The sequence below is a fragment of the Furipterus horrens genome, unplaced genomic scaffold, assembly GCF_987537825.1.
Source record: "Furipterus horrens unplaced genomic scaffold, mFurHor1.1.pri manual_scaffold_3, whole genome shotgun sequence".
Taxonomy (NCBI): Eukaryota; Metazoa; Chordata; class Mammalia; order Chiroptera; family Furipteridae; genus Furipterus; species Furipterus horrens.
Genome location: NW_028327173.1, coordinates 34,349,928 through 34,494,106, shown reverse-complemented (window position 1 = coordinate 34,494,106; position 144,179 = coordinate 34,349,928). Strand labels below are relative to the sequence as shown.

Below are 144,179 nucleotides of genomic sequence, written 5' to 3'. Positions count from 1 at the left end.
AATTTCCAGTAAATGACTGGTGTAGTATAGGAACTCAAAAATATTCTTTGAATGAATGAATGAATGAATAAATGAACAAATGAAAGCTAACATTTGAAAAGAGTTTTGAAACACACAGAGTATTTTTACATCCATTGTCTCAGGTGTCCTCATTAGTTTCATTTTCTAAATGAGGAAACTGAGGCTCAGAGTAGTTAAATGACTCAAAGTTTTCTCAGTGAGTAAGCAGAGAAGACAGGAATCAAGGCTTTTGAATTCCAAAGCCCAGGCTATGAAATGCCCCTCATTCAATTATTAATTCATTCCACAGATATTTAATTTGTAAATTTGTAACAACTCTCTGCCAGATCTTCTCCTGCACATCTTCCCACCTTCCCTTGGTGCTGCAAATCCTGCTAAGATCATTCTTTTCCCCCCTTCACTGTCTATATCCTTCACATTCATCCTCTGTGGAGTGTTCATGGAACCCAGGCTAAGTTACATACCTTATCTTTATTCCCACAAACTCCTGGATTTTCTTGTACCTGAGTCTTCCTTATTGGGCTATGAGGAGACTGGGGGCTCCCCAGAACCCCATTATGATCCCCATACCCAGCAAGTTCTTGACTGGGGTAGAGTGAAGGGGCCATGTGAGTGATAAGGGTTGGGCTGGTCAACAGAGGACAGATCATGAAGGGTTTTTTCATCATGTTTAGAGACTTAGACTTTATTCTGCAGGCAGTCAGGAGGCAGGAAGGGTTTTAGGTAGGTGAAATTCCACCATTTAAAGGATAGAAAAAGTGGAGATCTTATAGGAGAATAAGAAAGGATAACCTGAGAAGATGGGAAACCAACACATAGGCCTGGGGAAACCAACATAAATGGGAGTCTTGTAGCAGATAATCTTGGTGTTCTGCACAGGTCCCCTTGGATCCCCACCCCCCGACTTCATGTGCTTTCAACAGCACCTGTGGCTTTTCTTCTGTGGACTGCCCTCAGCCTATGGGACACTATCACTAGCCAACTATCACAGATAGCCAGAAGGGCCTGGGAGTTGACTTCTGATTGTTTGGTTGTTGGAAGGGAGAGAATGAAAGACTAGCTTCACTGTCAAGTTGGGACAACTTATACTCCAGAGTTCCCCTGATGGCTCTACATCTACTCTGCAGGACTTTTACCTAAGGTCACACCCTGTTTGGCTCCTTTTCCTGTCCTGCTCTCCCCATTTCCTCATTGGTTTCTCCTGGAAGCTTTTCTTTAATAAATCACTTGTACATGAATCCCCATGTTAAGAGTCTGCTCTAAAGAAGCCAATCTAAGACACATACATGGGTACATACATTTACCTACAAGTGGGCATATAAACTGTGTTTATGCCCCAAAACAGTGGCTCAGAAACCCATACCATTCCCTCTCCACATACCTGGGCTGTGAACAGACACAGGAGACCATGGATCCTACTGGCTAGGACTCCTGGGATTGAGGAGTGACCAATCCCATGAAGCTGAAATGAACTTCTGCCTCCTTCATCCTCAAGGGATTTGTTTGCATTCTCTTCGACTCAGAGCTCTTTTACATCAGTTCTCTCACCATTTGTACAAAACATTCCACGCGTAGGCAAGACATGTTTCAGTTCAAGTTAACAGATGAGGAAACTGACACTAGAGTGATTGGGTGACTTGTCTGAGGCCACAGAGCTTCCTTGTTTTCCTTGATTTCACTGACTGATTTTCTCCATCTGTTTCCTCTGAGGGCGATGGGATCTAAACCCAGGGAAAAGGTTCATATCTTCGTACCACAAGATGAAGATGGGTAGTTCAAGGGAATAAATGGATCACTGCAGAGAAATCCAGCACATTTAACCAAACCAAAGGGAGTTAGTGTCAGGGCTGGACAGAGTAGCTGGATGGTGGACAGGATATACTTAATGGGAAGTTTGGAGAACTTTGCTGGTCAGAAGAAGAGCAGGAGTGTTCGCCTAAAACAGACATTGCCTCCAATACTGTGTTGGGAGCAATTGGAGAACCACAAAGTGAATTAGAACACATGTTCAAAACAATGATACAAACAAAACACATTGCAATGAGTGACTCAGGATCTTTGGGCACCATAGGTCTAGCATCTCCTTTTCTAGAAGGCATTCAATAGCCCCCCAGACTGGATAATAAGTTCCTGTCTTGTATTCTTATTATTCCCTGTTACACTCTTTCACACTCTTACTAGTTGATAGAGTGACTTCCATTTACTGTCTCCCTGACTAGACTATGAAATCCATGAGCAAGTAATAGGTTTAAATAATTTATGAATCATATTGCCACATCACAAACTGGGCCATGATTCTGACCTGAATTTAGCCTGGCTCTAGCCAGAGACTGGTCCTGGACCTCCATTTTAAATTGAGCCCTGATCTTGGCCACAGGCAGTCCTAATTCTGGCAGAGGGGATCCTCTGTAGGCTGCTGGTTCACTGAGTGGCCAGGCCCTGATGAATATGTGTTTATTGTGGTTGCATTGAGCAAAAATAAGGAACCTATAAGGCAGATCATGTGGGGTATAAAACTGAAATTCATAGGCACAGACAATGGTTTGGTGGTTACCAGAGGGAAGTTGGGGGGTAAATGTAGTAAAGTGTAAAGGGGGCCACGTATATGGTGAGAGAAGATAATTTGACTTTGGGTGGTGGGCACACCATGCAATATATAGATCATGTATCATAGAAATCTACATTTGAAACCTATATGATCCTATTAAGCAATGTCACCCCAATGAACTTAATAAAAAAAAATAAAGGAAATAAAGGAACTTCTTGACTTCCTCTACCCTGGCCATCTCTGTTATTAAAGGACATTTAGAAAAAGATTAATTTTTTTATATGCGACAGAATCCCAGTACCAGAATGTGCTTTTCCTTAACCAAGTGTCTATCAGAAGTAGGAGAACAGTAGGGGACTTGAGGGAAAAGAAATTGGGAAGGAGCACTTTTGCCTTCCCAGACAGAAAATTAATTATAAAATCAGATTGTGTTACCAGAATTGTTTATATCTGTGTTTAAGGAATTTGCCATCTTCCGAATCTAATAGATGGAGCAGTCAGAGCTTGACTGCTACAACAGTTTTTAATTTGTTTGGAAATCAGTCCAAATAATGAAGAAATGCGTCTCAATACAACAGGAAGGCAATACAATTGGCACATCTCCTTTTAAACAACAACAATGACAACACAGTTTTCAACATTGAATAATTAAAGAAATGCGTATATCAGAAACAGGTTGTAAACCTCTGGTTTGGAGGAATGCCACTAAGGGAATACTAATACCTAACAAGACTTCACACTTTAGCACTTCGGTAGCTTAGGATTTTGCCCTTTAGAATAGATGCTCAAAGAGGGTATGTAGTTAACATCACTTTCCACTTCAGAGAGGGAGCTCAGGTTCAGAGGAATGGAGGCATGTGCCCAGGGGCACACAGCTGAGCTCCTGGTGCTCTGGGTACCCTCTGTGCTATCTCTGTCAGTTTGATAAAGCCTTTGCCCTGACAGGAAGCAGGTAAAATGGCTTTCCCTGGTAATCTGTGGGCTTTAAAAATGGGCACATCAGTGTAAAGTGTTAATGATGATCAGTGATACAGACAAGGTTGATACATTACAGACTCATGTAGAACTGTGTACCTGCCTGGGTTTGCCATTATCAGCCCGCTGCGGGATCTTGTGCACGTCACTTTTCCTCTCTGAGCGGCAGTTTCCTCCTCAGTATGTGGGGATAATATCTACTGCACTGATTTGGGTGAAAATTAATGATATTATTAGTATGCTAACAAATAGTTGCAAATTAGTTGGTTAGTGGTTGTGAAGTGTTAAATATTGGTCAAGACCAAGATGTTATGGTGCCTGAAACTATGCATGGTCAGAAAGTCTCCAAGCAGTGCCTTCTCAGGTTGCCTCCATCCTCAGGGTGTGCCCATACTTGGGGAGAGGTGTATCCCTGCATTTTCAGGAGCCTAGAATGGCATTTCTCAATGGTGACTGAGCTTTAAGAGATCTGGTCATAAAGTTTGGGAAAGCTTCTCAAAGTCACTACTAAAAAAGTAGGGGCAGGGATGTCACTTTTTGGTTCCCTGTTCCTTCTTCTACTGGGAAATTTTAGTGGATAAGGGGAATGGTCTGGTGGGGCAGGCATGTCTATTAGAGCTAAATTTTATCTTATTTTTTCTGGGTTCTGAGAGGTAGATCAGATTTCAAAAAGCAAGCAGCTAGAGGAAGTCTTTGCCAGGCAAAATTAGTGGCCCAAGCAAATGTGCAGGGGTGCAAGAGGTGGGGGCAGAGGTGCAGGAGAGGCTGGGGAGATGGGCAGGGCATGGTGGAATAAGGCAGTAGAGTTGTTCTTCCAACAGCTGGGAGCCATTGAAGAGTTTAGGGGAGAAGAGTGGCATTGACTGATTTTCTGTGAAGCACTCTGCATGTGTCAGCCATTTAATTCTGTGAGATACGTATCACCATGCCCATTTTACAGACTGAAAACTGAAATCCAAAAGGCAGGAGTAAGTTGTTGCAGTCACATAGTTAGAAAAGGTGAGAGCCAGGATTTGAGGATTTGAGGCCAACCCTAGTTCATTCCAAAGCCCTTGCTCTTTCTAGCACAATGTGCTGCCTCCCAGTGCAAAACGGTGCCTACTCAAGTGGGAAGTTGAGAGGTCAAGTTCTTGGGGGTGGGGGACGTGAGGGGCTGGGCAGAAGGGGAGACCATAATGGCTAGCTCCTAATTTCCTCTGTTTCTCCCAACAGGAGGCTCTGAAGCCTTCAATACTAGGTGTCCTCCCTACTTCCTTCCTCTCGTCTTCTCTCCCTGCTGCTCTAATGGCCTCCCTCCCCCTCCAGCCCGTTATCCAGCCTTTTATCATTCTCTGAGATGTCTGGAGACAGTCTCTTTCAGTGGCTGGGTCTCAGTCCTGATGAATGATTTGCATGCACATCACACAGCTGAAAACTGGTGGAGCAGGGCTGGAATCCAGGAAGTTATAGCTTTTTGCATTGCACCGTTCTCACCATGCCTAGCACATAGTGAGCGCTCCATGTATGGTAGCTCTTAGCCTCCCTGCAGAAACTAATGTCTGTCCCACTGGAGAGTCAGGATTTTAGAGCCTCAAGGGACTTGGCCCTTCCTTTCCCTGTGGACATGGCTCTTGTCACTGGCCAGAGTTCAGCCTTTTTGGAAGGAGTAGCACCTGCGCCCATAGCTTAGGCCTGAGAGGCCGTGGTCCAAGGGCACGGGAAGGGAGTGGCTCTGGGAGGCCCTGGCTGCTTTGCATGCAGGATGAGAGCTCCTCTGGTCAATTTGCTTTCACTAATGTCAGGCCCCTGCGGCGCCTTCGTTGGTTGCATAGCAACTGGCCGAGCTGCGCGGCAGAGGTGGCCATGCATAAAAGATGACACATGATGGTGGGACGCGGGGTGATGATTTGCAAATTTAGATACAGTCACAGCAGGAATATGAACTGGGCACTAGATAGGCATGGGGGTGGGTGGCTCTCTTTGTCTCCTCCCACCTCATTCAGAGAGCCAGGTTCCCACTGTATTTTATAGGTCTGGGGAAAGGGAGCAGATGGGGAAAGGGTGCTTGACTTCAGCCCCCTGAGAGTCAGGGGCTGGGCTGGTTGGGGCTGAGAAGGGAAAACGGAAGGCAACAAGGTGAGTAGCAATGCCAGCAGGGACAAAGAGAGGCTCTAAGCATCCTGAAGCCCCTTTTCAGGCCCCCTCGCCCCAGGGGAAGGATGGGGAAAGCACCTGGTCTGGATACCCCTTCTCTCCCAGGGGGTCTTCTCTGTACCATTCCTGACAGTGGCAGAGGGATGAGGTGCGCTGGACTTGGCACTGCAGGCCTGGGTTCCAGCCCTAGTCCTGCCATTTCCAGATAGTGAGAACTTCAGCAGATGACTTTAAATCACATTCAGTTTAATCCATCCAACACCAACTGAGCACCTGCTAGGAACCGTGCACTGACCTAGGGCCTGGGGAGACAATTTCGTAACATACAGTCCCTGCCCTTGAGGAGCTCTCGGTGTGGTGGGAGAACAGATGTTCAAATCAATAATTTATACTTTAGTGCACTGAGTGTAAAAATAGACTAGGGAGGAGGTAACTTCTCTGAGTTTTAAAAGTAATGCAGGGACTGGCCAGGAAGGCAAGGAATGGAGGGGTGCTCCCAGGCAAAGGAAGCAGTGTGTGATCTCAGCAGGATATAAAGGGAACCTGAAGGTGTTTGAGGTGGCCAAGGAATAAAACTTCCTGCCCACCTGCTATATCACCATACCAGGGAGCAGATTGGAGCAGAAACTTACCCAGAATCACATGCAGTGCCAGATGCTGACCCCAAGTTTTCTGATGGCTCTGCCATGCACTTGTGTCTCCACATCTAGGACTTCTGGTCAGGAGTGAATTTCTGCTAATGATGACAATGACAACAGATGTTGGGACTTTGGCCCAGAAAGTTAGGTTTGGGACCATCACTGAGGAATAAAATCATCCAGAACAAAAGATGTCATTTGGCTGAAAACTTTGCTTGGGCTTCCCTGAATGGGATCATATATAAAAACAGAAACTCTGACCAGGCTGCCTCATGCCTCATTACACTTTTTCATCATTCATGAGAACCATGCAAGAGCTCAAATTCCGGCTCTGCCACTTAGTTGTTGGGAAACCTTGAGTAATTCATTTTGTCTCTATTTCTGTTTCCTTCTCTGCAAAATAAGGATGCTAATAGCCTTCACCTTATGGAGCTGTTGCAAGAACTAAATAAATCCATACATGTGATGACCTTAGAACAGTGCCTGGTATGTGGTTAATAAAGCAATGATTATTATGGAGGAATGCAATCCAGCTAGGCTAGGAGTTAGAAGTTTGAAGGTGGGAATCTAATAACATGAACTGAGTGTAAAAAGGCATAGGAGTTGTCTGGGTGAAGAGCGGAAGAAGGATTTTCCACAGGGGGAATAGCAGGTGCTAATCCTCAGAGGCTCCAGCCTTTTATTTAGCAGATGAGGGCGAAGGCCAGGGAGCACGTAGTAGCAGAGCCAGGCTGGCCAATAAGCCTGAGAGTCCTGAGGAGAGAGGAGAGTCCTGGGTACCCCAGGGGGCAAGGCCTGCAGATGAATATGGCCTTAGCCCTTTCTGCTGGGGACGTCTGGCAAACACAAGGTGAGGTGGGCCTTTACTAATGTCCAAAAAGTCAGGGGAGAAGCCAGGTCCTGCCTGACCTTTGAGCTGACCCCTGAAGAGAGGAGAGTGGAGACTCTCCTGTGGGCTAGGGAGGGGGATGCTAGGGCTTGGAGTCTCTGGCAGCAGAGGGGCTCGCTGAACTGCCTAGGAAAGGAGTCAAAGCCAGGCCCCAGGTGAGGGTGTGTGATCTGCATTACTTACAGACCCAGAATCCGAATGTGGAAGTTGGAGCCTGCTTTGTTTAAAGTCCAGGGAGGGGCCCAGAAGAGCCAGAAACATCCACAATCCACATCCTCCTGTGTGAGGCCTGTGCATTTCCAGTCACCTTTCCAGCCTTGACAGTCTTCGGTACCTGGGAAGGGTTCGACAGAGAGTCTTACCTGGAAGGCCCCTGGGTGAGTTCTTGCCTGGCAGGAGCCCAAGAGTGTTGTCTTGGAAACAGATGTTCTCCTAAGCTGTGTTCTGATTGCTCCTGGGAAGTGAGTGATGGTGGCCAAGGGGACTGGTAGCTTCTTGGGGACAGTTATTGCAGCCTAGAGAAATGCGCCAAGGATTCAAATCTCTTCTTTATCTCCTCCTGGATATCTAACCTTGGCCAAGTTACTTAATCTTCCTCCCTTTCCTCATCCATAAAATGGAGATACCGTGTTTCCCCCAAAATAAGACATCCCCCGAAAATAAGACCTAGTGCAATTTTTTTCAAGCTTAGAAATATAAGGCCTCCCCTGAAAATAAAACCTAGTGACAGTCATTGCTACAGCTCCCCCAAAATTCTTGATGGGATTCAGAATTTGGCTGGTTATGCTGATGTTTGTGATGACATGACTACAGTATATTAATAAATGTTGGTTTTTTTGTTCAACAATAAATGTAAATTCTTGTTCATGGAAAAATAAGACATCCCCTGAAAATAAGACCTAGCACGTCTTTAGGAGCAAAAATTAATATAAGGCACTGTCTTATTTTTGGGAAACAGGGTAATAAAAGCACCCACCTGAGGATTATTCAGAAGGCTAAATGAGGCTATTCAAGTAAAACACTTGGCAAATGATGACCTGACACAAATGAAGTGCTCAGCCAGCTTTAACTATTGTAGTAGGGTCTCAAATTTAACTCACACTCTGACCCAGATATGCAGAAGGATTGCATTATTTTTTTCTATTGAGACACTGCCTCCCCAGCACACCCCACCCCACATTAGTTAGCGGGGGAAAATGTAGCTTTTAGTTCTGTAGGACTTTATCCTGGCTTTTTTTTTTAAATGTCAGAGGCTACATATTACTTCATCTTTCCCTTAGAATTCCTTCTGGAAGATTCTCAACTTCACATTAGTCAGACTGGGCAAGGGCCATGTACTGGAAGAAGCAAAAGAGAACAATGCATTAATAATTTCTACGATAGTGTCTCTGCTATCCTTTCATTATCATAATAATGATGCAGGGCTCCCATCACCCTCTTGGTGCTGTGGTTACGGTTGCAGTCCATCTTACACCCTGAGGCCAGAGCGAAGCGTGGTCTGTCCAGGGCGGAACTGCTGAGTGGGCCCTTGAGGGCACCGGCTGCGCTTGCAGAGGCAGCTGGTCACAGAGGCCTGGGCAGATGGCCCCTCATCTCCGCACAGGCTGCCCCGGCACCCACCACTGCTGCTCCCCGTGCCAAGGGAACTGGCCGCCTCCACAGGCCCAGCCACTTGCTCTCCAGCTGTAGTCCTGGACTGGTCCTTAGTAAATTTTTTCAGGAACAGCCAACAGAGAAAAGCATCAGCTCCAGGGGTTCATGTTATATTTCTTTACTAAACAAAGAAACAAACAAACAAATACTTCCCTCTTTCCCGAAATTTCTGCTCTGGATTAGCATCCAATTGTCTCTCATCTAGCAACCACTGCATCCAGACTCAGTCAGATGGAGGAGTGGCCTGGTGGGGGCCACCCACGGATGCCACCACGGGCTTGGGCTAGGCCCTGAGAACTCAGTCTGCAGTTGCCCAGAACTACGAGTCTGAACAGTTCCCCTTGTGCGTGCCTGCAGCTCCGGCCAGGATGGGGACTGGAGGAGCGCCAGGCCTCTCTGACTCACCAAAGCACACGTGGTTTCAGCTGACATGGAAGACGGTTTGAGGTGACCGTTAGCAAGTTACTGAACTCCTCTGTGCCTCAGTTTCCACGCTCCAAAATGGGAATAATGCTATGTCATAGGGTTATAATACCAATGAAATGAAATGAATGAATTAATTTCTTTAAAAGCTTTTGGAACAGTCCTTGCTATGTAAGTGTTTGTTAAATAAACTGCAAAGGTCATATCATTGAATAGCACTGACTCCCCTTTTAATCTGTCTGATTATATCAAGAGATGCGGGCACCTTGGTTTTGCACTAATATGTCTGAAGCACCTCTCTAATATTTGCTTTTTTCCCCAAATAGGGGACAGGCTTCAGACTCACAACCCTTGGCAGGCAAGGGCCTCTCTAGAATTTAATACTTTTGTTTTGCTTTCAATGCCATTACATTTACTTTCTCTTCTTGGTAATTAATATTGGTTTTTCATCGATGACAGTGATATACGGTATTGGTGACTTATGGACATGGCAAAAATAGTGATACTGGGAAGTACATTCTGTAAGTTAGGGAAACACGATAATGAACAGTCTGTCTATCTGTTACTCCCTCTGTTTATATAATATTTTTACATATGTATATATTTATATGTATATAAAATCTCTAAAGAGAAGAGGGGATAGGACATCAATGTTCAGATCTGCTTTGAGGAGTGTCTTTGCCTGCGTCCCATGTAGGCCCAGCCTGGCAGAAGCACCAGTGTGCACCAGTGTGTGTGGCCCTGCTCTCCTGACACGCCCCAGGCTGGTGCCTCTTGCGGCCCTGCCACTACAGGTCTCTCCCGTCACTCTCCTCTCTCTGTTAATCTTCTTGCCTGGTGGAGTGGCTGTAAATTACCACATTAATTTCCAAATCAAGCCAAGTTCCATAGTAACGGTACGGCTTCCATCCAGACCTGAAAAGATTCATTAGGAAGTTGATTTGCTAAGCGCCCTCAACGTATTCCTTCAAAAGAACAGCTGCATTTACCCAGTTCTGATAGCTCTCCAGGGGCTGGGGCTCCAAGTAGCTGGGAGCCTGACAACAGGCTGCCACAGTGAGTCCTTGAGCCAGTGGGGAGGGGAAGTCGGGGATAATTTGAAAGCAGTGGAACGTTAACCTTGGTAGGGAAGGGTGGGGGACATCAGAGAAGGAGATGCTGATTTGCCCGCCCCCTTGGAGAACTCCTGAACGTCTTCAAGTTCCTTTGTGGGCAGACTTGCTAATCTTGCTGGGAGAGGTGCCTGGAAATGCTTTAGGACTAACAGGTCCCAGGATGCTGGGATTGTGAGTTTGAGGCAAAAGTAGGGACACAGGACACCCAACCTCTTTATGTCACAGGAGGGACTGAGTAGCCAGGGCACATATTTCATGGTTACAAAGGGCTGGTAAAATGTTTTCTAAGGTTCAATTCAATTTTGATGTAAATTGTCCCAAATAGGCTATTGCTTGGAAGTCTCCACATTCTCATCTATAAAATAATGCCTCCCCACAGGGTTGCTGTAAAGCCCGAATGGGATCCTGTATGTGGAGCACTTAGCACAGTGCCTGGTACAAAATTACTTCTCCCTGTATCTATGACGATGACAATGATGATGACAATGATGAGGACGGTGATGATTCACTGCCACGTTACTGACAACAGCACCGCCACCTACCTATCCATCCATCTCCTTTCCTCAGCACTCCCCACCTCAGCAAGTGAGCAAATCCCAAAGGAGCCCCTTTCTAAGCATCTCTCCATTGCACCACCTCCTCTTGCCCCGCTGCGAGGCTGTGGTCAACTTTAAGTTGTTTGCTGGGAATAGCTTCCCGACCAATGTCTCTGTCCCAGTCAACATGGAGGGGGGCAACTGAAGCAATTTTTCCTCCTTTCCTCCCCCCTCCCTCCCCGCTAAGCAGTAGTGGTTGGGGTTAGGTTCTGGAGAAGTTAGAGCTTTGGGGAGACAGACACAGTCTGCCCAGGATTCACTGCTCACTAGTAGCGTGACTTTGAGCCCTTAAGGGACTTGACTTCTCTGAGCCTGCGAAAAACTGATGCTTTTTACCTTGTGAAGTACTGCCAATTCAATGAGATTGTGCTTGTGAATTGTTAGCCCAGAACCTGGCTTGGAGCAAATCCCTGGTAAATGCTTGCTATTCCGTTCATTTTCCCAGGCTGGGCCTTGTGCTAGGCCCTGGGGCCCAGAGCTGGGTAAGACACAGGACTTGCCCTCCAGGCACTCACTCACAGGTGGAGGAGATGATCTTCTGCAGGAACAACCACAGTTCAAGGAACCAGAGGTGGCTGTTGGGGGCATTTCAGGAAGGCTTCTTGGAGGAAGCCACATGAAGAGGTGGGGAGGATTCACCATGTGGTATTGTGGGATGGGCATTGCACACGTGAGGAGAAATACTTGAACCTGTTCCAAACACACCCTCATGCCAAGGCTCCAGCCCCAGGCTCCTGAAGGAATCTCAAGAGAGAGAGAGCATAGTCCGAGGTCAGCTGGCCCAGCCAAGGTATCTGTGAGGTCTTCTCAGGGGAAGAGTGGAGAGGTGCGGAGTGACTTTAGAGCTAGTTTTTCTTTTTAATACTTGAGAAAATATTTTGTGGAGGCATGTGTTTTTTGCTTTCATATCCTTTATGTTATTTAATTTAAGTGTGAGAAGGCAATAATAACAACAATGGCTGACAAACTATTGAAGATCTACTTTGTAGCCAAAGCTCTAGCTAAGTGCTTTTCATGTATTAGCTTATTTGATCCTCAGACCATCCCATGGTTTATGACTGCCATTTCCCCATTTAGCTAATGAAGTGAAGGCTCAGAGAGGTTGTACCACTCAGAATCACACAGCCCGAACATTGTGTCTGCCTGATTCCAGGATCCCGGCTTTTCACCATCATTCAATTGCCTGGCACCAGAGGATTCAGTATGTGGCTGGGAAATCTAAGGCTCAAGGGGTGGCAATTATTTTTGGAGTTGTAGGGCAGTTGTGCCATGTGGGAGACCTGAGGACTGACTGTGGGGAAAAGCCAGGGAATGGCAGGTGGGGAGGACCACCCTTCCAGTAACAGAACTAAGGTGCTACCCCTCTTGCCAGAAATCCCTTCTGAAGTTGCCCAGTTTTGGGTCAGCAATTTCCTGTCTGTGCTGGAGCAACTTCAGTCCTGTGTGCAGGCTCTGCCAGCAAAGTCTTCCTAATGGCACTTGTATTTGCATTACATATTTCTGAGGCCTGCAGTGGGGTGGGTGTCCTCTTTTTCATTTGGCAGAAATTAATAAGTCTGAGCAAAGAGACACCATGCACCAGGGTGAACATGAACTGGCCACCCCCTCTAATTTGCTAGACAATATAGCTAGCCCTCCTGCAGCTCCCGCTGTAGATGAGGAAAAATAAACACACGTATATTAATGACTTGAAATGATTTCTGTTAATCCAAGCAGGTCTCTTTCTTTTTAGTCAACATATCACCAGATCCATAATTAGTCACCATAGATTCTAATAACTGGAGTTTCACTTGTAATTGTTTTTCATATCTTTCCATTGAGGTTTGACAAGTTTAGGAACTTGTTTAGTTTGAAAAGAGAGAAAGAAAGTCAGGAATGGTTTCTTCCTGTGCTATGAATTCCCAAATAATCTAAAAGTGCAGTGGAGGTGTGAGCTGAGAGAGGCTCACCAAGAGCTGGCCAGTCTCTCAGCCTGATTGCATTCTGGGAGGTTCTAACCTCAGGGATATGTGTGTGGTGGAGTGGTTATGGGGATTAGATTCTTCATTATTCACTGATTTTGCTGCTGTTTTGTAATTAGCAATAAGCCCTGCTCAGAAAGGGGACAGATTAGGGAGGGTGAGGAGCTGTTCTACATGCAGAATCCAGCAAAGCATCTTCTAGAGAGATCTTGGACCCACATGCTTCTAACTCTGGGCTCCTACCTCCTCCAGGAAAGACAGTTGTCATGGACGTGGTGAGAGACCTGATAGCCACTGACACCTAACTTTATGCCAGGTCCTTTCTGTATTGCCATCAAACCCATGACAAACTTGTCCAGCAGGTATTATTATCCCATTTTACTGAAAAGGAAACCGAGTTCCATAGAAGGTACATGAATCACCCTGGGCCGCACAGCTGAGCTGAAATTTGCCTGATCCTTTTACTGTACCTTCCCACTCCCACCCTTGCATGTCGCTCCCTTCTACTCTTCCATGATAACCCAGCACATGATTAAGTTCTTCCAGGAAGCCTCCATACCACTGTGTTTCCCTCTGCCAGGCTCTGGTGTCTGCTATGAACATGTATATCAATGCCCCACATATGCACCCATGGGTCGTGGGCATCTGCCTACATGGTGTCTCCCCCATTGGAATCTGGACTCCTCAGGGTAATGACTATACTTTATTAATCTTTGTGTTTCTGGGTTTGGAAAATAAATATGTGTGGAAAAAAGGGAGGGAAGGAAGAAAGGACGAAGTTAGGAAAAGAAGAATGAATTATTCTAAAATAAATTGAACACATTCTGAAGTTCTAGTCTTTCTTAATGTACCATATTCAGGCTGAATGGAGAAGCCCTGTTTGTCTTCTCATCTTCTTCTTTTTATTTTTTATAAATGTGAAGATTTATTTATTATTAAAGGCATATTACTATTTTTAAATGAAGTAGGTACTCTGAATAAGGCAAAGAAGACTATGACATGATCTTTACTTTCACAGACCTTATTATGGAGCTTGAGAGACACACATACACAGAATGTGTTAAAAAACTAAATAAGGGAGCTTACAATTCTGAAGAGGGCAGGGTGGGAATGCACAGTTATTAAGTGTCTACAGTGGGCTGGGAGCTGAGCTCGGTACTTGACAGACATTATCTTGCTCAGTCCTTACATTCATGCAGTGGGCACAAGAGCCCCCATTTTATAAACAAGGAGACCTGCATCTGGGAGGCGGGGCTAAGTGAGCAACAGAACTAGCTGGTTAGGAATGTAGAACTAGCCTGGTCAAATTTCCAAAGCTTGTTCTTGGTCAAGCTCCCGAATGAAAAGAAGAGTCAACACAGAGTATATGGGTTTCTGGGGGCAGTGGAGATAGGGAGAAGATATTCTGTCCACTTTGTACCTTCTAGTCTGCTTAGCTGACAGTCCCAAGTTTCTCTTGCATCATCCCAGCCACGAGCTGTCCTGGTGTTGGCAGATGGCTTCGGTCCTCAGCCTTACTAGTGGGTAAATTGTAGAACTAGGCTCACAGACTGACCCTAGCATGTTGGATATCTTCTGCTCTGGCCCACATCCCCCTTTTTTGATGCTGACCCCATGAAGGCTTGCCTCAGTTTCCCTGATGGAACTCTTGTATCCCACCCTCAGCCCTGCCCTCAGTCTATTTGCCTGACATCTTGATCCTATAACTGACTATTCCTCCTGATGAAAGAAGCAGAAAGAGCAATACTGTGTCATCCAGTGGCTACTCAAGAAGAAAATCCTTCCAGGTATTCTAAGCAGAGACACTTGGTTATAAAGCTATGGGATGGCTTGCAGAGCAAAAGGAGAATAGAGAGGGTGCTCCCCAGAAATCAGGTTACTGAACAGATGCCATTACTGCTCCTTAGTCTGGAGAAGTAAAAGGGGGAGTGGAGACTGTACCCCAACAGACATTGGTGGAACTCATGTCAGTGAGCTCCTACAATCCAAGAGGCCACACTCTCAGAGTGAAATGGCGGCAATTTTCTTCCTGCCTTCATATGGCTCGTGTGGGCCTTCCAGCGGCAGAACCAGACTGAAACCCAGCTGGCACAGGAACCTCAGAAAGGTAGTTCTCAGTTTTCTGGCCCTAGCGCTGCACAGAGTATAGTACAGCAGGCGTGAGGCTGAAGAGCAATAACAGGATGGAAAGAGCAAGGTCTGGGAATCATAGCCTTGGGTTCAAATCCTGGCTCTGCATTAATGCATCCTTGGACATGTGACATAACTCCCTTTGACTTAGTTATCTCATCTATAAAGTGGGAATAATAAGAATACTTTCCCATAGCATTGTTTTGAGGCTTAAATAAGATCATACAAACAACACACTTCATACTGTTCCTATTCATAGTAAGTACTCTATAAATGTTAGCTGTTGTTGGCAGTAGTATATTTCAGGTCAATTCCCTTCCATATTCACACAGTCCTAAATTTCTTGAACTGTTTATCGCTAACCATTAGAAATCAGTGCCCAGGTTCACCACTCATAAGGGCTTTTAAAAGCTTCAGAAGATATTGTACATTTGCAGAGATCTTTCCATCTACATTGGATCCAAGTGGGATCCTACCCAAAGTTGTGCTTTTTCTCACTCTCTTCAACTCACTTTTCCTGGTGATGCCAAGAAAATGATCAGGAGTTGAGCAGGAGTAGAAAATGCTCACTCTGTGCCCACAGCTGTGATCTCTTTGACTATCACTGACAACCATTAAGGTAGGAATCATTGACTCCCTTTCATACAGAAGGAGACTGGAGTCCAGAGGAATTACAGATGGGTCTGTGACCCATCTTTTGCTTGCCAACTACTACTGTCTCCAATGCCCCATGGTAGAAGTTGGAGGGCTGCATTGCTTGGGTGGTGCTCAGCTCTTTTCAGCAAGTGTTTCCTGGGCACCCACAGGTGGTGGGCACTCAGCCAGGCAGCCACTGCCAAGCCCACCCAATTTAGAGTCGACTCACGAGACTCATGCGGCCAGGAGTGGGTAGGCAGCAGGAAGAGGACGGTGTGAGAAAAGAACATCTGATGCTCCCCTTGCCCACGCACGAGCCTCTCCCGGAGAAGTTGGATCCAGCCACTTTATTCTGCTTTCTGGTTTTTAAAATGCAATATTGGGCTGGTTCCAATTCAGTCCCATTTTCTGTGGGTTTATAGAGCGTCTGCACAGATGGGTCAGGCTCAGAGTCTGCCCTGGAGAAGCCCAGAGTCTGGGAGACAGGTACGGGGGACAGCACTGTGTAGTCAGGGCCACGTCAGGGGGGCACAGGGCTTGTGGGAAAAGGAGCTCCCAGTGTTCCCTGGGGAGTCAGGGATGGCATCTTTGAAGAATGATGACTGAGCTTGGACTTGAAGGAGGCAGAGGAGCTGGTTCGATGAAGCAGCTGGGGGTGGTGGCCCAAGCAGAGGGATCAGAATATGCAAGTCATCTGGGGGACTGAGAAAAGCTCATGTGGCTGATGCACGGAGGGTAAAGGCAGCTGAGGCAAATGCTGAGGCTGTGAGAGGTGAGAAAGGGCTGAGTCATGAATGGCCTTGTGACTTATGTCTGTGAGCTTGGATTTCATTCTGGGGACAATGGAAGCCACTGACAGCTGAAGGTGACATGGCCAGATACATGGTTCTGAAAGAGCATTCTGGGGCCAGAGTGGCATAAGGGATAAGCCAACAGAAAACAGGGAGGCCACTGAGGAGAGGATGTTGCTCTGTCTGGGGGCAACTTGTAGTGGCCTGGACTGGGGCAGTGGCACAAGGAATCGGAGAGAGAGGCAGGTTTGTTCAGGAGATACTTGGGGAGTGGAAGCAACCAATATAATAACAGTAACCATAACAGTGAACATAAAACTCTCATCATATGCCAAGCACCAGTCTAACTGCTTGACACATGTAACCCATTTGGTTATCACAATAACCCAAGTGAACAGGCCCAAGAGAGTGTATTTCATATTCAAGGTTATATGAGTAGTAAATGGTGAAGGTGGGTTTGAACTCAGGTAGTCTGGCTCCGGAGTTCATGCTCTCAAGCCCACACTGTACTGCCTCTTGAGCTCACAATGCTTGATGGTGGATGAAATGTGGGGAACTGAAGGATAGGGGGAAGTCCATTGTGACTCCCAGTTTCCTTAGGAGCTCATGCTATCCTGTGTCTTTAGTCTGAACAAGGGCAAAGCTGGAGGATGATGGAGAAGGAAGCAGAGCTGGACTCTTCTGTGGCTCATGGCCACCCAGGTTCAGATCCTATTTTCTTTCTGAACCCTGCTCTTTGTCCTTACTTTTTGTTATAGACTGAATGCTTGCCCCCTCCCCCCCACCGAATTCATATTTTGACAACTATGCCCCAATGTTATGATATTTGGAGGTGGGGCCTTTGGGAGGCGATTAGGTCAAGAGGGCAGCACCCTCATGTATGGGATTAGTGCCCTTATAAAAAAGACCCCAGAGAGTTCCCTCGTCGCTTTATCCATGTGCAGACACAGAGGGAAGATGGCTGTCTCAGAGCCAGGAAGTGGGCTCTTCCCAGAGACAGAAACTGCTTGTGCCTCCATCTTGGACTTCCAGCCTCCAGAACTGTGAGAAATAATTTTTATTGTTGTTTCGTTTAAGTCACACAGTCTATGGTATTTTGTTACAGCAACCTAAGCAGACCATGTGAGCCTTGACCAACAGCTTCTGACAAACCGTGGGAGTTCCAAACCTTTCCTCCCCGGGGGATTCTGAGAACACAAAGATGCTTTCCACATGGCCCCTGTCACTGGCAGTCTTGCTGGGGGCATCCTTGCGTCCTTTCTCTCTGCTCCTCCACAGACCCCCATGCATTAGCATATTTTTGGAACTATCGTAGTGAAGGACCTTTTATATTCCTGTTTCCAATATGTACTGGACCAATACTTCTGTAAAATACAATAAAAATGTCTCAGCAATGTCAAATTGTTATAAAGATTTCTAAGTCCTGCTTTCTCACCGTTCCCATTTTGTACTTTTCTCGTTTTAGGTTAGTCATAGTTCACAGATGAGCCGTAGTTCGTAGACCACACTTTGGTTAGCACTGCCTAAGTCTCTGCCTCCAATTCCACTGCCACCAGTCTGGACTGAGTCACTCTCATCACTCGCCCAGACGTCCACAGTGGTCTCCTGAATGCTCCATCCTCATTCATTCTGGCCCTCTCCAACCCACCTGCACCTGGTAGCAAGAGAAATGATTCAGGCCCATAAATCTGACCAGGACAGGTGATGGCTTAAACCCTCAGGAGACGCCCCATTGTCTTCAGGGTGTTTCATGATAGGCCCATTTCTACTTCTAGCTCCCATTTAAATTCCTACTTTTCACTTTATTCACTCATACCAGGCTTCAAGTCATACCAAACTGTGGCAGTTTTAAAAAACAAATGCACATTCTCATGCCTCAGGGCTTTTGTGCATGCTGTCCTTGCTACATGGACTGTCTTTTCCTAAAAATTCATTTTTTTTTTTTACTACCACTGATGGGACACCTGCTGTAAGCTAAATATTATGCTATGTACAAGGGCTGTAAAGAGCTGTGAAGAAGACACAGCTCTTGTCCTTTAGGAACTCATGATCTAGTGGGTAGAGAGACAAGTAGATTCACACTGACTCCACAGTGGGGTGGAGAAGTGACAGAAGAAAGCAGGTACAGTGCGAGTCAGGAGAAGGGCCTTGTAACCCAGCCTAGGGCCAGGAGAGGCTGCCTGGAGTAGATAACACTTAGACAGGTCACCGGGGAATCGTTCAGAGTTAGCTCAGCATTAGCAGAGGTGGGGGGAAGAAAGGGGCTCAATGACTGAGGAACAGCCTGTGCAAAGGCTCAGAGGTGCCAGCAGGGTAGGGGACAAAGAATGGCAAGAGAAGTTTTTCTCATTACTCAGCTGTTCTTTGTCAGGCCCTGTGCTAGGTCCTAGTGACAGGACCATGGTGCCAAATATCTCACACATAAATGCACACCTACAGACTTAAATACACAGAGATGTAAAAATCTCAAAAATATGCTGAGTGGAAGGAGCCAGACACAAAAAGTCACACATTGTACGAATCCATTTATATGAAATACCCAGAGTAGGTAAATCCATAGAGACAGAAGGCAGATTGGTGGCTGCCAGGGGCTGGGGCAGGGGTGGAATGTGGAGTGGCTAATTATTTGGCACAGGGTTTCTTTCTGGGGGCGATGACCTTGGTGGAGGTGGTGGCGGCACAGCATTGAACGTACTAAGTGCTTTGGAACTGTACACTTAAAAAGGTTAATTTAGTGTTATGTAAATTTTACCTCAATATAAAAAATATGGAAACCTATAGATATATTCACTCAACAAGTATTTACTGCGTGCCTCTCGTGTGCCAGGCACCGTACAATGTACGAGAGATTCAGGGATAGTTCCTGCCCCAAAGGTTCCATGCAAGAGAATAGAAACCACAGATACTAACCCATACAGAGAAAAGACACATGCCTCATGAAGACATACAGATAGTTTCACTTAGCATGCATTTCACAACTATTTATTGGGTGCCTGCCAGGTGTCAGGCAGGAGGTTGGGTGCTGGTCCTACAGCAGGGAACACATTGACATAATCCCTGTCTTCATGGCTCAAGAGCACAAGCACATACTCAGAGAGGCACACCCAAATTGAAGTACACAAACACACACATACCTAAACAAGGACATAGCCAAAGCCCACCAGCCACATGTGTGTTGGGTGAAACAAGTGAGCAGTAACACACAGACAAGCAAGCAGAACCCCCCATGCTCCCTGACCTACCCACATCCCTCATGCAATCAATGGGAGTTCCATTAAAAGTCAGATTAAAACTGGCTTGGGATGCAGAGCCTTCCCAAGAGAGGGAAGTCAACAGGCCTCAGTAGCAGGTCCTGGAGTATTGAGAAAAAAAAAAAAATCTCCAAGTCTCACTTAAGTGATTTTTGGCAGAAATCAAATTAACGGCAAGACTATGGGTTGCTGACAAGGTGCTCCATCATGCTCTGCTGTGTGAACGTGTTTCTTATACATGTTGTTTTCATTAGCACTTCAATTTGATAATGATAAATGACATTTTCATTTGAAAAGAAAATATTAAAAAGTTCTGATTTGCAAGAGCAAGTTAGAATAATGATATTATTATGTCCTGTCACTTGTCCGGCTCAGAGAAAAATAATAATAATGATAATAAAAAGCCCCAGCAGCTTTCCCTGCTGAAGAAACACAAGCATTTTATTTCTCCAGTGGGGCCATTTGCTTGCCATCAAATCTGTCCTTGGTGCAGAACCTGCAGAAAGGCGGTTGTTTAGGAGGGTGGAGGAGAAACGCTGGAGACATCAAAGGCTGCCAGGAAAGGGTGACCATGGGAAGTCCTGGCCCCTTGAAGGCGAGCAGGGGGAGGGATTGCTCACTGGTTGAGGGTCTGGAAAGTACCTTCTTGTCTTTGGGTCAGATTTCAGCTTCCTGTCCACCAGTTCATAGAAGTGTAGCCTCTTCTGAACTTACTTTAAAGACCCCAAGGTCATTATGATGGTTGACCAAGTCGCTACCTAGTTTACAACCCGGGAAGGGCTCCCCATCACCTGCAGGATAAAGTCCTAACTCCTTAGCCTGCATCCAAGGCTCTTAGCCACCTTGACCTTGCCTCAGGCTTCAATACCTGCATTCCCCACACTCACCTTATGCTTCTGTTATACTGAACTCCGTATCATTCTCTATGCTTTTTTTCTTACCCACATGCCATGTGTGGCCCCTGGACAGCTCCTTGGGTGAACTCTTACTCATCCCAAGAGGCATCTCAAGCATTTCCTTATGATACCTTGTCTGAATTCTCTACCATGAAGGGACTTCACTCATTGGTTCCCAAGTCTTATTTTTACATACCTTATCATGAGTGTGAAGGCATGAAGTGACCTGGTGCAGAAGAAAGGCTGCTGCGTCATTGGCATGTGGTGCAGATGGTGTAGAAGATGTGATGAAAGGGAGCTGCGGGCTGGAGCTGGGCCCAGTATCTTTAATATCTCTATGGTTTTGTCCATCTTGAGCTGGTCAGTGCTCCCTTTTCTGGCTCCCACTGCATTCTGGGCTTCCCCATCCTATGACCTATCACTTCTTAATGTCTACCGTTGCCTGGGTCCATGGTTCTGCACCTTTCTTGCCCCTAGATTGGTAGTTTCTTTAGCATAGGGTCTGCTCTGTGTTCTCCTAATGCTCCCAGGGCCCAGCTCAGGGTTTGCTTAAAGTGAGAATTTGTTAGATAATCAAATGAGTGGATGAGACGTGATGGCCTAAGAGAGAATGCCATCTGAACTTGAACAGAAACTGGGAAAGTTGAAGTCTGGGTAGAGTTGTTGCTGTTTAGATGACTTCATTCCTTCTATTTCATCATATCAATAATATAACCTTCCTTTTCTCCAGAGGTGAATCAGAGTCAAATAAGCTTGCTTGAAAATTCAGCACATCTCAGCGAGGGTCGATGGCATTAGCATGCATCGGGAGATTTATGGTGTCTGGTGTCAGCCCAGGCAATTGATGAATCTCCTCCTGTCTCCTCTACAGCAAAGGGAGGTTGGTGTGACGGAAGAGGGCTGAGAGTCTGCTGTCTCCATGTGGAGTGAGAGCTGCTCAAGGTCAGTGACCACGGCAGTAAAGTGAAACTTTGGGTCTATCTTTGGTCTTTCTTCCTAATCACTTGACCACCTACCACCTCACTGGATGCCCTCCAAGAGCCCAGTTTAACTAACATGAGATGAGCTCCTCCTAAGTGCCGAACACCCTATTGGGTACTATTGGCAGGAAAAGTACGACTATTCCCATTTTATAGATGAAGAGACTGATGTTCAGAGAGGGGAAGAGTCCTGCAAACAAATGAATCCAAGTCTGTCTTGCTTTTACCTAGGTTAAGGATCTCTCTCTCCCAAAGCATCCAGAGGTATTCAGCCCTGGAATAGGTGTGTGAGAGAAAGGGCTGAATGAGCGATGGAAATGGGATGGAGAGGAGAGTTTGTATTTTGGATGACATTGAAGGTCTCCATCCCCAGGCCCTACTTCTATTTTCAGCCTTCTTCCTGCTTGTCCCACATCACAGCCTGTATCCAGTCATAGCGGAGCATTCTCCAAGCAGGTGCAGCCACTTTTTTCACTCTGCGTCTTTGCTGAAGACACCCTTTTCCCCTCGCAGGCTCTTCTACTATCTTCACCTGTTAAAATTCTTAGACTCCTTTAAGATCCAGCTCATATCCCACTTCTTCCAAGAGACCTGACAGGTACATGTGGTTTATCTATAAGCCCTGTGGGGAAATGGATTTCTTTAACTCACTCTTAATTTATGCCTGACACATAATAGGTACTCAGTAAATATATTTGTAATGACAATCACCACAGCATGTTTATCATTATTAACATTGTAACACTTGTTATGTTTGTCTCAAAGGGTGCTTCCCAACCAACTTTGGGTAACCTTCTCCTTTGAGAACCTGTTGCTGGGAGTCCCACACCCTCCTGCCACAAATGCACAGAGAGGGGTCACGTCTTATGTTGGAGTTGGTTTCTAAAGACAATCTGTGAGGCAAAAACCACAAGTAATCAACCTTACCATTGAAAACCTTCTGGGCAGCCCCTGAAGTCCAGAGTAGATAGTCTACACAGTAGTTAGTTGGGTTACATTTAGTAGCCATGTTGTATAAAAAAGCCTTTCTTTGTATAATAGATTTACCATCCACACAGTAACATGCTTACCTATGAAAGAGGGGTGAAGAAAGTCAGATTTTGTTTGTGGGGTCAGCAGATCTATGCCTGCACATACAAATTTTAGCCTCATCTTCAAATGGTTCCTGGACCTCAAAGCTCAGGCATGGTCCCCAGGTTAAGAACTTTGGGTACAGAGCTTTCAAATGTATTGTACAGGCTCTTTATTATGCAGTAGCTTAGTTTAACCTTCAAAACCATCCTTTGAAATGGATATTATTGATGTTATTCTTACTTTATAGACGAGGACACTGAGACTTAGAGAGGCAAAATGACTTCTGATCCAAAGACCAGGCCTCTTGTTCAATGACTCTGCCCAAAGGCCCCTCCATCCCACAGCCTTGATGGCCACCTTGAGGGGTTGCACTGATCCTTGATCCATTTGTTGATGGAACAAGAGAATGTGTGACCTTAGACTTTACCTAACATCTCTGAAACTCAGAAACTCTGTTTGCAAAATAAAGATAATATCCACTGAATAGTGTCCTTGTAGGAGTAAATGAGCTAGTAAAAGTGAAATTGCCTGGCAGGATGCCTTGGATATGACAAGGGCTCCCTAAGGGTTACCTTTCCCCTCCATCTCTGCTGGCACTTCTGGGAAATCGAACAGAGAAAATCTTCCTCTGCACAGTGTCATCTGCCCTCCTGACTTCCAAAGGTCTTCCAACAGTTGGAGTCTTGGACAAAAATGCTTAAGAATATGCAGATACCTTTCTTGTCTTAGAAATTTTTGGATCCTCAATGCCACTTACTGAACATTGAGTGGAGAGCAGAGGAGCAGGCACCAGGAGTCTGTGCCATCACAGATTTTGTGTGACTTTTATTCAAGAAATGCTTATGAAAACAAAGGCCTCATTTGGCTTTCAAAGTCCTTCACAAACACCTGCCTGAACCCACTAATGGCTGCCCTTCTCACGTAGAGTAAAAGCTTAAGTCTTACAGAGGCCTATGGAGACTATACCCATGAGGGTCCAGTTGGGAAAACACAACCCACACCAGGTGACTTAGTGATCAGTTGATACAGGGAGTTAGTTACAAAGGTGTTAGAAACGTTGAAAGAGCAACTAAAGGGAGGTGAGGCAACTCTGAGATCAGTAAATGCAGGGGGCTGCCCCTTCCCCCAGGGTTGCAAGAATAAAGGGAGGAGGCTATGTTACTAGAGCCCAAGGACTGGAGCTGCCTCACCAGAATTAGAACCATGGTCGGCCTGTCTGGTGGGAGCTGAAGCCACAGGGACCTGCTAGATACACAACTTGACACAGAAAGTGTGGGACTTTTATTCCTTCTTTCTCTCTAATCTCCTGCCAGTGCCTCCGTTGTCCAAACCTAGCCTGAAGCCAAAGGTCTAGGGAGCAGTGCAGAGAAGAATAGATATGAGAGGAAACTAGCCACGAATGGTACCGAGCCTTCAGGGTTTGGTGGACCCCTCCCCAGTCCTCCCTAATCTCTCTGGGCTCGTGTCTAAAATCCTGCACTTCACTCATTGTGTTCCAGCTGCATTGGCCTCCTCAGTGTTCTTTGGACACATTGGGCTTTCATATATTTGCTCTTCCTTCTTTCTGGATTTTGTCCACCAGAAGGCATGGTCCCCTTCCTTGCTTCTATCACCTTCTAAGTGAAGCCTTTTCTGACCATCCTGCATAAGTTTTCAACCCCTTTCCCCACTGGCCCTCCTTATCTCCTTCCTGCTTTATTCTTCTAACTTTTATGACCATTTAACAGTCTATGAAATTTATGCATGTATGTATATATTTTTTAGAGTCTACCTTTTCTCTCTAGAATGTATGTTCCAGGAGAGCAGAAATTTCTGTCTGCTTTGCTTACTGGTGTAGCCCCAATGCCTAGAACAGTGCCTAGAAAGTAGGAAATGCTCAATAAATATTTGTTGAGTAAATGAATGGAAAGTCAAGATCCAAACACCCCCTTAAGTTTTATTCATTTGTTTATTCAGTAAACTTTGGTGTGGAGGATGGATTGGAGTGGGGAGTATAAGGTAGGAGTCTGAATAATTAGTATATACTTCTGATTCCTCGACCTCTGTTTTCCCATCTGTAAGTCAAAAGGGCTGAGCAGGAGACCTCAAAAAAACCTTTCCAGCTGCACCATTCTACAAACCGAAGAGTATTTGTCTGGTAGAAATACTGGGAAGATAAAATTAATCCTCTTCTTAATCAACGGTTCCCATCTCTGCATGTGACTTGTCAGGGGAACTTTTCTCTGATGCTCACACGACGTGAGAACTTGTCACATCTTCCATCTCTGGGAACATCCTCACCTGCAATTGAAAGGTAAATATTTCAGTTGTGAGTCTCTCTGTCATGACTCAAATAATTTTAAAATTGCTTAGATGTCTTTGCCTAACAATGTTCAGATTGTTCTAATGCAGGAGAAAATGGTAGTTTTAGACACAGTAATATTGATAGCAACTAGTAATTTCCATGTGTTTCTCACAGTTATTGGTGCTGTGAGGATTACCAAGGAGAACTTTTTACTTATTAAAAAGATGATTTATGTCAAAGGACTAACATGCTGCTTGGCAATAGAAGGTGCTCACTAGAGAATGACTTTTGCAGTAATTATTTTCATGGAGTTGGGTTGGAGAATAGCCATGCTAATTTCCAGGATGTTATAATGTCATTAGGGATCTCAGCTTAAAGGGATTTTACCTCCATTGGATCCCCTTTAGAAACCAGGACAGGCTCACTGCAAAGAGTAGCAGAAACTTTGTAGGGCAGAAAAATCATCTTATGACTAAGGGTCAGTGGACAGAAAGCCCAGAACTGGCACAATTCTTTCCTCATTCATGTAGCAGAAAGCCTCTAGTGCCATCATGAGAATCAAACTCTGTCCCTGCCCTCAAGAAGCTCCCTATTGGAAGGACAGTATAATACGTAATAAATATCAGTTAATGGGTCTCAGAGCAGTGGTAGGGAAGGTACACATACAGGGTGTTTCCTTGAGTCTTTAGAGCATCAAGGAAAGATGTTTCAAAAACTAAACATTGAATTAAGCACAAATTTTATTTTGTCACTTTCACTCACCATTCCTAAGAAAAAGGGTAAAGAACTAAATACGGTAAGCAATTGTCACCATTTAAATGATTCTAGTGTTTATTTCTGTGGTCATTTAAAACATATTTGTTTATATTTATATTAATATTATTTTTATTTTTATTGTTTATGCTGTTACAGTTGTTCTTGCTTTTTCTTCCTTTCCCCACCTCCACTCATTTCCACCCTGTCCCCACCCCAAGCCAATCTCCACATTGTTGTCTGTGTCCATAGGCTGTGCATAAATATTTTTTGGTTGACCCCTTCACCTTCTTTAACCTGTCCCCGTGCCCCCCTTTCCAGCTGCTTTCAGTCTGTTTTATGTATAAATTTCTTTTTTATTGAATTTATTGGAGATGACATTGGTTAATAAAATTGTATACATTTCAGGTATACGGTCCTACAATACATCATCTGCGTATTGTATTGTGTGTTTACCACCCAAAGTCAATCACCATTATTGTTTGTTTCCTCCTTGAAGCCTGAGGATTTTGTCTGTTTTGTTAACTGCTTTATCCTCAGTGTCTAGAATCACGTTGGGTACATAGGATGTTCCCAAAAAATATTTGTTGGCTGATGTACCAGACCTACCTGGTCTAGGCCACTGCATAGAAGAAGAAAAAAAAATCTGGGCCCTGGGCAAGGGAGGATCTGGAAGAGCCTCGAGGTACATAAAGTCAATGGAGTGCACAGCGGTGGGGGTGACAATGGGAGGAGAGGACAAGGTTGCAGAGATTGGAGGCATGGCTGGGTCCTGGAAGGCTTGAATGCCAGGCCAAGCATGTTGGCCTGTGTCCTGGGGCCCTGGAGAGGCAACGAAGAATTTTTAGCTGAAGCGAGGTCTCCTCGGACCCCTGCTCTATGCCCTTCTCTTCTTTTCCAAAGAGATTTCTAAATTTCTCTTGTGTCACTTGCTTCGTTTGAACTAGGGGACTCTCTCACCAGCAAAACGTCTTTCATTGAGAGAAAGGGACCCAGTTATCTACTCTTCCCCTCCCCAAATCCAGCTCAACCCAACTCAAATCCACCCTTTTCTGTAATTACACCCAAACTCCAGCTAAAGAAGGCAAATTGTTTAAAACAGCAACTCAGGAAGGATGTAATTGTGTGAGGAAGACATCAGATATTTGTCATCTCCTTGCAGACTGAAGGACAGCTGGGAGGAAGTCCCTTTGAGGGATTTTAATAATGCGTTCTCAGTGTGCATAAAAATAGTGACAACTAAAAAAAAAAAAAAATAGTGACAACTAGATGTCATTTTCAGAGAACATGGGTCAAGCTTATGACTGGTGTGTCATGTATCAGGATCTTTTTAAAAAATATATTAACAAAACTATATAAGCAATTTTCAGCCTTTTTCATTTCATGGCACACATAAACCAATTACTAAAATTCTGCAGCACACCACAAAAATATAGTTTTTGCAGATCTGACAAAAAATAGGTATGATTTTGATTCATTCACTCCAAATGGCTATTGTATTGGCTGTTGTCATGTTTTTATTTGGTAGTCTAAGGGAAAAGAGGCCAGTGCCCCTGACTAAATAGTCAGGTATTGCATGTTTTAAAAATTCTTGCCATACACCAGTTGAAAATTGTTGCTCTATATTCATTGACAAATATTTCTTTTAAAAAATTTTTTATTGTATTTTTTCCCATTACCATTTAGTCCCTCTTTCCCCCTGACAAATAGTTTTTAAGCATCTACTAGGTTCCAGACACTGCCCTAGACACTGGGTTGGGGAGTCAGTGTTCACGAAAAGCCATGTCCTTTTAGGGCCACGCAATTTCAGCAAAAGAACTATTGACCTTATAATCTAGTAGGGAAGATCTGACACAATGCTTTAATAAGATCACTACAATAGTAACAGCTTTCTTGATCTACTATGTGTGATTTATATACAACCCATTAACGTTGATACTTTCTATCCCAGCTTCTCATGCAGCTAGTGTGGCCCCAAAGAAAACTCCAATGTGTGATTCTCTCACTCTTCCTTGTCTGCTGACTAAATACAGAGTAGTCCAGGGCATTAGGGGTTGGTGGAGTCACAGGATGGAAGGAGCTTGGGTATACAAATTTCCACTTGCAGGAGAGCTTCCTAACCACCAGGAACATGCAAGAGGACTTTGTGTAAATGAGAAATAAACTTCCATGTGTTAAGCCACTGGGGGGGGGGGGTATCTGTTACAGTAGCTAGTGGATAGCTTTCCTCAGTGGCCCTCAAACTTTAGCATGCACCAAAATCTCTAGCAGAGTTTGTGAAAACACAGATTAAAAATAAATAAATTTATTGGTGTGACATTTGTTAATAAAATTATATCTGTATTCTAAAATACATCATCTGTATATTGCATTGTGTGTAAAACAAAGATTTTTGCGCTCCATCTCCAGTTTCCAACTGAGTAGGTCCTAGGATGGGGCCTTCAGTCTTGTGTTTTTCACAAGTTACCAGGTGATGCTGGTGCTGCTTGTCCAGGGACCACAACTCTGAGAACCACCGTCATAACTGAAGGATTTCACCCCAATGGGAGAGGAATAACCTTGGGTTTCCTGAGGGACAGAGACACAAGTTGCATAGGGAGGGACACTGGTTAGGTGATGATGATGATGATGATGATGATGACGACGATGATGACAATCAATGACAGTGATGACTTGGACCAAACATTTCCTAGTCACTCACTGTGTGCTAGCCTGTGTTCTAAGTCATGAAATTCTCTCCCAACAATATGATAAAGTGAGTATTCTTAAATTTCCACCTATGAGGGGCAAAGGCTCTTGCAGCAGAGGTACCTTAGATGTCCCCTCCCTTAGACTCTGTAAGAGGAGGGGGGAGGCAAATGTCCCTGGTAGAGGCAGTGACACTTAGTAGAAAGAGTACACATGTTTTGGAGTCAGACAGACTGGGCTAGAATCCCATCTTCCCCACATACAACTTCCCCACCCCTCTGCATCTCAAATCCCTCACCTGGAGAGTGGGAAAAATACTATGTACTAAAAGGGGATGTCAGGAGGATTATAGAGAAAGTATGAGAGCCCCTGGGTCCTGGTCTGTGCTCATGCAAAAGTCCTCACTATTATTATCTCTGCTCTGAGCTCCCAGACCCCATGCCTGGGGGTCTGTGTAAAAGCCTGTTGTTGTGTAAAAGCCTGTTCCTTCTGCCTGAATGGCCCAGTCCCCCTCAGGCAGCCTGAGGTCACACTTTCACACGGAAGAGGAGCTGCAGCTCCTTGGAGCCACCCCTCTGTCTGGCCAGGGCTGACCTGGAAGTCCAGTCTGTTTCTCCTAAGTCTCCAAGGCACAGAGGACTGGTCACCCTGACTCAGATGTCCTGCTTCCTTTGTAATTCTTCCTGTGACTGTCCTGACCTCAAGGTATCAGTGGCTTCAGTTTCATTAGATTTCTATTTCACTTTCCCTGAGCCTAGAGATCGAGGCCCAGCAAGCCTTAGCAGAGGGACAAGGTGCGGTGGAGCTTACTGGCCAAGGCAGGGGTAGGGGGAGGCAAAGTGAGCACTGTAAGGTGGTTAATGGGACAGGATTCCAGGCCCCAGGTACTTTCCGTCAGTAGGCTACTTCTCAACCTGCCTTCTGAAATGCCAGGAACTTAGCCAGAATCTTGGCTGGAAACCCTCAGGCATTGCTAAGAAATGCCTCTTAACTTGTGCTTTAGCAAAACAGTCCTTGCTGATTTTAACCACATTTAACCCCTTTAAAACAAACCATGTCTAGCTTTCCCTTTTGCTTGGTCCATGTCTTTAACAATCTGGTCCTTCAAGCTCTGGCAATGACACTTCTAAATACCCCTGGCTAATCTCACTTGAACCTGAAGGTGATGGTACAAGGTAAGCAGGTCAGAAATGGTGGTCCCTAGATTATAGATGTAGAGTTCAGAGAGGGAAGGTACTTGCTAGAGGTCACGGAGCATTAAGTCCGGCAGAACAAGGATCCAAACCCCAGGTCTTAACATCACTCCACACTATTTAGAAAATTGATGGGACAAATGAAGTCAGTGACCTTAGAATAAAATCCACATTCCCTACTCGTGTCTGTAAAAACCTGCAGGGTCTGGCCAGCACTCCCATGCCTATTGGTGTCTCTGTCCCTTCTCTCACTGTTTTGCTGTCCCTCTGGCCACCTGGTGTTTCCTAGAACCCATTAAGCTTTTACTCATCTCCAGGCCTTTGCAGTAAAATTCTTTGTCTGGTTATTCTACAATGACTCCTTCTCCTCCTTCAGGTCTTATTTCAAAGTTATTTCCTCAGGGAAAAGATTGCTACTCTGTCTAAAGAGAACCCTTCTATTATTTCTTCCATAGCACCTTCCTTCGCAGCCCTTAGCACAATCTGTAATTATAGCTACAATGTGGGGATACTCCCATGCATTGAAAATCCACTATAACTTTTGGCTGCCCCATAACTTAACTCCATTCCCCCAGTTTCCATGGGAGAATGGTTCCAGGATCCCTGCAGATACTAAAACCTAAAGATGCTCAAGTCCCTTATATAAAATGGTGTAGAACAATGCAGACAGTAGCCTCCCCCCACTCCGTGCCCCCGCATGCACAGTTCCCAACCATGAATTAAAAATAGTGTTCTTATTTTTAATCTGTAGTTGGTTGAATCCATGGATATGAAGCCCAGGGATATGGATGTCTGACTCTAATATATTGAAAAAAAATCTGTATATTAGTGGACCCATATAATTCAAACCAATGTTTAAGGGTCAACTCTATTTTATTTATTAAATGAATAGAAATTAATTTAATGATTCATTTATTTAATACATATTTATTGAACACCTACTAAGGGCCATTCTTTCAGGAGCTGAGGTTATAATAGTGAACAAAACAGATACAAATCTCTGAACAATGGGGAGATGTTCTGGGTTAGAAGAAAGTAAATGGAGTTAAGTGTCACTGCAAGGGTTTGGGCTTGGGAGCCTGGAAGCATGGTGCGGCCATTTGCTGAAATGGGGAAGAGGGCAGTTTGGGTGTATGAGAGGGTAAAAGGAATAGTTTTTTTATATCACGTTGGAGATGTCCTCTAGACAGTCAGGTGGAGATGTCCACTCAGTGACAGTATATATGTCTCCAGAGTTCAGGGCAGAGATCTGGGCTGATCTGGGAGTCATCCAAGCACTAATTATATTAAAAGACACAACTAGAGGTGAGTGATCATACTTAGAGAAAAGGTCCAAGGAGACACTCTAACATTTAGAGGTCAAAGAGTTAAGGAAGAAACTGACAAATGGCAAGAAAGGCAGGAATAGGAAACAGCGTCTTTGCTTGAGAATGAAGATAGGGGAAGAGTTATTGGAGATTTAAAGAAGAATGCAAGAAAATGGCATAGGAGAGAGAATGAACTAGAGAAATACAGTGTGACCTTCAGGCAGTTTGGGGACCCACATGAGGCTGGTGGTCACTAATTGAAAGGGAGCCTGGTTAGTCTTAACGTATATTTTTCTCCTGCATGCTCAGCCATGACAGTGCAGGCACAGAGTAGATGGAGAGCTTTGGTGGAGTTAAAAGTACAGCAAAATGAGGGAAGAATAAAGAAAATGAGAATGTGTGCAAGGGCAGGATTAGATGTGTAAGCATGGAACTCAAGCTGGATAGAAAGGGAAGTAAAGACATGTAGCGGTTGTGGGGAGGAAGGGACAGTAAAAAGTGAGTTGACGGTCCCAGGGGGTTGAAGGGTTATTTTGAGTATGGGTACTAAAGGACTGAGTGGGATAGATAGGCAGGTGGCCTTGACAAAGGGATGTTTGAAATTGAAATTAAGGTATTAATGTCTAAAGTATGAGCAGGGAGGGAGGTAGGAGAGGCAGAGGTTGAGGAGCTGAGAAGCCAGGATATTGGAAGAATCATCTGTGTGCATATTGAAATTATCAAGAATTAGCCCTGACTGGTGTGGTTTAGTGGACTGAGTGCCAGCCTGTGAACCAAACAGTTGTTGATTCGATTCCCAGTCAGGACACAGGCCTGCGTTGTGGGCCAGGTCCTCAGTATGGGGGCACATGAGAGGCAACCACACATGGATGTTTCTCTCCCTCTCTTTCTCCCTCCCTTCTCCTCTCTCTAAAAAATAAATAGAATGTTTTTTAAAAAAGCTAATGTTTAGAAAAAAGAATTATGACAGATTAGTTTTGGAGAGAGTCTTAGTAAGGGCTGGGGGAGTAAATAAGATAAGGTATGTGCCTGGCACACATGTGGGCTCCCAAGCAATGCGATTTAGTTATTTATTTGCTTAATATTTGTTCAGGGCTCTGGTTTTCTCCATCAGTTGTTTCCAAAGCAGAGCTTCATGGAGGGTTGCAGCATTGCGTTGAGGGTGGGGATAGGGGTTGGGAGACACAGTTGGGGTTTGAGGCCGGCCGCAAGGCTGCCCCACAGTCTAGGGTCCAGGTCCTTCTGCTGGCTTCAGGCTGGACTCCCACCAGAGCCTCATGCCTTTGGCTCAGTAGCAGCAGCAGCAGATGGTGAGAAGTGGGTGGGTTGGGGGTATCTGCAACTGATCCCACAGTTGCCAGATTAATGAGGCCTCGTGCCCGCCTTCTTTTCTGCTGTGTGCCAGCCGACAGTAGCTTCCTTTGCTGGGGTGGGTTTGTTTGTGGGAAACTTTTTGGCAGTGAAAGCTCAGCACCTGATTGAAAACTTCCTGTTCCCCTCATATCTCCCCCTCCCCCAGCTCCTAGACTGGTTCTAATGTATTCTGGGGCCTCATACTTGCCCCTGGGGTTCCTTCTGGAGTCAGACTGATGAAGCTAAGATCCGGTGGTCCTGCTCCTGCATTTACAAATGAGGAATCTGAGGTCTGGAGAATTCCATCATTTGTTCTGTGGCAGGAGACTCAGAATTCTATATACATTCCATGCCTTCCTGGTGTCTAGCTTACATCCCCAGGTATAGACCCTACAAGTAAGAACTTGGGTTGTTCATATCTGAGGTTCAGACATATATAAACAACATAAATAAGCAGGCCAAATGGGCGTTGGAGTCATGGGGATAGGGAGCACTGGAAGCCAGATGACCATGAAGACAAGGGGCTCCTGAGAGAAAACATCACTGTGAGAGAGGAGGGAGCTAGCATGGAGGGCTGGGCTAGCAAACGGGCTCTAAGATAAGGAGCACCAGTTGTGAGCATCATGTAATGCTCTTCTTAGCCCACTCTGACCAGGTCCCTCTGGTAAATCTAAACAACAACAACAACAACAACGAAACACTGAGCATTCTGACTCCTGGTCCTGTGTCACTTTCCCCATTCCTAGCGTGATGCTCCTGACCTTGACCTAGTGCCTGCCTGTCTGAGTCTGATTCATTTTTCAAGATACAGCTGATTCCTAAACATCTCTAGGATGTCTTTCTTGTTGCACTCCAACTTCACCCCATCCCACCGAAGTTAGAAGTGACTGCTCTTTTCTGTGTTCCTCAAACATCCTCAAGTTTTGATCTTTCCTTTCAATACTCTGCTTCCCTTTGAGCTCTTGCAGGGCAGATACCTTTCTGGTACCCTATTTTCCTAAAGAAGTCTCCTGCCTCAATTTGAGTGTCTAACCCTTTTTCTGTTATTCCTCTGCTGTCCTCCCACCAAAGCCTACCTGACCTCCTTAACACCTGCCTCCGTCCCTTCGTCACCGCAGGAAGGCCTGCCTCAACTCTTCCTTGCCTAGCCGCTCGCCATTGTACTGCCCAGGCGGTTCCAGCTGCCTTCCCTGCCCCAAGCTCCTCGTTGGGGCAATGCCCCCAAGCCATTCTTTCCCAGCAGGCCATGTTTATAGTACGGGACTCAGGCCTTTGCTTCAGTATTTGAGCCAGGTTGGTCTGTGTGAAGGAGAGTTCATGGTGCTAGCAGCCTGTAAAAGCTGGCCAGCCAGGGCCAGCATGGTCTTTCTCTCTGGAATTTGAACTGTTTGTTCAGGGAGAGTTGGGCTGTTGATAAAGGGAGCATCACCGGGGAGTCACAGGAAGAAGGGCGGATGGCTTGAGTCACTGTAGTGGCTGAGTACCAGAGGAGGGACCAATAGGGTCTCTGATTGCTTTGGGGCAATCAGAGGCTCTGCTGGGTGGGGGAGGGGCTGGAGCTATTGTATTTTAAAATCAGTCCCAGCTTCCCAAGGCCAAGTGAGATTTCCGAGAGCTTATTCCCCCACGTAAGGGTCTATTGCCTCCCTTCCTTAACTGAGATGTTCTTTACATCCAGAGGGGCCCACCTACACCTTTACCCCCCAGGAACTCTTTCTGGCTACTGTTTAATTCCTACTACTCTTCATCCAGTGCTAGGAAGTTGATGTATTTTTGTTTCTAATCCTTCCTTCTCTGATCAGGAATCTTAGAGACAGTAAATAATTTGCCTGGGGCTTATCCCATTCCTAGCAGGCCATTCTCTTTGCTTTCTGGGCCCCAGATACTCCTTTTGCTCCCCGCAGACTTTCAAAATTTCCTGTAATTCTCCCTCTAGCACAGAAACTACCTGGCATGGCTTAACTGTTTCGTAGGTTTTGTCTTTATAACAAAACTCTGCCTTTCCGTTCCTGGTTTTTGTTTGTTTGTTTCCTATCATAACCAACTGCAAAGCACCACACAGGAAATAGGTGGAAAGGGAAAAAAAGGCTGAATGTGTTTATTCATCATCGTGTTCTTAGCTCAGTGCCTGGCATATAGCAGATGTTCAGAGAAAGGATTCTGGGGTAGACAAGGCTTAGGCTGGTTCCCCCAGCCCCTCCCTACCTTACCTCACAGGTAGGTGGGTGTCTGGAAAATGGTGGTATGGCATTGAAAGGCTATTGGTGTGGTGTAGTGAAAAGACACTGAATTAGAGCCAGATGGCATGGGAGTCAATTCCAATTCTGCTACATACTGTGCAACTCTGGGCAAGATACCTAACTTCTCTGAACCTGTTCTCGTCAGATGTAAAATGGGATTGTTCTGAGGACTCAGGGGCAACACAGAGAAAGGAGCTCAAGGTGATCCTGCTTCACGCAAGGCCTTCATCTCTCAGGGAGACCCATGGGGCCAACTCCAAGGGCAGCCCGGCTGGCTTTTCAATCTTATCCTCAAGTCCTCTCCTCAACTCCTTTCTAGCTTGTTGACTTTCAGGGGTTGAAATAAATCTGCCAAATAATTTTATTTTCAAATACTGATGAGCAACAGTGTTTAAAAACTATCACTCTTAGTTTTTCTTTCTCAATTTGCCTATAAACCAATGTCATGGATCTGTTTCTTTCATTCAAGATTTGTGGAGGGGTTAGCCCCAGACACCGTGTGTTAATGTAACTTCCCTAGTTCCTTACATAACAGGACCTGTCTTCACTTTTAATTGAGGTGAGAACCGCTTGGAAATTGTTTTAGTTCTAAGTATGACAGAATTGGCTTATAGCCAGGGTGGTATAACAAGGGGTAGGGGCTTCGGTGTCAGATAGACCTGTGTTTAAAGTAGGTTTTCACCATCTAGTTATTTGTGCAAGATACCAAATGACTCTCTTTTTGCTCAGTGCAAAAGAAGGATGATACCCCTCACTGAGTTTGCAGAAGGACTAAATGCAGGTACAAGTGCCTAGCATATCTGAGAGACTTAGTAAATGCTAGTGCTCTCTCTAGAAACAATTCCTTAAACCTCATGAACTTTGCTGAAAACTGTTTAAAATAATTACATGGCATCCTGGAAGGCATGTGAGTCCACTTTGCATTTGAACCGAGGATAGATTAAGCTAGACTTGCCTAGGGAAGCCTTCTGGCAATTAACCTGGGGTTGGGTGATTTTGAGCCTGTTTCCAATCTGCTGCAGAAACAAAAAGATGAGACTGGAGAACTGCTTATTCCTTTAATTGAAGAAACACTTTTATGTTCTCAGGTCTATTTTAATCTTAAGTGCCGATTATGCCTCATTCTCTCCTGTTAACAGACACTTTTGTAAGTGATTTGCAAAGAGAGAAATAGGATTCTTACATAAATACTCTACCATGAGAAATTATCTTATTACTTAATATGGACAATATTAAAACTTGATTTTAGCTCACAGAAATAAAGCATAATTTCCTTTTATTATTCTCTTTTCCAGGTAGAACAAAGGCAGTGAAGGGTGTAAGGATATTATACAGCTGTGTTCTTTGAGATCTTGTTAAGGCTGTGGAATGGATCCAGAAGGATGGCCTCAAATTAAGATTTTAATGACTTTTCTGTTTAGAAAACACACTTGCTGTTCATACTGTCTTGTCAGGTATGATTTTCAAATTTGCAGGTGAAAGCAAAAGACCCCATTTTCTAGTTAATTGTACAGATGCTTGCCTCTCTGTGTTCGCATGGGTGTCTCTGTTCAGGAACACAGGGATAGTATCTACGGGAAGTGTGGGCAAACAATGACGAGAACCAGAAGTTTCCCGAATCATCCCTGGCAAAAGGTGATTAAGTGCCCAATTTTGACAAGGTCAGGGTAGCCAGACCCCCCTACTAAGTAGGGGCTTCACCAGACTTTGTGAGTTTCAGATGTACCTTTAAACTCACAAATGTACTTTTAAACCACGCATGTTCTTTGGTGTTTAAATGTTTTATTCACAAGTGAAAAAGTAATGATTAATGTTGATGAGAGAGATTTAAACAGGACCTGAGCTGGTAAAAATTTCTGGCTGTACACATCATTTGGTCAATGTTTGATCTTTGGTGATAGACACGAGGAGTCGTGATGCTGGTGGTGGTGATGTGGGATGGTACAGACAGAAGCATGTTTTTTGCACTCTTCCCTTCCTATCACCTTGACAGAAATCACACTAAGTAAATGCTTTCATCCTTCTCTGGCATGCAATTTTTCATCCAAGCACAATATGATATACTGAGGACCTAAAAGAAATTTAATAATCCCTGCATTCTTGTGATTTATTAGCCCTTTCCAACAAACACCTGCAGAAACTGCACAATATTTGCGTGGAGATTTAAGGTAACAGGCTTATGCTCGCAGCAAGATGAACGTTTTATTAGATGTCAGGCAGCCCCGTTGTGCTGGTATTGGGAAATGTTGCCAAAAGAGTGTAAGTAGAATGTCCTTCTATGGATATTTTAAAGACCTATTTAAATATGTACAGCTTTTCTGTTGGAGGCTGAGGCATCGAACTGGTAAGATTCCACCAACTTCCGATATTCTGAAATAGTGTATCCATTCACTTAAGTGCACTAAAATGACACCTTTAAGGAGCAGGGGTGATGATGATAAAAAACTATCATAGGCTTGGCAGCAATATTTTTAGACCCTATACACATGTTTGTGAAAGTTCTGTTATTCCTCGGGCAACTATTAGTTTGAATGCCCAGTTTTCTTCAGAAATATAGGGGCTTGTCTTTAAGATAAAACCAAAACAAAAATCTTCAAGTTCAACTATGTAAAGTTCAGGCTGACAGAGTTTTAATATTTAGCTTGGTTAATCAAATACCATTCTTCGCCCTGAATTTAATTAGGCCAACCATTGAGGTAATTTTATATGATAATAATAATAATAATAATAATAATAATAATGAGGCTAGTGAAAAGTGGGAGAGAATTTGACTATTCCTTCATCTGCCTCTTTGGGGGCATTTCTGTCAGTTTATGGATGGTGATGTTTTATGGGGGATTATGAATTTTCAATTAGTGAGCAAATGAAAGTGAAAGACAGGCCATAGATCATCAATGAGTGATTGTATCAGGAAATCACTGAAAAGCTCATCTGAAAAGTTCAGGTCATATTTCAATACAACTTCATGATACCTTAGGCAGCTCTTCCTCCTTAGGTTGAGTTTAAATCATGCTCTTTTTTCACTGTATGGATAAGTCCTTGGTTAGGGTTTCTATTCAAATGTAAGAAAGTCAAATATATGCTGCTTCTAAGCAAAAACGAGTGCTAGAATAAAAAGACCTTTCTTGTTTAGCTGTCGCTTCCAGCACAAACGGTCTGTTTCCTTCACATTGCTCAAGCTCTGCATCTCACGCTGAGGGGCTGTGCAGGAGAAGCAGCCTCGGACTCAAATCCCAGCTGGAAACTTGCTGGCTATTTCAAATTCCTGAATCTCATCGAGCCTCAGTATTGTCATCTGTGAAATGAGGACAGCACTTTCTACTTCTCCCAGAAAGGGAGAGAATGCAGAGGCCACCACACAGCCGTCAAGACACATAATCGATGCTCTGCAAATGGTGACTCCCTTCAGCCTGAACTTGTCACAGGTACGCCTATCAATAACTAACAGGCACTAATGTATCATAATGCCAAACATAATGCCAAATGTGCCAGCTTGTTATCAACCGGGGCAGCGTTCCTCACACTTGAAAGTACGAGTGTTTCACCTGGGATTCTGGTTAAATATAGATTTGCATTTGGCCTGAGAGTCTGCATTTAATAACTCCCTGATGATGCTGATATTGCTGGTTAAGAGATCACACTTCTAGAGGCATGGAACTAGGGCAATGACTTTTGAATACTGAGTTGACTTTTGCAATTTAGTAAAACAGAATTTTACTTTACCCTTTTTGTTTGTTCAATGATAAAAATATTGGGGAAATCTGAAGATGCTACAGGAAAAAAAGTTGAATAAACACATTTAAAAATCTGGGAAGCTCAAATCCATTCTACACACTTTCATTTATTGTCTGGACAGATAAAGTACAAATAATTCAAACACAACAAGATTATGGAAAAAAACAGTTACAATACTTTCCCTCAGAAATCATCTAAACTAGCAAGATTAACATGAAGTCATTCATTATAACTAAAGTATACAACTGCCTGGTCCTAAGATTTTTTTTCCTTTTTTTTCCCCCAAGTGTGAACACATTATAGAGAAGAGATTTTGGCATGCCTTTCCCACTAATGCTTACTTAGCAAATGCATCAAAACTTTGCCAGCAAACTGCGTTCATTCACAGCAGATGATGTAAAAAGGTTTCCCTGAATGTTGAACGAGTATTCTCTGAACTGAAATCCGTTTTTTTTTCAAAATCAAAAAGAGGAAAAGAAAACAAACAAAAAAAAAATTAAAGGAGGAGTCTATGATGCAGCCTTGGTTTTCATTACCTGTCTACACTACGACTACCACTACCAAGTTTGCCTCTTCAGTGTGAAAACAACAGTCTGTCTACATGCACTTAGTGGGTTCAGCATGGAAAAAAACGCACAAAATAAGCACAAGTTATAAATAACCATAACGTTTTATTACCATTAAGACTAAACTTGTATTGAAAAGATTTTATATAACAAGACAAAAGCAATAGCAAATTTAACTATCAACTAGATTATGCATAGCGAGTAACTGTTTCTATTACCCAGGGAAGAGCATGAACCCTTGTCTTTTTTTTTTTTTGTTTGTTTTGTTTTTGTTTTAAATATATAACCGTACAAAGCACAAACATACTAAAATGATCAGTGCACTGGACATGGGAGAAGCTCCCTCAGTCATTTTGTTCCCTTAGCTCTGTTTTGTTTTCCCCAATCTGAATTACATTAAAATAAAAACCCAGCTGGTTTTATTTTTCTACTGTGCAGTAAGAAAAAATATTCACAACAAACAAGACAATATATCAAACAATAATTCTACACAAGTTACCTTGATACCTCTTTAACTGTCACTTAAATATCATAAGAAAACATTTTAAGACATTACAAACAAAACTAGCCAAGTGTTACAACTTATAATAAATTAACCCAAAGAAAAATAACTTTATATATATATATATATATATTTATATTATATATACACATACACACACAACAGAATGACACAATAATATGCTTCTTCCCATAGTTTAAGTAAACGAATAAGTAGTCTAGCCAATCTAGCTATATTTGATCTCGGCCATAGGCATCATCACATCAGCGAATAAATAAATAAGTGTTTCAAGCAACATAAACAGTGTTTCAAATGTACCAACACAGCCCAATTCTATCAGCATGGGCTACAAAGTGAATTTGAGAATTCTTTAATGACTCAAAAGCAAATGTATCTTTTGTTTTCCTCTCCTAAACACATTACATTTAACTATGATACTAAGATATGTAAATAATTTCGTAGCACCTACTGCTCAAACTAAGGAAGTTTTAGATCAAAAGGAAAATTAATCTTTTAAATTTTTGTTCTGCTGACATCCCATACTGATGACTTAAAGAAAAACTGTCTTTCAACTCATCTCCTTGCTTTTGGGTTTTGACTGTGGGGAACTGTGGTACCCTGGGTAGAACGAACACTCCTTTCCCCTAGTAATTAATAATTTTTTATTATTATTACATGCTATGAAAAGATATGAAGATCATCTGTTTATAGCCCATCCTTCAAAAAACAGTCTACGAATCCAGTTTAAAACACACATCTTGATCTCTAAAAAGTTACCAGTGCAGTATGAACGCGACAAAGTTGTCAATTTCCCCTAAATTAGCCAGTCAAAATATTTTTTTCTCAAATCCAGATTCTCTTGTAAAAATTCTTTATATTTTATAAAAATAGATTTTTCTTGAAACCCATTTTCAGCAAAGAGACCACCTCTTTGGCAACAATGTTAATGTTATTAAATTGTTAATGTCATCAGGTATCCCCCTCGCCCCCGTCCCCTAACAGAAGACTGTTTTAGTTCACATGATATAAAAGAAAAAAGGAAAAATAAAAAAATTTGCAAAAGTTTTTTTTATTTTTGCAATTTTTATTATTCCTCTTTAATTTGTGTGGGTTTTTTTATTTTTATTTTTTTACCAATCGGATTGGATCAACACTTTGACAAAAAAGAAAAATCTTTTTTTCTTTCTTTGAATCCCATTACTTTGTAAAAATTGTTTTATTTTTATTTTTTTTGTTTTTTGTTTTTCTTCTTCAAATGAGCGAATGGTCATCTTAAAAAGACCCACCTTCAAGGAAGGTAGTAAAGTTAGCTGGCTGGGTAAAAATCCCTGCACATCGCTATCTATGTATATTATATTCAACAACGACAGCTATGAAAGAACATTCAATGCATCAAAGGTATTTTTTTGTTTTTTTCTTTTTTTTTCTAAGCATTATAAAATCCTTTCCTGGTACACCTCAGGATAATCCAATGTTTTAATACTTAGGCAACACTGGCTTATAAAGTCCATGGTTTAATATAAGCCTTGAAAGGTTTGTTTCTCTCTCTTTTGTGTGTGTGTGTGTGTATGTGTGTGTGCACGCATGTGTTTTGTTCATATATATTTATATATATTTTTAAGTAATTAAGGATGGGAAATTCAGGACTTGTGGGTTTTGTTGGTTTTAAAGGAAACTTGCAACACTCGGTCTCCCAGGCGGTACCCGTTGAGGCTGGCAATGGCCATGGCGGCCTCGTCATAGTTGGTCATGGTGACAAAGCCGAATCCCTTGCACTTATTGGTGTTGAAGTCGCGGATGACCTTGACGTTGTTTACTGCGCCAAAGGGGCCGAAGAGCTGCCAGAGGACACTTTCATCGGAATCAGGGGATAAGTTGTAGACAAAGATGCACCAGCCTGTTCCTGTGTGACCAGGAATGTTCATTCCCACAAGGCTTGTCATCCCGTCAATGGTGATTGGGGAGAACCTGGGGGGACAAGCAGAAGGGGGGACTGGTCCAGACATCAGTCTGACCAAGGATAACACAGAGATGTACAGACACAGACACGGGGCAGAGGGCTGAGTGAGTGTTTGCAGGAGAGTCTTCAGGGTTTACAAACTAAAATACAAAAACTAATGTCTGTGGCATTTCCTCTGATGGGAATGGCTAGATTGGCTAAGGCATGTGTATACCAAGAGAAAGGCCTAGGTTAATTCCTAAAAACCACAAGGAACTCCCAAGGGTCTATCATAGTTCTATCACAGAAGATATTCATAGGGTATCCCACCCTGCCCCATATTCTCCCTCCCCACAGAGGACAGTGAGCTCTTGGGGAAGGGGCTCAACTCCATTCCGTTGCTCTACTCATTTATTCAGTGGAGTATGTATGGGAATCTCACAGACAAAGTGACATGTAGAAAACTCAATAAGTGTTTTTCACTTGAATAAGTGAATAACGTTGGTGGATGTCAATGCTTGGGAAATTTTATTTATTTATTAAGGCAGATTAGGGGACGGCTCTAGAAGCGCTCAAGTCTACCATCTTTGCAGTCCCTTGACCTATGGTTGTCAAAGATCTCTTGATATTATAGAGGATGAAGATATGGAGAATGAACAGACATGTTTTGTTATTAAGCAGGAGGGTGGCTCATATTTCATTTAGGATTTATTCAGAGGAATCCCTCTCCCCTCAAATGAGCAATAACCATAAAGATATATCACTCTTTGATGCTGTATTATCTGGGATTCATTTCCAAGTGTCACAAAAGTGAGATTTCAAGGGGTTTGTGCATTTATGTATCTTGAATTACTGTACATTAAAAAAAGCAGAAAATTGTTATTTACCCTATTACAACTACTTTTGTATTTGGCTTAGAACTCTTCTCAGTTTTCATTTAATTTTGAAAAGAAAAACAACCCTTCATATTCTATTCACTGTCTGATATAATATATCCATGTGTGATTCATGATGGATGCATCAAATGAAACAAATAGGCTGCTAGTGCATACAGCAGAAAAACACATGTTAATACTTAGTTTTATATCAAACTTATACAGGGATTTTGACCTTGCATACAGACTATTGTCTTGCTTTTCTTTTTTTTTTTTTTAAGTGTAGGTAGGAGAAGGTGAGGAAGCAAAAACTGGGGAAGAGCTAGGGTAAAGTGTCATCTAGGACTATTTGAAAATTAAGCAAATATTCTTGGAGATTTAAAAGTCCTATGAAAGAGAAGTCCTACATCTAGAATTTTGACAAGCAAATGGCTGATGAAGATATGTTAAACACAACAACTCAATAGGCATTATTTTTGGTATTATTCACTAAGTTAATCTTCCCTCTTGTTTTAAAATAAATAACTGGATGAAACCAAAAACATCATCATACAGATTCTTCAAAGGGCAAATCCATGTCTAGTTGTTATTTGCATTATTTCTGAAGACTGTCTTCTCAACTGTTTCTCCTTGAACTGAATAAACTGACTTCATTCAAGTTTATAGGTAGAGAATAGTTAGTATTTATGATAAGGCCAAAGTCAGGGTCAGCAAAGAGGTTTCAACTCCAGTTGGTTATGGCTACCTGGAGCACTTTGGTAAGAAGGTTTCTGGGTCCATTTAATAGAAAAATGAGAATGAATGCTCTTTTCAATTAGTGATGTTCCCTATGGGTGGGGAAGTGGGGGAGGTGGCAGTCATGCATGCTGCTTCTGGGTCTTCCCTGGCCTCCTCTGTGTGTAAGCATCTCTCTCTTTTTATAACGTTTGCTACTACTTCACTAAAGTTAGAGGAGAGCAAAGGCAGGAAACAGAGCTGGGAGAGCTGTAAAATGTGTGGGGACAGGGAAGCCATGTGCTAGACACACGGAGATCATTCACTCCCTGGTACCGGGATTGAGATTTGAAAGACTGGCACACTGATAGCCAAGTCTGCCGTCAAGTTACACTCCACTGTGTGCCTGTTTCTATGGTCGGGGCACTTACCGTGCGTGGCCAAGTGGTGAGAGAACTGCCTCGTACAGGGGGCGTGATGCGAACTATTAGAGAGCACATCTCCTTTCCTTGACTGGAGGAAGGGGAATTAAAGTGTGCAGCTCTACTGAGCAGGATGATGAAGGTGCCATGTCCCTAGTAGCTCAATGGAGCTTATCAAAAGCACATTTGGGAATCTCATGGACACAGAGACATAATATGCCCAACTTCCTGAGATTTGGCTTTCAGACTAGGTCTGGAGCAGCCTTGTGACTGCATCCAGGGAGCCCCAACAGCTGTGACTCTATCTGAGCCCCCAACCTCACACACAAGCTTTAAGTGAATGAAACAGCAAATTTAAAGCACGCATACATAGATCATCAAGGGAGGATTTATAATAACCGTTAAAACCTGGAACAACAACAACAAAAACAAACCCTGGTTGAGGTGCACACAGATACACTTCATTTTCTGGTTGTGCCCTGAATGCACACTGAGGGGTTGGGGATGGAGGGCAGAAGGTCATCCACGCATTTATTCATGCTTTGGCCAGGAGCTGGTAGGCCCAAATCTAATTTTTCCACTGACAATCATAAGATTGTCAACCATGATTAGCAAAATGTTCTCATTTTGATTTGCTGGAATTTGCCCTCTTAACTGAGTCTTGGCATTGCTAATGCAAAACAGTGGCCCTGCGAGTTTCCCAAATCAGCTGGCAGAGCCGGAGCCACCCCCCAAGGGAGGCTGCTCGGAGGACCAGACCATCAAGGGCTTGGTAGCTGTGGCACCTGAACCGTAGGAGAAGCCCACCTGCAAATAAAAGAAAAAGTGAAACACACAAACAGACTTTGTGTGCCCTAAAAGAAACAAAACCAACTGAAGTCTGAAATTAAAATTAAGAATTTGACATGCTGGTGGAAGAAAAAGGAAGAATTTTTTTTTTTAAAAAAGTAAAGTTAGTGAATTAAAAAAAAAAAAAATCTAGCCCCAGCCTGTGCCAACACGGACATCTGGCAATCTGTGGAGTTTTAATTACCTCTTTACGCCATAGGCCATATTAAGCAAATTGTCCAGCCTGCAAAGAGAAGGAGGGTCTCTGGGTTAATGCCTCACAGATGGCAAGATCGCTCAATGGAACTATTAATAAGAATGCTCCATTTTCAAAGAAGAAAAGCTCAACAACTTGCCCCAATGCTTAGGAGACTATCCACCAGTAGATCCCCCCTTTCCTGCCTCCTATTACAAGTAAATCATGTTCAGGTCAATGTCAGAGTTTAAAGCAAGTGTCTAATGAATCTCCCTGACTTTCAAGGTCTGAATTAATCCCCCTCCCCTCCCCTCTCAGAACATTTGTGTGTATTTTATTTTACGGTGTGTGTGAAATTGTTAAAAAGAGGAGGTTCCTTAAGTTGTTCACATCTTGCTTTAATTGAACTTGTGGATAAAGATCTCTGTTTCATATTAAAAATACACCCGCACAGACAATGCATATAGAATGGATCTTTTCTCTTACTCTCTTATTCTAGCTACATTAAATCTTCTTATTACACATATTTTTTGGGGGTAGGGGGAGTTTTGGGGTTAAGATTTTTAAAACTTAGCTTACTATTTACAACCTGAAAGCACTTCCCAGTGAACTGCTATTATGTTATTATCTCCCTCATGCTCAGTACCTTTTGGGGACAAGCTATTCACACCATGGGGCAGTAGTAACCATAGTTTCCACCATTAGAAGCCTGCTGGAAAGCCTTTTTACATAAATACTGCATGTGCTCTCACACAAAATAAAAATTAGATGACTTGGACTCTTCACGAAATCATTAACCATTTCAGATTCGCAGGGCATGGGAGGGCACTGCAGAGGCCAATTTTTCTTCTCACTGTGGCTAGATGGGAGGGCTGACTCTCTTCCCATGTGATGTTTGCAAAGGAGAGAAAGCCGTTCATTAACAGGGAGTTGGGACATAAGCATTTAGAATTACAATGAGCAGGTGAAGAATATTCTTATCACTTGCACAACAGAGGCTGTTCAAGCTCGTACTGCCTTCATGGAGAGGAACCTGCCTTTCAGAAATGTCCCCGGAGAAAGGAAGTACCCCAGTACAGCAGGAGCTTCCAGGGGGTGGGTCCCTAAAGGAAGCTAATAAGGCTTGGACAAAATCCTCCTCCTTGTTTCCCAGAGACTGCTGACTTAACAATCAGAGTAAAGTTAATGCAGAAGAGAGTAGCCCTGTGCACCTAACCCATCAGTTACCTGCAGAAGAAAGAGGAGGACAAGCCACCTCACCCTCTCTGGCAAGGATCTGCCTCCTGACCTACACTTTTCTTTGACTTTATTAAAGCCACTGCCTTAGCTTTAAGTCTAAGATGCTGAATCTGTCACACCTGTGACTAACTCTTGTTGAAACAGAATCTTTTTATTTGGTGAAATGCAGGCATTTTGTTTCAACTAAAAAAAAAAAAAAAAAAAAAAATCTGAAGTTTAACCACAGTCACGGTGGTAAGTTGGAAAGGGGCCTGGAATGAGCACCTGATCCAATGCTCTCATTTTATGCGAGAGAAAGCTGAGGCTTGGGGGAGGGAGTTGTGCACAGTGATTCCTGGGGGTGGCGGTTTTAATCCTTGCCCCATCCTTCAGGACCATGGGTTTCCCTGACCCTCGCCCAGCCCTGTACCCAGGCAGCAAGGTGAGAGGACGCACGGGCATGCCTACCTGAACCTCTGAGCCTGGTGGTGAAGTGGGCCGGGGTAACGCCGGTTGGGGGACTGGTAGAGCTGAGAGAGCAGGGCCTGGCTGGACTTCTGGCTGGGGTTGTTGGCAAACTTCACAGTAATCGGTTCTGTAGCACCACTGGGCTTCTGGCCATTCAGCCCTTTGATGGCTTCTTCTGCCTCGATTCTTTTATCAAAGCGGATGAATCCCACCCCTCTGGACACTCCTGGGGAAAGAGGAAGAATCTTCGTAAAGAGTGAACAAACCAAACTGTAAACATCTTCAGGAAGAGATAGGACATCCTGTGGGGCCGGTGGGGCCAGGGCTGTGCCTGGCTCCCTGAATATCTCTCGCCCATCAAAATGCATCTGCCTGCATTTCTGCCATCATGGCTCTGGACAGGTGACTTCCACCCACAGAACACAGGTGTCTCTCACATCTGTCACTTCCAGCCCTCCACTGCCACCCTGCTCACTCCTCATCTCCCTTCAGTTGCTGTAACCGATCACCCGCTGCCTGGTTTCTCATCCCCAAGGGGGTCCTCCACACCTAGCAACCGAGTAATCTATTGGAAAAGCAAACCCTGACCACATCACACCCTTTAAAATCATCTTCTGTCCTTCTTCGTACCTTTTCAATTTTTTTTACCTTGTTTATGGTTCCTGTTCAGCATTGTCTCCCACTCCAAACACAAAATAACAAACAAACGAAATCGTTTCTGGCTCCATGTGGTAAAAGATGGAGTTCAGACTTCTTGGAGGGGCATATAATTACCCCTGAAGATCTTGCCCAAATCACCTGTTGCGCCTCATGCCAGCTGTGCTGAACTGCCAGATGCTCCCAGGACAGGCTGCGATCTTGCTCGGCTCCACGCCTTGAATGGTGCCCTATGCAGCTATGCTATAGGACACATCCTATCCACCCGGAATGCTCTGTCCCTACTTCTTGCCAGATAACTGCAAGTCATCCTCTAAAACCCTGTCCGAACTTCACATTCGCAGTGGAGCCTTCCCAACAATTCCCACTGGGCATCGCACGCCTTCTCCTGAGCTCTCCCGGTGCACTCGGCAGCCCCGGGCAGGTACTCTTCGCACTGGAGTCCTGTAAGGACAGTGCCTCCTTCACCCCTGGCCCCTGGGTCCCTTTGCACAGTGTCTGTGACAGCCAGCTTCATAGATTCAATGGTAATAATGTGAAGAACTGCTCCTAGAGGGTGTTTTAAATTGGGATCAAGTTGGGAGTAGGTGAAACCTTTTGCCATTAAAATGCAACCTGGCATGCCTTACATTTCTTACTGAGAGGTGGGGTTGCCTTTCTTAAGTGTGGACAAGGTACCTCGGTACTGGGTCCTGGCTTCCTACCTCTGCACTGCTACTGACTAGCTGGACTGAAGTCAGATCCCCTACTTTGTACCTCTGTTTCCTCGTGTGTGAAATGGGGCAGTTTGAGGTTCCCTCTAACTCAATAATGCTGTCATCTGTCATCGGGGCTAGAGCTATACATACAGGTCTTTTTCACTCACAAATGTAATGCTAGTTGGTTGAGGGCTGAAAGAGACTTCAAAGGTCATCTAGTCCCACTCTCAACCTGAGGCCTGAATCATCTTCACAACTCTGCCAAGTAGATTAGCTGCTGCTGGAACTACGCCCATGAGGAAGAGCTGCCTCCCAAGATGGCCCATTTCAAATGTGGGCAGTTGACTGAGAAGAAGTCTTTTTCCTATGTCAAAAATCTGTCTGCTCATGACCCATATCCTTTACCCTAAGGAACCATTTCTCTTCTGCTCCCGTGGGTCACAGGGACTGGCTGGTGACATGACACACAAGGAAAGAAATGACAAAGAAACACTTAACCTGTGACTTGATCAACCAGGATTCGTGAGGTGATGATTCGGCCGTATTGCGAGAAAAGCTGCTCCAGTTCCTTCTGGGTCATGGTTTTGGGTAGGCCGCTAACATAGAGGTTAGCATCCCTGATTGAGGCAGAGCTCGGACGGGCATATGAGACCTAGGAAAAGGCAAGAGGAGCTAAATCCATTACAGGCAACACCCTCCGAGTAGAGACTGAGTCAACAACCAAGATGAGAAGGCCTCCCTATCATTCTAACTCGTGGTGTCAGTTTAAATAACTCAGGAGCTCTGATTTTTAGATACCCTTGTAATAGTAATGAGAACCAGGAGAACAGCAATAGAGGAACAAAAGGAGAGTTGATGATAACTTAAAACAAATGTACAGATGAGGGTCTCTAAGTGCAGAACAAAATAGCTACTGTATGGCAGCTGTTAAATGCAGAACTACCCACGCCTGGAGTTCTGAAGATTTACCTCCTGAGTGTGGGTGTATAGATGATTTACTGTATCCAACACATAATAATCTTTGAATAAACCAAAAAAAAAAAAACCCCATAAAATTCTGCTCTGCAGATTTCTCTCTTTGACACCCTCCCCACCCCACCCCCTTCTTCTTGAGCACATAAAAGCGATCGGGTTCTCTGCAAGATTTTTAGGTCCCATCCTTTGTGTTGCTCCAATCTGTTCCCACAAGGTCTGCTCTCGCTGAATGACAAAGCGCTGGTGAAATGGGGTTGAATGAACATCTGTTTGTGAAACTGGATATGTAACCTTGTTACAACATCTGCAAGAACCAGTTGCTTTCGAACTTGGAGGTGGAGCAGATAAAGCCACAATAAACAAAACAATGGCACAGCGGAGAGGAGGGAGGGAGAGGGCAGCGGGAGAGAGACGCGGACCTCACCGATGGTTATAATAACTTCGACTTTGTAAATTTGTCCTCCTAGATCTCTCAACTGCTTTTTTCCCCAAAAAAAGCTAACACAGAAGTGTAAACAGATCTGAAATTCCATCTGCAAGAAGCCAAGTCTGTAGCAGTACACATAAGCAAAGCAAACCCCAGCAGTCATTAATTTTAGACTTTCATTTACTTATTTATTTATTTATTTTAAGAAAACAACATCAGACATTTGAAATATAATTTACAGCTAGTCTAACAAAAGCACTTTACTGCTAAAGCTATTTCTGGGGCGGTAATGGCCCAGAATAGAAGATGAAAACAGTCATCTCAGAGCACATCTGACAACGTCGAACAGGAAGGGACCTACTTGCCTTAGCAATTTTCAGTTGGGAGTTTTATTTCACCGATAACCAACTGACAAGACCGCCAGGACTAAAGGGGTGAGTGAGTGTGTGTGCATGCACACACAAAAGCATGTGTGCAAAAGGAATGGTACATGTTAAACTGGACCTTTGGCATTAAGGACTAAGCCTCCAGCAGCAAAGGGGACCGTGTGCCCGAGGCAGGGTCCAGCGAAGAGGAATGAGAGGAGCAGAGCTCCTCACCATAGCGCTCTCTCCCTTGCCATGACAGAGATGCCAACTAGATGCTGACTCAACAGACAAATGACGTGAGTGGCTAATGTGTCTCGCCGGCCTTCTCCCACTGATAGAGCAAGGAAGCTTGCCTGCAGTGTCTGCATCTTCTAGAAACTCATGGGCGGCCTCTCCAGGCTCCTTCCCAGGACATGGCTGACAGGCAAACAGGCCTTTACATGGAGGGCCCCCGTATGTGCATTTTCGGGGGTAAGGGGTGATGAACCAAGGACCCTATGAGACTGTCTGGACAGGGTGCCCCACCACACAAGGCTCTCCTGTCCCTGTCCTTTAAGGCACAATCTTTCTAGTTATAACCTTGCAAGGCGCTTTTTGAGGCATAAGGAGGGATCGGTAGGGAGGAAGAAAGAAAAACATAGTGATATGTCCGTGGTAATGAGGGTCATCCTTGTCTCACCTGTGCCAGTTACTGACAAATTAATTATCTGAATGACCTTTGTGTTCCCCTAAAACATACCTTCCCACCTCTGTGCGTTCGCTCATGGGGAAAAATTCTTCCACTTACTTCTTCAGGTCCAAACCCTCCTGCTTTTTTAGGCTCAGGTCACATGCCTCCTTCTTTAAAGAGCTTTCTCTGATCTCACCTCCTCTTAAAACCCCCCTCACCCAGCAGGGCTCTCAATGAGCCCCACCCACGGTACTTAACCTGCTCTGACCTTGATTCACCACCTCTCGATCCAGTCTGCTGATCTCATGGAGGTCACGGGTGTGTGTGTGTGTCTGTCCTACTTATCTCTGAGGCTCCAGCTCCCAGCACAGAGCCCGACACCCACAGAGCACTCAACACCTCCTGGAAGAGTAAACTGACACCCACAGATCAGAATGAATGAGGCTGACATGAACGGCTCTTTGGAGTTAACTGCAGTTTGGATTCCTGAGAATTAAGGGGGAATCACGGAGAGGTAAGCATCCAGAATCACAGCTGTGTTTCCCTACTATGCTAAGAGCTAAGGCATAGCATTCCTATTCTCCAGGGTCTGGGGCTGGAAGGACTGCAAGAGTGTTCTAGGGCTAGCCAGCACTCAGACACCTTCTCTTAGCAAATATTTCCTTAGGGTCTGCTATGAGCCAGGCACAGTGCTGCGTGTTGGGATATACAAGCAAGAACAAGGTATGGGCGCTTGCCCTAAAGGAACTCCAAGGGCGCTGGGTGCAACAGCCAACACTCAGAAGGTACTCAATAAAGGAGTAAAATGGAAGAATGGATTAGTACACATATGGACCCATTACCACAATGCCACAAACCTGTGCCATTCCAGAGCTATATACAGGAAGGAGACAGAGCTGTGGGGAGACTGGTGGTGGGACAGGCGGTGGGACAGTATACGGTGGGGTCAGGGAATGGTGGCCTGATCATACCCCTCCTCTACTATGAGGACCAACAGGAAGATCGGGGACTTAGTGTCATGCAGTAAATGCTCAATCAATAGTGATGACCCTGATTTCCATCAGTTTTGGGCAGCCAGAGCTGGGGTACAGAGGGGAGCAGGCTGGGACAGACCTGCTAAGGACAAGAAGCTGGCACTGGGAAGCCAACGACACAACCAGAACCATTTCCTCAAAAGATGATTTTGACAGAGGGAGAACCTCAGTCAGGGACAATCACTGTGACAGATCCCCAGAGACAAACCTCGGCCACAAAGCAGCAACAAATCCCAACGGTAATCAGCTCCTGCTTATTTCCTGCCAAGCCAATTCCTGCTGCTTAGTTTTTCTCCCCTATTTGGAACCTAAAGTCTATTGTTCTCTAAGTCCCCTGTCCAGGAAACACATGGAAGTAGGAGTGGGTAGAAATGACAAAAAAAAAAAAAAAAAAAAAAAAAAAAAAATCTTCCCACATTCAGTCTCCAGAACACTCATTCCAGTGTCTAAAGTTTTCAAGTCTCCTCATACATTTATCAAATCCTCACCAAATGGCTACAGGTGGCAGGCTCTTTGTTAGGGTGAAACATTTCTAAAAATCCCGATTTTTAGCTCCTGCCGAGAGTCGAGCACCGCTGGCTTGTTAAGCCCACTGAGCCTGTGGCCTCAAGCCTGGGGCTTCCAACACTGGAGGCAGTGCCCTGGAGAACCCTGCGCCTGCCTAAGAGCATGGGGATCCTGCTTGCTGCCAGAGTCTCTGAAGACAAGACTGGCATTTCTAGGCCACACGTATCCTGCTCTGGAGCTCAAAAAGAGCTGGAAGTGGGGAGGCCACTCCTCTCTCTCTGCCTAAGGGTGGCCCAAAAGCAGGTGATAGAAAATGACTGACTTTACAAATGGTCTTGAGGAAAGATCTTAGTCCCCCCAAACCCCCCATTCCTCTCCATCCCTGCAGGCCCACAGCAAGCCTGCCCCTCCAAGCCTTGGGGCTGTGAGCCCCAACTGTGGGCCAGCTCCAGTGCTTACTAGCTGTGTGACCTTGGGTGAGTGATTATTGGTTGAGAAGTCTCAGTTTCTTTATTGGCAGAAAGGAGGGCAATTCCCCTTTGATGGGTTATTGTAAAGCATTAAAATAACAGATTGAATGTGTCTAGCACATACCTAGAATTTAGTAGATACTTAGTAGACCTGATTACTGATGAGTCATGCAGGCTTTTGTAGGCCAGCCTGGGAGTCTAGTCCTCATTGGGACACGCTGTTCAGTTTTGCCACACAAACGAACATTTGGAACACTACAGTGAGTTCCTGTAGAGGCAAATCCTCTGGCATCCTGGGGGGAGGGGGGCGGTGGCATCTGGATCGTCCTCTGCCACTTCAGTGCCATGAGTTGTTTGTTAGCTCTAGCACATTCCCACAGATTCCACTGCTTCCTCGCCACAAAGTACTTTCCATTTCCAAAAGTGACTTCACAGGGCTGCTCTCAGATTCTCCCCAAGGTGGTGAGGCCAGCATTGTCGCCCCTCTCAGACGGGCAGCAGGACCAGGGCTGGGGGCTGCTGCTTCCCTCACAACACTCTCAGGTACCCTTGCCTGTGCACAGCCAGGGCTTGGCCTGGGCCGAGGGCATGGGGGGAACAACATTTCCTCGATCATCTGGCAACCCCTGCCCCTTGTCTCGCCGGCCATGGTACAGAAAAGGGAGAGGACTTAGAAAACATGATAAAGGCATGATCTAGGGTGTGACTAGGAAGATAAGATGAGAGGAAAAGGCATGCTCCTCTGCCCTGGAAAGGTGCTCCCTCAGGAAAACACTGGCGTTAGAAGATGAAAGTTCATTCACTCCGCCCCTCCCTCAACACTGCCGGTGTGTCAGGCCCTGTGCTGGGGGCTGGGAGCATCTCAGCTTTGAGGACCCCACAGATGGTAAGGGAAGTAAGCAAACAAATGAAGAGTATGATGCAGAGGGCTGTTGCTGATGGGGATACTCGGTGTACCCCTCTGTGTTTTCTTCCATGTGGAGGGAGCCCGTGGAGTAGCAGCTAGGCCCTCTTTGTACCTCTTCCCCTCTCTTCTCCAGGGGAAGTGGAGAGCCCACTCCAAAGAGGCTTTGATGCAGGAAACGGGCACATGAGACGCACACGCTGCCTGCTTCTTCCTGTCTGGGTTCAGATGCCAGCCAGAAGCACGCTTTCTGTTCCCGGCTCTCAAGTTCCATGGGAGCAGGTTATGCTCTCATATGGGGAGGCCTGTGGGGACCAGAGCACCTGTGACAAGGTAAGTCAGTCCGTCCATGTGGGGTTCTGAGTTATGAAGCCCACTGTGTCCACAGAATCCATCTAGGTCTTAATCAGTAATAAAGATGGCCTCAGGACTCTGTATGCTTTTCTCCTTTGTCTTATCTCTCAGTCGGTTTAGGAGTTGGAGGTGTCATTTGTGGGGACCTTCGAATTACAGTGAGGACTTGTATCACTGACTGAGTGTTTTTATGAGCTCAGTGCTCTCTTCACAAAACTGCTAATCCCTATAACCATGGCTCACGGTAAGTGTCAGTAAGCTGACAGGTGACATTGGAGATCCCAACGGAAAGCTCCACCCTTGAAACCTTCTTCACAGAAACTTGTGCTGTAAGTGGCCTCAAAAGTTCAAGGCAGGATCCAAATTGCTGGCCACCCACCTCATACATTTCCAAGGACAGGAAACTCACAACCCCACGAGGCATCCTGCACCATCACTGCCCATCACTGATTAATGGAAAATTCTTTCTTCTGCTGACTTCCAAATGGTCTCTCTTACAGTTTCTAACTTCTCCTATTTCTATTCTAGCTCCATACACTAGGAGCATTCTTCCTGTCTTTCTTTCCCCTTACCTTGTGGGTCTCACTGATAGGTACTGGTTAGAGTATCAGGCAACTGTATTTTGAGACAGACCCTCTGAGGAAGTTCTCATTTATGTTACCTTAACTGACATTGAGCATCTATTCTGGAATGGAAAGGAGACAGAGTAACCTCTTTAAGAGTAAGGACTTTGGGACTGAAGAGATGTGCGTTTAAATCCTGACCACTTACTGGCTGTGTGACCTTGGGGTAAGTCACTTAACCATTCTAAGCTGCAATTACTTGAATAACATAGTTCAGAAGTTTTCTAATAGAGAAATTTGAGGGTTAAACAATGCATATAAGATTTCTAGGCACAATGCCTGGCACACAGTAAGTACTCAATAAATAGTGACTCTGATACAACTGCTATGTAATCAGGCCTTATGCTAGATACTGGGGGTGCAGAGATGAATACAATAGTCCCTGACACGTAGGACTATTGGCCTGGCAGAGGAGACACACACAAAGACTGATCATTCCAGAAGATCAGGCAGCAGATTTTCCCCAATCTGTTGTTAGCACCACCCTAATCTCTGGGTGACACAAACTCCCCAGAGCACACAGATCCCTGGAGGGACACTCACTCCAAAGAGAATGGGAGAACAGCAGCAGAGAACATACTCTGGTGCTGCCAGGGCCCTCTAGGAGCAACCTTCCCAGGGACTGCCAATCCTACCTCCAACGGCAGGGAGAGGAGAAAGAAGCCAGCTGGCTCCTGGAAACCACAGCTTTGACTGTGAGGCTCAGCTTACCTCTGCCCACAGGCAGGGCAGGTATCAGCTTATGTGGCCCATCTTCACACACCCCTCCACCACTACCTGATACATAATATTCTGCTATCGGGGCAAAACCTGATGCTAACATTTCCAAGGGAGTTCTGAATGTGCCCCTTCTCCCTGCTCAAAACTTTCAGTGGTTCTCTAGCACCTTGTGATGGAAATTCAAAACCCATACCTGAGCATTCAAGACCCTCTGGGGTCCAGCCCCACCTCTCCTTTCCTGCAATCCCCCCAGGTAACCTACACCTCACTTCAAACAAACAAACAAACAAACAAACAAACAAACAAACCTTGAATGTGCACCGAAAGTTTCTATTTCCATATCTTTGTTCTTTCCGTTTGTTCATCATCATAGCAAGATGGACTCCTGCCCATCCTTTCAGGCCCAGCCTGAACACTGCCTCCTCCATGAGGCCCAGGCATGAATGGCTGCTCTCTCCCTGTGGACTCTACAGATGGCACACACTTCAATGGCAGCAGCTACCACACCCTGCTTCCCATCACAGCCATCTGCGCCAACACTGGGTCTGCCCTCGCAGTCTGAGCATTCTGATGGTTTGAGCAGACCTCCTGTGGCATCTAGTCACAAAGCCTTATGTATGGCAGGAGCCGAATAAAGTCTCCTTGAACTGAAATGGAAATGTGAAATACACTGTATGCAATGAATTTTAGCTCCCAGGAGCTGACTCTGGTGTGGAGAAGCTAGAGAGAATCATGGAGTTGAAGAGAATCCAAGAATATCATGAGAGTCTCTGGCACAAAGTAGGCCAAATGAATGTCTTAAAAAAAAAAGGTGTGATGATAGATTTGTTTGCTTTACAACTTTGTATTAAAAGTCCATCAAATTAACAAGGGACCTAAGAGGTACAAGAATCTTGCTGTCTGGTGGCCCCTAGAAGGGAGAGATGTGCTAATGACTTAATGGCCTGGTTAGTCTGAGCTAGGCTCAGACTCAGGGCTTCAGACATTCAGTCACCCTCCTCACTAAACTGTAACTCCCGACTCTTGTTTTATGAAAGGCTGATGAGGTTACTGTGGCCACTTGGAAGCTCCATAGTACTTTCCACTATACAAAGCCTTTTATATGTGCTGCTTGAGATTTATAAGACTCAGACACATTCTTTATTCTGCATCTCTGAAACATGTAGCTGGGAAAAAGTCTTCCCCTCTCCTCATGTAATTTTCACCTTAGCAGAGCCCTATTCATCTTCGTTCTTGGGAGCATTATTTGAGCACCCACTGTATGCCATGAGTACTTATAAGTGAGATATTATTAGTTCTATTTCCCAGATGACAAACTTTGGCTCAGTGAGGTCAAGTACTTGTCCAAGGTCACAATGCCAAACTAAGACAAAGATGGATGTGACTCCAAGTTTTGGGATCTTTCCGCTATGGCAGGCTAACATGGACAGTGAAATAAAAGCTGTGTCCTTGGCACAAACTGCAGTCACCCTGGAAAACTACCAAGCTGGAATGATCACGCTATATTTTATTAGTTTAGACTATTAGAGCTGGAAGGAACCATTCTGCAGATAAGGAAATAAGTCCGGAGAAGTAAGAGTAAGTTCCCAAGGTCAGTCTAGTAGTTTTGGACAGAGCTGGGACTTGACTCTCCATCTCAACTCAGAGCTCATTTGACTGAATAACTAGAGGGAAAATCTCTATGACTTTTGATAGGCTGGCTGATTTGCCCTGGGGCTTTGTGATAACCCTGGAGAAGTGATAACTTTCCAGGGCCATTGATGTTTTAGGCCAGCATTGCCCAACAGACTGTCCTTGGGTCATGAGAATGTTCTAGATCTGTGCTATTGAATGTGGCAGCAACTGGCTACTGAGTAACTCAAATGTACTGTGACTGAGGAACTAAACTTTTCATTTTATTTAATCTTAATTAATTTAAGTTCAAATAATAGTCACTTGTGGCTAGTGGCTACTCTACTGGGCAGAACAGCTTGAGGCCCAGAAACAACATAAAATTACAGCATCTCAACCCAAGAAGGGACCTTTAGAATCATTTAGTCAGACTCCAGTCTGGTATAGGAACCCTTTCTACATCATCCCTAATGACCCCATTTGAATACCTTTGGCGATCAGGGACACACTAACACTGAAGGCAAATGTTCTACCCTCATAGCTTTGTAAGTTCTCTTTACAGGTTCTTAAAATATAGGATTGAGTTTTAGAGTCACATCAGACTTTTTCCTCCCTAAAGAACGGAAAAGTAACCATTGCAGGGTGAATATGTGAGTGGAGCATCCTGGACAGCATTGGCCTCTGGACAATCCCTTAGGGAGTCAGGTCTTTTAAAACCATGAGGCTGAGAGTCGGACACGACACAGCAGTGATGGGTTGATCAGAGTGGCCAAGAAAGAGCCACTATTTCCTGTGATCTGAATTTCTTTTTTAAGCAGCTCGCATCACGCTGTTGACTGTTTTTACACTTGTGGACTGATAAAGCCCCAAGCCCCATTCCACACACTTCTGAAAACCTACTTGTCCTCTCAACCTGGGCCTGTCTGACTTTATTCTGTAATACAGACACAGGACACTGTGGATGACCTCTAAGATACCGGAATCACATTAATCTCACTGGGTAGAGATGGTAGGGAAGCTATCTCTCAAACTCCTATCCCTGTATCTGAAATTATTCACTCAAAGGAAGTTAACAGCAGCCAAACAAATTCTCACGGGAGACAGAGAGCTGTGTGGTACAACTGGGTAAATGGGTCTCCAGTTTCCACTGGCATTGCCACGTGCCCTCTCTTGGCTCCTTGAGGATTTAGTGATCCAACTGCCCTTGCTGACCTTGGCGGGAAAGCGCTCCAGCACTGGCTCTGACTATCGCTGTAATGGGGGAGGAGAGAAAAATGCCTTTTATTATTAACAAGGTATGAGGGAGGCAGTCTATTATTTCTGGGTGGGGTGATATCCGTCAGCAAAAAATGATCTGCTAACTCTCCGGGAAGCATTAAGAGCAGTGATAGGAGAAATAATTGCTTATGCCAAGTGCAAAGAAAAGATGCCTCAGCGGAATAAGACCTTTAGCAAGGCAGGTGGATGCTGGGGGCAAGAGGCAAGGCTCCCTGATGACCCCTGGCAAGAGAAAGAAGCAGGAGGGGCACACTGGAACCTGCAAGACTCAAGTGCGGAAAGATCCCCTGAAGGCACCGTTAGTGCTATTAGAAGAATAAAGTGAAAATGGAGAAGTGCCTAAGCAGCATTGCAGCACAGAGAGGCTGGAATAGAGCTTGCTCTCCCTCTCCTTCCCGGAGAAGGGAGACTTTTCCTTAGGGAAAACCTTCATTCAACACAGCTTCCCCTTCTCTAGTCCTGCTCCCTCTGGAACTGGGCTCCTGCTTCTTACTCTCTCACCCCATTTCCTGACTGCGTGCTAACCCTCCAGGGTTCACTGAGTGGCAGGAACAGCCCTTCTGCCCCCTCATCCATGACCTAGTCCTGAAATCACTCACATCTCTGGTTTGCACAAGAGCTGTGCTCTGCGAATGTTTTACTTAAAGTGATGTTTTTATAGTTTGAATACTAGCTTAAGGCAACTGGTAGAAAAAGACAAGGCAGAAAACCATTTGCAAACATGTAACTCAATGAAAAACGGAAAGAAATATATAAAAATGGTAACCACATTGAGTTGGGAATGGCTGATACTGCCTTCATTATATAATGCATTTTTACCAATAATTCATCAATAAGCATGTCTTGCTTTTAAAATGGGTACAAAAAGCCCCCAAAAGGGCTGATGACAACCAGTGTCTAATGCTGACAGAAATCTACCACAGCAGCTGGCAAGCCTCTGGCTTCATTCATCAAACACCCCAAGTGGCACCCCATTGCCAGGTGGACCCTTCTAGAACTTCACTTTGGTCAGCTCCCTCTCCTGCTCAGATCTTGTACAGATCCCTACTTCCCTGCACCCCCTCCAAATCAAATGGGAACCCATGTAGCCACATGACCGCCCCATCGCCCCGAATTACAGTTGGTCCTTTGCATGTCTGTGTCTGCTATGAGACTAGAGCTTCCAGAGGCAGAGCAACAAACACTTCTCTAATCCCGAGCCTCAGATTTAGGATAAAATCCAAGCAGGGGTCCTATTACTGTGAAAGTTTTAGTGGGAGTAATTCCAAACCCTCAAGTCCCAACTGGAACCACTTTTGACTGAAGGGTCTCAGTGTAACTTGAACAGGTATCCAAACTTTGCATAAACATATCCCTCTTTTGAAGCACTATAGAACCATCCTATTTTCTTTGACCCTGATTAACGTGACAAAGAGCTGCACCACTGCAACCAGATTCAATGGAGTGCTTCTTAACAAGAGGCTGAAATTACAGCACAGACTCAGAAGCTGCTCTTTTGGAGCCCATGGAGAGGCTGAGGGCTGGGACAGGTATCGATGTGAGGACTAGGGGTCCTGGAAATCATTTTCTAGAATTCACAGCCATTTTACCCAATGCTTTCCAGAGTCTAAAGTGATGTGTGTTTGAGACAAGTGGGGAAAAAACTAAGCAAACCGCACCCCAAAGCCCTGTGTGCAGCAAATCATCTCCACTGGGCTCAGTGTTGAAATGTTGAGAAAAGACCCAGTTTCTCAAGTGAGGAGCCAGGCTGCTCTGGCAGGCTAGACGATGTAAGCACCATGCCTGTCTGGCACCCACGGATTGGAGAATTGCCAGGGCACTGCCTGGAAAACAGGGGTCTGAGGATAAGTGATCTGAAGTCAGGTCAGTGCTCAGGTTGGTGGCAGAAGCCCTGAATCAAAGGTCTGTTTACTAAGGACCTGGAGGAGACACGCAATTCATTTGTTTGCTTTTTTATCTCCTTCCCGTGCCAGCAAGTATAACCCGAGTGTGTGTGGAGCCAAACACACACCCACACACTCACAGGATGCACGTGCTGCTGAACAAACAGGCAGTGTGACATTCCAACACATACGACCGACTGCCAAAGTTCCTTCTAAAACATTATTTTGTTACACCAAATCTGACTACCAACTCTGTGATCCTATTAAGTCTCTTAACTTCTTTGGGCCTTGGTTTTCTCATTTGTATACTTAGCACCTCCTTACAGGGCTATTTTAAAAATTAGAGCTGAGGCCTTGGCTGGGTAGCTCAATTGGAGCATCATCCCAATACACAAAGGTTGCAGGTTTGATCCTTGGTCAGGGCACACACAAGAATCAACCAATAAATGCACAAATAAGGGGAACAACAAACTGACATTTCTCTCTCTCTCTCTCAAATCAATAAATTAAAAAAAATTTTTTAAAGAATTGAGTTGATCTGTATAAAGCACCTAACCCTAGGGATGCTTCAAGGATTAAATGTGATCAAGCATGTAAAGGAGTTAGAATAGTGTTGGACACAAAGTAAGTACTTAATAAAATGTAGCAATACTATTATTATTTCCTTTCAAGCTTATGATTATATACTAAGCAGCTCCTCTTCCACCAGAACCCTTCACAGAACTCAACTCAACCGCTGGCCACTTATGTGGCTTTGGACAAGTCACTTCACCTCTGTTAGTCTGATCTCCGAGATGAAGGGTGGGAACCTGGCCATTCTCTCCCACTAAAGAAGTTGTAATCCAAAGATCTACCCCTCTGCAGTCCCATGCTGGCAAACCTGTACTAGACAGTTCCAAGGAGATCTCTGTAATGCATGCTTCCCAAGAAGATACTTGTTTTTTCCAGACAGGCAAGTTATCTACTGTCATCTACACTAGTCATTGCGTCTGACTCAGGAATCACACACTCTTTCTCTGCTTTAATGCTTTGTCAATGTCTAGACTATATTCTTGAGGACAGAGGTCTGGCCTTACCCTCCACATGCCCTCAGCATCTGCACAGTCACAGTCACATTACACACCCCTTAATAACGGGGAAATGAATATTTGTTAACAGGGGACCATTTTGGGGGGCACCTTTTACTAGCAGCTCAGTAATGAGTCTAAATTTGAGTTCAGAGGCTGTCAACCGCTTGCCCACGGGTCGGCTACTAAGTTATATCTAGCCCACCGACACAATGCTTTAAAATGTTTTGAGTTGGTGTCCAACCTTTAGAAACTGGGAGGTTTGGCATAAAAAAAAAAAAAAAAAAAAAAAAAAATCTAGATTTCAGTTTCTATTGAACAATTGGAAGCTCTGGCAATGGTCTAAGCTTAAACAATCAGCAGTAGCAAAAAGTTGCCCTTTTTACTGCTGTACAGCTCACGACAGCTTCCACCAGTCCCCAGCTTTCCAGAACTACCTCTGAATCCAGCTGTTGATCATTAACCTTCAAAGATTAAGGATAACACTTGGTGCGCCTGCATCTATGTTGTGTGTTACATTTAAGGTAGTGTGTTTTGCACAAAGCCCTCCGATAATGCTCCATAAATGTGAGAAGAAGGGACACAAACTTGACTCAGGTTTGCAAACACGTACTTCATAGTTTCAAGGAGATTTCTGTGATGCATGTTAATAAAAAACACACTTGTTTTTTTCCAGATAGACAAGTTATCTATCCCTTCATGGAGTCAGAGTAGAGAGATAAATCTCATGTCACTTAGCAAAGCAAACTGAAGCAGAAGAAGTAAACAGAGGCCTGAAAGGCAGAAAAGCAATTTTAAAAAATTAATAAATGATGAGACTATTAACAGCATACAAAAAAGGTTTGCTTTTTTTCCTCCCTTTAATATGATTTTTACCTTAAACACTGTGTCCCTTTAGGAAAGGGAAGAAAAGTTAATAAAGGAACCTATCACTCAAACTTAATTTTAGTATGGCAAATAAACTGCTTTAATGAAAGGGCTGAAATCCCCAGGTTTTGCACATTAAATTTTCATTTGTCATGGAGAATGGAAATTATTGATTCAGTCATGGCATCGTGCATTTTGAATCCTACAATGCCTTGGAAGCCCACTTTATTGCTGGGTGCGAATGTTTTGGCAGCGTTTTGATGCAGGGTGAGCACAGGGTGGGTGAGGGGAACATAGAGAAGGGGAGGGGGCAACTGGCTCTTCACAGAAAGAAAATAATCAATGTTCCTTGTCATGAAGATCCACTTAGACAAAGCACTACTTCTGATGGCATGATGGGCCAGAGATGCATTCTGAGATCAGAAAAGCTGGGTTCAGTCAGTCTTTTGGGAAATGTCTACAGCTTCATGGAATACTGAAAACAAAACAAAACAAAAACATGCAGAATGGATAGCTGATGATTTGATCCTAAGCTCTTGGGGAAGTTTGGATTTCAATAAAACTGCAGAGCAAAGAAAAGTTTCTTTCTCACCTCAGGGTGTCCATCAAGGGAAGAGTAAATGCCTGACATTCTAATGCTGGATAGCACAGAAAAAATCAATCAAACCCACAAATACAGCTCGCAACCTCGTGTGGCCTCATCAAAGAGTCAGGTGACATGAGCATCCCGTCTTTACTTAAAGCACAAAAATAGGTATGATTTTCCTTTGAAAGAAATTAATTCTCCTGTCTCTCAGAGGACTACTCCATAATTAAACAACTCTCAATTATTTCCCCCTTAGAGAACTCATAGGGATTGATTCTAAGCTGAGAGTGAGGCAACCAGGATCAGGCCCATTTTGGGGTCTCTGTGTACCAGGGGCTGTATAAGATCAGGAAAGCAATCATCTTTAGAAATAAACTAAACTCAGTTGGTAAAATAAAAGTGTTTAAGGAAGGACAAAAGGATAAAAGGAAGAAAGGAAAGGAGGGAGAGTAAGTAAAGGGAGGGAGGGTGGGAGGGAGGGAGGGGTGGAGGAAAGAGAAAGAAAGGAAGGAAGGAAGGAAGGAAGGAAGGAAGGAAGGAAGGAAGGAAGGAAGGAAGGAAGAAAGGCAATCACATAGTATATTCCAAAAAGAGAAGGCTTTGTTTTGTTTTGGTTATGTTTTTATTTTGATTACCTCACGACTAAGATGACCTTATACCCCTAGCCTCCTCTGTCAGTCCAGATGTTGGAAAAGTAGCCTTGTTGAACTAAAAAGTTTTTGTTTTGTGTTTTCAGACACTGAGACCTGGCGCCATCTATAGATTTCCATTCTGGGAGAGGTTTCTCTTTTGTCCTACTTCGCGTCAGACTTGCTGTTGTGAGGCTGAGAGTGCCCAGGAGACACCTCCCCATGGTTTAATAGGCTATGAAGAATGGGACTCATTAATCGGCTGGCAGCTGACCCCAAACCGGATGTTAGGTGGGGAAGAGGGGAAAGGAGGTGGAGGAGGAGGCAGACTTCATTCAGGAGCTCACCACTGCCTGTCAGAAGGGAAAAAAGCAAACAGCACCACCTCCTGAAGGATCCCCATAAGGTGAAGTCTGATCCGAGAGAAACCTCGGTCTGGAGAAGCAGGCCCTGGGTAACCATTTTTCAGTTTCAACTGAACCCTTCCTGAGATAGCATGTACCGGTTGGATTATTTTCAGATGGCTGGAATGTTACTTTTTCTTCCAGTCCTTTACTATGTTTCCGACATAGGTTTTATACACTATTACACGCGTGTGCTTATTTATAACTGATTTTTCCTTTTCAAGTCTCAGTTAGGAGGGTCCTCTCCACCTTTGGGTCAAACCAAGCTGCTCAGCCTGGCAATTGAGGCCCCTGCCTCCCCCGCCTCATCTTCTCATTACCTCCCCATCCAGACTTAGGCCATGCTATTCTAAGTGCTGGTCCCCATTCACAGTGTTCATGTCCATTTTTACAGCTTTCCCTGGAACAGCTCCCTTGTCTCAGCTTCTTCCCGGAGCTCAGTTCTGGCTGTGTCTGCAGACCCAAGTTCACAGGCCTCTAGGTGGGGGTAGTCATCCCGACACTTTGTCTGCCCTCCGGACTGGAGGTCCCACAGCTTCTGTTCCCTGTACTCAGCCCTCACCTCACTTTTCTGTAATGATCTGTGTTCCAGGTAAATGTTCTTTGACTAGATCAAGAACATCACTTCCAGCTCCCTCATAACCTTTATTTATTAGATCAAAGGGATGAAATTAACCAATGCCCCCCCAATCAGGAGCCAGCATATCACCTCTTACCTTTATGGTTTTGGTCTGGAGTCTGAGTCCATTTAAAGTGTTGATGGCTTTCTCTGCATCCTTTGGATCAATATAGTTAACGAATCCATACCCTAAACTCTGCCCTGTGGAAACATTTTTTAAAAAGGAGAGAAAGAAAGAGACAGAGAGAAAGAGAGAGAGAAAGAAAGAGAGACAGCTCAATATCTTTACAGAGGTAACACTTTGCATTGCAGTGAATCCAAACCCTCCTCTAGTATATGGTTTCTTTTATATCAGGGTTTGCACTCAGGTTGAGAAATTTCAAATTCTTTCATGTCTTATTCTAGTCAGCTTTTAAATTCACAGGAGTTGCCCAAGCTGGGAACGGGTAAGTGCCCCAGCACATCCACACCATGTATACACACATGTCCACTTAATGGCAGAGAGTCAGGACAGGGTAGTGGAAAGAGAACAAATGTCATCTGTTAGAAGAGAATTGACCTGGGGCCCGGGGGCTTTCCCTGTCAGCTGTGTGACTTTGGAGAAAAGTCATTTAATCTCTTGGTTTTTCTCCCCCAATATCTCTCCTCTGAAAATAACAGACCTTGCCACACACAGGTCTGAGAGGGTTAATGAGATGTCGTATATAAATGCGTACCAAGTACATTGCCTAGAGCATAGTAGCTGTTCAACAAAAGACAGCTATGCTGTGCTCAGTCCCGTAAAATGGGGGCCAGCGCTGGAAGCAGGCGCTCTGTCTGCTGCCTCAGCCGCGCCAGCCACGCCCAGGCCGAGGAGGCAGCAGGATCCCAGCAGCAAGGGCTGCAGGCACTACAGGGATGGACGGCTCGGCCGGGATTTAAAGCAGTTGCTATGAGTCATTCATTGCCTCCATCATCTCCGCAGCCCAACAACAAAAAGGGGGTGGGTTCTATTGGAAAGAACTGGGGAGCCCCTAAATCACATCGGGTGGGGGTGTGCAGAGGAAAGCTTCGAAGACGATTTAGCTCCTTTTGGTGGAGGTGGCATCGACTTGTCTGCAAAGAGAGGTGGCAAGTGACAGGACATCCTTCTAAGTGAAATTAAAGTAACGTGTTTGCGATTGTGCCACTTATTATAAATAGTCCATCAGCTCTGTCATGTGTCATCAGCCAGAAATACCACTAGGTTAGGAAACTTTACATTTTCTGACACAACCCTTAAGAAACAGAGCTCAGGGTGGCTGCGAAACCAACCCGAACTTCCCAGGCAACGTTACTGATTTGTGGGCGGCCGCAGAGCCGAAGGGGAGGAAAATGACGGGACATAGCATGTCAGGGAGGACTGATTCCATAAAGTCCCCTTTGCAGTGCAGGGGCCAGGGCTGGGAGACTATACAGCAAAAAGCCTGCCATGTCCTGGTGACAGGAGCCCAATTCAGCAGCCAAAAAAATCCTTCCAACAGCTTCTGTTTTGCTGGTAAAGTCTGTGTTTGGGTTGGTTGTGGGAGGGAACCTGGAAAACAAGTTGGGTTCTGGATCTGAACATGGGTGACTTTGTTATCCTTTATGGGAAGGAAACAAAGAGAATCACGAGGAAACTCAAATGCGTTTTTATGAAAAACCCCAAATGACAATTTCTTCCACTAGGATATTCCTTTGTGTTTTGGAATAACAGGGTGAGAACAGGAAAAGACAGGGGCAGGGGCAAACTTGGCCAGGTATGCCCTTCAACAGCCAGAATCAGTAACTGAAAAAGGAGAGGAGAAGGCTGAGCTCCCTCCAGCTGCTGGGACCCTTCTCTCCCCATTTCACTGTGTTTGTGTATACGTGTGTTGTGTGTGTTTGTGTGTACACAGAAGAGTAAGCGTGAGAGAGAAGTGTGTGTGAATTATAAGACCCTGCCACATGTTCCAAGAAAATTTCGGCACACCAAAAAAATAAGAGACTAATTTCACTGGTTAAAAAATATCATTCACCCTAAATTTGACTCTACCTCAACAAGCCTAACTAAATTTCCCTAATTAAATCCATCTTCATCATGCACATTTATTAGTCCTATTTACCTTGTATATAAGAGAAACCTTAAAAACTAATGTATTAAAGTATTTTTACAATTATTTATTTTAAACAGTCATACACCAAGTTGAGCTACTTTAAAGGACATTTTAAAGCAATAATCCCAATGATAAACCTCAGGTGTGAGTCCTAGGAAATGGGTCGGCAAATCTATCCAGCTAAATTTAATTTGTATAAAATTTAAAAAATATTGACAAAGCACTCACCACTTAACTGCAAACATTGGACCTAAATTCAAATAGTTTGTAATTCATCATTATGATGGAATAACATGTGGAAGAATTTATTGTGCCTACCAGTGATGCATGTTCCCTGATATACTATCTTTCTTTCTAATTATTCATATATTTACAGAAATCTGAAGTTTAGTGTGGCTATGATTTTTACATTCTATATTTCATCTTTATTTTAGACCTTTGCTGCAGGAGGAAGGAAAACACTGTCAGGTACTAGGAAGGTTCTGAAGATCAAGTGAGGAAAGAACTTCTGTGTCATATCTACCCACCTGCCTGCATCAGTCCCAAGCCTACCATCACCTTAGTACCCGACTGCAATTAGCACCTCTGCGTTATCGTTACTTGCTCTAGATTTAGAGAGAGACTGCACTTAATATCAAGAATGAGGGTGCTTTAGGAAAAGTAAAAACCAGTGAACAGCATTGCAGATAGGAAGGGGAAAATGATTGGAGATCTTCCTTGATATAAAACAATGAATTGCAAACTCTAAAACAGAACACTGCATCGAACAAGAGCAGGACAGAGGTGGAAACACTTGCCTGTGAATTGAAAGGTATGAGATAAACTGGCATCACAGTGAAACTACCTGTGGTTAACCTATTTCACAAATAGGCTTCTTCACGTGCCTCTCACTATCACAGAAGGAGTCCAGCTGAGTCTAATAGAAAGTACTCTGTGGAACTAAACATTCTCTTTACAGTAGTGTATAGAGGATTAAATCTCTAGGTAGAAAATATAAAAACCCAAGACTCATTTCTTCCAGAAACTGTTTCAGTAGTGGGGGAGAATAAAATAAGGAATAATTTTATGGTTTCATTTTGGTGGCCATATATTGGTGATGGGTTACAGATTTGCAGTTCTGTATTTAAATCTACATAGAAAAATACAGGTGAAACACATCCACAAAAATGCCAACACTATTTCCATGGGAACCAGGAGAGTCCCCATGCTGGGAAGGCCCAAGAGACCCAGTCAGGGGCCCAGAGGTAAGTGTATATGTATCTGCATCCCACACATCGATGAGGTCCTTATATTATTCTTTTTCCCCCAAATAAGCTGTAGCAAGATTTGACTATATAGGCATAGCGACAGTATTTTTAGAACAGAAAATTAAACTGCATTTTTGCTCTCAGTTTATAAATTTATTGTGATAGCAAGTTGAACAAATCAAAAATCAAATCACTGAAGTTATGTTTATCGAATCATCAATAAAAATAAAGATATTATGAAATAAAGACTGCATCCACATTTAGAAACTATGGTGAGTACCTGGCTTGTTGATGCTCAGGAGACCTACAGCTCTTACATGTGACCAGTCCTTGACAGTCCTGTCCAGCAGGCATGGGGGAGGGGTCTCCGGGCACCATGCATGGGGAAGACATGCATTCTCGGCAGTTTGGGATAAAAACTTAAAATCATAATGTAGTTTCCAAGGGAAAAGTGTTATACATAATGCCTACATTTTAAGGCATTTCAGTGGTTTTGGATTAAACAGTTTCTTTTATTAACAAGCATTTCTTAAGTCTGGACCTGAATATTTCTGTTTTTATATACCACACATGCACACACACAAACACACAATATGTTCTCCTAGTATGACACGGCAAAATCTCTATTCTGTTATAATAATTTGTTTACCGATCCTCTCCCCTTAGACACCAAACACTTCTCCCCACATGAACTAGCTTATAAAAGTGCATCTTTGGCCCTGGCCAAGTTGCTCTGTTGGTTCAAGTATCATCCCATACACCAAAAGGTTGCAGGTTCGATCCCCAGTCAATGTTTCCCTCTCACATCAATGTCTGTCTCTGTCTCTGTCTCTGTCTCTCTCTCTTTCATCAATAAATATATCCTCAGGTGAGGATTAAAAAAATAGTTTGTATCATTGAACACAGAAGATACTCAAGGAATATCTGCTATGTGAAAGAAGGGATAAACACATTTGTACGAATTCTTCATTTCTGGAAGCATATGACGAGATGTTTTTATGTTTGGGGGCAGAAGAGGTAGAGGGAGCAGGTACCTGGGGAATAAGCTATCATCGGGGGTAACTAGAAAATAAAACACAAACAAAAAGTGTCCTGGGTGGCTTCTCCTCCAGCATAGTTCAGATGAACAATAAAAACCATCCCTGCCCACCTTTCCACAGAGATTCTGAGTTTCCAAAGTGCTTTCCCACCCATTCTGTCACATTGGATTCTCAGAACAGCCATGTGGGAGAGCTAATAATCATTTTATGAATGTGGGAGCTGAAGCTCAGAGAAAACAGTGATTTGCTCTTTTACAGAGTTGGATCTTAGTGTACATCAGGGGTTGGTAAAATTTTTAATGCATAGGGTGAGAGAGTAAATAGTTTAGCATTGGTGGGTCTTCAAGTCCTTGTCATTACAACTCTGCCACTGTAGCATGAAAGCAGCCACAGACAGCATGTTAACAATGAGTGTGGCTGTGTTCCAATAAAACTTTATTTTGAAAAATGGACAGTGGGCTCATTTGGCTTTTCAGTCATAGTTGGCTGCATAGATCTAGATCTCTTGACTCCAAGTTCAGTACCCTTTGCCACAACCAGTTACTCCATTTGGACTAAAATGTTATTGACAAATATTTTGAGGCCCTGAAGTACTTCTGAAGCTTTTCTGAATCACCTAAGAAAAAGTAGTTTATCTTCGATAGTTTGTGTTAAGTATTTTAAACATGTACTCAAACTGTAAGAAGGGTTGCCATCATAGCTGATTATAAGCCCTCATTTTCTCATTCTGGACAGAAGTTGTTTTCCCTTGCCTTTGAGGTCCTGGGGGTTATGGCAGCAGGACTCCAAACGTGACATCCTCATGGCTGGTGGCAGCACTGGAGAAGCTGTCTGTCCCCGTGCAGGGCTGGCTGGAAGGAACCTCAGCATTTCTGCACTGCTAACCTGCACAGCTTGCGCTTTCTGTCTTCAAAAATCATGATTCTCCAGAAACCTAACAGTTACTTTCCCTCATCTGCAGAGCCCCCAAGAGGGCAGCCAGATGGGTAGCTGCTGTTGATGAAAACTTCTGAGTTGAGTAAGGAATTTTTGTGGATGTCAGAACCCCTAGCTCAGGCTGAAATTCTGTTCTCAAAGCACATGATATAATCCCCAGTCACCTCCAGATCACCTGCATGGCGGGAATCCACATGCCCGGTTAACCTCAGCCAACTGCATGTCCTAGGGCCCCTCCCTGCCAGCCCTGAGGTGGCTTTCCTGGCTGTCAGGTGCCTTGAAATTTACCTGAACTCACCCAAAAGAGGGTCAGAGAGCTCTGCGGCTGTTACTGCATATGTACATGTGTATGGCTCAAACGATATTTTCTGTATAACATTGGTTAAGTCATTTAAGCTTCATCAGTCTGTTCCCTTATCTGGAAAAACGGGGATAATCCCTTATCCTCACAATCAAAGGATCACTCTGAGGATTATCTATATTAGCATGTGGACGAAGAACAGCTACAATTTATTCAGTGCCTACTTTATGCCAGTCACTATGCTCAATGGCCTAGTAAGAGTGCCCAATTTAATCCTGTGTGATATGGGCACATGAGGCCCATTGTGCAGATAAGGAAAGTGAGACTAAGAAAGGTTAAATAACCTACCGAGAATCAACCAGGAAGTAGGCTCCAGGGCTAGGACTTGCATGAGCCCCCTTCTGTGGGACATCCCTGCTCATGCCTTTTCTCTGTGGGATCTGGCCTCCATGCAAAGGCACAACAGAGTGCCTGGCATCAGGTAAGAACTCAAGGGGAGGCACACACCCTATGTTGGGGTATCTTCCCCTTCTTAACACTGACTGGGATGCTTTGAGGTTCTGGAGCATCCATGGCTCTGCCACTACTGTGAGAGTTTACGTATGTAAACTCTGAGTCTTGGCTTTTCTCCTGCAAACTCAGTGTTTGCAAAGCCAACTAGTCAGAGGAGTTCTTTTCTTTTAGTAGTTCACACAGTTGTTTAAAGCCTTACTGCTCTAAGTATGATCCCTATACCAGCATCATTAATGTCACCTGGGGAACTGTAAGAATTGCAGCTTCAGCCTATTGCTGTGTGACCCTGGCTAAGTTACATTACCCTTCCCGCACCTACATATCTTACCCAGAGTCACAGGGAAAGGAAGCTCTGAGAGAAAAGCTCTCGGAATTTCTTAATGTTTGCTATTTCTTTTCATCCTCAAATTTTGCAGTTCTACTTTGCCCCTTTCTGTTGCAGTAATCTCATCTGTAAAATGGACTTAATATTACTTTTATTTTCATCCAGTTAGTAGAAGGACTAAAAGTGATAATACTACATACAAAGTGCCTGGCATATAACAGATGCTCAGTAGGTGGTCCCTTTTCTGCCTTCTCCCAGCCCCATTAGGTACTGCCTTACACTACTGCTTACAAGGATGCTATCTCCTCAGTGAGGCCCAGCCTCCTTGAAGGTGAAGAATGTATCTGATGCTTTTCGTTTGTTGCAGCATATAATGCAGCAGGCACACAAATTCCACATGTAACTGGCATCTACTACATGCTCGATGCTATGAGTGGGCCCCAAAATGACCAAGAATTTATTCCTGCCTTAAGGGGACTTATTATGCAGAAGGGAAAGACAAATATAAGAATTAATTAAAGTTCAACAAGAATAATAAATATACTAGAGATTTTTTTAAAGCTATATATATGAACAGAGAGGAGGTGGAAACTGACTTTAATTAAGCAGAGTAGGGAAGATGTCCTGGAGGTAGGGACATTTGAAGTGGGCTTTGAAAAAGAGTAGAATTTTGATAGGGTTCCCTTATCAAGGGATGAGATTGCAAACTGGGGGCTGAATTCAAGCACTATACTAATTTATCCCATAGATATTTATTGAGCATTTATTATGTGCCAGGCATAGTTCTGCTCACTGGGAATATAGCAAAGAACAAAAAAATACTTGTTTTTTTTTGCCATCAGGTTTGGGGTGAGGGCGTAGGACAAGAAACATATAAATAAAATATGAGGTTTGTCAGATGATGGTGAGTTTAGGGAGAAAATAAAGCAGAGAAAAGGGGAAGACAGTGTGGGTGGTGGGGTTGCAATTTTTTAATACAGTGGCCAGGTAAAGCCTCACTGCTAAGGTGGCATGAGAGCAGAGACCTGAGGGAAAGGAGGTAGCCAGTCCCCCTGCTGGAGGGAAGGGCATTCTGGGCAGCTGGAATCTCAAATGCAAAGGCCCTGAGGCAGCAACATGCTTGGTGTGTTGGAGCAATGGCACAAGTGAATGTGAGAGCAACTTACCACTGCACTTGTCAAATGACTGAAAAGAGGAAAGGGCACCGCTGGCTCCTTCAAGCTGACTCCATGGTGCTGCGGAGTAAGACGTGTGTGAGAATCACTCTAGCCCCTCCCCCGGGCCTTACAGACCAGATGAACATTCTCACTGACACACCTTTTCAAAGGGATCTCTTAATGTGTCTCTATTCCCCACTAGAGAGGGACAACTGGAGGCCAGAATGTTATTTTATTTATCTCTGTACCCCCAAGACCTACCAAAGTGACCATGACTTTTTTGGACATCAAGTAAATGCTCATTGGTTGAATGAATGAATGAATATTATCTATTTATATGCATATTTAGCCCTGGCTGGTTTGGCTCAGTGGATTGAGCGTCGGCCTGCGAGCTAAGTGTCGCTGGTTCGATCTTCCAGTCAGGGCACATCAGAGAAGGAAAACTCTGATTCAAAAAACCTCCGCTGCCTTGCGGCATACCTCTTCAGGGGAAAGGCTAAGGGAGTAAACCCCGACAGAAAATCCGGAGCCGGAGTCCCTAAGGCGGTTCGACGTTGTAGTCAACACCGACAACTCCTGCGGCGCACCTGAAGCCAAGCTGTATTGACTCCGTCTTTCCCTTGGACCCTTCAGCTGCGAAGAGAGGGGGGGTCTGCTGCATGGGCAACAGCAGACCCTCCATATCACCCTGCCCAGGCTCTGTAGCTTCAGCTTCACTGGAGAGGACACTCCAGCGTCATCGCAAGATGTCGATTCAACACGGGAGGAGACAGATACCGTGTCACTCCCGAGTCGGACTGCACAACCATTCTCGGCGGTGCAGATAGACACTTAAGAAGCTACACCATCGTCTCTCGAGACGGACGGCTGCCGATATGCATATTTATATCCTCTTAATCACCCTCTGTCTCCCATATACCAAATAGAAAGGGACCAGGAAGAGTGGCAAATCTCTTGCCAGGGCCCCACCTGTGTGCAGATGCTCCTGGGGGTATGAAAACAGTCCCTGTGAGACACAGCTGAAGGACTGTGGTCTTAGTGTGAAGGAGAGAAGACTCCAGGGGTGCTCAAAGCCCCTTCCAATATTTGAAAGGCTGTCATAGAAAGGCAGGGGTAGATTTACTCTGAGGGGCCCCCAGGGAGAAAATGAGAATCAGGCAATAGAAGAGAGAGTGGATTTTTGCTTTGACGAAAGAAAGAACTTTTTAAGAATGATTTTGTTAGGGTGTGGGCTTCCTTGTTCAGTGGAGAGGGTCCCATGACTAGAACTGTGACAAATGTGAAGCCAGACCTACATTTTATCAGGAGATGATACAATATTTAGAAAGTACTGACCCATAAGATCCCTTGTAATGATAAGATTCAAAGGTTCTAAATTATTATTATTATTATTATTATTTTAGAGAGAGGAGAAGGGAGGGAGAGAGAGAAGAGAAACATTGATGTGAGAGAGAAACATGGATCGGTTGCCTCTCTTATGTACCCCGATGGGGGACTGAACCTGCAACCCAGGCACGTATCCTGACTGGGAATCAAACTGGTGACCTTTCAGTTTGTGGGATAATGCCCAACCAACTGAGCCACACTGGCCAGGGCCCTTATTTAAACCTTAACAACCTTGGAAGCAGACATTTCTATCCCTGTTTTATAGAAGGGGAAACTGAGGCCCAGAAAGAAGTAACAAATCCAAGGTTATTTTGCTAGAGAATAATAGCCAGAGCCATACCCCTGCCTTCCCATGACAGCCTTTCAACTGTGCCCTGGTTTTCTGAATATAAGGTCTGTCCAGAAACTATCTATCCATGTAATATAAAAAATAGAGACATTATTGAAGAAGGTACAAGATACAAGAAACATTGTACATAGGACAATGATGCCACAGTCCCCTTCAAAGTTACAATCTTCTTGAGGAAATCTGGTTCATCGGTAGCAGTTTGAATCAAGTCATTAACAACTGCAGCACGATGTTCCATCTGCTCTGGTAGCAGAAGCCGCAGAACAAATTTTGTCACGACACATTTCATGCCAAGATCCTCCATCAAAATCTCAGACACAGTAGTTTTTGGAATCCCCAGATCAGCTTCTGGTTCTCGCACTGTCTGTTGCTGATCTTTGTTGCATGCAGACTGTACACGTTTAATATTGTCAGGTGTTCTGCTTGTTGCAGGCCTTCCAGATTGTGGATCACTTTCAGCAGATTCTCGACCATCTTTGAAGTATTTGTCCCACACTTTTATTTGTGCTGCACTCATTGCATTGTCCCCGAAAACCTTCTGAATCGTCCAAATAGTTTCCACAGAGGAATGTTCAAGCTTAATCGTTTTTAATATAACGGCCACACAGTACACATGCTCAATTGATGGTGTCTACCGCGCCCACTGACTAGTTCAGTGAAGTCATCATTATTCACGCATGTGTATTCCACTCCACTCTCCTTGGCTGCCAGGTTACATCGATGTGGTGCAAACCATTCTCATTATATTAACAATGGCTGAACTTTTTCCAGACAGGCCTCTTGTATGTGCTCATCTGTGTGCTAAACACCTGGCCTGACACAGCACAATGTACCTGAGACTTTGAGGGAGACTGTTTTCTAGTAGTATCTCCAAGTTCTCACAATTTACATTTAATTCCAACATATACCCCAAAGTATCCCGTTCCCACTTTCCAACTTGGTGTGTCTGTCAGACTGGATCTGGTAGATCACAGAATGACAGTCTTGAAAAGGACTCAAGTATCAATCATCTTCAAGTCTCTCCTTCTCCAGATTTGTAAACTGAGAACCAAGGAAGAAGCAAGGAGTTCATGATCTAGTAGGAAAGCAACAACTATGAATCAACAATGATAGTCTTAGAGTATGGGTGAGTTTATGACAGTGAGAAGGAGTGAGAGCTTCTGGAAGATATATGAGCTGAGAGTACCTTGCAAAGACTGGGAGGAAATACCCAGGCAAAAGACAGAGAAGAGCACCCCAGGGGGCAGCATGGGCATCTATGCCTTCAGGAAGAAGGACTGCCACTGATTTTATAGCTGTCACTTCCAGAAGGCCCAGAGTTGCTGATACCAACCTGGACTCTCAATGCTGTCTCTAAGCCTAATCTTGCTCAGATGCATATATGAGACCTCCCCATACCTCTGGCAGAGACTCAGGAATCATTTAGACATCAGAAATTTTTAGTGTGTCTGCTCTCTGCCAACAACAAACACTATTTTAAAGGACTCAGCCTTCCTTATTCTGAATTCCCAAAGTATTTAAAATTACATTGATCCAGTACTTGGTTATTTCCAGAGGCTACATCCTAGCTTCCTAAGTAGATGTAATTTCCTAGAGGTTGAGAACTCTTCACGTGGCATCAAGATGGCAGCAAGCAAAGCATTTGACCCACAGTGGGCATTCACCATGAGCCCATTGAACTAAATGTATTTCTCAATGGGCCCTAAGTTCCTTAGGGCAGGGATAAGGGTCTTTTTAATCTTGGTATAACCAAAGTCTGGCACATAGTAGGCTTTCAATAAATTTATGTTGAATGGATGATTGAATGAATTCAATAGTCAAATGAATAGTATCAAAAATAGTTACCATTTTTTTCAGTGATGACTATGCGCCAGTCACTGTACTGAGTGCTTTTTTTCTCCTCCCCAGCTTTTTTGAGGTATAATTGACAAATAAGATTGTGAGATATTTCAAGTATACATCATGATGACTTGACATACATATACATTGTGAAAGGATTCCTCACATCTAGTTAATTAGTACATATTTATCTTTTTTAAAAATTATACCTGAGTGCTTTATTTCTGTCACCTCATCTACTCCCTAAAACAATCCTACAAGGTGAACATTATCACTGCCATTTATGGTCAAAGAGACTGATGTCCAGTGGTCTCAGATCCCAAGACCTGCCTGGTTCCAAAGCCTAGACAGGCTTTAATAGTTTTTTTCTGATTTCAGAGAAGATATCAACCAAACTCTTCAAGTAGATATAAAACAACACCTCTGTTACTAGGGTAGGGCACATGGAAATTCACAAAGTATGCACAATGATCTCCAGTAGTCCTCAAAGCAAAGAGGACCAGCGACAAAGTTACACTATTTCACAAAGAAAACTAACCAAACAATTCTCAATGGAGTTTTTAAAAACTTTTTAAGTTTGTCCTATAAAATAAGTTGCTGCAAATGACAGTTCTTAATATTTCAATAACAAAACTCAATAGATGAAAAAATGGAACTAATTTGAACCCTCTTTTTCTTCTGTCTGTTAAAGGAAGAAAGGTAATTCCTAAGATTAGAAGTTAGTATCAAGTATTACTTAGAAGATCAAAATAGAATATATTCTAGGTAATGTACTTGACAACTGTCTCACCTTCAGCATTTATAACACAAAAAGAAGTATTCAGATTGATGACCTTAGGGCAATGAAACATTCTTGATTGAAACAACATGAAATTACATTATGTTCAGAATATTTTATGACAAGAAAGAATAATCACACATTTAAAAATATCATTGACAAGGGTTGAAACAAAAAGAGGAGGAATTTGGCAAACTCCAAGCTAGCCAGAGAAATGAACCAGAACTCTTAATTCTTGGTTGGCTTACTCTCACATGAAACCAAGGTCTGGAGGTCAAATAGCTAAGACTTTCCACCCAGAATGGGTGTTAACCAACAGGTGATTCTAGAAATGCAGCTGATGTTAGATGAGGGCTTAGCAACAAAGGAAAAGAGGTAGGAAAAGTTATCAGGTTAATACTAATTACATACACTGTAATTAGCCTTTGGGGAAAATGAGACTGTCTGTGGGTGAAAGGAACTGTTGTATTTAGGCACCAAGACAATGGCTTCCAAATCTCACATCAGACACTATTCTTATAAAAGGCACATGGAGGCACCTGATACCATGTTGGGATTTAGATTACATGAGATAAGTTATGCGAGAGGGCTTGGCACAAGGTAAATGCTTCACAAATATTAACTGAATATAAATGTATTAAAACTGCCTTTATTTGAAGTAAAAGAAAATTCATGGCTCTCAATGAAGGAGATGAGATAAATAACTTCTTTGTGCAGAGATAAGTCAGGATATCAAATATGAGATGGAGAAGGACTTTGTCTGAAAACCTTTGCAGTGTGTTATTTCTGAGGTTCTCTGGCCTTGGAATTCCTACTAATAGCTGTGTGAAACACAGAGATGAATACCCCTGTCCCTATCGTCAAGAGGTTCATTGATAGTAAAGTACCAGATATGAAGCTCACAACCATCGTCTGACAGCTCAGTTCAGTTCCAACAAATGTTAAAATGGAGAGAAATTTCCCAGATCCAGAAAAATGAAAAGAAACAAGAAATGAAAGTATGTCTTCCTTTTTCATACCATTCAGCTTGTGGGTAAGAAATAAGACACAATAAAGAAATAAAAATCTGAGCACGAAAGGGAATGGCTACACCAAACAAGAGTGCCCAGCCTCGCTACACTGATTCAAGTGCATGGGAGAGGTGACGGTGAAGGAGTGCCTAGGAATGTGTGTGAGAACCACACACTGTAAACACTTTCTAGCAGCTTAGCCCTTTGGGGCGATGGAAAGTGAAATGTCACCTTGACAATCAGGAAACCGAATGAACCCATAATTTAAATCATGCCCAGGACACGCTCAGTACTCAATAATTTTCAACAACAATGCCTAGCACGTGCAGGGCTGTGCTGGTGGTAGAGCTGGCTCCACATGGCACTCTTCCTGTCCTTCTTGAGAGTCAACAGGACCTTCCAAAGCCTCCGCTTGCCGACCCATGCTCAGTGGAGGACGCTACCTCTTTCTTAAAAAAGGAGATGAGGTCATCAGGTAGGAACTGTCCCAAATTGCCTCCTTCCCTTCTACCCACAAACACACCCCTAGTGCAGACAGAAGTATAGTCCACAAAATGCCGAAGGAAAAAAAAGCTTCCTTGGGCAATGGATGCTATGTATTATACCATTCCTTTTAAGATTTATAATGCACATTAACATAGACTCAGAGAAGTAGTGATAAAAAGAAATCCCCTTTTAAGTTGGTTCACTTCAGTCTCCCAAACTCACTTGGTCACAGAATCCCTTTTAAAAAACATACTACCTATTATACATCTTTAGGACTTTTAGATGGGATTCCCAAATGCACATCACTCTGACACAGGACTGAATACTGTCTCAAGATTAATCACTCTAAGGTGGGGGAGGGGTCTGGGCCCCAACTCTGAACTAAGGTTCCTGGGATACCAGAGGGGCCCGCAAAGAACAAAGAGACCAAGCCAGAAAATTCTCATAAGGTCTCTTTTCACTGTGACACTCTATGGTTCTGTTTCTTAGATGTCACATAGACTTGCTTCTGTCGTACTGTAGTCATAGAACAAGCATATACAATGGAAGAGAGTGTCAGACAACTGAGGACACATTTTCATGTCAGTGTAAGTTGTACAAGTTCGGTTCTAGCTCACTTGTATCAGTAATCAGCAAGCAGTGAGCTCAAGGACTTTCACCAGAAGAATCAAAGACCCAAGGATAAAACAAAACATAATTGTGTGGACACTGTATGGACACCCAAGTAAGGGCACACATAGATGGGTACACACATACAGGCAAACATGTGCACGTTAGTGATAGACAACTACTTAAGCGTATGACAACGGGAGGCAGTGTAGTGTTGCAGATTAAAATAGAGGCCTTCGAATCAAACAAACATGGATTCGATGTTGCTCTGCTACTTAGAAGCTGTCTGACCTTGGACAAGTTACTTATCCTTTCTGAGCCCATTTCCTCATCTGTAAAATAAGGCTAATAATACCTACACCTCACAGAAATGCTGTAAAATTTATATTACTATATGTCAGGCGCTGTTACGAGTGTTTTGCATATATATATATATATATATATATATATAAAAGATTTAAGTAATTAATTAATTTTTAGAGAGAGGGGAAGAGAGGGAGAAAGAGAGGGAGAGAAACATTGGTGTGTGAGAGGAACATTGATCGATTGCCTCTTGCACGCTCCAAACTGGGGAACCTGGCCCACAACCCAGGCATGTGCCCTGACGGGGAATCAAACTGATGCCTCTTTCGTTTGCGGGATGATGTCCATCCCTCTGAGCCACACCAGTCAGGGCTGTTCTACATATATTAATGCTAACAATAATCCTATCAATATCCTTATTTTACAAATGAGAAAACTGAGGGACAGGGAGGGTTAGAATTTGCCTGTCATACTGCCAGTAAGTGCAGAAACTGGGACACAAATGCAGGCAGTCCAGCTCCCATCACTAGGCTACCCTGGACTGTAATAGGTCCATCACATTCCCCTGGATGGCACAGACACACATACATAAATACACAAACACCCCACACCTCCTCTTCCTCTCTGGCTTTTAAATGTGCTGTTTTTATCATTAGTTTATTATACGATTCAGTTCAAGTGGGCAGCATGCAGACACCAGCTTCCCAAACACAAGGATCCTATCTGGCTGCTCGAGGAGCAGAAGAACAAATACAATCCTGAGAAATGTAGTTCATGCTGAACGATGACTCACAACCGCTATTTTCACAAACAGCCTGCTAATTAAACTTTCTTATGAACTCTGCTAACTAATTTTCCCAATGCATGGAGGAAAAATCATTCATTACAGACCGGAATCCAAAATCTAATATTAACGGCCCGAGTAGGATCTGTGGCATTGTAATTTGATCAGCTTGAGCATTAATAACAGTTAGACACTGATGTCTGAGGAAGTTAATCAGCTTTGGTTGAGATGCATGTAGATAACTGAACAAAACATCTGGAAGGCAGACTAGAAAGCAAAGCTAGCTTATCATGGGGAGTTAGTGTTTGATGTGCCCTTATAAACCCCTGACCATTGTAATATCCCGAATAGGTACAGCACTTAACGACTTACCAAACACATTAGCAACTCATCTGATGTCACAGCACATAGTAAGGAGGAAAGAGCCTGTGTTATTTCCCCCATTTTATGCCCAACAGCCTGAGGCACAGAATTGTTTAATCCACTTAGAGCCCCACAGCTACAGCTAGAATGATAAATTGGTGGCTCTTTCCATTTTATCATGTTGCCACTCATAAAAGTGGCCTGATTTTAAAAACAATCGCAGAAATCATACTGATATTTTCAAATACTGAACCGAAGGCTTTCATTTACAATCTCCCAGACCACTGAAACTGCTGTTCTTGATTACTGTAGCTATTTCTGAGGCTCACTGGAATACATCCTACACAGGCACGCTCACGACTCAGGATGAAATAGCAAGAATGCGGGGAACCCTCTAGGAAGGTCTCTTGTTCCAACAGGCAGCAGCATGTGGTCAGGAAGACTGGGGCACACACACGGCTGGCCACTTTAAATTCGGGTCAGTCACTTTAAACTCCAGGAGCCTCAGTTTCTTTATCTGAAGAATGGGGCCACTGTTACCTCTAGGTGTGTGTGGTCAGGACTAAATGATAACAAATGTAAAGAAATGGCATCTAGCAGTGCTTAATAAATGTGAGTTCCCATTCCACTTCCCTGCTTTTTCCTATGCTGTCTCCTACTTCGTATTTGGAATCACATAACTGAGGACTGAGCCAGGAATGACGTTCCCTTTCCCTTTCCTCTCTTTATCCATCTGTTGCCCGGGGGTAGAGGACCCTGGGTAAGAAGAGGGAAGGAGTTATGAGACAGAAGGGGACCCTCCTCCCTCTTACAGGTTGCTTTAATTGACAAGTGCCTTCCCATGTGTCACCTAGTTTGAATTCACAAGTACCATCCAAAGAAGGTAGGGTCAGGATTTATCTTCATACTTTATATTGAGAAAATGGAGGGCAAGGGTTAAGGTGACCTATGCAAGGCCACACACACACCTACTAAGTGTGCCTCTGTATGAGGGCTGGGGGATGGTGCAGGACTTCTTTAAAGTCTGTCTCACTTCTGGTCGGTTCACTGCTCTGTGCCTAGTATTTCTGATGAGGACATGTGTGGGCTGTGCCTGTTTCGGAGATTGTGAGGCTCTGAGGTAGTGCTCTATTTCTTTTATACTTAGAGGGTGGTCTGTCTCATTGGGCAACCTCCACTGACCGGGGGTAGTTATAATGGGAAGAGAAAAAGTGGCTGAGGGCTACTTCCAGTTGGCAGGGTCAGGACCAGGAAGTGAGGGAACATTCGATTTTCCTGTTTGTTGTCCAGCTCAGGCTCCTGGGCAGTGGGGAACCTGCCAGAACTCACTGCAGAAACACTCACCAGGAAGATGGAGGCAGGGAACTGAGTTTCCTGTGTGACCAACCTTGGGGTTGCATGAGAGGGGGAAGACTGAAAAGATTCAGAGCCGGGAAGGCCTCAGCACGGGGCAGCAAGCAAGGAAGCCCCTTCTAAACGCCTCCTTTGGCACACTGTTTACACCGCGTGTTAATGAAATAGGCACTCCACTCAGGCAGTTTCTCTGGGTCACCGCTGCTCTGGCCATGACAAACAAGTCCACCAATCCAACATGGGTTCAAGCAAGAAAAATGAAAAGAGAAAAACACTACGTAGGTGATTTCTGGCTTCATATCCCATCTCCTGCTACAGCTGGCAACTGACTCCACAGTTATGAGTGTGGGGGTGGGGCTGGGATCCTAGTTACCACCTAAGGATCAAGGTTTTCACCAGATCTGTTTCCTCGACAGAAAGACAACTCAGGCTAGGTGGTCTGTTACTTCTCAGAGAAGTCACCTAGCCACACTTAATTTACATATTTTTCTTCTCATCTCCTATTTCTTAGCTCTACCTTGCTTTGTAAAAAAAACAAAAAACAAAACTATGGGTATTTTAGTTTTAGCTCTTTTTCGTATTATCTTATATACCAATTCAATTCCTTTCAGATCACATGATATATAAACAAATAAGAAGGCAGAAAGAGAGGGCAGGGCAGAAAAGAAGCAAAGAAAAGAAAAAAGAGAGGAAGAAGGAACAAGGAAAATAAGAAGCCAAGTGCTCGTGACTCAGGTCTTCGCGCTGTATGAGCCTCATCTTTAAAGTCAGTAGAGACATTGCCTACATCGGCTACTTCAACAGGGTCAGAGGAAGTACTAAAGATAAAAGCTTTGAAAACAAATCTGATGGAAGAATACTGGGGATTATTAAGTATATATTTTATGCTCATTCCACCAATAAAATGATTTAATTTGATTCAAGATGTTTGTGATGAGAAATTTCATTAGCGGCCATAGGAATTAGAGCAATTAGCCTAACTAGCTGTGTCCACAATGTTGATGGGGCCTCGCATCTCACCAGACATCCCACTACAGAACAAGGACCAAGCAGAAAACTAAACTTACAAGTCAGCGAGAAATGGAAGGGTAGAAAGAAAGTCACTGAGAAAACATGTACCTGACCTCAGTAGATGAACAGTGATCCTCAAATCACAGATGCCATGGGAAGCCTAAAAACTGTCCTCCTCCTTCTGTGTTAGTTCAGGTTATTTATTAGCAGAGTTACTCATTCTGTGTTGGTTGGGTTATCTGGAATCCAAATGGCTTGCATTCAATACTCAGTGCCCCCTGCTTATTAGCTGTGGCCTTAGATAAATATTTAATCTCTCTGAGTTTCAGCGATTTCGACACAAAGAGGACATTCATACTTACCCACAGAGTAGTCCTGACTGTTCTATTCACTATCCCTTGAAGATGTCTCTGAAGCTTGGCTCAGCTACTTCCTCTACGTGGACCTGTCTCCTGCAATCTACTTTCTTCCAAGTTCAAGGCTCACTCCTATTTGACACTTGTTCTGAGAACCCTGGCCCACTGTCATCTTTTTCCCCTTTGAACACCTATAGCTGATGTCTTCTTCATTTAGCAGAGGCAGAGTGCTAAGGTAACTGGAAGACCACAGCCTTTGCAGTCAGACCGATTCTAACTGATTCTAAGCCTTGGCTTCCTTACCTGTAAAATGGGGATGATACCACTGATCATGCATAACTAATGTAAAGCTTCAATGAGATAACCTATATGACACGCCTAACACTATAGCTGACACACAGTAGGCATTCCGTCGAACCTCCAACTTCACTGTATTATTAGAGCACTTTTGTGCTATCTATCCAACAAAATTAACAGCCAAGGTCAAGAAGGGTGAGTTTGGGTCATGATGGAAAACAAAGCAAAACAAAACAACCCAGGAAACAGCAAAGGTGGATGTGTAAGTGATATGCATTCTAAGCAGGCTCCCTGCCCCTTCCAGACCTGGAGGCCGCTGTACGGACCCAGAATTTGTCCTGGTCTCCCCAACTCATTGATTTTTCTAGCAGCAACATGTGGGCACAAACTATATCTTATCCACTTTGGCTTCCTCACAGGCTCTAATATAGAATTTCAGAGAAGAGAAGGAAAGGGAATAACTTTTATTTGGTTTGAGAAGGGCAGACACAAAATAAATACTGTTGGCTGATTGAAAACATTCCATAAATGTAAAAAATTTACACAAATATATGGTCTCCATCTGAATTTTATCTTCTCTCCAAACTAGAAATACCTTCTTCCATCAAAATTTAATTTGGGGACTGCAGGAAAAAAAACAAAAAGGCAACTTAAAGATCTTTCATTATTATAAGGAATAAAGACATACAGAGTTCATCAGTTAAGAGCAGTAAGAGAGATGTGGAATGAGGGTGGAAAAAGAAATCACCACTACCACATCTCACAGAAGGCAAGAAAAAAATGAATTTCCCATTAACACATTTCAGAAAGCACTTTCCTCCTACCCTGAAGCTGATGAATTACATTTTTAGATAATGTGTGGAAATTTCAGTTTGACATTACCTCCCTGCTTAGTTCCTAGTCTCAATCAACCAGGTCATTCTACAGAGAAGGAGGGAGTGAGCAAGTGACTTGTGGGGGTGTGTGTATGTGTTGGGGGAAGGAAGGGAGGCTCGGTGAACAGGGAATTGGTCTTACGAACCAAACACTCAGCTAAAGAACAGAAATAGAAAATCCTTAAAATACCCAGGCCTGATTCACATCCTAGGTAAAAATCCTTTGAGACATCTCTCTTGGGATGTGAGAATACTTTCCTCAGGTTATCTGAGTTTGGAAGCAGGGCAGAATGGTCTGTTTTGGAAGGGAAGATGAAGGGAAATACAGCCAGGCAGCCAAAAAAACAAAAAACAAAAAAACCAAAAAAAAAACCTGGACTGTAATCCTGACTATTGCCATCCTGGAGGAAAATTGTGTCAACAGAAGCAGAACGCATTTGTACGAACTCTAAACCTCACAGTTTCACTCATTTGCTAACCTGTCCTAATTAGAAAGGATGGGAGGTCTATGATTGCCCTTGATGGGTACGTAAGAGGCACAATGATCACGGTTTGCTGTTTACACTTAATGTTCTGACATTCTCCAAATTCCTCTTAATAAGCCAGACCTCAATTGTCCCATTTTGTAACCCCATTAGGCTGCCAAATCATCTCTATTCCTCAAAAATTTCCATTCATCCTCAATAATACATCTCCCCAAGTCAACAAATCAAAATATTTTATTCTTCTTCGTGAAGTACACATAAGATGACTGCAGAGAGGTGATAAATAAAATGACAGATGCAAATCTACATGATTTGCCTCTGAATTCAGGAGACACATTGCACTGTACCAAGCACATTTGTAAAATCAGCAGCAAAATGTACTGATAAATGCAGCTATTTCCTCTATCCTTCCTATCACTAACAAACATCCCTCTAATATGCATACAGAAAAGTTCATTTAGCTAATCAATATCTTGGGATTTTCTTGGATATGCATAATTGAGGCTGGGTTTTAACTGTGCTTAAAGTTAAGGCAGCATTCATTTCAATTTGGTGCTTGAAAATAAACAAGGTGAACATAGTGAAGGGTATCTTGTGAAGAGAGAAAATCTGAAGTTAAGAACCACTCCAAATCTATTCTTCCTTGTTCGTAAGCAGTGACCTGTTTAAATAAAAATAAAAATAAACCACTAGCATTTATTATTTTTTAAGTGCAAAATGTGCACTTTTCCAAAATAAAAAGATTTTGAAAATTATGTTTTTTTTGGACTAAAATTTTTCATTCCCTACATAATATAGGCTGAGTTGGTCTGTAAAGGGGAGATGTAAGTTTAGTATGTTTAGAACAACTGCCAACGTTAAACTATAAAGTGGACAACTCACAGTCAGCTTCCCTATTTCGAAGTTATCTTGTGCAAATTACTCAATTGTTTCTAAGTCTAAGTTTCTTCATCTGCCTTGAGGATTACATGAACCTCAATCTACTGATCTCAGCACAATGCTTAGCACATAGTAAGTGCTTAATAAACAGTGGCTATTATTATGAACTTGAAGAAATCTCCAATTACTTCTCATTTATTTTTTATCTTTATAAAGTTATCTTGTAACTGAATTATAGTGGACATCCAATATTATATTAGTTTCAGGTATATAAACATAGCGACTCGATATTTTATACATTATGAAATGATCACCATAGTAAGTCTAGTCACCACCTTCATCATACAAAATTATTAAAATATTATTGACTATATTCTCTATGCTGTACATTATATCCTTATGACATATATTTTATTATTGGAAGTTTGTACTTTCACTTGTCCCCCCCTTTCTCACATGCATATCCTCCCCTCTGGCAACCACCAGTTTGTTCTTTGTATCTATGAGTCTCTTTCTGTTTTATTTGTTTATTTGTTTTGTTTTTATAGATTCCACATGTATATGAAATCTTGCAGTATTTGTCTTTCTCTGTCAGACTCATTTCACTTAGCATTATACCCTCTAGGTCCATCCATGTTGTCACAAATGGTAAGATTTCATTCTTTTTATGGCTGCGTAATATTCCATTGTATGTGTGTGTGTATATTACATCTTTTTTATCTATCAGTCTATCAATGGACACTTAGGTTGTTCCCATTTCTTGGCTATCATAATAATACTGTAATTAACACAGGGGTGCACATATCTTTTTGAATTAGTGCTTTTATTTTCTTTGAATATATATCCATAAGTGGAAGGGTCACAAGACAGTTCCATTTTTAATTTTTTAAGGACTCTCCACAATGTTTTCCATAGTGGCTGCACAAATTTGCATTCCCACCAAAAGTGCACAGGGGTTGCCTTTTCTCCACATCCTGACCAACACTTGTTATTTGTTGTCTTTTTGATAATAGCCATTCTTACAGGTCTGAGGTGGTATCTCACTGTGCTTTTGATTTGCATTTCTCTGGTGATCAGTGATGATGAACATCTTTTCATGTGTCTGTTTGCCAGCTGTGTGTCTTCTTTGGAAAATTGTCTATTGAGGGTCTTCTGCTCATTTTTTTGATTGTTTAAAAAATATTGACTTGTATAAGCTCTTTATGTATTTGAGATACCAACTCCTTATAGGATATATTGTTTGCCTCAGTTTACTCACTTAAAGGAGCTACTCTTTAAAGCACTTAGTACAGTGCACAGAACACACATAAGGCACACAGAAACATACAAAAGCTGCTGCTATCATTTCATTAGTCTTTGCTGTGCACTGTAATAATTATGCCAATAAACTCACTTAGGGCTGAATGCACATTTCAGGAGAGAATTCAAAGTACTTAAATGTTTCAGGATTTTTCAGAGCCTTTTATCATTTATAAAGTTATCTCAGAAGTAAAACTCAATCAAATCCCCATGGTGTCCCTATAAGTCCAGTTCCTTAGAAGTGTATGAGGTAATAAGCAATCCACAGTCTTCCCTCTTCTCTCCCGAGAGACTGTGTTCCATTTGATGCCTCTGGGCCTCAGAGCTGCAACACACTGCTACCCCTCCCCCACTGCTGTAGTCCATAACCCACACCTCCTCTACAGAGAGGGACACACAGAATATCAGCACTTTCACAAATCCCAAAAGGAACGGAAGTTACCCGATGTCACTGAATCAAACCTGAGTTGGTTCCTTTAATCAGAGATGTGATTCCAGATACAAAGGTGGTGACAAAGTATTCACCCTGCTGTCCACAGTAGGGAAGGTTTTTTTTTTTTTGCCTTATTCTGCTTTTTCCACTGAATGATAACATTAGTTAAGCCAAAGATGTGTTATAAAGGAAGAAGTGGAGAGGTGGATTAGAAGTGGATTTAGGAAATGTTATATTTGTCAGTTGGGCTGCAACTTCTAACCAACTTAACTTTCTGGTACGCTTAACTTCGTGTGGCAAGTCTGCTTCATATTAGCCTGCTGTGTCCAGAGAGGCACGTCCCAGCTCTACTTCCTTTGTCCAAATCACGGGAGAATAAGAAAGGCTTCTGTTCTTAGACGGGAATGTTATTTTAGCTCTTTGCTTTGCTTTTATTCCCTGTACCCAAATACGAAACTCCTCTTTCAAACCTTTCCCAATAGCTCCAGCAAACACTGATTTCACCCCTTCTCAACCATCCACAGCGCCGGTAGTCTGTTTCACAAACCAGTCACTCCATGTATTCATTTTTATAATCAATAGTGTTCAGTTTCAACCACCCTCTCCTCAAAACCCCCTTCAAAGCTCTCACTTGCCTGAAATGGATAGAAAAGTACTCCTAAGAAGTACACTTCATGGGTACACGAAGACTGACATTAAGTAAAAACAGTTCTTTTTTATCATTGTGATGCAAATAATCACACACTCTAGATGGGCAGATAAAAACTGTTTGTTGTTATATACTAATTTATTTCTGGGAATTTTTCTGTTAGTTTTCTACCTTTCTCCATTTTAGAGTGGGGTGATAACAAGATAGACGATTATCAAAATGCAATTTAGCATTCCAGCTTTGCTGGCTTTAAGACATACCCGGAGCCACCTGACTTATCCTGCCTAAGCTGTCTGTTTCCTCCCCTAAAATGCTGATCACCTAGGAACCTGGATTCAGTAATGCAGCCCAAAGCTTGAAAAAAACAAAAGACAACCAAATAAAAAATAAGAAATGAATTCAATTATCCGCAGTCCAAGGGAACAGTATAGTTTCTGCCGAGGGTCTGGTATTCTTTGCTGGAGTTTATAGGTTAGGCAGATCCTTGCTGGCCACGGTCCACTTCTCTTTCTCTCCAGCAGCAGAGGCTGCTGGTGGATGAAGGGGAAAAGTAAAGGACACGCCTTCCAGGGCCACCACATGTCCACAGCTGCACACAAAAGCAACTTGGGACACATATTTTCTCTCCTTGATATCTAGATTATCTTGATAAGTGTCCTTTCACAATTGGAAAATGAAAATCTAGTATCTCTGAGTAGATAAGTGACAGGGATGTCCACAAGCACTGTAAAAGAATCTTAAACCTGGCACTTTAAGTAAATTTGGCTTTACTCTGAAGGCTGACTTGTATCCCCAGAGGAAGGTAAATACTGTTATCTTTGCCTCCTGTTATACACAAGTCTTCTTTAAAGCCACAGGGCATACCAGGTGGACTCTCCAGAGGGTGGCCAGCAGCCACTACTCGGAGGAACACAATAATATTTCATTGGCTTATGGAAGAGGGTTAGGCCAGGATCATCATTTAACACAGGGAAAGGCACCCTGCACGTGCGTCCAGATAAGACCATGCTATTGGAAACTGGGGTGGCTCCCAGCTCCACCATCTGATAATAACAGCGATGCCTGGTTAAGCTACTTAACCTCACTAAGCGTCAGTGTCCTCATCTAAGGAAATGGAGGCTGTCCTCAGTGTTCAATGAAATAAGGCGTGTCCAGTGCTTAGCAAGTACCTGGCATAGAGCAAGTACGTGATGAATGATAGCAATTATGTTTTTAGTACCACAACACTCAAGTCCGTGCCCAGATTTCCCCTCTGTGTCCTCAAATGCAGAATACATTCACAGCCCACAGACAGAAGTGAATCCAGACTACTGGCAATGCCGTCAACAAACTCTCTCTCTCTCTTTCTTAGTATCTCTCTATCTATCTCTCTATCTTATAACCTTCCAAGGGAATCTATTACATTCTCTTAGTGGTTTGGGTTGGAAAATCTTAATCTTGAATTCTTATCTCCTTGCCACTTCCCATCCCCCAATCCTCCCACTGGATATTCAGAACTCCTTATAAATCTCATAGGATAGAGATGCATTGAGATCTGTAGGAGGTGTTGAAGGAAAAGGGGGGACTGGGATGCTAAAAATCAGGGCAACAAAAATACCTATGATGTCATTTACTCTGACTTCTGAACCACCAGCAGCAGCCTTTCAACTTGCCTGGTGTGATACCTCACCTCTCCCAGCCTGTGTTGTCACTCCCCCCCAAATGTAGGTAGGCCTCAGATAGTCTTCCATTAGAGGGATTCCCACTCCTTCCCCACCTCCCCGCAGTCCTCTCTCTCCTCTGTCTCTGACTGTTAGTGTAGCCAATTAAACCTGAACAACGGGTAGATGGAGGAAATATGCTGCATCTATGGGATGGTACAGCAGGGACCAATTTCACTGTTAATTTAAAATGCTAGAATTAATTAGGTAGTGTAAATGAAGAATTTAATAAGCACTCTTTACAACCACAAGTTCTACTTTTATTAAACACTGCTACCAAATGAGGGCAACTATCTCCAGTCTCTCTCTATTTCCTTGCCTCATTCCCATAAGTTCTCTGCAAATCAAATTCTTTTTTGTTTCTTTTTCTTTGCCTGAATTTAAAAACTGCACAGTTATAACTTTATGCCTGAATTATACTTCTGCTTTCAACCCATAAGCTTCCTCTTTAAGCTCAGATGCTATTGTACGTCTCTGCTGTGCCGGAGAGTGTGCTGAACAAGCCAGTTGACAATTTCGGTTTTGTAAACCAAATTAAAGGCTGTCTTAGAAGCTGTCACTACTATTCAGATCCACTCGGTGAATTACCAAATTAGCATTCTTTCAGTAAAGGAATCTGCTTGTTTAAACATGTGTCTTTAGAAAACAAGGAACAACACCATGAATCAGTACTTCTCAAAAATCTCACTATGGTTCTAAGGGATCTCTTTTGAAAAGGTGATTAATAATATTCACTAATACAGCTGGCGGAGTTTCTATTTAGAAGGTAAGGCTACACCAAAAATATATTTTCTATACAGGAGTGGGAGGAAGAATCATCTGGTTAACTGGCTTTAATTTGGTTTGAATTATCATCCTATTATATAAAGATTATTCCAGAATCTAAACATTGGCTTTCTGAGAGCACAGGCAATTCTGTTAAAGAACGGATGATCCAGTGCTCTGGGATAAGATCATCAAAGCCCTGGCCCCATTCAGAGACCTTGATAAAATTTCTCTGCTCTAGTCACTCTCCTTGAAACATACTAACTGTATCTATAATAAGAACATCTACCCTTCCTAAGAGACTGCTATGCAATAGACATTGTGCTAGGCAGTATACAGCCAGCCTCTCATTTAATCCTCACAATAAGCCCTTTGAGATAACTATTATTTTCTAATTTTACAGATGAGAAAATTATGTTTGGAGGGTTATGTGACATATTTTCAACAGTTATTTTAGTTTAATGGTTTTTCAAAGTACTAAATTTATATGGGGGATAGATTTACAAGTGAATTAGAATAACTGAAAAAATACATATATGTATGTATCTATATGCGCATGTATACATTGGATTTTCTGATTTAAAATCAAGGTGATGTATTTTCCTATTTTAATTATAGACCTTCCTGTTTATTATATAGGTTAGTTGCTTACCATGTACACTGTCCAGAGAAAGGGAAATAAAAGTCAGCACTCAAAAATCGCAGATATTTAGAGGGGCATGTACATGAGTTTAGGAGTGGAGCACCAGAGAGCAGCTGCTTCACTGCTGTTGTGACGTAGCCCAATATTTTTCTAAGAAAATGTTCTCACTTCCAAAAAAATTGCAGGGACCCCCCCGCCCCCAAGAATTACAATGTCATTAGGTCCTCAGTGAATGCTTAGGAATAGGAAAAAATCAGAACCAACAAATCTCAAATATTGAAGTTGTATAGGATATTGTTTCACTTTCAAGTAAAAAAATCTCTGACTTCTTAAAGAGTATCTTCAAAACAAATAAAATAAAATACCTCAAATGCAGAACGTAGGAGGGAGCATCTCCCTCCTACTGCAGAGTAGTTTCATTACAGAATAATCTACTATCTTGGGGCATATTTCTCCCCAGGGACCATGGGCTGTTGTGACCTCCTTCCACAAGCCCACCCCTTTAAAACACTGCCTCACACACAAAAGAACACCGGACACACACAGACCAAATGTTTGAGAGGAAAGGAAGAAGCAGATAAAAACTAGCATGGAGTATAGGGAGGGCAGAGGGCAGAACTGAGAACTAAAGAACAAAGGGAAGGGGTGACTGATTAAGAATAAAAGGGATAAAATGAAAGAATTTTTTCCACAGAAAGCAAAGCTGAGGAAACCCCAAATTCTTCATTTTCTTCCCAGTCCCACCAGTCCTCAGTATGGTTTTTTGTAGTGCACACACATGAGTTGCTGACTGTGTGTGCCCACGCCATCCGTGAATGCAGGGTCCACATGGCAGACACTCAGATGCATCACCACGCATGTGCATTTCTGCTGAGGTCTGCACATCTAACGGAACAACACAGCTGTAAATTCCAAGCCTAGACTATGGAAGAAGAACATACCTGTAATTTTGTCTCTCACGAGTTTGCAGGATTCGATTTCACCAATGCTCCCAAAGAGACTCCTGAATTCCTCCTGGGTCATATTCTGGGGTAAATAGTTGACTATGAGGTTGGTCTTGCTGTCATCTGTGGCCGCCCCTGTCTGCATAGGAGAAGGACAGTTTCTGTTGTTGCTGGAGGGTCCATTGCTTGTGTTGGATGTCGGGCCATTTGACACCTGAGGCTCCATGGTGCTAATTATCTAAACAAAAATAAAAATTATTAAATAAGCCTTTTGAAATCTCAAAGACATAATTAAAGTCTTTTTCAAGATTGAATTTAATTTAGTTTTTTTGAAAAGAAAGAAAACAAGATAAAGCAAGATGGAGCAAAAGAGACTGGGTTGTGAACATAGCCAATTTAGAAGCATGTTTTAAACCAAAATGTTAAACTCCCCTTGCTATTTTTAGGCCAGCCCATAGATTTTGAACACAGACTAGAATGCAGTGGGAATGCTCCCATTATTTTGTTAATGAAAAGCTAATTCCTGTTTTCATTACACAATCACTCTCAGAAATGTATACTTAAGCCACACCAAATTATAATTAAAATGTAAAGTAATAATCATGATTAAAATTATAGTTCCATTAAAGCTGAAAAAGCTAAATATAGAGGGCTATGCTCACAAGATCAAATACAGTACCTGTTTATTAACTATTTCCTAAAGTAAAATGACATTAAATTAAATAGGGCTGTTCCATACGGAAAGGGTTTAGATTTTCACTGATGCTTAGCACCGACCAAACTTCAGATTTCATAGGCATATGCTGGGGAGCTGCAAAGTCATCAGCTGATATTTCAATCCAGCCACTCTGTTATTATTTCTCCTGGACCTCTATTAAAATTAAAAAAAAAAAAAAAAAACATGAAGGAGGAGCTCTCCCTAGGTTTCCACCTTACTTCCAGCACATCCTGAGCTGTCCTTCCACGCATTACTGAAAAAGGAGTTTCTCTGGATTTCAATAGTTAATTAAACATAGATTCCCACAAATATCTGAACTGTTTCAGGTGGCCTGCGAGGGAATAAAGAGATGAACAAATCTTAGTCTCTTCCCACAAGGAATTTCTTGTCTATACCAGATGCAGACAGGCAAGTGGCTCACAGAAGGACAACAGACAGGTAGCGGAGGAGTAATTAACCCTGCTAATAGCATAGGAGGACTGAGGGAAAAGTATCGAGAAGATGGTGCTAGGATGAGGTTTTTGTGGAAAATGGGTTTAAGCTCATGGAGGTAGGTCATGAAGATGACCCGTATGGTATGACAAACATGGAGAATCACAAAATTTCAGAGCTAGAAGACACTTAAGGGAATAAAATCTAGGTCAAAACACTCAAGTTTTAGATGAATTCCAGCAACTTCTTTGTCATTACAGGGAAGTGGAGCAGAGTCTGGGCCTGCACCCAATTTTCCTGGCCTCAAATGCAGCCCATCAATCCCACTTTTCCATCCTGTCCTACTACTATCTCTTACTCATCCTTCAGAGGGCTCCGTCTCCTCTGAAACTGATCATCAACTCCTTGGAAAAGGGACCATGCTCTGCCACATTAGCTGTGTGGCCTTGGGGAAGAAACTTATACTGTAGGAGACTTACTTTTTCTCATTTGAAAAAATGGGAACAATGCTGCCTGCCTTGCTAGGTGGTAAGAAGGATCTGGTGATGCAATGCATAGAAAATGCCTGAATAGTGGTGGGAACTTAACCACAATCATTGATATTAATCAAAGTCACTCTGCCAACCATCTGATGTGCCTGCTCTCACTGGCTCCTCACAAGAAGGCAATGAGGCATATTCTAATAGTCTCTACATTTTATAGACGAGAAAACCATGGCTTAGCCGAGGTCTGATAACTAGCAGCTTCCATTATTATCACTATTCGGCTGCTCAGAGAATTTTGGGGAATAAGCATTCTAAAACAATACACAAGTGATAGAGTAAATAAATATTGAGGGTACAGCCCAAAGAATGTTTACAAAATGAACACAACGCACACCTTTTGGATCAGTATAGTAACTTCAATCACATCACAAGAACTTTCTTCTTGGCTTCAGGTCAACTATGAGATTCTGGAAGGCTGGTCCACACAGCAAGTAGAAGGCAAAGAACCCCTGGAAAGAATCTGAACTCAAGCACTCAGCACTGATAGAAACTGCATCCAGCAAAACCTATTCAGCCGCTCTGCCTTTGAGGCAAGGGTCCAGGAAAAATGAGGGAGCTCTGTCCAGGGGTGGGGCCATGTTGATGGAGATGATGTCGTAGAGCATCATTACAACCACTGGCTGGGTGGAGGGTGTCTGCGCTGCGGCCACGCTGCCAGCCTCCTGGGCCTGTGCAGGGTCTCCATGTGCTGCGAAGTCTCCCTGCTTCAGTGAGTCAGGTGTCCAGGCAACAAACACACAGAGCATGGCCAACTCGAGAAGGAACTTGAAAAACAGTTTATCTAATTCAGCAGCCTTGGCTAGCAGAACCACAGAGCTGGCCCACTACAACATTTTGATTTAATGGCAAAAAAGGCCAGTCTCATAATCTACAGAACACCTTCACTGTTCTCCACTTTTCTCAGGTTATCCTTCTTATAGCTCTCCTGCAAACACCTAGAAAAGATCCTGCACTTCTCTGGCATCTTTTGGGGTGTTAAAATGATGTATGAAGAATAATATAAAGCATACATAAGCATGATGAGGTTCTGTAGGACTAAGACTTTTAAAAGTCACCTGACAGCCAGGATCATCTTTTGTTCACTGGATGGATGCTCACCTCACAGGTACACGTGGTGAAAGCCAGCCATACCAGTCCATGTGAAAACCACATAGGTCTCTGTGCTCCAGAAAGCTCTAGGATGTATCAAGTCTGCAGCAGAGTAATATCAGTTCCTCCACCAGCTTTCTGGATTTCCTTTCATCCTACATAAATTTCTAATATATGTTGACTCATGGAGCTGAGCCCCATCTGTAAGATCAGATGATCCTAACTGGGCTCAAACCTTTAAAAAGGAGCCATAAGATGCAATGTTCATACTGAGCTGTTGTACATCAGGCCAAGCCATTCTTGCCTGATGGAGATGGAGCTCACTTTGCTCCACACACACGCTACACAGTCATCTTTTTGTGTATTCAGAAAGAACTGATGAAAACAGACACATTCGCACACAGACTTTTCTCAATAAAAACATACAGTTCTAAAGTTGAGAAACATTTGCAGATGTATTAATACACCTCATGTAATAAGACTCCTCACAGGTCTTAATGATGTATCCCAGGATGCAAGAAATATAAAATGTCAGAATCAAATCCAACACATGCCAACCAAGAAGATTTTAAACCGTTTCTTGGAAAATAAGAGAAACTATCAAGATATAAAGATAACAAACCTAACAATATGAACCTACAGCATTTTAGGTTAACATGATAGATCTTACAGAGAGAACACCTGTAATTGTACTTGGGAAACAAACCAGAGGTAAACGTATGTTAGTGGGAAACGTATCCTCTAATCAGCACAGAGACTCTGCAAAATCAGAACACTTGCTTCCCCAGCCTGTGACCTGTGGTATCCTAACAGCCCAATTTTCAATGCAAATAAATACATCAGCTATTCAAGTGTGCAAATGTATTTTAATGAAACATCTTGTGTGGGCCTCACAGCCAACTTTGCAGCTGACCAGGTTCTAAACCCCAGACTTGCTCTCTCCTTCCCTCTTCTGAATCGCAAGTAAGAAGTAGAATTAGAGTCAGCATCCAAGATAAAGCATTGAGGAGGTTCAGTTGACTTCAAACTCTAATGGTTGTACAAAGCACTACATTAAACCTTTTATGTTCCCATGATATATTTTAAGAAACATTATACAGGCAGAAAATTTCAGGGATGAACTATTAGAGCAGCGCACAATAGTGTAGGCACTCAAATCCTGTCATTGTGAATGTCAATGGTTTGAATGACTAATTACTCACACTGAACACATTAACCCCACCCCTCCCACCACTCTTTTCTGTCAAATATACAACAAAAGCAAGAGAGAAGGCCTCAGACTTGCAGCTGCTGGGTCAACATTCAGCGTCCTTTATAGCTGTGGAGGAGAGGTAAGAAGCAGAGGCTAACTCAGCCCCTTTCTCAGGGTGATCCTCAAAACAAACAAACTAACTAACAAACAAAAAAACAACACCCAGCCCTCTCTGCCCTTTGTGGCATCTCTCTTGCCACAACCTCGGGTTCTTTCCAATAGACCTAATGATCTGTTCAATCACAGCTCTTGCTATTACCCACTCAAGGTACCTGTTACACGACTTTCTGGACATTCCAGGTCATATGCACATAAAATAAAGTTTATTTCCAGTATGGCTTGATCTGGGTATGTTAGACGAACAGAGATAGAGTCCCAGTGTGCTAGGCACTGTGCTAGGCCCTGGGAATACAGAGATAACAAAGACAAGGAGCTGGCCCTCACTGAGTTCACAGTTTGGATGCATGATAGATACCAGAGAACATTAGGGACCACAGGGCCCAACCCCACAATGTTAATGATGAAGAAGTTGAGAACAAGAAAGGGGAAATGACTTGCCCAAGGTCGCACTGTTAATTAGAGGCCTAGATGGGACTTGTGCCCAGGTCTACAGACTACTTCACTTTAGTACTCTTGTGACAATGCAAACATGGATAAGGCTTTACTTCTTTTTTTAGGGAGGAGGTGAGGGGTGGCATATCACAGAAATGCATTTGAACAGAACAGTAGAGACATGTCTACTGCCACATTTTTCTGAGTATAGCACTTTACAGTTTACAAAGCACGATGACCTGAAATGAACCCTGATTCCATGGCCAGAGACCGCATCTGTTTTGTTTATTACAGTATCTTCTGCATGTAGAACAAGACCTGACAATAGTAGGTTCCGGATAAAGGGCTATTGAATGAATGAAACTTCTTGCATGCCCAGGAGTTCACTAGATTCCTCAAATAACCCTGTGAAATACAAGCTAATAAGGTCATCTCATTTTACATATAACAGAAGAAGACCGAACAGTTATTCAGTACTGATTTTATATCAGGCATACATCTGGATATTATTTCAAGTGCAGATTTTAAGAGGCATTCACTCAAGTAGGCAAGTTGAAGCTTTGGCTGACACTGACCCCCTTAGACAATCTGTTGAATGCCTTTACCCTTTCTCACAAGAAAAATGTACATGCACGCAACATTTTATATACAGTGAAGGCAATTCTTTGTCTCCAGATTGAAATCCCCAAATTGATTTTTTCCACCCAAGCCTGCAATGTTTTTGAAGTACTTTTGTGTAGATTAACGTACTTTTCATTTCCTTATAAGGAAGTTTAGAACTCCACTCCCCTGTCTTCCCACTTGCCTACCCTTCATCCCACTTCTCATACAAGGTGGGAGAGACTGGTCAGTTGAGCACGCTGGAAGCTTTTAGTCTATCCTAAAATTCTAAAATAGTGTTGACTACTAAAGTACCTAAAGTGTACTTAAAGCACCCTTTAACATTTCTTCCATTGCTCATGAATACCTTACAATTCCCTTCATCTCCACTCTTCACAAGGTTTTCATTTGCTCAACTTTGGGGAAGCCAGGCTACCATCACAGGGCCAATCCTCTCAACCGAGGATAGTCACTGTCCTGGGCCCCAAAAAGCCACATCACAAATCTACCACAGACCCCTCACCAAGCCCGTTAGCTACACCATATTCTGTCATTTCTCTAATATTTTCCATAAAAATGGCAGTCTGACAATAAATGGTATGGTCTTGCATTTATGTATCTTAACGTAGTTTTACACTTTCAGGATACAGTATAGAAAGGGACTACTGTAGACTGGATCAGAGAGGTGGAGAGACAGATGGAAAACTATGGACAGACACATGGAAGGAAGAAAGGAAGGAAGGTTGGAAGGAGGAAAAGATAGTAATTAGATAGATATAGTAAGCTCCCATCTAGAGCAGGATGCTTTAACCTTTTCTGTGCCATGGACCCTTCTGGCATCTGGTGAAACCCATGGCCCCTTTCTCTGAATGACATTTTTAAGTATAAAAATAAATGCATAGGATTACAAAGGAAACCTATCAAAATATGTGTAGAGATAACATTGAAGTATAGCTATCAAAATATAGAGAGAAAACAAATACGTGTAAAGTAACACAGTTTCCATGTTTATTAATATGCCAAGTAACTAGATTTGGTGTTGGTTCTATTAACTACCATAATTTTGAAGTAGTGGCAAGTATAAATAATATTTTGAGACATTTGCTACCAAAAATGTGATATGAAAATATCTATAATTTCTATTGGTGTCAGAGTCTCAGGTCTTGCTAATACACCTGCAGTTTCGTGCTTACATTTGTAACTGAAGGATATTCCACATTTTAGTTATAGAGTTGGTGACAATAATTATGAAAGCATATTGTACATACTTAAAACCCCCAGAATTCTCTCCATGGGCTTCCCCCTGCCCCCAGTCCATGGATACCTGGTTAATGATTCTGGACTAAATAGAAAGATAAACCATTGCAAAGTGCTATACCTTCACTGAGCAAAATGGTGCACTGGATCACCAGCAATCCATACAGAAATAAATATACATACTTTATGAGGCAAATAAAAGGTTACAAGTTTATATGACAGGAAATTGCTCTGCTGTGGACTCACTATGACAGTCGTCATCCAAGAGCCCAGTGCAGGAGGGCTTTTGGGCCCCCAACATGGTACTCTTGGCAGTTCTCAACTCCTGTTTCTTTGATGGTGAGGTACCCTTGATGCTCAATTCAGGCAAAGGGATCAAGAAAAAAAGAAACTGAAAGGTCACAGGAATATAACATTTCTTTTCCAAATACTGTCCCCACGACTTCGAATGTCCTCTAAATGTCAGTATTCCCAGAAACGAGAAAGATGTTAAAGGAGTGTACTGATTGCAAACATGTCTCAGGTGTGAACAGCTGAGACATACACACATATTTTATTAAGTATTTTGATGAGTATTTAAAGGTGTTTTCTTTTACCATGTTGGAAGGATTTCTCAAAATTTATGTATGAAGGCTAACCCTTATGTAATAGAATAAGTACTCCCAAGAGCATGAAGAATAATGTTTACCAAGGGCAGTCACTGAATCAAACCATTAAAGAAATGGATTTGAATTATGCATGAGAACTAAAATAAAAGTCCTAATGCTCTTTGTAGGCTTTTCGCACTTAACCCTTACACAATTCTGACACATACTATGTTAGACTCTGGTGGAGCAGCCCAGATTACTGCATCTCCTCCACCTTTCAAAAGTCTGAAAAACAAATGCCCCAAGTTAGAAAATTACACCACAGGCTCTGTGCTCCTGAAGACATCTTATTTTTAGGAATAATCCCTCACTTCTCATCTTGCTCCTTGAAAGATACTAAAATAAACTTATAACACCCCCAATTTCATATTTCTTTGAAATTGTGTCCATCAGCTCATAAATCCATACTCTCCTTCTTTTCAAGACACTTTAATTTGCTCAGGCCCCTTCAGGTTAATATTTTTTCTAAATGCAGCATTTTCCTGGCTATAACACAGCTGGGAAGGAGACATTGTTATTAATGGGGTCTGAAAGGAGGGGCTGATATTGATGACCCGATCACTCCAGGAAAAGGAAACTGAGGAATGTACCCCCCTCGAACCAAATTCTAGATGATGACTCACAGAGCCCTTGGACCAGGGGAACGTGGCTGAAGACTGCACTCATGTCCCCCAAAACGATTTGCACCAAGTTTCCGTAGATTCTGCTGGAAGGAAACTAGAAACCAAAAAAAAATTTAATTCCAACTGGGGAAAACATGCTGACAGTTTAATAATACCTTTGGGCAGATGCACAAATAACCTGAAAGACCTATTTACTCTAGGAAGTTATTTGGTAATAAATTCTCAGCATATCCTGAAAGCAAGTGTATTCAATTCAACACAAGCTTATTGAGTACTATTAGAGACCAAGGCATTGTTCTAGGAGTTGGGGAAACAAAAATAATTTGGTTCCTGCCCTTGAGGGTTCAAGCTGGGAGGATGGGAGAGGTGGGAAGGTAAACAAATAATTAATTAAAATCAATTACATACAACCTTTCTTTTTAAGCAATCGACTGCAGTTTCTCTAACGACTCTCCCTCCTCAGCAAAAGCACATAAATGCAATACACAGGCTAGTCCTACCCGTTCTGACACTGAAATGCCAGCTCTGTTTCTGGTCTAAATGTCCACCTCCTGAAAAAATGACTATGTAACAATGAGGGAAGCTTGAGGCATTCCTCCTTTGAAATGGCATCTTCTTTACTGGAGGTGAACATCAGGCATGCCAAAAGTATTCTCAGCTGTGGTAGTCAGGGCTTTTAAAAAACAGCAGCCGCTGGAGAGAACAAGAGGCATTAATACTTAAAATAGCAGGGCCAGCATGGATATGAAACGTATAATCAAAATTTAATTTCTCTTAGGCATGATTCTCACATTCACAGAAAATCAAGTTTTTAATCTTCTTCCCCAGGCATATCACACACATTTCCCCTCCTGAATAAATACTGGCCTCCTTTATACCTTACAGTATTTCTTTAGGGCTTCAGTTTGGCCCTAAAATGATTTCCTGGTGTGCCCAACTGGGGCAGTCCTGAGAAAACCTCTGGGTGTTTGTTTGTTTGTTTTTTCCTTTTTATTGGATTTATTGGGGTGACACTGGTTAACAAAATTATACAGGTTTCAGGTTCACAATCCCACAACACATCATCCGTATATTGTATTGTGTGTTCACCACTCCAAGTCAAGTCTCCTTCTATCACCATTTGTCCGCCCTATACCTGCCCCCACACCCACGGTCACCAACTTCCCAAAGCTTAGGGAACACATGATCATCCAGTTCATTACCCTTCCTTCACCACCCCACTCCCAGTTCAGTCCTTTTTTCCAAAATGGCCACTAAAATAATACAATTTTAAACTTACAATAAAATTTCTTCATTAAAGGCATATTTAAAAAAGACAAATATTTTCATTTTAATATAAATACAATTTCATGGACAAGCTCTCAGGCTTTAACAAAAAAAAATCAATCGAAAAACAATTCCTTTCCCATTCTACCTTTTAATCCCCCCAAATTCTGAATGTTTAATGTGGGCAAAATAATCAAAATGTCTAATAATAAGCTACGAGCACTTGTTGGGATGGGAACCAGTTGTGACAGTAAATATATTATCTTCATCTTTTAATCAAAGAACATTAATGAATCATTTGTAAAACTGCCCACAGACTAACTCAGACTTGTCTTCTTAATTTTTATTTTTTATTTTGAGAGAGAGAGACAGACAGACAGACAGACAGACATCGATTTGTTGTTCCACTTATTTATGCATTCATTCCTTGGTTGATTCTTGTATGTACTCTGACCTGGGGATCGAACCTGCACCTTGGTGTATCAGGACGACGCTCTAACCAACTGGGCTGTCTGGACAGGGCTGGACTTGTCTTCTGATTAAGTGCAAAAATAATAGCCAATGGCACAATTCACATAAACATAAATATTGTATATTTATAAAATGCCTGGCCAGTGGTTCAAAGTGTGAGCAAACTCACTGAGAGTCAACTGTAGAAATGTGTTACTCTGTGTATCTCTACCATGACCTAAAAATTTGGGGCATGTCTGAATTTAAGTTTTATGCACACTAAGATTAAATTATTCATAAATCTACATAAAACTATTTTTTTTTATTTTGAAAATTAATACTTGTTTTCTTAACACAATTGGGAAGGTGAGTAGAGGGGAATAAAAGGAGTTAGTGTCTAGAAAAATCTGCACAAAGCAACCTTTTCTTTATTGAGAAGAATTGTACGCCTATGGCTCTTCCAATTGTGCAATTCAAAGGAGAGCCTCTTTGGGGGCATTCTGAAGCTAAAGATACCGAGTGAAATAAAACAGTTCTCAGCACCTCACTGTATGTATAAGCGGCCATGGTAAATTAGACCCCTGGACAGTTCATATAGCCTCAGAGTCTATCTACATGTTCATTAGTGACAAGGTCTTGAACATTGTTCAGACGGTGTAGTTTTAAATTTGAAAACTACATTATACTTGAAATTTTATTTTTAATGTCCTCCTTCACTGACTTTCTTTTTTATATATGTATGAGAAAAAAAAATTAGAAAAAAGGACTTTTTGACTCAATAGGGAACTTTATCTCTCAAACTATCTCAGAGAGGTAGTTGGCCTACCATTCCCCCTGGACATCCTCTGGAAGGGCAGATGGGTACGAATGAAACTCAGTCAGTGTTGGTGAGAATGCAGACCTGAGCTGGCAGAACCGCCTTCAAAGTGCTGTGCACACATTTACAGAGAATGTAGAAATTCAAGGTTTGCAACTGTCAGGCTTTAAGGTGCAATGAAATGGTCTCTCATCATGATTGATGGAAATATGTATTGACACACCTTTCTGAATGTTATGTTCATATTTTTGGACTCAGTGATTTATTCTTAAGCTCAGGAAACAATCCAAAATTCTGTAGACCAAATGTATGCACAATAAGATATATTAAGAAAATTGTATCTAGAAGAATAAAAAAAATAGAAACAATCTAAGGGCCCAGCAAGGGGGAAGACTAAGTAAGTTATTGTATAGTTTTATAATACAGTATTCAGCAACTGTTAAAATTATGCTTATAATGGGTTTTATAACACAAGAAAGTATGTATGATTAATGTAGAAGAAAGGTGAAAAATTGATTATCTCAATTATATAAACATGCTCAGAGTAGAAAGGAAAAATGAAAATGCTAACAATAAATTCTGGAATTATAGGTGGTTGTTACGCTTGTCTCCATCTCTATTTTCCAGTTTTTTTGCTTATTTATTTTACAATGGAAATACAGCACTTTTATAATCTGAAAGGAAGCTATTTTTTAAAAAGAAAGAAAATAAATCTTTCAAACCAGTTTGGAGCCACAGTATTAAAAATGATCCCATCTCCTTCCCAGACTCTTCCTGCAGCATCTCTCCTTGGTCACACTCTGTTCCTACATTAGAGGACACATCGCATTTCTTGAAACAGTCTCTGGGTTGGTCCCCCCTTCACCCAGCTCACTGTGCATTAGCAAGGTTACAGTTCAAGTCCGCCTTATCGCCTGGCAGCGACCTTCATGAGGACAGCAAGGAGAGAAGATGATTTATAAGAAAACCACTCCCTGGATCAGGGAGTGAGAAGTACTGATCCATTCTAAAAGCTCCTGCTGACAAACTCTGATATTATGAACATTCTGCACTTGGACAAAAGCTCCCACTTTTCTTAATTACATGGTTTGAGCAGGAGCCTGCTTTCAGGATCTGCCCAATCACACAACAGCCATTTATTTTCCCAAATGCAGCTGCCAAAATTTCCCTGATCCCTGTTCTGTGCTCCATCTTCAAGGACATCTAGTGAATGTACGACACTGTCAAGCAACATTCATGCCACGCGTTTTAAGCTTCTCTCTCTTTCCTGCATACGGAAATCCTCCTAATACATATTTATTAAAAATCTCATGAATAAGAAGCAAATACCAAGTATCATTATATTTTGATCTGCTTTGAGGCCAATACTTTATTATGACAATGAGCCACTAATATCCTCTGTCCTCGGTGGGATGGGTTTGCTTTTGTTTTATGGACTCTGCATCCTCCAATTCATTGGTTCTCCTCTTTGTAATACTGCTAGGAAGACAATGCCAAATTTGTAGCTCTCTGTGTATAAAGAAAGAGCAAAGGACCTCACTGCAAATTTTTTATTTTTTTAAAACACAAACTTTATCTCTAAGTTTATCTTACTTTACAATTCTCTTAATTTTTCTTCACCTCAATTTCCTCATTGTTCTATTTAAAAACTCTTCTACTATATGTATTTTTATGATTTGCTTTATAATAACAGGAAATGTTAAATTAGAACAGATAATAGTTAATATTTCTGTCTTCATAATCTTGTCTCTTTTAAAATAGACTTCTGAAATCTCACTAATTCATACTAATTGGGCAAGAGTCAAGTTGGCATTTAAAAAATTCAGAAATAGTAAGAATTTTTAAAACACAAGTTTCAAGATTACTATGTTTACACTAAAATTGAAACTGCATAATGCATAATTCTCATGCTCTTTCAGGACTAATTTAATATGTCCCTAAGAATAATTTGGATATACTACCTGCGTATACACTAAGGTATGGAAAAGAGTTTATTTCTTTGAGTAAGGTAATCATATCCTTTAAAGTCAGATACAAAATAAGTTTGCTTGGCAAGCTCTTCCAAGTTTTGATATATTCTTTTTATCCCAGAAATTTACCTTTTAAAAAGTGAAAGACTAACAAGTATTCAGAATCAGCTATTGTCAAATTAGTGCAACCTAAAACTTCTTTAGTACAGGTCTATTTTAAAGCAAGCTATAAGTCACAATTTAATAATGATAATATAACGCTTCTTTTGAACAGCTTCTTCCTGCAACTGAAGTTAGGTCTTAAAAAAAAAGAAGCTGTACAAAGACACAAAAACCAAGCTAAGTTCCTTAATGTTAATAAGCTTTTTTGATGGGCCGGAAGCCATTATGTTAAATGCCAAAAGTACAAGGAGAGAAAAGAGGATCCTGCCTGCAAGGAAGTAAATACATAAGTAACTAATTACTACATAATATAATTCATAAATATCGTAAGTGTGGTAACAAAGAAGTACATACAAAGTGCCTAGCAAAATCCCTGCTCAGAATATGGTAAAGGCTCAAGCAATGGAGATCCTGTGATAAAGCTGATAAAAAAGTGCTCTGGGTTACACGGGAAAATGTTTAGGCATACAATTACTGTTAACTCCTTCCAATACTACCAACAGTTAGCATCTAATAAATGGTAATAAGTGTCTTCATGTACATTACTTCACTTAATTCTACTACAACTTTGCAAAGTAGGTCATTGCCATTCCCCTATTTACTGCTAAGGAAGCCTAGGCTTGAAGAAGTGGAGTCACTTAGCATAATGGAGAAATGAGGCTTCCGGCAGTGTCCACTGTCATTTAGCCAGAACCGCAACTTGAACTCAAGTCTGAAACCAAATTCTGTGTCCTTTCCTAAACCTTGGGCTTGAGGAAAAAGTTCCTATCACCACAAAATGCAATCAAGTTGTCTAAGAGAAAATAAATGATTTAATCTGATCAAAACGATTCTAGGTTGTGTATCTGCTATTAGTAAATGCTGACAAATAAATGGAACTTTCAGCAAAAATCTTAATTGAAAAGTCTACGTTGTGTAATGGAAAGAGCATGATGTTTGAAGTTGATCTGATCTGGGTTTGAAAACCAGCTCCAGCTTTGACTTTGGTTTAGCCACTTAAAGACTCTCCATGGTGCAATTTAAATGTACTCATCTGAAAAATTCGAACAATTCTATCTGCCTCGCAGCATTGCTGTGAAGATTCAAAATAACAAATTTAAGGCATCTGGTTCAGAGCTGGGCATAGGTAAGTACTCCATACATGCTCATTACTCTTGTCCAAAATGTAGCATTCTGAAAATACATGTCCACTAAATAAAGTGTTGCACATGGCAAAACTGACTAATCTAAGATATGGTAAAATTAATCCTTCAAATTTAATTTCTGAAGTAGAAAAGAACACTTAAAAAGTTACTACTCGTCACCTACATTGATTGTTATTTCCTTCATCTTCAAAATGCTTCACAAACATTAATTAATAAAGTCTCACAATAATACCAGTCAGGAAAATACAGAGCAAAGGGGGAGGGATTAAGTGAACTTTAAAAAAACAATAATAAAAGCATCATTTTTAACACTGACAAATACAATTTCTGGTACACGTTGCCCTTTTAAAAAATAACCTTCTGCTGTGAATGGGCTGAAGTTAGATACTTCAAATGTATGTAATAAGTGCAGTCATTAGGGTTTCTGATTTCCGGAAAGGAAATCCCTCTTGTTTTCATGGGAAGTTTCGGTCAATTGTCACCACAGTGCACTCAGTACTGATAGCCGAAGGCATTTCTGGCCTTCCACACGGACCTACTCAGGGTGGAAGAGCAGGGGCTGTTCTTGGTCCACCCTCCACCTGGATCGCTCCTTCTTTTCTGTGGGCCCCAGGAGCAGCTACATTGACCAAACGGACTTCAATAGGATTTTCCAGGCCCCCTCTAGAAAGGTGTGGGAGGAAGTGCAGAGCTAACACAGCACGTGTTATCTCCCTGGAGAAATCAGATGAACTTTGCAGGCCGCTAGAAAGAATTCATGAAATCACATGCTAGACTTAGGAAATTTTGTAAGCACATTTTCACCCAGCACCTCGTTTCATCTTTTTGAAGACGCTGAGCGACTAGGGGGGTTCTGGTCCCACCTCTCTCCCCCATTCACTTGCATTTTACAGGTGAGCAAACTAAGAGTTAAGGAGCAGATGGAGGGTAGAGTGACTATCCCCTGTTCACAAGGAGCAAAGTTGAGATCTGAACTGAGGTCTTCCTGTCACTGCCTCTCGCCTTCCTTCTCATCCACTACAACCTCCATAAGTCATGGAAAGCACACTCTGGGCTACATCTTTCTGCAGCCAGCAGTGACAGACAGAACGCATGGCTTCTCTGTCACGCCACACTCCGCACAAGCACTCCCACTGGCATTGAAAGCCTCCCTCTCTCGCCGTCAGGCCTAATGCCCTTCCCCAACACCTGTCCACAGCTCCCACCTCTGTTTCTTGTACATGCTTCCATCACAGACATTTACCACATGGCATCCAGACTCTCCATCTTCCTGTCCCTATCATTAGACTGTGAGCTTCTTGAGGACAGGGACTGTGTGTAATCCCAGTGATCAGCACAGAGCTCCAGGATTTGTTGGTAGAAGACATGAATGAATAGATGGCTCTCCAGATGCTCACCAGCTCTCCACAGCTAAACCCACTTTCCTTGCTCTGTTCCCCACCACCCTGCTCACATCATAAACCTCTCATATCTCTCCTCTTCAAAGTCAATTAAAAAAATAGGAGCACTTTTCATCTTTTAAAGCTATATCGCTCTTATACTGTTTCCCTCAGCTTCTTTCAAACTGTCCCCAAAGAGTGTGTTTTTAAGGCCAGGTGTTTTCCACTTTCTAGGTAAGGCCATCTCCCCAGCATCTGTTTCTTCACTTCCACATTCCTTCCACACCTGATCTTCTCTATTTCAGGCCTGACTCATATTTCATTTGCACTTTGGGTCTGAATCTGGCTAAGAGCTCCACAGAACATTTTCACCGGTGAGAGTTTCTACACGTCACACAAGGCAAAGCCAGAGCCAGTGGGAACTCTGAATATTTTGCTGTAATAACTGTCAGAGCTAGCCATGTCTGGCATGATTTTAAAAAAATGAGTGAATAAATGATCATGTAATTACTTTTACATTCATTCAGTCCAAATCAGTTCAAACACCTGTAAAAAATCTATTGGGTAACACAATGTTTAACAATATAGGCATTAGCCTGAATGCCCAGGTTCAAAACCCTATTTAGCTGTGTGAACTTGGGTGTGTTAAGATTCTGTCTCAGTTCTCTCAATGTTGATAGGGTTCATAGGGATGTGACAAAGACTAAATGTATCATTATTGTTAGATGACTGAGTACCATGGCATTGCATCCCTGGCCTCTAGGAATTCATTCAGTCTTGGAGGGGTTAGCAGACAGATCTGAAGAGAGAAAAAGTTCCAAAATTCACTAAGGCAAGTGCCATACTCTGGATACATCCTAGGGTATGTCCCTTCCATGTCATATGTCTTCCACATCTTTGCATGTGTGCTTCTTCTCCCCCACTAAAATTCTCTCACCACCATTTCAATAACACTGCCATTTGTAAGACTCAGTCCCTGACCATAAGCCTCAGGCACCTCCTCTCTCTTCTCTGTTGTGGCACTCGCCACTCAGAATTCAATTGTGGTTTACCTGCCTTTCTCCTCACTGACTGCGACGTCTTTGGAAGAGTAAGGCTTGCATTTTGATTGACTTCTTGCTCACAGTATGCAATACAGAAACACAATTCAAGCAAATCCCATGGAATGAATCAGCGATCAGAGACAGATGCAGGGTGCTAGGAGAGCTCAGAGGGGGAGAACATGGGGACAGTAGAAGAGACTTCCTTTGTCCCAACCCACCAGGCTCTGCAGTGTGCTGAGAAAAGTCACAAGAGAAACATGCGGTTCTATATTTTTAAATCATTTTCTTATGCCTTTTCTTCTTCTTGCTCTGTTTATTTTAGATGAGTGCAGGCAACAAGATCAAAATAAATGTGAACTAGTAGCCAAGGAGGTCAAATAAATTCTCAGAGAATCATAGCACCATCATGCCACTAACCACAAAAGAAAAAAAATATTTAGGGCTCGTTCAGTGCTCTGTACAGAAACCGTGCTGTCAAATGCTTGGACAGTTATTCTTCTGCTCTTAAAAGTGTTTGATGGAGAGTTTGTAAGTAATTTTAAGTCTGCACATTGTTAATGAACAAAAGGCACTTTGGGATGAGAATAAACCGTATCTCTCGCTTTCTTTTTAAATCTTATCTAATTTTATGCAGTAGTATACACAACAAAAAGAGGAGATAAAAATACATAAAGGTTTTTTATATTTTAAAACTAATGCTTTCCAGTTGCTGACACCGAACGTCATTGGTAGGTTTACATACAATTCCAGCTAATACATATAGGAGCTTTTGCTTGGATACTTTGACCTATGAAACTACATAGTCAACATTAAGTACAAGAAAGTGCAAAACTAAAAAATAGCAGACTCAAGAACTGAACTCAGGATTATAGACTCCAAATCCTTTACCAAGTGTCTTTCTTCAGAGAGCCTCATGCTTCTAAGGCCTGTGACTACACGAGGATGGAACCAGCACAGCTTTGTAACAGAGACCGGCTGTTCTAGTCTCCATCATATTGACTTGAAGCAAATCAAATCTTATATTTCTCTGGTGTCCACAATTTTTTCCAAGTTTTAAGATTATATGCTCTTCTATTTGAAGGTCATGCAGTGGGAAGTAACTCACGTATTTTAGCCTAAATCTTCTCTCCCTGTGAGCCCTGCAATAAATGACCGATACCTAAAATGCATATCCTAATGCAAGGATGTTTCAACATATGCAAATCAATGTGATATATCACATTGTATTACATTAACAGAATGAAGGGAAAAATTATATAATCATCTCGCTAGATGCAGAAAAAGCATTTAACAAAATGTTCAACATCCATTCATGATAAGAATTCTTAATGAATTAGGCATATAAGGAACATATTTGAATATAATAAAGAACATATATGACAGGCCCACAGATAACATCATACTCAATGGTGAAGGGTTGAAAGCTTTTCCTTTAAGATCTCCTGACAAGGATGCCCCTTCTTATTACTTTTATTCTACAACACACTTGAAGTTCTAGCTAGAACATTCAGGCAAGAAAAAGAAATAAAAGGTATAAGAATTGTAAAGAAAGACATAAAGTTATCTCTCTTGGCAGACAAAAATAATTTTATATATCAAAAATCTTAAAAATTAACAAAAGAATAGATCTAATCAATGAATTCAGTAAAGTCGTAGGGTACAAAATTAACATATAAAAATTAGTAGTGTTTCTATATTAAGAACAAAACTTCTGAAAAAGAAATAAAGAAATGGATCCCATTTACGATAGCATCAAAACAACAAAATACATAGGAATAAATATAATCAAGGAAGTAACAGTTCTCTGCACTGAAAATTATAAGACATTGATGAAAGAAATTGAAGAAAACACAAATAAATGAAAAAGTATTCCGTGTTCATAGATTGAAAGAATTAAGATTGTTAAAATATCAATACTATCAAAAGCCATCCATATATTCAATGCAATCTCTATCAAGATTTCAATAGTATTTTTTACAGAAGTAGAAAAGCACCCCTAAAATTTATTTGGAGTCAAAAAGATACCGAATAGCTAAAGAAATCCTGAGACAGAAGAACAGAGCAGGAGGTATCACATTTCCTGATTGCAAGCTATTCTAATCAAAACAGTACTGGCAAAAAAAGAAAAGACAATGGAACAGAAATAAACCAAATAAACCCAAGCACATACAGTCAACTAATATTTGCTCAATGGAGAAAAGATAGTCTATTCAATAAATGATGCTGGGATAATTGGATATTCACATGTAAAAGAATGAAACTGGATCCATATCTTATGCCACTTACAAAAATTAACTCCAAATGGATTAAAGACTTAAATGTAAGACTTGAAACCATGAAACCATGAAACTCCTAGAAGAAAATACTGGAACAAGCACCTTAACATGAGTCTTAGTACTGATTTTTTTGGGTATGACACCTAAAGCAAAGCAACAAAATAAAAAATAAACAAGTGAGACTACATCACACTAAAAACCTTTTGCACAGTAAAATAAACCATCAACAAAGTGAAAAAAACAACCTATGAAATGGGAAAAACATTTACAAACCATATATCTGAAAAGAGATTAATATCCAAAACATATAAAGAACTCATACAACTCAATAACAACAACAAAAAAATAACCCAATTAAAAAATGGGCGAAGGACCTGAACAGATATTTGCCCAAAGAAGAATATGAAAGGCCAACAGGTACATGAAAAGATGCTCAACATCATTAGTCACTAGGGATGTCACTAGTCTCAACATCTCATGCCTATTAGGATGGCCATCATCAAAAAAAGAAGTGATAACAAATGCTGGTGTGGATGTGCAGAAAAGGGAACCCTTGGGCACTGTGGGTGGGAATGTAAATTAGTGTAGCCACTATGGAAAACAGTATGAAAAATCTTCAAACAATTACAAATAGAACTACCACATGATCCAACAACTCCACTTCTGGGAATGTATCCAAAGACAATGAGAATACTAATCCCGATTTTCTTAGTGACATTATTTAAAATAGCCATGGAAATAATTTAAGTATCCATCATTAGATGAAAGAATAAATAAGATGTAGTACATATATACAATGGAATATTATTCAGCCATAAAAAATTAGGAACTCCTACCACTTGCAATAAGGATGAACCTTGAAGGTATGCTAAATGAAATAAGACAGACAAAGAAAGAGAAATACTGTATGCTCTCACTTATATGTAGCATCTAAAATTTAAAAATCGAGACTAAGAAAAAGAGATCAGACTTGTGGCTGCCAGAAACGCAGGTGGAGGGAGGGAAAATTGGAGAAAGGTGTTCAAAAGGTATAAGCTTCCAGTTATAAGTTAGTACTAGAGATATAATGTACAACATGCTGACTATAACTAATACTGCTGTTTGCTATATAGGAATTTAAAAAGTAAATCCTCTCATCATGAGAGAAAAATATTCCCTTTATTATTTTCTTATTTCTTTTATTTTTATTGTATCTGTGTAAGAAGATGGATGTTAGCTGAATCTCTTGTGGTCATCATTTCACAATATATGTCAATCAAACCATCACACTGTCTTAAACTTACACAGTGATGTATATCAATTAATCCTCATTAAAACTGGAACAAAAATGCACACCCTAGGGGGACTGAACTATTTTTTAAAATTTGTCTTTATTGAATGCCTACCATGTGCCTAGCCCTGAACCAGGCTCTTTGCATATACTAACAATTAATCCTTTAAATAAGCCTATGAAGTTGGTATTATTAGTCCCATTTTATAATGAAACTGAGGCTTAGACAAATTAGTGACTTTACCAAACCTCACCACAGGTAAGGGGGGAAGGAAAAACAATCCACAATTTCTCTGACTCCAAAGCCCATGCTCTTAACCACTAGACTATTCTTATGAAAATGAAGAATCCTATGACGAGGCCAGTAACTACTGCACTTTTTAGGTCTGCAAAAAGCAATTGGGAGATCCTATAACATTACTTGACAAAACGTCCTGGCTGACCCTGCCCTTAGCTTCTGATTTTCTCAGGATATTTATCCTATTTCATAGCCTCTCCCACATAGGCTGGGGACCCCTGACATATTTACGAGTTTTCCATGTTGGGTTTTCCTGAGGCCCAGACACCTCAACCCAATCGTTTAATTTCCTGCTACTCCAGAGCTGACCACCTCACAGCCTGAGAGCAGATCAGGCAAACCTGTCACCCCATGAGTCAGCAACTGCACCTATGAAGCCTAGCCTCTCAGGGCAAGGTATTGACTACTCCAGCTCATGAGGTAGAAGCAAGACACTGGCTGAACCATTGGTGGCTTCACTGTGTGTCCACAAGCAAGTACTTAACCCATTATCTCAATGTAGTTTCTAAATAACGTTTTGTTATGTGAAATTATAGAATATCACACAATAGATAATATCTACTAAAATTATGCTATTGTCCATCTTTCCCCTCTAAAACAAAAGCTCCATGAGGGTAGGGGCTTGTCTTAGTACTGCTGTATCTCCAGCCCCTACCATAGTATCTGGCATATATCAGATACTCAACAAATATTTGAATAATGGGACACAATAATAATGATCATTAGCATTTTATATGCCAAGTACCATTCTAAGTCCTTAATATTCATTGGCCCATCAAATCCTCATAACAACCCTAGTTTACAGATGAAGAAATTGAGGCATAGGGAGAGTGATTTGTCCAAGGTCCAATGGTAAAGCCAGGATTTAAATTGAACCTTGGTGGTCTTGATCTAAAGTCCCTAATAATAGCCACTAGCCTAAGTGCCTTTTTATAGTTTTTTAGTTTCTATCTTTTAATAGGTGAGTAATACAAAATGGGAGACAGAACATGGGTTTTAGAATCAAACAGACTAGGCTTGGAATCCCAAGTCTGACATTTCCTACCCATGTGGCCTTGTGTAAATTACATAAGTTATGTAGTGCTCTTTCTTCAAACTGGGAGTTAAAATACTTGCTTCCTACCCTGACTGGTGTGGCTCAGTTAGTTGGGCATTTTCCCACAAAGGGAAAGGTTGCTGGTTCGATTCCTGTTCAGGATACATGCCTGGGTGGCAGGCCCAGTCCCTGGTTGGGGTGTGTGAGAAGAAATCAAGCAATGTTTCTCTCCCCCTCTTTCTCCTTTCCTTCCCCTTTCTCTAAAAATGAGTAAAATCTTTTAAAAATAAAATATTTAAAAAGATTTTAAAAAATACTTGCTTTTAAGAGTTGTTGTGAGGTTTAATGAGATTGCCTAAGTAAAATTCTTTTTGCAAAGCCAGACAATACAATATTAAGGGTCACTATTATTGTGATGAATCATTGTTAACTTCGTGGTGCAGACAGCAAGTGATAAAAACGAGTCTAGAATGGTGATTTTCAGCTGGTGTGCTGCGGCACACTGCTGGGCCACAAGAATTTGAAAAACTTAAAACATGCCATATCTGACTATTTAGTCAGGGGCACTGACCTCTTTTCCCTCAGGCTGTCAAATAAAGAAATGACAACAGTCAACACAATAATAGCTATCTGGTGTGAATGAAGCAAAATTATACCTACTTTTTTGTCAGATTGGCAAAAAAAAATTTTTTTTGGTGTGCCAGAGAATTTTAGTAATTAGTTTATTTGTGTCATGAGATGAAAGAAGTTAAAAATTGCTGCCTTAGACAACAGAATTACTGAGGAATTACAGGTGAGTCCTGGTGGTCAGGAAAAGTTCCATGTAAAAAGACATACTTTAGATTCCCAACTCAAAGTTACAGAACTGTGATTGGTGAACAACAGGGTAGTGTCAGAGCCAGTCTACATGACAAGAGGGCTTTGGCTCCAACACCCGCCTCATAGTTTAGAGGTTGACAGGGCACCTGATGGCAAACCATTATGGACAACCTAACCAATAGTCAACTACATCATTCAGTTAACAATTAATTACTGAGCACCTATTAGGTACCAGGCACAGAGATAAACCCAGGCCTGAATGTTAAGATGGTCGTGAAACACAGACAAATCAACTGAAGATGCAGTGTGTAACACTGCTGACAGAAGGAGGCTGGCGGTGCTCTAACCCAGCATGAGTCAGAGAATCTTTCCTGGATGTGATGAGCCTCCTACTTGTGTCATGGTGAAGAAGAGCAGAAGGATGTATGAAACTAAGTGGTCTTTCGAGCATGGGTGCAAAACAGCATGGTGCAGTTCCAGCGTGGAAGATAAATGGAAGGCAGGAAGCTGCAGGATGGGAGGCCATAAAGGAGGGCAGCAGCCAAGCCATGGAGGGTCTCCTGGGCCTGGTGAAGGCGGCTGGGCTTGGTCTTGACCCACAAATCAATTTAGTAGCCATCTCTGAGATCACATCTCAACTGTGTGTCTATAGCAAATACATCAGTTCCCAATGAAATACAAACAAAACAGCACTGAGAGAAAGAATATGTTTTTTTTTTTTTTCTTAGGCGCATGGCTGAATTTTCTTTGGGGCCCTATTTTTCTTCCTGAATAGATCACAGGCATTTTTAGTACAAGGGTAGTTTATCACCACCTCATGATTCTGTTGCCCTTTTGTATTCTAAGGTCGTTTCCATCTCTGTTCAGCAAATGTTGTTCTCCCTCCCCCAGCACAGTACCCTGCACAACTTGATAAATATTTGCAGAATTGGGCTGGATTCATTGAGCAACAGCTAGGTAAGGTAACACTGTGCCAACAGCAAATGCTGGGGCCCAGGTGTAGGGGGAGATAAAAAGATGATTCTCATCGCATCTTCACCTCAATAAACTTAATCTTCTAATGATGCAAATGAGACATGCAGGACAATCATATACATACACGATGGCAGATTATAGGGAGTTGTACTGGTTCAGTAGTGGCTTTCGCAGGTGGTGGAAATCTGAACCCCACTCTCACAGCACTTTGACCAGACATTCACCTCCCTGAGGGCAGGGGACTATATCTCCTTTCCTAATAAGTTCTCAGTAAGCACCAAGTAGTGAGGGCTTAGTATTTATCGAATGGATCTATTTAATACTCACAACAACCCTGGAAGGTCTAAATCATTTTACAAATGTGGAAACTGAAGCTCAGAAAGATCATGTCACCTGCTTGAGGTTATAAGGTTAGTAAGTGGTAGAGTAAAAATAACAATAATAATGATAATAATTATTTTTCAATCTAAGGAAGCATATCCTCCATTTATCATTCTCCAAATGTCTGCCTCAGGATTCTCTTCCCATACAAACATGGAAAATGTCGTCTTTCCCTGAATGAAAGTTCAAGTTTATAATTTGAGTTATTGAGCTCTGGTTGGCTTTTTTTCCTGTTGCCAGTTTTAGTTGTTTCAAAACACACTGAATGGCTTTAAGGCAGGTGGTTCTGCCACATAGCAGGTAAGGACATTCTTTAATACAAAATTTCCCGAATACTCTCCCATTCCCACCCTAGTCTCCAAATGAGAATTAATCCATCTTCATTTTAATTCAATAAATCTTTATTGAATACCTACTATGTGCTAGGCACCTTTCTCAGTACTTCCAAAATAAAACACACAGCAAGAAAGTCTTTTAACCTGTCCGTCTTGGGATTAAATCATATCTTACCCACTTTCGTGTTCAAGGACAGCTAGTAATCTCTATAGGACAGAGACCAACGGAACCACTTATCTTTATAAAGCAGTACAATGCTAACACATAGTAGCCATTTCAATACAAAATTTAAATCTTTTAAATTTTACTCTGTAATTAGACAGTCCTGGTTTCAAGTCAAATCCTGGCATAATCAATTATTGGCTTTGTAACCTTAATTTACATTTCAAAACTTCTGTTAGATTACCCATAAAATAGGAAAATTAAAATTTACCTTTTAAGGTTGTTCTAAGGATTAAGATTGTTCTAAGGCAAGGACGTATGTAAAGCACAGTGCCTGACTCATAGTTAGAGCTCAAGAAATAAAAGCTGATTACATTACTTCTAGTCTCACTTCTAGGTCACCTCCACTACTTATTGTTGTCATTACTATTATTACTTTGCAGCTTCAATGAAATAACATGACTAAGGAGTGAGGTTTGTTAGTTAATAAATATTTTGATTAAGAGCAAGCCCCAACATATATCATACAGACATCGATTTTTAAAGATTTGAATACAATGTTCCACATTAAATCTAAAATAATGAGAAGTCATGCTTTCTTTAATAATTTGGAAGATACTGAAGATCTTGCATTGTATAGCTCTGAAAAAAGTTGGCTTTTTTCTCCTTTGGATAACACAGAGCTCACTATCATCTAGAACAGGGTTTCTCAAACTTGGCTGATTATGATCCAACAAACCAAAAAACAGAATGAAATATATTGAACTTCATATCACAACTCAGAATACAGAAAACTGAAAAAGTTTGATGATATAATACTCACCCTTACTAAGTATCAGCCAATAATATTTTCTTTTACCTTTTATTCCATTCTAGTATGCTACTGTTTTAATTTTTAAAATTTTGGTCAAGATGCAGTAAAATAATTGGCAAAACTAGAACCTAATAATTTACTAATGTTATTATTTTTCTGTTAGCATGTATTGAGGATATAGTTTAACTCACCTTCCTATCAAGCTATGAAGTTGTATTAATTCTATTTTATATTAATATTAAGAAACTGAAACTTAGAAAGGTTAGGTGCCTTGGACTAAACAGACTCCCACAAGCTGATAACAGACCTAAGACTCACAGTCTTCTAACTGTGGTTCAGGATCTTTAAAAAAAATTATAACTCAATTCAACAAACACTTACTGAGTACCTACTATGTGCTGGGCACTGAAATAAGAGAGCTTCTTACATGATTTCAGCTCTTCGGGGCTCACAGACTACCAGGGAAGACAAGCATAACTTGGTACATGCACTTGGAATTCCAAATGGGTAGTGTTCTATTCTGGAGGAAATAAGCCTATTCCCAAACCTCCACCCTCCTCTCACTGGCCACACATTATCCCACAAAATAAGCACTAGTACCTGTTGGTGAGAGAATGCAGCATGCTCCTCTAATGGCACATATGTTTACAATCTGAAATAAAGTCAATATTGCTCCTCCTACTGCTTCTTGGCACTGTAACCATAAAAGCAACCCGCAATGTGACTTCACCGACAAGCCTCATCATCATCATAACATCACACTATGATCAGAGGAGTGCTTTAATGCCAATTCCCTCTAAATAACCAAGATCTAATTTAGAAGCATCTTTAGGGTGACTTCAATTTCTGAGAAATCATGACTCAATAAAGACAACTCTTGACCCTGCAAAACAATCATGAACCTATAGTTCTCTGATCTAAGACATTCCATAGCTATCAATTCAAATAAAGTCAAAACCAACTCAAAACACCCTAAAGAGTCCCGGCTTTATCTTTATACATCCTAAATGCATTCACACCAGACTATTTATCATTCCTTAAGCAAGTTCCTATCTCAATGTCTTTACTCCTACTCTTCCCTCCACATGGAATCCCCCTTTCTCCTAATTTTTCTGCCTATCTAGCTTTCCTGGTTCCACTCAAATGGCATGTTCTCCATGATGCCTTGTTTTTCCCACCCAACAAGAAAGAAGATCTCTGTCTATGGTACCTTGTACCTCCTCTGCCAAGACACATTTTGCATTCTGCTTGTCATTGTCCTCACCTACTACATTAGAATATGCTTTAAATACTGTCATACTCCAGGCAGCACCTAGAATGTGGTTTACATGCAATAGACATGAAGTTATATTTGTTGATTCCACAATGAAAAAGTTGATTTAGAAAATGAATTGCTCTTTTTTTTCCTAGAGAAGTAAACTTGGGCCAAGCTGGATGTATTCCCAAACGCTCTGGAGCTAGGGCTTCTGATATTGCTAAACATGTAAGCTAAGGCAGGTGGCTCAGCTTTATTTTCTATAAAAAGGGGTTAATAGTACTTGCCTTAACTACATTAAAGAGCTCAAGCTCACAACATAGAACAAAAATTATAAAATGTGAAGAGAATATGAGAAATGACCTCCATGGTCACAGGTCTAGCATGGCAGAACTGTGCTGGGAATAGCTGAAGTTCTAGAAACGCAAACTTGCTCCTCTGTTCTTGGAAAATTCACACAACCCAGTAGTTTAGGAGGAGTACTATTAAGACTACACAAACTGCAAGTCTATGTCTCCAAACTTTACTAATTAGAGACCTATTTAAGAGTTTTTACTAAAGCCCTTTTAAGCGAAAAGGTTTTATTTCTTCCTGCATATAACCTCAAGTCAGAGGTATAAAGCAGGAGAAATTGAGATTCAAATATTAGCTTAAATGTGAATAAATTTTAAAAATTTTAATATGAACACTTATCTATCAAGAAGATACTAAGGCTATTCATCTACCTGCCACTCCCCTGACCATTCATGTGCTCAAATCTCTCACCCAATCATTTCTTTTTCGTCTTTCATTAATGTGTGAGATTTTTCTAGGCAAAACTATGTAGAACCATCTCTTATACCTCCCTTTCTCCAAATTCAAGCCCCTTCCTCCCACAGATATATTTCTACCCATACAAACACATTCTAAAAATCAACCACAAATCTTCCAGATAGCTTGTGGACCACATACAAGGCTGCTTACAAAATCCTTAGAAGAACCTTGGTGAAACCTTAAAATAGATACACATGGAAAGAGAAAAGTTCTATTGTCTGTTTCATAGTAAAGGTCTTCTTTATAAAAGCATTGGACCTGTGAAATGGCACTTGGGGGATCATATCTATTTGGAACCCTGCCCCCTAGTTTTAAGGATGAAATTGAAGGGAAGAAAATGAATCCCCTTCCCAACCTTCCCATGATCATAAGAAGTGGAATTCAAAATCCATGACTTTAAAACAGTGTTCTAAGGCTATCTTTGAACCCCTTCAGGGACTACTTGTATTACTTCTTCATCCTCACTGGTGACAGCAACAGGTCCCCATTTAAAACAATCTGAATTTTTTTGGTCACTACTTCAGAGCCTCGGGAAAAGGTACAAAATTAGATTTTGCCTAACACCAGTCCTGACACCCCACAATTCCCCTTCCCAGGTGTGTGTGATCAACAGCTACATCAAGGCGTTGCTGGAGATTTTCCTCCTTTCTCTTTTTCCGTCAAATGGGAGGGTAATAAATTGAGGGCCTGCATTTTGCTCACATCTCCAACACCTCTTCAGTCAATCTGATCACTTCTGGAGCTGTTCACACTGCCAAAGGCATCCATCACCCTGCCTCACCAAGCAGGAGATGGAAAACTAATGGCAAGTTAGAAAAATCTCATTAAGCCACTTTTGCTTCAGCTTCTTCACCACTCCTCGAGAAATAGAACTTCAAAATTCAGCCTATCAGGAAAACAGGAGGGATAGAGAAAAAAAGCTGATGTAGCAAAGCGGAAAACAATAGCTCCAAAGTAAGTTGGTTTCTGGGCCAAAGTCAAATAACTCACAGGTTATATATATTTTAGACAGCAAAGATGAGATCGTATCAATTAGCTTTAACCTGTTTTTCTTTCTGGTTGACTTCTGAATTTCTTAACAGACTCTTTTGTGAAACTAAAAAAAAAAAAAAATAGCACTGATGAAAATTAATTTTATGTTTACCTCTTTTCTCTTTTAATTACTAAATCCCAAGTTAATTACAATTTTGAAGGAGATCATGGATATACCTTCCGAAACTCTAGGAGAATGGAGACAACTTAAAGCCACACAATTCCAGAGAGAAACTGAAGGCTTGTCTATATTTAAAAGCCACTGTGTGTCACACTCACACTGCCACATTAGTTCTGGGGAGAGGATGGAGACTCTGAGGGTAGCATGCAACGTTACTTCTCCCCAGGACATCCAGCACGGGCAGGAAGATGGACAGAGTGAAGGAGACCTAATGCTCTCTAAGCACCTTTCGCTTTCAGGCTCCATGTATGACTGGTGCCTTCCAATAAATACTGGTCCCCTTCCGAGCCTCACAGAACCCTATGAGTTGGGCATTATCACCCCCATTTTAGAGATGAGGAAATTGAGGCTCAGAAAGCTGAAAAGCCTCATCCAAGATCACACATTACTAAATGGGGAAGTCAAAACACCTGACTCTAAGATCCTTGAACTACCTGGTTTCTTAAAGAAAAAAGCAGTCTTTCCAGAGGGTTGCCTGTCCCCACACACCATTAAGGTCCTCTGAGTCCAGAGACTGACTCATGGTTCTGTGTCCTCTGAGTTGGCCTGCCAACAAAGACACGGGAATAACAATAACTAGTAGAAACAAATCTAATTTTTCTGCATGTGTACGAGTAGATGTAATATGTTTTTAACCCCATCTGCAGACTGGCCCTATGGGCCCTAATCACAATAACAGGTTGTTTTCAGGATTAGAACCTTTTCCATTACAGAGGTGATTAAAACATAATCAAGCTAGAAAGTTATCCTCCCCCAAAGCCACCTAAAACAGAGAAACTCCAAAATAAAACCAATTTACATATTTTAGCCCAAATTAAAAAGTAAAAGCTAAGGAATCCCTTTTAATATCCTGAATAATAAATGCACATTTATGTAAAGCTTCCTTTGGGGAACGGTTACTATGAGGACAACTTTCCCAATATTATTCATAAATATCACTTTTGTTTTGGTGTTAAAGTAAGAATCTGAACTTGTGGGAATTGTACTATCTGTATTGAATACACCAACAGAGATAATTAATATTGAAGATACGTACAATATCCAGAATTTTAGATGTGTGGTTGGCTGCATTACAAAAAGTCACATAGAAAGGATGAGCCAAATCTGGTCAAAATCACAAATTGCAGGGACGTAGTAATTTACTCCATTTAAAGTGAGCACTTTCCTAATGAAAGTTTCATTAGTAAAGATTGCAAGTTCTCAGGCTTTCCACTACAGACTTTTAAATAGCACTTAGAGCTAAAGTTTATCATTAAAGCTATATTTACTACTACTGCATCTTCAAAGGGGCACTTGAAAAAAAAAAGGTTCAACTGAGCCTGTTATTTTTTTCATGTACAAATTAGAAAGCAAAACTCTAAAGGGTTTAGACTGGCAGCTTAGGAAAGACACAGGCTACTTGAGAAGCCACTATTGGTCATCCTAGGGCACATTGAGGGACATGGCTGTCCATTTATTAACCCCCCCCCCCAACACACACACAGAATGTAGCATCTAAGTGTGTGTGACAAAGTGACTATAATTTCTGCTCCACTAACAAACTTACAGTTTGCACAGGGGCATGCCAAGGGTCCTCCTTGGAGGCTAACGTGGGAAAAGATATTCAAAGAATCATCTGTGAGAAGCAAGGCATTCCTATTTCTGTAAAATTAACAGGCTCTAGACAAACTCCATGGCCAGCTGATGGAAAGACAAGTTCCTTCCAACTGTCCAAACTTTACTTTTTTGTGAGCATGAACACCTGGATACATAGAACCTTATAGATGAAAATGTCCAGAAGACCTTTTACTTTTATCTTTTGGAGTCATGCCTAGACTCTTATAAATACAAAAGGAAAAAACGTTTAGGTACTTGAATGTTCCAACAGATCTTTTCTCATAATATTATACAAACCTCATTGTATACCATCAAATCTTAAAATCCCTCACCCCAACTTTATCCCAAGTCTCATGGACTTAGCCTCTAATTATGCCTTTTCATCAGCATCAGAAGAAAAAGAAATAGTGACCTTGAATTCTACATTCCAAAGAAAGGCACATAAGTTAGTCCTCAAAAAATACATCTTCGTCCAACAAAAATAATAGCTATCCTCTACTATGAATACACTTGATAAAACAACTTTAAGGGCTAGTTGTTAAAGAAGAGTAGACAATCGAAGGTAACTAATTCATCGAATGAACAAGAGCAGATTCGATGCCACAAAGTGCAAAGAGAGAGGAAACCTCCATGCTGTGGTGTGTTTTTCAGAATTCGCCATCTTGGCTGTAATAGTTTCTCTGTGTCCTCATATCCTGAAAAAAGAACTAAACTTCTTACAGAAAAAGACTTATGAACTGCATATTTATAGCTTTAAAGTTAGTAATTTAAAAATTAAACTCAATTTTAAATGTTATTTTCAAATCAAGAGTCCAAGGAAAGTTATATTCAGAGGGACCTACAAGTTGTACTTTTTTTTCCATTAAAAATTATATATGGTAACTTTGCATTTTATTTATATGGTTAAAAATAAGGCTTTCCCCAAACAACAACAGCAACAACAAGAAAAACAAACGCAAGCACAACAATTACACTGACCTTGTTTCTCCAACATCTTCACTGTTTTCTCCCTCAAAATTTGTTTTAAAATTCCACTATGGCATTCAGAATTTCTTGATTCTTGCAGAGAGAGATCCGTAGTGAGGGGGGAAATATCTCTGGTGTTAGATACAACAAAGATCTGAATAATGATCTCCCCTAAAGCAAAAATGGTCAGTTCTAAAACGGTCCGGCAAAAGGCAAAATCTCGGGTATTGGGGGAGGGCATGGGGAAGAGGGGAAAAAAGAGATAGAGATACAGCGATAAATGCTGCCGGCTTATTAGGAGTACTGACAATACATACATTATTTCTTAATGAACATATAAGAAACAGCATAAATATTACCATTAAGGACAGTGGATGTGAACATCCAAAGCAAGCTAGCTGGTTGACTGACTGCTTTTTCATTTTTTGTTCTTTTGTAACAATTCCATTTCCAAAGTGCTTGATTCCTAACACTGATGTTCCAAAGCTATTGTGAGCACGCTGCCTGAATACTTAATGAGATAAACAACAAATAAAATGGCTCATCCTTGGTGCCCCCAGCTAGCATCCCAAACTGGATATAATTAAAGGTGTGAACAAGCAAGCCAGGAAGTAATGAACCTGTGAAGTCAAGGTTCTGAGAAATTATCGGGCATGTGGAACAACACCAGTTCAAATTTATTACTCATTTCTTATAACGGCAAAGTGCAGACCCACATGTTGGTACCCCTCTCCATTCTTGTCCTCTTGCCTTTTTTTCTTTCCATTTCTAGATGGCTGATTTACGAGAGTTACTGCTTGTGACAACTCCCATCCACCCATCCACCCACAGATCACCTACCTTTCTTTTTACCCTAGGAAAGCTGCTGACTTATAAAAGTCCTATACCCTTAAAATACACTGAGATTTAAAAAACAACAAGGATGTTTTCAAAACCTACACATGTACATACACACACACACAAGCTCACAAAACAAAGCACAAGATGTTAACACAGCCACCCTATCTCCTTCTTGTTTTTACCGATGGTTTAAGATTAGATTTAAATGCTCCCAAAGTAAAAACAACTCTTCTTTCCTGTACACAGACATTTTATTTTGAACCCAACTCCTTGATTGAAAGGGCAGCTTCTAGCTATCAAATATGTTCTAGATTTGCACATTTATAGTCCTTAAGTGGCAACTAAAGAAAGGTGTTTAGTTATTCACGAAAGTCTACAGGGTCTAGATACATCTTTTAAATGAAGTTTTGTATTTTTCTAATAAGAGAACTCTTGGAGTTTGTGAGGAGGATAAGCCACTTCTTATGGGAAGCCAGCCCAATTAGGTTTTCTCTCCATTTTTTGGATGTACATATACTTGCAAGTATGTATATATACATTTGGTAAAACCAAATAAGGAAATCCTGAGACAGGAGCAGGAATCCAGAAACACACAAGCTTACACTGATACACACACACTGTCTCTCTCTCTCACACACGCATCCTTTCCACATGTCTCTCAAATGAATGGGAAAATGGATAGTGGGCAATAAAAGGTTGACTGATTTCAAAAGGGGAATCGGCCAATTCTGTACTACATGGCTCATTGACTGGAAAATAGTAAGATACAAGCTTGAGAATGTTTATGTCCTTTCATACCCCTCAAATTCCCAATGACATTGGGGAAAAATACTGCATTGCAGCATTTGCCAGCGCACACTCATGTGTCTAGCATCCGCTGGCCAGCTCACCAACAATGTACATATTAAGTGTCCAGGCACATAAATTAAGTGCTTAGGACACAGATCATTGGACCTGATGAAGAAATGTGTCAAGGCCAAAGTATTTCTGCCCATCCACAATGACCTCTATCAAGACCACCATTCCTTACTGGCGGTACATATAGATAATTTGTTTCATTAAAAAAAAAAAATTAAAACACAACATTAAGATGCAAAGGGCTAATTGAAGCAGCATATCTCCTCAAGGAAGGAATAGCATTTGGACTTCATATAGGAAGAGAATCCACGACAGTAAGAAACAGCGCAAAGGGAAGAAATAAAACCAAAGAAAAGGACTTGCCCAGAGGAAGCCCTTTCATTGTTCATGGTAACTCTTACTTAAGAAAAGCACACTGAATCACCTGCAAATTCTTTTAGAGATATTGAATGCACACACACAAAGTGACATTCATGCCATGATTTCTAGGTCTGAAATTCAAATAGATTATCTCCAATAGAAATGCTAAGTTTAAAATATCTGAAGTTTAAGATGTCCCAAACCCTATTTTAAGACTGAGTTTAGAACTAAAATGCAATCATGTAGCTCATTTTCTTTTTCTTAAAAAACAAAACAAAACTATTGTTATTACCTCACAACAATCTGGCCTTCCTTTCATAACAAAATCCTTGAATATTCAAAGGACCAAGAAAAGGTTGTAGGGAGAGAAAAAAAAGTTTTAAGATTTTGGAAAACTATCGAACCGAAACAAGCTCATCTATATTTTGTCAGGAGGATGACTTGAATGAGTGACAGCTAGAAATGAATGGGACTGAGATCACAAATGAATGATTAAGATTTGTTAGGTTTTATTTCCAAATTAAAGTAGTCTTGCAAATCAATAATTATCAAATAAATGTTTCAGCTACTTCCCTACTTCTGTTCATTTTACCCTTTCAAAATTTAAATATTAAATGATTTAGCCATTACATTACAATGAGATGCATGGACATTCTGATCGTTAAAGCTGCGATGAATCAGGTGTTTTGTGCGGAAATGTTTCCAGTCAGATTTTCACTTCTTTATAAATGCACACTCAGCCTTGTGCTTCTATAAAGGCACATCTCCACATGCAGGCAGTAGGCATTAATATTTTTAAGACAAAGAAGTGAAAAAGGTCAGCAGTAGAACCACGTGTCTTTTTTACAACCCAAGCTAAGGTGACAGTTCTGATAGAAATTATTTTACCCTAACTAAAAAAGGCTGAAAATTTCTCAGGAAAAAACTGTATTAGAGATAATAAAAAACAATTCTATCGTTAATAGCAACATGTTTACATACTCAAGATATGAAAGCAAGGTTCAAGTGTATAATAAAACTATCTTTATTTACTTTCACCCTAAGAATCAAAACAAATTTTTAAAAATCTCCCAATAAACACAAAACAAAAAGAAGGATCGGCAAGGAAAATAGAATGGGGGTGGGGGGGTGTATGCGGAGATTTGCAATGGAGGGAGTAAAAAAATTAAGAGTACTTTCAATAAAGCCAATTATATTTCTTAATCTTTTATCATGTTCCAGTATTTTTTAATCTCTCATTTTTGGGCTTAAAATCAGTTACCTGATCCTGTATCAAATATGCCTCTCAGGAAAAAACCATAACAGATCGTTTTACCTTACCTTCTATTTGCCTAAATACTATACCTTTCAGTCCTTCTGGTACCCACCATCATGAGAAAAAGACTACTAGTGAAGCACATTTAGAGAAAAAGCGAGAGATGCCTGCCACCAGATCACACATGGGTCCCAGGCATTCAGAGACACTGAAAAAAATCAGCTTTTCACTCAGTTTATGCCAAGACCAGAACTGGGACCAAATGCCCAGTTGAAGGCAGTGGTTGCAAGGGTGAAGCCTGATGGGTCCTGTGGCTGGAGCTACGGAGAGGCAGGCATAGCAAAAGGCTTGAATACAGTTTTTCATTTATTATTTTAAAAAGTAATTTCTCCTCAGGATATACAATGAGACATACAATGAACTCCCCGGAACTGGAGTATCAACATCTGATTTAGTCAAAGCACCACTATCACTTAGCACAAAATCATTGTTTAGGGTAAATCTATTCCACCTATATTCCACCTATGGATGGATATTTGCTGGAAATTTCTAAGAAATCATTTGCAGAACCTATCAGCTGTGGGAGTTTATTATGCATCCGTCAACTTCATTCAATGTAATTTACATTTTTTTTCAGATGGCCTCATAGGATTCCTTGCGATTTTTTGCATGCACAATTTCACAGCAGGGAAAAGGGGTAGTTGTGGGGCGGCGGGTAGGGAGGGAGAGAGAGAGAGAGAAAGAGAGAAATTGAGAGATTGCCTACTCTCCCTTCCCCCTCTCCTTCTCTCTCTGTGTTTTAAACCAAAAAAAGAAAAAAGAAAAGAAAAAAAACAGGAGAGACGGAACAGATGCTTAAAAATAGATTTCTAAAAATCACTGTAAACCAGAGTTAGAAATGTAATTAACACCTATTTATAAAGCATAATTAAAGTTGGGCTGGCCACAAAGAACAGCAAAGATAATCGAGGTCCTGTCCCCCCCTTTTTACACTGTTTGCAGTGTGTTCTCATGATAGCCACCTGCTCCCTACTCGGCTTTTCCTCTGTTCGTTTCCCCGGCAACCTTTCATTGGGTTTTCCTCCCAGCTATCGCTTTCAGTTGGGCTGCTCGGTCTAATCTTATTTGTTTTACACCCATCAAAACAAGCAGCCAGACAAAGGCAATCCTCTAAGAATGGGGAAAAGACCACAGCTTTGTTATAACATCCATGCAGAGCGAAAAGTCCTCCCCAGGCTTTTCTAGTGAGAAATAAGTGAGATGGATATGAATTTATAGCCTCCCCCCCGTACCCAGCTTTGAAACCCCGTGAAAGCTATTGCTGGTGAAAATTCAAAGTCAAAGTGAGCACCCGTGGCATCTGATCTTGCCATTTTGTGCCATATCTCCAGGGTCAACATCAGGCGACAGGAGCGACACTCAAGGAGTTTCCCTGCTTCTTCTTCATTCTTTTTTCCCCGAAATAGATGCTAAAAATAGAATTACTACTTTGGCGGATAGGTTTTCCACTTCCCTTTCCACATCTAAAAGTCCTGTTTCACAATTGCATCCGTGGGTACTGAACCTCACCTCCTCGACCCCAGCCTTCCCCATCACTCAAGCAGGAGACTGAACAAGAAACGTGCCTTTAACTTTAGCAGTCGTGCAATTCTGTTGAAAGCTCACTGAGGCGGTGGACGCGCCAGCCAAAAGCAACGGTGACATTATGATTGTCAAAAGAGACACCAACCTTGCTTGGCTAAAATGTGTATTCTATGGAAGGTAGTGTGTGTGGCTGTGTGCATGCAATGTCATTACACTTGGAGATGAATTCTGGTTTTCTGAGAAGAGAAATACTAATAAACACACACTCACACACACACACACACAAACGATCTGCACAGTGATTTACGATGCACAGTCCACCATCCTTACACACACACACACTCACATACACATAATCGGCTGGAATCTCCAAGCTTCCTTCCTCTTTTCACTTACCATCTTCAAGCCATTCCACTCCATCTGTGATCAGAAGAAGATGGACCCTCACACAGTGTGTCAAAAGCAGAAAGGAACGTTATGTAAAAGCTGACATTCCTTCTTACAGAGCTGCTGCCCAGAGAAGGAAGCAACAACTCAACATGCCAGGCACTGCTACACATACAAGCCGCCTCCTCTTTTTTATGAGGTCATGACAGGAAACTCTTTGAAATACAAGATGCAGCATTTACTGAAGCTCAAATAAATCACTCTCCTTGCCGTTTAGACTGCGCAGTCCCCCGAAACACAACTGCCCATCTCAACGTTCAGGATCCAGGAGCTGCCTCTTAGGGTTTAAATTCTCAGCACGGAAATGGAGAGATTCTTAACCCGGCTGCATCCACCTCCTGCCCCACAAAACCCAGGCACGTAGACAACCCCCCTCTCCCTTTACAAAAAGAAATCCCTTCTTTTGCCATCATGGTCTCATGTAATATAACCTCTTTCAACAAACCAGCAATTATTTCAGCCCACCTTCCCCACACCCCTGCCTGCCTTTATGTAGAAGGGAAAGCTGACAATGACCTGTTAAAAATGACAATCTATTTCCCCACTGCTTTTCAATAAAAGGATCTACCCACATTCTCTACACAAAAGAGATAGTAAATGTAGGAATCAGACAGCAGCAGAGAACTAAACTCTTGGTCAAGGTGTAGATGCTTTTCTTCCCTCCAGCAACACAAACAACAGATTATAAATCTAGTCATACCTACCATAACCATTCTTAATGGCAAATATTGGGTCTTGCAGAGCTTCGACTCTTCTCTTAAAATTTGCAAAGGTTTCAGGATATATTTTTTTAGATGATTACTATTATATATATTTTAAAGATCCACAAAATACAGTGTGGATGATTATAAAGTAAATCAATTATTTTAGGGGGGTGGGGGAGAGAAAGAAAAAAAAATAAAGAAAAGGAGCAGTGAGCTGAAACCCCCGATTCTAGGATGTAGATAAGAACAACTGAACAGAGCCTTGCTGAAATTGGCTCGAAGCTTCCCCTTTTTACATCCATTTATGGGACCATCTGTCAGCCAAAGCCATGATCTGATTGGCTAGGGAAACGTAGGGAGGCGTTGCAACATCAGGTGCTATTTAAATTAGCTACTGCCAGATTGACGATGTTAATGATTTGGTGACCTCTACAACAACAGAGACCAGATTTCTGAACTGCTTCTTGTGTCTGGTAATTAAGGCCAGGCTGAAGCAACAACAGCCATACTTGTATTTTTACCTTTTCCCTCCTCCCAGCTCAAAAGTACTGTAACAACTGCAGGTCACTGGTGGCTTGTAAACCTAACAGTGGGAGTGTCCCCCCTTCTCCCTGTCTCAGGGGCCTCACCACCCCACCCCTCTGACAGAGAGGGCTTTTCCTGTATAGAATATTTTCAACTACCTTATCTTTCTCAACAGTTGCTTTCTAGCGAAATGCCTATTTAACGATCTGCCTCTAGGCTTAAGAATACAACAAAAGCACTTCAATGTGCTAATACATCTACATTTTAACTTTATTTCCCAATATTGCTGATTCTCAGTAAGTAAAGCTCCTTCTGTGGCTAACATGGCCAGCGTTCCAAAAGATAGCAAGTTTGAGAGTGTGCTTGCTCCGTGAACTGGGTTCATACAAGTTCGCTTCAGAAAACTCTTGCCGAATAAACAAAAAAGAAAAGGCTGGGGGGGGGGGGGGGGAGAGGGGCAGCTGTCAGCCTCTACCTTTCTGCCTTCTGTCTAAGCTTTTCAAAACAGAGAATGATGAATGATTTATTTAAATGAATTTATTTCTCAACTCGGAGAGAGGCATGATCTGAATTTTTAAAAATCCACCCAAACGCATCCCCTCTTTGCTTCCCCTACGCCTTCTGACGACGCCTCATTTCCTAACCTGCGTGGAGTGCTCATCTTGCTTAACTGAGCACGTGATTTTGCTCTTCTCCTTCAAATGATGTTTTTTTTCTTTGGCCTCTTGAAAGGCTGGCAAAGAGACACTTAGCGAGTGTGTGGTGGTGTAGAGAGTTTGTCTGTGTTACACAATTCATAACCTGTACTCAACCAAGCCTTTGGTGGTATAGTATTTTATTCTGGTTTGGGTTTTTTAAGTGGCTTACCTGAGGAGTTTGTGCTTTACTTCTATCCAGAAGACTAATTTATCCCTACTTTTAAAATCATAAGTTAATCATTTTGTTCCTCAATAAATACACAAAAGTAACAAATATTACTAAAGACAAAATTCAACATAATCTTTAATCTTTGGCTAGAGTTGACAGTGTGATGGGATTGGGCAGACAGGCCAAAAATCATTCTATACTCTGGGCTTCAAAGTCCAAGAATAAGTGGGTCTGGGAAAAATTATTTAAAAAGAGATAACCTTTACATTTTAAAAAATTAAAACTGTTCTCTACAAGCTACTATGTCGTGAACACACACACATTTACATATATACATACACACTTTTAAAAATACAGATACACCATAAAACAGTATGTGTTGGGTACACTATATGAGCTATTAGATTTGAATATAAATAAATTCAGCTAGTAGAAATAAAAACACATGGAAGAAAAGTGGAAATGTTAAAACTATAATCCCTCTAAGTGGAATAATACTAAATTTAGTAAAGTTAAAATAATATCTTTAGCAAGTGTATAGTCTAATGAGTCACAATAATACTACAGTATTTATTGAACTGTGTACTAAGGCTGAATTCATAGGTTAAGTCTTCTAAAGGGCTCAACATACGTATGCAGCGTAGGTACAGGTGCCGAAATCAACAACAGAAACTCTGAGTGTGATTTCACCAACATTAAAATATTGTGAAAGTAAACACGAACACCATACTGACAAACACACAAATAAGAACAGCTCACTCTGAACAGAATATTTACTTTGTATTTCTCTGCAGGTTATAAAAGTCGCAATTTCTTAAAACCCTTTTCTCCCATCGATACTAATCTTGGGCACACTCAGTGACTTATAAATTAATATTATGCATACCAAAAGGTATTCTGGCCACTTTTCCAAAATAGGAACTATATATTGCAGTATAAACAACTAGCTGGTTTTGCTAGGCTAAAAAATCCATGCACTTTGTATATTGATCGTTTCTCCCAAAACCTCCACTCTAAAGTATTTCAACAGAATCCTCAAACAAATGCACAAATGTCCTCAGAGGCCTTTTCTCCAAAGACAAAGGCAGAATCCTATTGTTGGGAAAAGTCAACCTTATTATTGCATTTCCAATAGTACCATTCATCTTTCAGAGTGAGGGGCTGACCACTACATCAGTGGAGTGACATTTGCAAAGCAACAGATTCTCAATATATTATCTCAAGAATCAGGCAGGCGCGTCTCCCAGTCATGCATGATTTTTTTTTCCGCCACAATCCTCCACCACCACAGAAAGAAACTTGTCTCACTCAAGCAGCTAAGGCAACCTAAAAATGATATCCCAGAGCTGTGGGGCTGCTAGCGCCACTGTATCCCTCTTACCATAAATGAGCAGTTTCTTGACTCATTAATAACAATTTCCCTTAAAAGAAGTAATCTCATATCAGTCAGCCCCTCGACACCATGCACACATCCCAAAGGTTGCAGATATCTCAGCATCAGTCGCCGGCAGCCAGCTTTCCCACACAGAGTCCAGATGGACTGTACCAGAAGCCAATTCAGCGTTAATAACTACCTACTCCGCGCAGTGGAGAAGCCTTACGTGGCACAATGGGCTAGGAAACAGCAGCCGGCTGAAACTGCAAATAAAAAAAGACAACCAAATTCTCCAAAAGCGCAGAAAGGGAGGAACAGAAATGGAAGCGTGAATTGTATTTTCTTGACTTCCATGAGAAAGAAAGAAAGAAAGAAAAAGAAAAAGAAAGAAAGGAAAAAGAATCCTCCATAAACATAGAGGTAAGAATGAAGCAAAGGGAAAAACAAACAAACAACAACAACAAAAACCAAACAGATGCTGCCCAGAAAAAAGTGACAAAATATTACCTCATTATTTAACAAAGCAGCATTAAGCGTCCTGCTGATTTCAAACATCTTGCCACAGATTGTTTTAAGAGAAACAGATAGAATCCTTTGCAAAGCACTCCGTCTGCAAAGGGTCCTTCAATTTTCTTGCGCACCACGGAACAGTCAATATATTATTTCCCTAGAGTTCGCACATTAAAACCTCTAGTCAGTGAGCTGAATTTTCCCCTTATCTCACACACAGTAGACTCCTGTTATATGTACTGCTCTCTTTGCAAGAGCAGCCTGCCCGAAACATGGCTGGTGTTTAAACTACTCTTTAAAGTAACAGTTCACCATATAACCACCAGGTGGGTAGAGTGCACAGATTCAAATGAACCATCCTAAAAGACTGTGATTTCTTTTCCCCCTTGAAATAGCTTTTGGGTGTAGGATATGACATGAGAAACACCAGCATCCTAATAGGCATCTTGTCTTGTCTCTCTCTTTGTATATTGTCAAAACAAATAAATAAAATTCCTTCTCAGACTTATAGCTAGAAAACAAAACAAAATACCATCAAATTCTAATAAGAACTGTGAAGAATGATACATAAACAAGCTTTGTTTCATCAGCAAAAAATGAACAAGGAAAAATCCAATCAACACAGAGCAAGGGGGAAAATAAAAAATTCCATGGAAATACTTCCTTTAGCAAAAAGAGGAAAATACTGACTCACATGATAAAACCCCAATTCAAAAATATGCATCTGGACAAAGCCCATACAAGATGGAGACAAGAGTTTAAGGGTGCAACTTTTCTTCTGAGTAAACCACTGGGTTTATTGGATGTGGTCTTTATAATAGCAGATAACCAAAAGCTTAAAAGTAAACACCCTGGAAAACAAAAACAAAAACAAAGAAACAATCTTAAGCATCTCTTTTAAAAAGTCATACAAATAGTTATAAACAACCATAGAGCACAATCAACCACATGTCTCTCCTCAGTGCTGTTCTTTCCCCCTATGCTTGGCCTTGAAGTGAAACATCTCTGTGGCGTACTATACTGTTTGGGATGTAGAGCTAACTTGGTGTCTCCTTTGTACATTTTTATTCCAATTAATATGCTCTTCTGCCAGGAATAAATAGAATGCCCAGGTTGAAAGCCCCAGGTGATGGAGGGGGGTTGCTGAAAGGATAAAGAAACACCTGAATGAAAATAAATCTCATCACTTATATTGTTATACAGCCTGATTTTAAGGAGAATTTTATTACTTACAGAGCATGCAAGCACCAGTCTACAATCCCGTGCACCTGAAAGAAAAACCAACGCACACAGATACCTGGGATTTTGTTTTCTTGGCTGGAGAGAATTAAAGCCTTGGAACTTTCACATCCTTTTGCATACACGGATGTTGATACTATTATTTTTCCTGCCCATCCAAGCAACATTTAGACAGCGACTGTCTCCTTCATATTTAAGTCAAGGCTGCATCCCCTAATACCATTTAACCTCCTCGCATATATTAAGCTTCAAGTGACAATTTTTAACTGGGGAGTGAGAAGGACGAGTTGCTCTCATCAAATTCTGGTTGTATGGAATAAGCTAATTTGTACACTCACCATATGTCTTAAACACTAATTAAAAAATGTCACTTTCTTCAAACATTAAAATGTAATCAGCCTAGTAAATAAAATATTCTCGAGTTCTCTTGCCTTGGTGATAATTTAAAGAGTGTTTATCTCAAGGTAACCTCTCTATTTTGATTACCAAGGAAGCCTTTTGATTTGAAAAAAGGAAAAAAGGAGATAGTGGGAGCTGGGAGGGTGAGAAAAGAAATCCACAACTGTACGTAGCTGCACAAAGGAAAATAAGATGAAGCGGGTTTTTAAGGACCCATAGTCTAGTTACCCTAAGGCAAATCCAGCCAATCAATACCACCCATTGACGGTCTACCATCTGCCATGCTACCCAGTGATGTGGCTAAACAGACCTGTTCCATATGACCGTAGCCGGCTCATTTTCAGTTGATTAGGGCAGTTCCAGAGCATTCACGTGCATAGCACAAAACTCCAAGTCAGACTGAGCCTCTCTCTTCATACCAGTTCCTGCGAGCACAGCTGCAGACCTTTTCCTCCTGTTCCGGGTGTCTGGATTACCCCGTCTTGCCCCCAATTGAATTAGCAAAATGGGGTGGGAGGTAGAGCAAACAGACACTCACAAATACACACACAGAGATAATTGCTGGTCCTTCTTCAGTGTCATGCAGAAATCAGGGAATTCCATGTGCTCTGCCCTAATATGATTATGGCACACCATTTAAATAGCGTCATCAGTGACTATGACCTGACATTTTCCTGTGGCTCAGTTTCTTTTTATCCTCTCTCTCTTCCTTTGAAAAATAAACCTACACTGCTGGCATTTCTTCCTTTAGGGAAAATACAATCAGTATGCCCAGATAGTAGTATACTATATTTAAAGGCTTTTGAAAAAATTGAAAGCATAATATTCCTTTGATGAATTTGGGTGCTGGGTTTATCTCTTTTTGTTTTCCTGTAGAAACATTAAGTCAAATTTTATAGGAAAATGTAAACATACCACAGAGACAAGAAAGATGCATCAGCCTGACATGGAGTGAACTGGCAAGATCAGGAATTCACTGTCGATGTTCTCTTAGAGATATATGGCCTGATGGTGTGATGCCTTTCTCTTTCCTAAGTAGTTTCGTCTACTACAGACTGTGGGAAAGAGCTAGCAGAAAGCTACTGTGTGGGAAATGTAGACAAATGGCTGTCTAGTACACTTAAATTGCCAGGAATTCACCTGGGCAGGTAAGCTAACACAGGGGTCGATTCACACTTGATCTTCCCATCTTCTTTCCATGCTATTAAGCCTTATGCTAGAAGAGCAGCTGGAAGCAGAAGGAGTCTTTCCAGAATCACTGTGCCTTTGACTACACTTTTAAAGCACTAGGGTGTCTTTCTGGGAAAGTAAATTTAAAGGATAGGAAATTCTGAAAAATGATAAATACACATTTATCCAAGAAATCTAATTTAAGTGGAAGTCCCTGTCTGAACTTTTCACTGCTATATGCTTTATCATAGCCTAAGAAAACCCAGCAGGGTCAACATGAGAACACACAGAGATTTCTGAAGATCTCTGCATGAAGAGACTTGGGAGGCCTTTTTATTTCAGTTCAGATGAGCTTTACTAAAAATAAAAATTAAAAATAAAAATAAAAAATAAAAATAAAAACAAAAACTGCTATCTTTTACAGAAGCCCACTCTATACCAAACACTGCACTAGGCACTTGACATGCACAATTTTACACATCATAGTAGTGGTGATTATTTTATCTAAGTATTCATCTAGAAAGGTGTCTTCCTCATCTAAAAATAAGACCCTTCCTCTATCACTTCACAGAAGGATGTGCTTAATAAATACTTGTTGAATGAATGAGGAAGATGAACACAGACAAGAAAAGAGAGGAAAGGGAGGCTAGGAGGTATGCTCAATTTTTTTCTCAACTAAAAATGACCAAGAGATTTCTTTGTGATGTGTTTCTAACCAGGCATGTCCTCAAAATGTATCTCATTTAATCTATCATTATGATTAGAATATAAATTTGGAGTGAGAGAGATACAAAAGGTTAAAGCTGGAAAGCAAAAAATCTTGGAAGGCAGGATGAGTATCTGATTGAGTCCCTAGTCTCACTCTCTACTTGTTCCAAACCTGGCCAAACTCCCTACATAGAGCAGCCCAGCTGTTCAGCAAATATGGCAGAGAGCCTGGCCCCAGGCAGCATTCAGTTATGGGCAATGAATAAAGACCGATAGTTTCACCTCAAATACTTTCTCTTAGCAGAAAATGATATGCTAGGCTCTCAAAGCCTCAGTTTTCTCATCTGTAAAACTGGCACAGTAATACTTCCCTTAGGGTTTGTTCTAGGATTAAAACAGATGTAGGCTTGGTGGAGGTAGCACTCTAAATGGTAGCTATTATTATTAATATGGAGAATAGTTGGAAAAACTATGCATTAGTACTTACTTGCAAGATAATTCAACCATGTTGAAGGAGATTCAATTCAAATACTCTCAAAACAATCAGAGAATAAGGAAATAATAAGGAAGGTCTGAAAGGTCTGTTCCTGTTCTAATGAAAAACATCTGCTGCAGATCAACATTTCCTTAGTCCTGTGGGCAAAGTTCGGGACTAAATCCTTAGTGTGAAGAATAAAAAGAAATACAAGTCATTGTATCCGTCTTCATGGAGTTTAGATTTTTGTTGGGAAAGGGGCTTTCTCTTTTATGCTTCAATACTAGTAGTGTAAGGAAGAATGTTAAAAGAAAAGTATCCAAAGAAAATTCTGAAGTTTATTCTGTTTAGGTTAAACATATAGTGAAATAATATGGTATTTGTCTTTCTCTGACTGGCTTATTTCACTTAGCATAATATCCTCTAGTTTCACCCATGTGGTTTGCAAATGGCAAGATTTCATTCTTTTTTATGACAGAGTAATATTCCATTGTATTTGTAAGGTATATATCTAGTTTCAGTTATACATCTGAAACTAATATAATACTCTATGTCAACTGGAACTCAAAAATAAAAGTAATAAACTAAAATACTGAAGGATAGTCAATGGTGCAATGCCGTCCTGAGTGATGGGGGAAGGCTTCATGGAAGAAGCTGGAACTAAGATTCAGCTAAAAGAATGATAGAATTTGACTAGGAAAACGCAGACTATTCCATAGAAGAGCAAAGGAGGAGGAGGGCAGAAAGGGGACAATGGCAGCCAGTTCATAAGAGCTACACCTCTCTGAGGTCTCCTCTGAATCTATGTCAACCTCTTCCATTTTTGAAGTTATAAATAGAGGAATACTATGATATGATGACTGTGGGAGAGCAAACCTCTTATACAGTAAGTACTATTATAAAAGGAACAGGAATTAGTATTTTTGGAGCATCCACAATGTGTCACACATCACATTACATACTTTGCCTATAAATCTCATTTAATTTCACAACTCTGAGACTTCCAAAAAGGAAACTAAAGACTAGAGAATTTAAGCGATCTTCTAAAATCATACAGCTAGTAAAAGGCAAATTTAGGTTTCAAATTCATATATGTCCAAACTTAGTTCACACTTTTCACTATAAATACTACTTTAGGTAGAAAAGTATAGATCTAAAGAAATTTCAGCTTTATTCTGTGTTTTATTATATACTCAGAAGTCAACATTCAGAGTAATGTTGACATCTGTTGACATTGAAACAATAACAATTAAACAAAACAAAACAAAACAAAACTAACCTATGCTTGCAATTTCAGTATTCTGCCACCATGTGATGATATAACCCTGGTCCTATGAGACTTACAAGATGCATGTTTTTGCCTGCTATTAATTTGTGTGCTATTCCATCTTCCAGCTCCGTAGGTGGAAGAAACAGTGCGTAATCTTCAGATGGAATCACCTACTAAAGCCCCAAGGCATTAATCTTTTCAATTATTTTCCAAATTTTACTTATCGAAAATTTTTAACTGTGATCATAATTCCAAACTTCAACAAATTTTAAACAATTCTACTAGACTGCATTCAATGAATTACAGTCCTTTGTTACTTTCACACTGTACTGTGAGCTTGCAGTGTAGAAATTGTATGTTATTGCCTATAACACCAGCACGTAGACTATCAGTGTCTGAACCACAGTGGGCACTCAATAAAAGAACATAAACAATTGTAAATATTTTAGAAAAACTTTTGAACCAAATGCTTAGGGCAGAATTATTTGGTTCTTTATTCACTGATATATAAGTGTCTTTATCGAGCCATTCTTAATGCTGAGTTATTATAAAAAGCCCTTTTTTGAGGCTGGTCATCAGCAGAAACATTTCTCTCAGTGGTCAGACACTTCTTTCTGCCTTAGCTGTGGACAGTCTACATTCATGATAAGTCATGCCCTGCTCAGTAGCCTATTTTACCTTTTCAACCTTCTTATGCCCAGAAAGGTTGCTTCTTTTCTCTATGGGAGGTGAAGGAAAAACACGAAAAAGAAGAAAGACATGCTATATAACTGTCAGAAAGAGGCAACTCTCCACTTCACCCTTTATAGTTCGTCCCCTCTCTGACTCTGAAGCTGGTGCGGATCATTTAACTACTTTTAAATATAAGAGTAAAGTTACACATTAGTGCTGAGTAGCTCATTTCCCTTAGCAACCCTTTAGCAACAGCAGCTTCAAGTTCAAAATACCTCCTTGAAAAGGATCACATCTTTAATGAAGATGAGCATTTTTTAATGTAAGATTTTTGAAAAGAAGTTTTAACATTACAACCCCTAAAGCCTTGTAGGCCACAAATACCTATTTCATGCTAACTTTCCTTTAACATAATATTATGTAGTGACCATAATGATGCTACGCTCCTGCAAAATTTCAGGCCCTGGAAAAACCTTGGTCTTACTCTGAAATTATTCACAAATATATAACTTATTTTATCGAGGCATCATTAATCCTAGGTTATTACAGAAATTACACTTAAATTCTTTTAAAAGGGTTGCTGATACTGCCCTCACTATCCAGTTTGCTCCTTTACAGAGAAGAGTGAAGAATAGTTTTTAAAACCTAAATTATGGTTTTACAAACTATATTGCATGTAACCCAAGGTTATTTGGACAGTTTAAAGAAAAATATGAAAAGAATTCCAACTTTCCCCCAAATGTAATTATTTGATACCTACCTTGCCAACTTCATAATCTGTAAAAAGGATCATGGGATAATCAGATACTCAACACATTTCATTGCTTTTACATTGTTAATGAAATGAGAATGCTTGCTAGGTTTTGCTAGCCTTCCACAATCCTAGGAATGTAAAATCTATGTATCATATATGTTATGCATGTCATTAAAACTTCCATCTTGTTCAAGGATTTTGAAACACTTTTTTCATCTTAAAGGCTTCACAATTCAAATAATGTATAAACTTCTTCTTGAAATTTGTTCTGTATTATCTATTAATACAGGGGCCCCTCAAGACACAAGGAAACAAAATGCTCAAGGGTTTAGAACAGTAATTCCAATGAACTTCTTCACTATAAAAATTTTATGATGACATAAGATCACACAATCTACATGTACCAATTTCAAGATATGAATAGCTAAAAGACAGATTTTTTCCACTTGCATCTTTTACTTGGTATCAGCAGATAGCCAAACTGTACCATCTACCTGATACGAAGTTTTACATATTTCCATGTATAAGGGGTTATACTGAAGAACATGTCTAGAACAGTGTCCCTTAAACACAGTAAGTTGCTTGATATGTGTTCCTGTAAGTAAGATCAGTTTTAAAATTTTTTTGTTTACTTTAGAGAAGGGAAGGAGAGAGAGAGAGAGAGAGAGAGAGACATCGCTTTGTTGTTCCACCTATCCATGCATTCACGCATTCATTGGTAGTTTCTTAGATGTACCCTGACCAGAATTGAGCCCACAACCTTGTTGCATTGGGATGACATTCCAACCAACTGAGCTAGCCAGCCAGTGTGTAAGGTCCATTTTAAATCACTAGGGAACAAACCAAGAGGAGCCAGGAGACCTCAAGGCTACTGCTATTTCTACCACTAATATTTCTATGACCTTGTGGAAATCACTTCTCTTTGAACCAGAATCTTCCTGAGTATGAGATAAAACTAGATGATTTCTGAAGTCTCTGCTAACTCTAATATGTCAGTCTATAAATAAAGTTTTTAATTAGTAAACAAAAATTTTGGTAAGATTAACTCTGATTTTCAACTGATTTCACAGTGTAAAATGCTGGCTGAAGGGAAATCCAAGTTTTAGAGGAGATTTTAAAGTCTGTCTCAAATGAAGAGCCAGGGTATCATCATGTTTCAATATCAAGTCTGGTCACCAGAGTTATTGTAATAAAACACAGAACTGAAGATGGTTGTTTAAAATCATTAGAACCAAGGGTTTTGACCAGGACCTTGATACTCACTGAACTTCAGTGTATCATATATAAAATGTGGATAGTGATAGTGCCTAATGTTGTGAGCCTTAAATGAGATAATGCATGGAAGGCACACACTACAGCATATAAGACATTCTGTACTTAACTCAAAATGTTAACTACCTCTTGTGAAACACATGAAATTGGTTCTATAGGTCAAAGCAGGAAAACACTGTTAATTTCATGTAGTTCAACCTATGTCCTGTTGATCTCTGAACCTTCCATGATCCCCCCTCCTTATATCAAGTCCAATTATCCATTAGGGCATTCACGGCTCTATACAACCTGACCTTCATTTAAACTCCCTGACTTCTCAGCAACATTCTCTTCCATATATATACAGTTCTAGACATGCCAGTCTATTCTCCCATATCAGTTGGCCCTTCTACCCCATGTTTTTGCCCCTGCTGTTTCTTCCATTTGGATTGCCTCCTCTTGCTGGAAAATTATACTCATCCTTCAAGGCTTCAATCTCACTAACCAAAATCAGCTGCTTCATGATATGAGTTTTTATAGCAGTTTATTCTTTCTGCCTCCATAGTCCTCAAGCCAGAGTATTACTGCAGTTATTTACAGGTCTGTCTCCCTGAACTGTTTACAAGATACTCCAGGGCAAGTACTGTCTTATTTGTCTTTGTTTCCCTTCAGCTGAGTACAGTGCTGTCTCATAGCACCCAGTAAATATGTGTTAAAGTAAAATGAATATATTCATATGAGGGCTGAGATATGGCTTTTCTTAAAAATAAAGGAAGAAATGAAGGCTACACTAAGTGAAATAAAGAATAATCCACAGGAAACCAACAGAGAAGAGAAGGAAGCTGGGATTCAAACCAATGATTTGGAGCATAAGGAAGAGATAAACAGTAAACCAGAACAAAAAGAGAAACAAGAATTTAAAGAAATGAAGATAGGTTTAGGAACCTCTGGGACATCTCCAAACAAGCCAACATTCAAATCATAGGGATGTCAGAAGGAGAAGAGGAAGAGCAAGAAATTGAAAACTTACTTGAAAAAGTAATGGAAAAAACTTCCCTAATTTGGTGAAGGAAGTAGACATACAAGTCCAGCAAGTAAGAGAGCCCCAAACAAGATGGATCGAAAAAGGACCATACCAAGACACATCTCAAAATGCCAAAGGTTAAAGATAAAGAGAGAATCTTAAAACCAGCAAGAGAAAAGCAGAAAGTTCCCTACAAAGGAGTTCCCATAAGACTGTCAGCAGATTTCTCAAAAGAAACTCTGCAGGCAAGAAGGGACTGGCAAGAAGTATTCAATGTGATGAAAAGCAGGGACCTATGACCAAGATTACTCTATCCAGCAAAGCTATCATTTAGAATGGAAGGGCAGATGAAGTGCTTCCCAGACAAGGTAAAGCTAAAGGAGTTTATCACCACCAACCCATTATTACAAGAAATGTTACAGGGATTTATTTAACAAAAAGAAGAAGATCAAAATCATGAATATTAAAAGGGCAACAAATTCACAACTATCAACATTTGAACCAACCAACAAACAAATAAACAAGCAAACAAACTAAAAAACCCAAAACAGTAAGCAAACAACCAGAAGAGGAACAGAATCATAGATATGGAGATCACTTGGAGGGTTATCAGTTAGGAAAGGGAAAGGGGAGAATCGGGAAAAGGTGCAGGGATTAAGAGGCATAACTGGTAGGAACAAAACAGACAGTGGGATGTTAAGAATAATATAGGAAATGGAGAAGCCAAAGAACTTATATGCATGACTCATGAACATGAACTAAGGGGGGCATTGTTAGAGGAAAGGGAGTACCATGTGGAGTGGGGTAAAGGGGGGAAAAATGGGACAACTGAACAGCATAGTCAATAAAATATACTTTAAAAAAATAATAAATAGATGAATCCTCTTCCACCCCCTCCCAATAAACTTTTGGAATCTACCCATCCACAGAATCATTCTTCTGATAAGAGAAGTCTCCAAAGATAGGTCTTTGTCTCTCTAGAAATGTTCAAGTGACTAAAACAGAAATTCTAAAGTGGAAGTCACTCTCCAATCTAATCACACCGCTTCCTTAATTAATATTGATCAATGTCCATCCCATCTTCTGCTGAAATTTTCAATGAGTGGTCTGTGAAGGGTACCCAGCAGAACTCTAACAGACTCTATACACTTGTACACAAATGTATGTAGTCTTTTGCATGCCTGTTTCTACTACCAGGCTCGAGCTCCTTGAGGGTGGAACTCATATCTGATTTATAATAAACAATAGTTGAATAAATTAGAAAATGCAACCTTCCCTAAATAAAGCTCCAAACATCTGCTTTTCTCATTTTTAAGCTACAAAGAGCTATAGATGGCTGTGTTTCATTTGCAAATTGCTTTCAAAAAGTAATTGTGTCAGGCACTAGTCTTAGCTCTTTACATGCATTAACTCATTTAATATCACAATAATCCTATAAGGTAGGTATTACTTTTGTTATTCCCTGCACTGATGGATGAGGACATCTATGGCAGAGGGGTTAAGTATCATACATGACTCATTACAATCATTCAACAAACAGCGTGTTTACTGTGCTATTCTCACAGCCAACTATGAGGAAGATAGGATATGTACAATCATCACTTTGAAATAAGGATCACGGAGAAACCATACTTATTCACCCTAGGAAATCCCTGGAATATCCAGAATAAAATCACATTCAATAAATATTTGCTGAATAAGTGTTGAATTGCTGCTCCTGAAATCTGGTAGTGGGGCTTTGTATATCAACCAATTTCCTCGACTAATACTTGAAAGAAGAGACGCCCTCCTTCCTTCTCTTTGTCAAACCTAGACACTTTAGAGAGTGCAGGGAGGCTTTATCAATAATAATAGAGACAACAGGTACAAACCAACACTGTCTAAGGCAAATCAGTTTCCATGATCACATTACCTATGATCAGCTTAACCTGATACTTACTTCTGGGTACTGACAAAGTCCTTGGCTAATATGTGCTGCTGTGATAAATCTTGCTAAGATACTTCGCACAGCAATGTGTAAGGGGCATTTGGTCAAGAAAAATAGAAAGAAAGGCCATTATCCAGAAAGGCCATCGATATTCACACTCCAAGAACATCCTCTGACCCTCTGGAATTACATTTGGGGAAGTAACAGGTAAATTAAAATGTACACTTTTGAACATGTGTTTTGTACAAGCAATTCTCTGCTTTTTCTGCTTGGTGAATGCACATTCATCCTTCAAAATTCAGTTAAAGTATTAACTCCATGAAATAATTCAGAAAACATTTATTGAGCACCTATTATGTACCTGGCACCAGAGATTCAACACTAAACAAGGCACACAAATTCCCTGCCTCAGGAGTTCACACTGTTCTGGGAGCAGAAGGTAAAGCTTCCCAATTTCCCCCAGACGGAATTAGCAGTTCTCTATCTGACCTCTCACAGCACCTGTTCCTCAGGGTACTCCATTCCTCAGGGAATCGCAGTTACCACTTTCCATGTCTGCCCTCCACTTAAGATGGAGCTCTTTGAGGGCAAGAACCATCTTCATTTGTGTCACCCATGACTGGCACAGTGCTGGGTTACCTAACTGAACTAAAGGCTTTCTCTCTCATAATGTCATATCCTGCCAACATTCCCTTGAGCTCACTGCTTGGCTTCTGAATATTTTAGAATCACCACGCGATTCCTTGGCGCCCTCAGTGTACTATTCTTCATGCTGGGAGAGGCGATGCAGCAAGAATGTGACATGGTTCAGGATCTTTGAGCCATTCCAGTAAGAACAGAAGCCCAGGTTTACTGATTGAGAACAAGAATGGAATAAAACCAAGGATTAAATTGTGTAGGTCAGATCCAAAACATCACCCACGAGAAATGAGCTGTCACTATGCACCCAGGAACAAGGATGGACACAAGCATCACACATTATCATTCTTCACTTTTAGTCCAGCAATGTCGCTAGGGTGCGACCCCTGGGGTTCATCAGTCTCCCCAAAATCATCCCCAAATATGCCAGGATATCCTTACATGGGCCCTATTCTCTGAAGCTGCTAGGCTTCTGCATAAGCTGGTGCCCTGCCTGGGATGTCTTTATATGCCCCTTGAGTATCTGCTGGTCATTAAGTTTCAGCTCAAATGTCAGCTCCTTTGTGAGACTGCCCTGACCTTCCCAGGAAGAACTGACCATGCTATCACTGTGTGTCTAATCCTTCTCCTTCCCCACATATATACCCATTGTACCCTGTCTTTACCTATAATTGTACCCATCATTTATTTATCTGCATGTCTATCTCACCTACTAGGCTGTGAACTTTTGAAGGCGAAGACTCATTTATCCCTGCATCTTAAGCAAAATGCCTGTATAGAGTGTATGGATGGACAGAAGGAAGAATGTATCAACATACAGACAGTCAGTTATTATGAGCTGGAGTGCCCCCACCACCACCACCACCAAAAAAGCATCAGTGAATAAAACCTTGTGTGGTCTAGTGAAAGATTTTGGGAGTGTAGAGATCCAGCTACTAATCCTGAATTCATATCTTAAAGACCTAAAGAAAGTCACTTAATCTCTCTGGACCTCAAGTAGTCTTATGTATTAAATGGGATAAAGCATGAAATCTCTACCTCATACAATAATGACTGGGAGTTCTAAATGAGATGATAAAAAAATGTTTTAATATAACATGATTTCAGGAGAAAAAACATCAGCCACATTAATATAACCTGCAGATATTTGTAATGGAGGCCAATACTTTTTTCTACCAAACTGACATGGGGCTGTGCTTTTTTTAGGTTGTTAACAGAACAAATAGGTGACAAATTTCTGTGATGAGAGACTCTGGGGTGAGTTTCTTTTTCTCTTGCTACATAGGAGAAAGAGGATTTGTCCTCTTGATGGGTCTGGGATTTCAACTCTCGAGGTCTAAACATTTTTGATGGCCTTGAACTAATTTCGGCCACTACTGACAGAATGGAAGTGGAAAAATCCCCACCACATCTGCCTTGTCAGGGGGTGGAGGGAAGAACTTTCTAAATAGCCTCATTATTGGTCCCAGCTGAATTCTACTCCTGTTCCATGATGCCAGCAGAAGCATTTTAGTAAGATGCTGCCAGCATCAAAAGCAGATTCACTTACAGTTTCCTGTAAGCGTATCTGCAATGGCAGAAGGTGGCGGGCAGCCAGGTGTGAATGTGCATGCTAAAAATCTCCCATACGTCACACTGGGAGAACAATTTATGAAATGAAATTCAACATTCTATTTCAACTCCAAGAACTCAGTTTAAGGCACCGGAAATTCGACTGGGTAATTCGGCTCCCAGTCTCTGCTGTTTTACTGACTCAGAGAATCTCAGAGAGAAAGGTCTCTACATTCTTCTGGCTTGAATGTCCCTCACTCCACCCCAACAGGACATTTTAAATCAGGGATCACTGGATTCCGTTTACATAGCTTCAGGAAGATGAGCTTATTCACTTCTTTTCCAATAACTAGCCCAGTCTGGGGTAAGCTGTGGCTATGGACTTTCCTGCCTGGCCACGCACCCAGACCTCAGTGGGGCTGCTGAGTAACAGTGTTAGTGATTAGAATGTGGATGGAAGTGATTGTTTCTAAGTAATGCTATTCAGGTATTATGTGTGATGCTCCATGTTCTCTCTGTTTTCTCTTGTCAAACAGGTATATGCAGGGGGTACAAGAGAGAACTCAGGCCCTAAAGGAGAGAAGAGCCACTAGCTGAGACGGGCTGGGTTCTGGGATGACGGTGTGGAGCAAAGCCTTGTGTAGACCCATGTTGAGCTGTGAGACGGATGAGAAACAACCTCGACTGTGTTAAGCGTCTGAGATTTGAGGTTTGCTTGCAACAGTAATTCACCACCTCCCTTAGAAGCCTTAGCAGCACACTTGGTATAGAATATTTTTGTATCCCTCTATGAACTACTAGCTCCTAAAAAGTGTGATGCAGTAGTGCAAGAAGGAAGGGGAAGGGAGTATGGGAAGGTAGGAGAGGAGGCAAGGCCACAGTTTCTCAAGTACCTGTGTCTACACTTCAGTTTCACTTATCTTTCACAATAACTCTTATCAGATAGATAGAAACACCATCATTTTAAAGAGAAGGAAACAGAGACTCATGACCTCTGACTGAGCCCGCTTGGGCTCTGCCATTTCCCACTGATCTCCGCCCCAGAACCTTTCAGCAGTCTCCCGTGGA

General features: G+C 41.7%; 1 protein-coding gene across 2 annotated transcripts; it reads right to left on the bottom strand.

Annotated features, from left to right (window-relative positions):
* Positions 1 to 38,363: 38,363 nt before the first annotated feature.
* Positions 38,364 to 126,108, bottom strand: ELAVL4 (ELAV like RNA binding protein 4). 2 transcript variants are annotated; one of them, XM_090269429.1, is made up of 7 exons: positions 126,001 to 126,108; positions 90,548 to 90,788; positions 63,440 to 63,543; positions 47,845 to 47,998; positions 45,992 to 46,217; positions 44,315 to 44,353; positions 38,364 to 41,341 (listed from the first exon to the last, which is right to left on the bottom strand). In XM_090269429.1, exons 1-7 carry the CDS (start codon positions 126,022 to 126,024, stop codon positions 40,972 to 40,974), a joined length of 1,158 nt encoding a protein of 385 aa, XP_090125555.1. In that variant the 5' UTR covers positions 126,025 to 126,108; the 3' UTR covers positions 38,364 to 40,971. The 2 variants fall into 2 exon arrangements, with proteins under 2 accessions (XP_090125555.1, XP_090125556.1); XM_090269430.1 differs by having other exon boundaries at positions 38,364 to 41,299.
* Positions 126,109 to 144,179: the final 18,071 nt, after the last annotated feature.

Bases quoted from the DNA above. Each gene is read 5' to 3' on its own strand.
- ELAVL4 (XM_090269429.1), bottom strand. From the start codon at position 126,024: ATGGAGTGGAATGGCTTGAAGATG. The intron at 90,789-126,000 runs GTAAGTGAAAAG...ATTTTTGTTTAG, and splicing joins AGTGGAATGGCTTGAAGATG to ATAATTAGCACCATGGAGCC. The intron at 41,342-44,314 runs GTAATTAAAACT...ATCCTTGGTCAG, and splicing joins ATGGCCTATGGCGTAAAGAG to ACTGATGTCTGGACCAGTCC.